This window comes from Theobroma cacao, chromosome 9 (assembly GCF_000208745.1).
Source record: "Theobroma cacao cultivar B97-61/B2 chromosome 9, Criollo_cocoa_genome_V2, whole genome shotgun sequence".
In the NCBI taxonomy this organism is placed as follows: Eukaryota; Viridiplantae; Streptophyta; class Magnoliopsida; order Malvales; family Malvaceae; genus Theobroma; species Theobroma cacao.
In genome coordinates, this window is record NC_030858.1 from 7,463,702 (window position 1) to 7,586,985 (window position 123,284).

General features: G+C 33.8%; 12 protein-coding genes, 1 non-coding gene and 1 pseudogene across 25 annotated transcripts in view; 5 read left to right on the top strand and 9 right to left on the bottom strand.

Annotated features, from left to right (window-relative positions):
* LOC18588834 (probable sucrose-phosphate synthase 1) overlaps nucleotides 1–2,904 on the bottom strand; it is a 7,424-nt gene extending 4,520 nt beyond the window's left edge. Inside the window, exons 1-5 of the mRNA XM_018127918.1 lie at nucleotides 2,560–2,904; nucleotides 2,320–2,409; nucleotides 1,078–1,319; nucleotides 636–699; nucleotides 1–530 (exon numbers count right to left, since the gene is read on the bottom strand). The exon at nucleotides 1–530 is cut by the window's left edge and continues 169 nt beyond it. Coding sequence (XP_017983407.1) covers nucleotides 1–530; nucleotides 636–699; nucleotides 1,078–1,319; nucleotides 2,320–2,409; nucleotides 2,560–2,742 — 1,109 coding nt within the window. The 5' untranslated portion in view covers nucleotides 2,743–2,904. The remainder of the gene's footprint in view (nucleotides 531–635; nucleotides 700–1,077; nucleotides 1,320–2,319; nucleotides 2,410–2,559) is intronic.
* LOC18588836 (calmodulin-binding receptor-like cytoplasmic kinase 3) lies at nucleotides 9,179–14,581 on the top strand. Of its 2 annotated transcripts, none has more exons than XM_018127380.1 (8): nucleotides 9,179–9,376; nucleotides 9,634–10,423; nucleotides 10,571–10,786; nucleotides 11,085–11,353; nucleotides 12,373–12,538; nucleotides 12,632–12,721; nucleotides 12,968–13,266; nucleotides 14,084–14,581. In XM_018127380.1, exons 2-8 carry the CDS (start codon nucleotides 10,135–10,137, stop codon nucleotides 14,291–14,293), a joined length of 1,539 nt encoding a protein of 512 aa, XP_017982869.1. In that variant the 5' UTR covers nucleotides 9,179–9,376; nucleotides 9,634–10,134; the 3' UTR covers nucleotides 14,294–14,581. The 2 variants fall into 2 exon arrangements, with proteins under 2 accessions (XP_017982869.1, XP_017982870.1); XM_018127381.1 differs by having other exon boundaries at nucleotides 9,186–9,422.
* Nucleotides 14,937–20,048, bottom strand: LOC18588837 (putative chloride channel-like protein CLC-g). The gene is made up of 7 exons (XM_007013515.2): nucleotides 19,629–20,048; nucleotides 19,342–19,542; nucleotides 18,970–19,147; nucleotides 18,340–18,602; nucleotides 17,259–17,528; nucleotides 16,014–17,142; nucleotides 14,937–15,668 (listed from the first exon to the last, which is right to left on the bottom strand). Exons 1-7 carry the CDS (start codon nucleotides 19,772–19,774, stop codon nucleotides 15,534–15,536), a joined length of 2,322 nt encoding a protein of 773 aa, XP_007013577.2. The 5' UTR covers nucleotides 19,775–20,048; the 3' UTR covers nucleotides 14,937–15,533.
* Nucleotides 38,560–45,534, top strand: LOC18588840 (synaptotagmin-5). Of its 2 annotated transcripts, XM_018127368.1 has the most exons (12): nucleotides 38,561–38,990; nucleotides 39,073–39,228; nucleotides 39,336–39,456; nucleotides 40,021–40,142; nucleotides 40,836–40,937; nucleotides 41,700–41,774; nucleotides 42,664–42,743; nucleotides 42,840–42,990; nucleotides 43,104–43,334; nucleotides 43,874–44,170; nucleotides 44,496–44,609; nucleotides 45,063–45,534. In XM_018127368.1, exons 1-12 carry the CDS (start codon nucleotides 38,886–38,888, stop codon nucleotides 45,207–45,209), a joined length of 1,701 nt encoding a protein of 566 aa, XP_017982857.1. In that variant the 5' UTR covers nucleotides 38,561–38,885; the 3' UTR covers nucleotides 45,210–45,534. The 2 variants fall into 2 exon arrangements, with proteins under 2 accessions (XP_017982858.1, XP_017982857.1); XM_018127369.1 differs by lacking the exon at nucleotides 43,874–44,170 and having other exon boundaries at nucleotides 38,560–38,990.
* LOC18588841 (bifunctional purple acid phosphatase 26) lies at nucleotides 45,693–53,251 on the bottom strand. 3 transcript variants are annotated; one of them, XM_018127370.1, is made up of 10 exons: nucleotides 53,088–53,251; nucleotides 51,735–51,930; nucleotides 50,946–51,146; nucleotides 50,567–50,678; nucleotides 49,074–49,300; nucleotides 48,360–48,498; nucleotides 47,936–48,156; nucleotides 47,162–47,283; nucleotides 46,854–47,015; nucleotides 45,693–46,116 (listed from the first exon to the last, which is right to left on the bottom strand). In XM_018127370.1, exons 2-10 carry the CDS (start codon nucleotides 51,924–51,926, stop codon nucleotides 46,041–46,043), a joined length of 1,452 nt encoding a protein of 483 aa, XP_017982859.1. In that variant the 5' UTR covers nucleotides 51,927–51,930; nucleotides 53,088–53,251; the 3' UTR covers nucleotides 45,693–46,040. The 3 variants fall into 3 exon arrangements, with proteins under 3 accessions (XP_017982859.1, XP_017982860.1, XP_007013583.2); XM_018127371.1 differs by having other exon boundaries at nucleotides 51,735–51,919; nucleotides 53,088–53,250; XM_007013521.2 differs by having other exon boundaries at nucleotides 51,735–52,011; nucleotides 53,088–53,250.
* On the bottom strand, nucleotides 62,588–66,936 carry LOC18588843 (translocase of chloroplast 90, chloroplastic). The gene is made up of 3 exons (XM_007013524.2): nucleotides 66,579–66,936; nucleotides 66,170–66,307; nucleotides 62,588–65,459 (listed from the first exon to the last, which is right to left on the bottom strand). The coding sequence occupies exons 2-3, from the start codon at nucleotides 66,300–66,302 to the stop codon at nucleotides 63,199–63,201; spliced, it is 2,394 nt and encodes a 797-aa protein (XP_007013586.2). The 5' UTR covers nucleotides 66,303–66,307; nucleotides 66,579–66,936; the 3' UTR covers nucleotides 62,588–63,198.
* LOC108663216 lies at nucleotides 72,541–73,542 on the top strand (annotated as a pseudogene).
* LOC18588844 (uncharacterized vacuolar membrane protein YML018C) lies at nucleotides 78,240–83,815 on the top strand. 2 transcript variants are annotated; one of them, XM_018127726.1, is made up of 8 exons: nucleotides 78,240–78,520; nucleotides 79,763–80,161; nucleotides 80,571–80,788; nucleotides 81,029–81,099; nucleotides 81,183–81,284; nucleotides 82,566–82,683; nucleotides 82,775–82,910; nucleotides 83,134–83,815. In XM_018127726.1, the coding sequence occupies exons 1-8, from the start codon at nucleotides 78,440–78,442 to the stop codon at nucleotides 83,194–83,196; spliced, it is 1,188 nt and encodes a 395-aa protein (XP_017983215.1). In that variant the 5' UTR covers nucleotides 78,240–78,439; the 3' UTR covers nucleotides 83,197–83,815. The 2 variants fall into 2 exon arrangements, with proteins under 2 accessions (XP_017983215.1, XP_007013588.2); XM_007013526.2 differs by lacking the exon at nucleotides 78,240–78,520 and adding an exon at nucleotides 78,546–79,402.
* On the bottom strand, nucleotides 84,146–89,525 carry LOC18588845 (ubiquitin carboxyl-terminal hydrolase 22). Of its 2 annotated transcripts, XR_001929520.1 has the most exons (4): nucleotides 88,001–89,525; nucleotides 87,696–87,820; nucleotides 84,796–85,823; nucleotides 84,146–84,483 (listed from the first exon to the last, which is right to left on the bottom strand). XR_001929520.1 is itself a non-coding variant. In XM_018127725.1 (3 exons), exons 1-3 carry the CDS (start codon nucleotides 88,861–88,863, stop codon nucleotides 85,033–85,035), a joined length of 1,779 nt encoding a protein of 592 aa, XP_017983214.1. In that variant the 5' UTR covers nucleotides 88,864–89,525; the 3' UTR covers nucleotides 84,572–85,032. The 2 variants fall into 2 exon arrangements, 1 of the variants encoding a protein (XP_017983214.1); XM_018127725.1 differs by lacking the exon at nucleotides 84,146–84,483 and having other exon boundaries at nucleotides 84,572–85,823.
* Nucleotides 93,192–95,628, bottom strand: LOC18588846 (actin-related protein 2/3 complex subunit 3). Of its 4 annotated transcripts, none has more exons than XM_007013530.2 (5): nucleotides 95,375–95,628; nucleotides 94,949–95,031; nucleotides 94,717–94,825; nucleotides 94,363–94,632; nucleotides 93,192–93,770 (listed from the first exon to the last, which is right to left on the bottom strand). In XM_007013530.2, exons 2-5 carry the CDS (start codon nucleotides 94,949–94,951, stop codon nucleotides 93,628–93,630), a joined length of 525 nt encoding a protein of 174 aa, XP_007013592.1. In that variant the 5' UTR covers nucleotides 94,952–95,031; nucleotides 95,375–95,628; the 3' UTR covers nucleotides 93,192–93,627. The 4 variants fall into 4 exon arrangements, with proteins under 4 accessions (XP_007013592.1, XP_007013594.2, XP_017982014.1 ...); XM_007013532.2 differs by having other exon boundaries at nucleotides 95,505–95,625; XM_018126525.1 differs by having other exon boundaries at nucleotides 95,391–95,623.
* Nucleotides 98,700–102,509, bottom strand: LOC18588847 (monogalactosyldiacylglycerol synthase 2, chloroplastic). The gene is made up of 8 exons (XM_018126533.1): nucleotides 101,911–102,509; nucleotides 101,029–101,201; nucleotides 100,376–100,537; nucleotides 100,136–100,277; nucleotides 99,814–100,038; nucleotides 99,671–99,733; nucleotides 99,503–99,577; nucleotides 98,700–99,392 (listed from the first exon to the last, which is right to left on the bottom strand). The coding sequence occupies exons 1-8, from the start codon at nucleotides 102,226–102,228 to the stop codon at nucleotides 99,132–99,134; spliced, it is 1,419 nt and encodes a 472-aa protein (XP_017982022.1). The 5' UTR covers nucleotides 102,229–102,509; the 3' UTR covers nucleotides 98,700–99,131.
* TRNAR-UCG lies at nucleotides 106,879–106,952 on the bottom strand. The gene has a single exon. It is a non-coding gene; the product is annotated as a tRNA-Arg (tRNA).
* Nucleotides 108,722–112,911, top strand: LOC18588848. 3 transcript variants are annotated; one of them, XM_007013536.2, is made up of 3 exons: nucleotides 108,722–108,898; nucleotides 109,813–110,171; nucleotides 110,413–112,911. In XM_007013536.2, exons 2-3 carry the CDS (start codon nucleotides 109,825–109,827, stop codon nucleotides 112,679–112,681), a joined length of 2,616 nt encoding a protein of 871 aa, XP_007013598.2. In that variant the 5' UTR covers nucleotides 108,722–108,898; nucleotides 109,813–109,824; the 3' UTR covers nucleotides 112,682–112,911. The 3 variants fall into 3 exon arrangements, with proteins under 3 accessions (XP_007013598.2, XP_017983897.1, XP_017983898.1); XM_018128408.1 differs by having other exon boundaries at nucleotides 109,816–110,171; XM_018128409.1 differs by lacking the exon at nucleotides 108,722–108,898 and having other exon boundaries at nucleotides 110,084–110,323.
* LOC18588849 lies at nucleotides 116,474–119,991 on the bottom strand. 2 transcript variants are annotated; one of them, XM_007013537.2, is made up of 4 exons: nucleotides 119,680–119,991; nucleotides 117,912–117,955; nucleotides 117,426–117,696; nucleotides 116,474–117,067 (listed from the first exon to the last, which is right to left on the bottom strand). In XM_007013537.2, exons 1-4 carry the CDS (start codon nucleotides 119,735–119,737, stop codon nucleotides 116,778–116,780), a joined length of 663 nt encoding a protein of 220 aa, XP_007013599.2. In that variant the 5' UTR covers nucleotides 119,738–119,991; the 3' UTR covers nucleotides 116,474–116,777. The 2 variants fall into 2 exon arrangements, with proteins under 2 accessions (XP_007013599.2, XP_017982069.1); XM_018126580.1 differs by lacking the exon at nucleotides 119,680–119,991 and adding an exon at nucleotides 119,556–119,574.

Sequence of the window (123,284 nt, forward strand, 5' to 3'; positions counted from 1 at the left end):
GCCTCTATTCGGCGCATAATTTTGTATGTTGTATTTATTTCATCTCTTGATAAGCGGCCCTGCTTTAAGAGTTGTTCTAACTTATCTCGGCCAAGCGAGTGGCCAGTAAAAAGCATCGGTACATTTAATGCACCAGATAGAAGAGCAGCAGAGTCACCTGCATCTGCATAATGACCATGGATGGCCACAGGCCAGACTGGTTTCCCACTACCAATTTGCTCACCCAGAACATTGGACATCTGTATTATGTGGTTAAGTGCACCGTCAACAAATTCGGGGATGTGAGGCCACAGAAGTTCTTTGGGAATATATTTATCCCTAGGGCCAAATGGTATTCGGACAATATAAGCACCACTGCTCTCTCCCATCTCATCCAGGAAATCTTCTGAATTTCTTGGTGTAAGCATTTCTGTGGGTTCACCATAGCTCCAATCTACATCTGGTGATGCTACCTGCCTAGTCAGCAAATCAACCCGATAAACTCCTGGCATTGAGCCCAAAGCCCTAGCAAGTTCCACAACATACTTAACCTATACACAACAAAAGTTCAAGATTTTGTCAGTTATCAGCATATGCCATAGAACAAGTTTTCTGTGACCAGAAATAGAGAGAGAAAGATTCCACAACCAAATTACCTGACCACCAGTATCAGAATCCCGACCAAGCTCCATATTTTCACCCCGAATTAGACCATGAACGCTGCATAGACACTAGTTGTTAAAAATTACTATTAAAAACCATCATGCATGCCAGATACATCCTAACATCTAGGGTTACATTTACATCAATTATTGTCAACAAATTTTCATTTTCTTTTTATTAAATTAACCTTCAGTGGCTACCTGATCGATTTCAGACCAATGTTTAGTGCTAAATAAGATGCCAGAGGCACAACTCTGTTAACATTTTTGTTTAACTAAAATGCTATAACTACTGCAACAGAAACTTAACTATGCATAATCCTTTTCACATCTATGTTAAGAAAATAAAGCACTAGAGTTAAGTCCATGCCTTAACTATGCATAATCCTTTTCACAACTATGTGAAGAAAATAAAGCAATAGAGTTAAGTCCATGCCTTATTAATACAATGTATAGCTTTTTTCCCTTCTGTTGACTAGCCCAAGTCTCCATTGCATCAACAGAATTTATTCTAGGCAGTCTGCCTTTGTTGCTCTCACCATGGGCTGATATGTCGCTGACAATATCTCCTTTCTCCCCTTCTGATAAGTCTTCAGACATATCAGCAGTTGCTTCTCTGCGGCCTCTTTCACGTTCAAGACGGCGTTTAGCCTTTCGCTGGGCCAACTCTCCCTCATGCTACAAAAGAAGGAAACATCAAATAACTTAAGATTTAGTTACAGGCAGCTCAATATATCTCTTAGTATATTAAGATAATGAAAACTAGAAAATTTGAATTTACCAATTAATTTTAATTATGCCAAACCACACCCTTTCAAGGAGGCAACAAAATCATACTTTGAACTCTGAAGTCAGAAGAAGTCTCATAAATTTCTTCATTGGTTAAGGAATGAGCAGGAAACATACATATTCTTACAAAAACCAAAATAACTCCAACTCAAGATTATCACCTTAATGTTGAGAAAAAAAAACAAATCAGTCAGTATATCATCCACATTGCATATGAAGAACAGTGAAAAGTTATTTCATGGGTGAAGACAAGCCAAGAGTTTTTTTCTTTTTTCTCATTAACCTTATACCTCCCACTCTAAGCAACCAAATCAATCATTAGCATTCTATTCTCTCCAATACATATTAAGTTGAATTAAAAAAACAAGGACATTATGTTTAGGAATTAGACATGAGGAAGGATCAAACTTAGGAAGCAAAAAAACAGAATTAGACATGAAAAATGTAACACAAGAAAAAGTAACATTTTTAAATTTTGATTATGCAAAAAAAAAATACTATTTGTTTGTACCTGTAATCGAACTTTTTTTACTTTTTCAGTGTGGAAGCAAACGCAAGCAGGAAAAACAACTATCAAACCTATTCTTCTTTGGACAAGATATTAGTAGCATTTGTTAAAGTTCTGAAAATCCATTAACACCCATCAACCCCCTCAAGAAACCAACCAGACTCACATTTTCTTCACACATTTCAAGTACTTCACAACTTTATTAAGCATTTCAACCACTTTAACAACGCAAAAACAATAAATAAATAAATAATACACCTAACGTATTATGCTTCACATTACATTCTCACCATCATCATCAGTACACAATTCAACATCTAAAATACATTCTTAAAAAAAAAACGAAAGAAAGCCAAAAAGAAAGAAAGAAAGAGAAAGAACCTGTTTCTTTTGACGAGCCAAATTCCAAATCCGCCAACACATATTCTCCAATCTCGTGTTCCTCTCCTGGGGACTTCTTGTTGCTTGAGCCTATACCATCCACAACCCCCACAAAAAATAAAAATAAAAATAAAAAAAGAAAGAATATAGAAGAACAACAATCATTCAGCTAAAAACTATTGAAACATAATTAAAAAAAAAAGTAGTTTATTCTAACGGATTGTGAAGAAACAAGAATACCTTAACCCAGGACCGGTGGAGATCAGTTTCATCGAATCCAGTGATGACCTCCTCCACGAAATACCTCGTTGGGCTGAACCTCCCTCGTTCCCGGAGCAACAGCGACGCTTTGGCGTCGTCTAAGTTTGGACCCACATCCAATATCGCCTCCAAGTAACTGTTTATCCAGTCGTTACCCGCCATTTTCTTTACAGAGGCAGAAAGATCAGAGATGGTATGAAACAGAAGAGAAGGGCAAAAAAAAAGGTGATGATATGAAAATTTTGGTTTTGCTCTTTTGACGGTGGTTATTGGTAATTGTTTGTTGCTGACACGATAAGGACACTGTTGCCAAACTGTAACTGTAATGCAGTGAATCCAGAAAGAGCAAAATGAAAATTTTTTGTTAGAGAAACCACGGCGCTTGCAATGATTTGTATGCCAGTGAAAATCTTCCGACAGTAAAAATAGTAGTAACATTTGCTAGTATTGTTTCTCATTTTAGTGTATTTTCATTTTAGCAGATGTAATATTTTGATATTTTATATAAAATAGTAACATGGTATATATAATATAATAATATAATCAAATAATATTTTTATATTTTACTTTAATATCATGTGTAAATATAAAATGATAATAATATTTTAATTAATAATAATTAATTATTATTAATTATAAAAATTTATTTAATAATTTAAAACTTTTAAAATATTATATCAAAAATAGAATAATTGGTGTAACTGTTTTCATAATTTCATTTAATTTTGATAGGATACATTGAACAGATTGATTGAGGAATCATTCTGGTAATATGCTTTGGAAGGCTTGACCACCACTTTTATGTGAGAAATAAAGCCCTTTCACTTTTGACTTTCTTGCATCTCGAGTTTCCTTGGTTATCTAACTTTGACATTTGTCTATCGGCAGATGAATGATGATATATCATTCACTACAGTACAGCGTATCTCATGACAACCGTTCACTTTTTTTTCTTTTTATTGTTTAAAGCAAAAAAACGTAAAAAGTGTTATGTAAATTGTTATTTTTTACTGTCCTTGTTGACATTTTCCTCTTTTTTTTTTTTCACTTTACATGAAGTTAAAAGTAATTTTTCTTTTATATTTAGAGAAAACAAGGTAAAATCAATACATCATTCTAGGCTAGACAACATTCAAAGAGTCTGAAAATAAAATTGACCTAATACAATGTGACAGATGATCATAAACATGTAAACCCAAAAAGAAAATCTCATTGTGAATGATCAAACAATCGATACATTAATTTACTTCACGATGTACATAAGAAATGTTGTAGTCCCACGGTTGATGAAGTAGCTCCTTAATGTTCTTGATTATGTTGACATTTGGGTCTAGTTGAGAATGGCTCTATAATTTATGTATTACAAAGTTAAAAGTAATTAAACATTTACATTTCAACGCATACAAAAACTTTAATTGTAGATCCTGTGACAGATAAGCAAAAACAAATATAAATATTTTAACTTATTTTTTCATTAGAAATATAAATAAGGTCCAAATTTATTACTTTTTATTTCATGTGATAAATCAAATTTATCACTTAATATTTGAATTTTCAATTTGATTTAAAATGTTATTTTTTTTAGATTATGCCATATTTTCTTTTTACTTTTCCCCCATATTTAAGTTTATTATCCTTAATCACATTCATTTGATTACTAATTTGGTTACTAAATTATCGAGATAAAAGAAAAACTCCCCTCTCATCATGATAAACAAGACAAAGACTTATATGGTTTTCAGGACGTATCATATGCTTATGCATCTGTCCAATTAAAATAAGAGTTGAAATGTTATTTTATGTGTATGCATTACTCTAATAATTTATCTATTACATACTTAAAAGGAAATCTAAAAATACTTCTTCATTTTACCACATGTTAACTTAAAAAATCATCACGTTTCAAGTTGGCTTTTGCATGTTTTACTTTTCCGTGTGGTTTTTTTAATTTAATTTGTAATTGAGAAAAAATTGAGATTTAATTTTTTGTTAGTTTTTTTTAATTTTTTGTTATTATTTTTTAATATTAATTTTTTATTGATTATATTTATAATTTTTTTATGACAATGCAAGAAATAAAAAAATTCCTGACAATGCATTATATAGACATGTTAAGAATAGTATTACCTATACATGATAGTATTGTAAAAGATCAAATAAGTTCAAATTTAATAAACAAATTCATTTTAAATAAATTTAGTATTTCATCACAATATCTTTTGACTTTTAAAAATTTATCTTTACATATTATAATGTAATTTATAAATAATATTTTAATTATTATTTTTATTAATATAAATTAATTTTATATTTTATTTATATATAAAAAAATTGTACCCGACGCGTAGCATGGGCAACACTCTAGGTTATATAATAATGGCATTGCCATTTACAGGTCCGATGATTGGAACACATGACCCTTAGGGTGGTCCCACTAAACTAGTTATTTATTTATTCCCACTGTTGACGTGTCTGTTAATTATGCGTTCATATTAAGCCTTTTCTTAAATTAATTTCAATTACTTATATTGTTGATGGTGATTAGCTGGAGCTACTGCATGTCTGTGAAGCTTTTTGACTAAGGTCGTTAGGAATAAATGAATACACATGGACGGCCAAAATTTAATATTAGAAATTTTAAATCGAGCCATGCGATAAAGGGAATAAAATTTATAAAATGAAAAAAATAATTTTTTTATTTTATAATACAAAATTACATAAATAAATATTTACATAAATATAATATCATAAATTTCATATAAATAAGAGATGAAATGAGTCTTATACATATAAATAAGAAATTTTTTTCCATTTGATTGATATATTTTTTAAATTAAAATTGTAGACCCGTGACATGATTTGTTATTAATTTTTACCAAGATTCTCATGATTGCATTCTTAAATTGAAGGTTCTTTATACAGCTATCATATTTCTTCCCAAAGCAAGACTTAAATTGATGGTATTTGGATGAATATATATGAAAACTATATATATAATATATATATATATATATCTTTTTTTTTTTTTCCGAATTANAGAGAATCCAATAATGATGAAAAGAGATGATTGACACCTAAGCATAGTTGATGCTTTGATATGTACATATCTTTATTCACATTCCTGTATTTTATACCAATTTTCATTGGATTCTATTAGGAACAATTTTTTATTCAACTATTCTTTGAATTGGATACCTATAAATGTGCAGTAGTTGCAGTTGATCCATTGAGATGGAAACGTTTTATTCCTTTCCAAAATTTGATTTGATATTAAAGGGTAAGCATATGTCAAGGGGATTCATTTTCCTATAACATTGGGTGAACTCTAGAATACTTGAATTTGCTTTGGAATCGTCTGACAATTTGCATAGTCCTTTGCTTACGGTGGCGCATTATTATATCTCTTAGTCTATGGGGGAATATGTTAAGCAACAATGGAATCGAACTTGCTTCAAAAAATGGCAAGTTAATAATTTTTTTTTCTGTTTCTCTTGAATTTTGTTGTGAAACTCACAATGCAACGAATTTCATGATATATATATATATATATATGTAAAAAAATAAAAAAAACTTCTTTCACTGCTCGATAACTGTAATAATTCTAGAATTAATTTGTGCAACAAATCAGACTTTTTTGAAGAGATACATTTATTAAATAAAAGGAGCAACACTATAGGTGAGAATGTAATATATTGAAATATATGTGCAGCCTGGAGGCTTATTGCTTATCCAATTATACAACAAGAATCAAATTTCATTTTCAAGGGCTGAACTCTGAAATGATTTTTGTCACTTTGATTTGATATGACAAGCACACAATTCAATATAAGAATTATTATATATGTGAGATTTTAATAGACTATGACAAATTAATACATCAATAACTATATATAATTTTGCTAATTGGGGTGGGGAGCCATCTATGTCATAAACCCAGAGACATGCGATGCAGGACTAGAAACCTGGAATTGGTCTTAAAAGAAAATAAATGAAGGATGAACCTTTGTCTTTTTTTTTTTTTATAATTAACCTCGAATCTTACTCTTTAAGTAGAAATATGTATAAATTAATAAGTCAATTGTTTGGGTGTAATTTTTACTTTTCTAATAATTTAAAAAACAAAAAGAAAATATGTGTGAATTGTCAAAGAAAAGAACCACTTTAGTGCCTTGAAAATGGCCTAAAAAGAAAAGTCGGTAGACATTAGACAATGTAATTAAAGGGCAAATGGACGAGATAAGCTAGGCATGTGGCATGTGGATATGTCTCGCCTAATTGTAGCAGTAAAATTTTGCCAATTATTATCCACTTCATCACTATTTGATTTGAAGTTCTTATTTCAAAAACATTTAAATTGGCTAGTTAAGAATATGAACAAGATTGAAGATAAAAACTTTTTGTCAGGATTAGAGATTCTTGGTCCCTATATTACATTGTCTCAATATCCATGTGAATGAATAAAAGAAGCTTGCTCTTTCTTCTTATCCATTCCAGGAGCAAGTCACAAACATCACTACTTCTCAAGTATATACTGTGTCGAGCTATGAGGCTTTCAGGTCCAGAAAGGCATCATGCAAAAATTGGACTCTTTCTACATAAAAATCAAAGATATGATCCATGTCTGAAACTGATTGATTGGACTGGTTCCCGTAGATAAGGGTTAGCACAGTGAGCAAAACAGCCTTGCGGCCCATTAAACCATATTACTCATCGAGCTATTACTGTAAAATGACTTTAGAGTTAAATTGCAAAACACATTGAAGACACGGTCATTGCTTCCGAGGGGTTAACATGGTGAACATAAAATTTTATGTGGTAGACCTTTCTCCCAAGAAGTGGTTCTGAGGGGTGTACTTGTTCTCTGACGTATCAGAGACTCAGCAAGATCCTTAATTTCTTTTTCTTTTTTTTCCTCGAAAGCTTTTGACATTTTGTTTCATCTGGCAGGCAGATTTTCTTAGATCTGAAGAAAAGCTTGAACATGGGGGAACGAAAGTGATGTTGAATTGATGTCCGAAGCTTCTGTGATTTTTCCTTTTCCTCTGGTTTGCCTCAGGCATATCTGGTGCTTGCATGTGATGGACTTCACTTTCACCGTGGCCCATGGGAGGAGCAGAGCACAGCCAAAATTTCGGCTTTAGCTCCTGAAAACTCAAAGGAACGATTACTTTGTTAAATGACATCAACATTTGCAATAAGCTGGGCTTAGGCTCAGCTGAGGTATCAACAGGTGAATGGACTCAACCCATGAAAATGGTCCAAGCAAACTCTGGTTTTTTCTGACAATGGGCCTAGTCTAAATTACGTATTGACTGGTCAGTCTAGTCTTTTTCATTTATGTATTTTTCAAATGAAAAGGATATTAGGAACAGTTACTTGCACATAATACTCAGTCCACAAAACCCAAAATAAGGTGAAAATACAAAAACACAAACCAATTGAAATTAAACGTTACATCATTCCATAGATGCCCACTTAAATAGCTATCATTCAACACAGTGAATTTCTTTCTACTTTCCCACCTTATTCAACACTGAACACAAAGTGAACAAAAAGTTTTAATCCTTCAATTAGTGTTGGGAGTTTAGACCCCCCCAATTACTCCGGGGGCCCAAAGATGTAATGCTGTGCAAAAAAGATTGGGAGAGAGAGACAGAGGGGTGACAATGGATATGGTATGGTTATGGTGGTAGATTGTTGTATCTATCTACTTATCAAGGCCACTTCTTTTAGCCTCAACCCATCAAACCCTAATTCCTGGTGGTTTCTATTTGCTTTTTCGTTTTCTGCTTCCCACTTTGGCCCACACCAACATCAAATGATTGTCCAATCAACATGCATCCCCCATAGGCCATATCATTTGTGTTATTCATCATAAAATAATAATAATAATAACAACTGAACTGATTCTTGACCAAGAAAACATTTAATAAGTACTATCTTCATTCAATTATCAAATTCCTAGTGTGTTTTTTTTTAAGGTCATAATAAATTTAAGTATTTTATTTATTGCTGTTTAGTTTAGTACAAGGAGGTTCGATTATTCAACCTCACGTGCAATCGGTTTTACACTTGCATTGAAGAGATCATGATCATGGTTTCACACCTCAAAATTGTCTTCATTGCTCACGTATCTTCATCCTTACACGTGGCGCAAACCCAAAGAATCATTCCATTTGAGTTTTAGTTTAGTACGGGGATTGAATGTACATTCATCCTGAATTCATCATCATAATTAAAAATTTACAGCCCAAATTTTAATATATTGTTTGACATTACACTTCCAATTACAAGGAATTCTATATCTTTGTAATAAAAACGATTGATATGAAAGAATTCCAATATCTTAAAATACAAGAGGAAGGCGTAAATTATGAGTAAGAAAAAATTGCCAACTTGCATAAAATCTCAAATCAAACCGTTGATCATTATTAAAAGGACCAGCAAATGACCTAAATGACCCTGAGGACAAGCCACCAATGGGGAAAGTTCTTAGAGGTCAACGTTGTCCAACTAGTCAGGTTTTTTTTCTTTTATTTGTTTTTTTTTTTGGTGGGTTTTAAGTTTTGTTGTTTGTGCAAGTATATTTCCAAGTAAAGTACATGGAGACAGCAGTGCGTTACGTCAAAACACCACACCATATTCTTCCTTCTTTCTGCTTTCTTCTCTCAAACAAAAGGCCGGTCAGGTCTTTCCTTGATATTTCACACGCTAAAACAGCAACCACAACTACAACAACAACGACCTTAGCTCTTTGCCCTTCACCTTTAGCTAGCCGCCCTCTGTCACTTTTAAGGTTGGGATTTCTGTCAAGTTCTTGGATGCTGTTCGATTCTTTTGAGGTTTTTTTTTAGATGTTTCTGCTATCTGGGTTTGTTTCATTTCATGATTTGGTGAATTGGGTCGTTGGAATTTAGCTTATCTGTTGTGGTTTTTTGGGGTTCTGAAGGGTTTGAACATGTCTATTAGTACTGTGCCAACTGTGTTTTTTGATTACTTTGTCAGCTAAATGTGCTTGGTCATACTGTTTAAAGCTTTGATTGGATTTTGCAGGGGTTGCTAGATGTTGGAGTTAACTGTTTGAAACACTTTTTGGTAGGCTTTAAATAAAGTGCTCAGCTGTATTATCTATCAGGGATTCAGGAATCATGTTGATTCAGGCAACTCAGCCGTGAAGACTTTGGTCAAATTTTGCAGTGGCGTTGAAGAAATAGAACTTAGCAATTAGAAAGTCTCTTGGAGTCATCTCCTTTATTGCCTGGATATGCACCAGCTTTGTTAATTTTTTGTTTGGATAAAGGGAATTCAATATGCGGGTTTTTTTTTTTCCTGTGATTGTTGAGTACTAGATTGTTCTGTTGAGACCAATTCACACCTTTGAATCAAGTTTATTGGGGTTTATCTTGGTAATCATGCATCATTGGTTGCTGTGTTGAGTATGGACAACATTGATTGAAGTAATTAAGGCTTCTGGAGTTGATTTTGCATATTTCTCTTTTGGCACTTGGAGGTGATTCGCAGAATAAGTGCTGCTTCATTTATAATTTAGTTTTTATGGAAGTTGAGTGCATTAATTTACCGAGAATGGCTGCTTCTATGTTTAGTCTACTGCTGTTTATGCAATTATCAAGATTCTTTGCCTCTGGGCTTGAAGTAAAGTCGAAGATTTGTGGTGCAGATCACATTGCTTATTCAAATTTGTATGGTCATGAATTGCTTTATTTGAATGGGAATTTAGTAGATAAAGTTTTGTTCTGTAAGGCCCTACGGTTGCACTATGCCGATGATTGTGTGTTTGAAGGCTATACTGGAACTGATTACTGTGGTTTGGACCTTTCATTAGGTATGCACTGTAACACATGAGGTGTCAGGTTTCTAATTTAGACGATTTATTTTATTATTTTAGTTATGAAGTTTACTGCATGATAGAAGTAAATTTCGTAGAACCTTTATCAATGTGTAATGGCTTTGGCTGCTGATTTGTCCTTAGGAGGAGGAAGAGAGTTATTGCAGGAGACACTGAAGGAACATGATAAATCTGCTCAGAAGCCAAAGGATAAGAATAAAAAAGGGTATTCGGTCAAAACCAAAGTAGGGATGGTAGCAGCTGGAATTTTTTTGACATGCTGCGTTTTTATGTGCCCCTGTTTTTATAGGAAAAAGAGAGCAACTGCCCACACTGTTCTTGAAAAGGATCCAAATTCAAGTAAGTCTTAACTTACCTAAGCTGTATCTGGTCAATTTTGTAATTTATCAAAATTCGAGAATTTCTGAACAAGTTTGCTGTAGATAAGATTCAACAATTAGATGCGAGTTTTAAATGAGTAGTCAGGAATAATAGTTCAGTTCTCAAGTGTACTCTTTATAATCTATAAACAGCATAGTAATTGTGTATGTCCTCTTTGTTATCACATATTTGTCAGTTTAGCTTTTTCCTTAATGCAGCATAATTTGCTGATTGTTTTTTGGATTCTAGTTACAAATGGATGGTTTTGTTCTTGCAGTGGATTCAGCTTCCGCTTTGGAAATGAGTGTTCATTCTCCTCCTGCAAAGGTTCCAGCCAGCCCACTCAGGGTACCACCTAGTCCTTCCAGATTCTCAATGTCTCCAAAACTTAGTAGAATTGGGTCAGTGCATCTTAATATGACACAGGTGGCCAGAGCTACCTGCAATTTCTCATCAGCGCTACAGATAGGTGAAGGAGGGTTTGGAACTGTCTACAAGGCCCAGCTAGATTCTGGCCAGGTGGTTGCCATTAAACGAGCAAAGAAAGTAAGTAAATATGATCATGGAGATACTATTTCTGCAACATTGCCCCTGTTGGTACAGTAATTCTTTAAACTGGTTTTCTGCTTGATTAGTGAATTTTATGTTATATATGGACTGAACAAGTGTGAATCATTGCTCTGATCATTAAACTTACAAGATAGAACTTTCAGATCATTAACTAAGTTAACTATCCGCATATTAGAGATACAGAGGATTCTCCTATTGCCTGTGTTCCGGAGTGCCACATATAAAAGCACAAGGGAGGAAAGTATATTTAGAAGTATCAGAGTCCAGTGACTGGCTCTCTTTTGACATGCTCTATTTTTTTTTTAAAACATTAGATTAAAACAGAATTATGGAAGCATCAGGGCTTTCATCATCTAATAATTTGGAGGGAAGATAACAGTGACCTACAAATACACTATCCTTGCTTCCCAAATTGTTTAAAAATTTATACTCTGTAAAAGTTTAAACAATTTGTATGGCTGGCTGTATTTTTCCCTGGTCTAAAACTATGAATCTTTCCTTTGAAGAGTAAATATAGTAAACCTCTGCATTCTGGAGGCATCTCAGTTCTGTATGTTAAACACATCTTATATGGCTCATGGTAAAGAAATGCCACTTAGGTTATACAAGGAACTGCCATATTATTCACTTATTAGACAGTAAACTTGTGGAGTGGTTTAATTGTATTATGGGGGGAGGGGGGGGGTGCCTTATATTGTTAACAGTTGGGGCTAATGGCACACATAGGAAAATGTGCAAATAGGATCAAATGTGGCAAATACTAGAGGTATAGTTCATAACATGGTTGAAAATATCTTGTTCTTTTTTCCATTTGGATTCTCAGATAACGACATGGTAGGTCTCTAAGCAAAGGGCTTTACATTGGCTTTGTTGGTGACAGACATGGAACTGGCTTAAGAATTTAAGTTGTTCTTTCTTTATAGTGCTTGTTTTATGATTCAAACCATATTATTATTTGGGCATGTTATTTCGGTTGACATAAGAATATTGTCTAGGAACATTTTGAGAATCTGCGAACTGAGTTCAGCAGTGAAGTAGAACTTCTAGCCAAGATTGACCATAGGAGCCTTGTGAAGCTACTTGGTTATGTCGATAAAGGAAATGAACGGCTTATTATTACAGAATATGTACCGAATGGTACTCTGAGAGATCATTTGGATGGTATGTTCTCTTGACTGTAATAACTGCCAAAGTTTTTGGTCAACAATATTGTTAAAAGGCTTAAAAATAATATTTTGCTCCTATTCCTGGCAGGTCAGCGTGGCAGAATCCTGGATTTCAATCAGCGGCTTGAAATTGCCATTGATGTTGCACATGGCCTTACTTATCTCCATCTCTATGCAGGTGAGAAAAACCCGCTGAAATATCTTGGTTTTGGCCCATACCATGGCACCAGTAAAACACACTCATTCATTGTCTTTGTTTCACATTTCAGTTAATGCCAAATCACACCCAGCCCATTGTATCCCCGTGACTAATTTCAGCTATATATGGCTTTACTCTCCTCATTTCTAAGCAATTTCAGCCTGTGCTTTTTCATATAAAAAAGTAAGTGAAATAATGCCTAATTTTCTTTTCATCTTGCAACAGAGAAGCCAATTATTCACCGAGACGTGAAGTCATCCAACATTCTTCTGACAGAAAGCATGAGAGCTAAAGTGGCTGATTTTGGATTTGCAAGACTTGGCCCAATGGACTCGGACCAAACACATATTTCAACCAAAGTGAAAGGAACAGTCGGTTACCTTGACCCTGAGTACATGAAAACCTATCAACTCACACCCAAGAGTGATGTGTACTCATTCGGGATTTTACTTGTAGAAATTTTAACTGGCCGCCGTCCTGTGGAGTTAAGGAGACCGGTTGAAGAGCGTGTGACACTTAGATGGGTAAGTTTGCCCTTCATTCCCTTGTTAAATTTTTACTTCATGGCTATTGTGTTTATTTCAGTGCAGGGCACATAGAATAGTTGTCGGAAAGAGAGGCAACTGCATCTAATTTTAGAATCCTTTTTTTTGGGCAATATAATTTATTTTTATTAGGAATCTCATGTCTTAATTAAAAAGAAGTAGATCTATTGCAGAGTCCAGCAAGCAAAACCTTTTATGAGGATGGCCATAACTTGCCTTGGTTCTGCCACATGGAGATATGGACCAAGGATATAAGAACTATTCTGTAGTTTCCTTAGATACAGGGAAAAAGTCTGGTTGAGTTATGAGAACTAACTCCAGACTTCAACCTGTTAGGCTTGGATTGATAAACTCACGACCTCAATCTTTATTGTTAGTAGTCTCAAGTCACTTCCATTTATCAATAAGGTAGTGCAACTTCTGATGACGGCAGCTGCACGGTTACAATCAACTAGCATTGAAGGGAATTCTCAAAAATTTGATACATCTTGCTAAGGACCTATGCTACTGGACTTGGGAATAGTGTTGGATGTGGTGTTTGTGTCCAACATGAGTACACTCAATTTACGGGTTTTCTTTATATTTTTAGCGGATCATGTTCAAATAGACTTTTCCATTTTAAAGATGTATGTCTAACATGGGGTACATTAGGAACAAATAACAGGGGTAAAGAAGCAAGGTAGTGAAGTTGCCTTTAAGTTACCCAAGACCCAAGTTGTTGAGTCTTCAAAAATAACTACTTCTTGTTTGCTTCCAACTGAGTGTACTCAGAATTAATGGTGTCAATGTCATACAGGCATTCCGTAAGTATAATGACGGACATGTAGTGGAATTGGTGGATCCTGCAATGGGAGAAGTTGTAGATGCAGAGATACTAGTGAAGATATTTGCTTTGGCATTTCAATGTGCAGCACCCGTAAGAAATGACCGACCGGACATGAAATCTGTGGCTGAACAGTTATGGGCGATAAGGGCTGACTACCTTAAGGGTTCAAGGCAAAGGTAGCACAAGAGATTGAAGAGTAGTCTCCTCTTCCCTTTAAATTTTTTCCTTCCTTTCTTGTTTGTTTTGTGTTTTTCCTTGCTGCTTCTTGCTGTTCACTTTCTTTTCTTTTGTTTTCCACCCTCTTTTCAAGCTTACTGTAAAACCGAAATTGGTGTAAACCAAAAGATGTTGTGCGCTTTTGCCTTGTTCTATTGCTTCGAGTTTCTGACAGTGTCATTGTGGCAAAGCGTCAAGAGTAAATATGAAGAGCATATATACTTCAATTATATTTGATTTCATTTTGTTTCAGTGATCGATTTTACTGTCCTAGGTTTGGAGGCTTACCTTTCCATTTTAATTGGCTTGATCACCTATGGTATGGCAATCTATTACAGCTCCCCCAATACAGATTGTTTATGTTGAGGCGATTGTAGAAGCCTTTGTAATACTTTTACATGTTATTCTTTTCTGTCATTAGAGAATTAGGGTAGCCAAAGCTACTTTCTGTTTTTTGAAAAGCGGTAGCCAAAGCTACTAAAATGTAGCCCAAATTCTTATATTATGGAATGAACAGGTGAAACTTTGTTGTGTATTTGGATAAATTCAGAGGGAAGCTGAACCATAAACCTCAACCCTCCGATTGGGGAGTAACACTAGACCAAGCTTGAATTGTTACCAATGGTTACATTTGCTTCTCACTTGCTATGATATAATAATAACTAATAACAAATAAATTCATCATTCTTTACCGTTACACTACTGCTTTGGGATATAAGATTCCATTGCGTGACATGTTGAAACGTGTTGCTTATTGTTATCCCCAAGTTATACAAGTTGTTTGGGCAAATAAATTATGATAGGCGTTGCTCCAGTTTCAACAACATATTTTCCCCACAGATGGTATCAAAACATGAGTCTCAGTTTGTGGCCAAAAGCCCAAAAACATGCCATCTGCTTTTGATGAGAACAATGTAATCTTGGAAGGGCATGAACTGGCATACACAGATTTCACCTGACCAAAATTTGTAAAGGTTGAATCATTCGGACTTTGCCTCCTTGCAACTCATACGGTAAATGAAAAATACAGCTGGAAAGAGTACAGTGTGATTCCCCCGTCTGGTTGCCTTCGGCTGAGTAACAAAGGGCTAGAATGATCCCACAAACTTGTGCAGTTCAATTAAGAGTACAAGACTATGTACAAAATTTATTTTCAAGGGTAAGCAAAGCCCCCACCCAATCTAGGATGAGTGAATGAGATCCCCTAAAACAGTTTCAATAAACGGGGCCATCGAAGTCTTAATCTTTTCCACCTACTCCCTATCAATAAGGGGTGCAAACCTAATATGTGTTCCGGCATGAAGTCATGCCTTGTTAATATGCCCACCACGGGTGCTCTCTGCAATCCCAACATCAGCATTGGAATAACATAGTTAGTAGACAAGCATAAAACTAATATCTACAATAAAAACATCAGTGTTTGGTGTGTGAGTAAGAGAGTGAGAAAATCAATGGATGCAAGGATTCAAAAAATTTTAAATAAAAAAAAAAACAAAAGGGAAAAAGAAAGACTGAACGCTATGGTGGAGTTAACTAGCACTGCCAAAGCAGAGTAGGCTTTTGGTTTTGGAATGAAAAAAACAAAATGCAGTAAAAACTTTAAATCAGAAGGTAGAAACGTGAAGAAGCAGACAAAGAATGAGAAATCAAGCTTTAAGCAAATGACCATGACAAAGCTTCTTACGTTAGAGATCTTAGGTATGACAAGTAGGTGCCTCAAACCAACTTGACGGAAAAGTACGAGAGCCTTAGCCAGCGACATTGTCTCCACAACCGTATATGGTGAAGCATTGGTAAAAGGGTGTAAATCCAAGAACATCTCCTTCTCTTCGTCACTTAATTCTATGTCTTCTATCTTGTCAACATTACCTAAGCCCTTCTTTGCGAAATCCTCTGCTGAGAAATGCCTAAAAGCATCAACACCTATCTGCACAGGGGTGCACAAGAAAACTCTCTTCTTTAGCAGTGCAATAAGATGAGCACGGAGGATTAAACCATACAAAATTGGGGATTCAGAATGTGGAGGCTCATCAACAACAGGAAACCCATGATGCCTTGTGGTTTTGAGGATATGTACTATATTACCAACCTTCTCAATTCCATGAAAGAGCTGAAGAGGGCCAGAGACAACATCACCAACTGTCAGCTGTCTCATATAAGGTTCAGCATGAGTTTCTAGGTAAGGAAAACCCTTTGCTTTCATAATGAGGTCATAAATGTTGCCGTTAAAAGCATCAGCTACAGTCTTGGAAATGAGGAGAACCATCATTATCAATGGCAATAATAATAGGTTATTGGTCAATTCCAGAATAATAACACACAAAGAGACTGTCATCCTCATTGAGCCACCAAGAAATGAAGCAGCACCAAGCACAGCATAAAGACCATGATTAAGATTTGTGTGTGAACCAAGTAGCATACCAATGAAGCGCCCATAAGATGCACCAGTAACTATGACAGGTACAAAAAGACCTGCTGGAGCAACAATCCCATAGCTAACAATACTTAGAAAGAAGCAGGTGACAAAAAATATGATCATCGTTGACTTCTGAAACTCAGAGTCAGTATTCTTGCTGAAAAGATTTCTGATAGCATCATCATTTGTGTTGAAAATGAGGCTGGCAAGATCATTGTAGTAACCAGGAGGACATTGAAATTTCTTGTAGTTACCAGATCGGCCTATTGTGGGACAGGCTTCGGATGCATCCAATGGGCATGGTTGGCAAGATGCAAGCCATGGTAATCCAAAAAGTAGACAGGATGTAAAAATGGAGATTGAGCAAGCAAGAAAAATTTTATAAACAACGCTTTTCCTGAGAGGAGAAAAAAGGGTGGAATAAGCAATGAGAATGAACCCTGAAAATTATATTATGCCAGATATTGAAATAGTAATTGGTGCAAACAACACAAAGATGAAAACAGAACTTACTCATTAATGAGGTTGTAAACTCGCAGGACCTTATCCAAAAGGGAATTATATAAACTTCCCAATATGCCCCCTATAACTCCAAGAACAAGTACAGGAGGCACATCAGCTAGGTGATACGAAACATTTGCTGAATAGGCATCGAACATTATCAAACCCCCTTTACCAAACAGCCCACACTTGCCACTTAAACAAATATCAATTAGAGCTCGAAGAATAATTGCAACTACAGCAGTTGTAAAGAAAGCTCTCCAAAGAAGGGCACTTCTCCACCTGCAGAACCAAACCATGATATTATCATTAGGTACCAACTTTTGGCCGTTTCATCTTGTCCAACAGACATCATGAAAACCTGTAGATGATGAATGAAAGAAAGGAAGGCGATTCTCAGAGTAAAATAATTTATGTCATGGGCATAAAGGAAGCTTAATTTGCCTTTCAATCCAGTTATGATTATGAATGAACTGGCTACACATATTTAGAAGAGCCATTTCCTGAGCATATTATTGGCTATACTGTCCCCAAAGCTGTTCTGCCTTTCATCTATGAAGTAAAGAACATCCATAAAGACAATTTAACAAACCAGCAATACAAACAAGAGAAGATATGTTTCATGAATCAGCAAATGCAGATGTGACAATTTGAAGATCGGCAGGCTATAGAAATAGATAACATAAATTGTAATAAATTATTACCTATCAAGCAGGGAAACAATCTTAATAAAGTATTGAAAAAGCATGCTTTATAGTATTACAAAGTCTTAGAGTGTCAAGGAACAATAAGCAAAAAATGTGTGTAGCTAACATGAAAGGCTGAGCTATTCTATTGCCAGATATGATTTCATTTTTGGTTAAACAATGGGGGGAGAAAAAGAAATGAGAGAAGTGTAAAAACTCAAAAAGAATACCAACAATGAATGATATGCCGAAAGGAAGGTAAATAATATATCAACATGGCACTGGGAATCCATAAATATTGGGTGGAATATTCTAGGTCCTTACAGAACCCTCTCATTCAACACAATTTTATATGTGCTAAAAAGACCATGACCCACAAAAGAAGCAAATGCATCTGATCTACATACCAAGACGCCATTTCTTCAAGAGCAAACAGCACACCTCCAACTGGGGCTCGGAAAGCAGCTGCAATTCCAGCTGCTGACCCACACGTTACAAGATCTCGTCGGTCTCGGTCATTCTTAAAGAAACAAAGCCACTTCCATGTTAAACCATATCTTCTAGACCCACCCTGTCCCAGCAATGATGCAATACATGCACCAGTATGCACCATAGGCCCTGCCTTTCCAACAAGCAGAGATGAAGACACGGCAGAAATGCTTCCCACAATCTGCACATGCAACAAAATTATGAAATTTCTACACAGAAATGAAAGAAAAGGAAAAGAAAGAACCAACAATGGTTTCTCTCAATTCATAAGAAATCTAAGGTATAGATCATACTTCACACAGTAGGTGAAAAAATTCAATTTTTAATAAATAATGTGAAATTACAAATCTGAGAACTTGATGACTAATTATATATTAACTCAATCTATTAGCGATTTACAAGTAAAAAATTCAAATAGATTAAAAAACTTAGAAAAAAGAAGCTCTTCAGCTAAAGGATTTTCCATAAGACTAATAACAATTTATAGATTGCAATTTAAGTTAAAAACAACTTTAAAAAAAACATTATAAGAAAGAAAAAAAAACAACCTTAACAATTAAAGTTCGCAGTGAAAATATTCCCGGAGCATCTACACCGTTCAAGTAAGCCTTCACTTCCGGTATACCTGAACCAGCCGCTGCCGGCGAAATAAATGCCGTAATGATGGCGGCAAATAGAGTTAGAACCAAATTGGATAGAGAAAACACTAGAAATGCCATCCCGTATCTGCACCAAAAAAATACAACCAGATTTTCTTTAAAATATAGTGAGACAAAAAAGAAGTATTTAAGAATTTCTCAACAATCAAGCAAATCTTCGGGAGGGAACTTTTCAAATAATTTGGTGCAAATTACTTTCCGTTAAGAAAAAAAGAATACTAAATGAAATTTAACCAATCAGTAAAAAAGAAAAAAGGAGACCTGCGAGCCAACATCATGTTAGAAGTAACGACGAACTTAATGCCGGCGATATTCTCAACGGCGAGATTGTTACAGAAACCAACAAGACTGACGATAGCGCCAATCAAGAAGCAGAGAAGCCATTTCATGAAAATATACTGAAAAATCTGGATCTTGGCACGTGTCCTCCAGTCTTGTTTGAAAAAATCATTCTCCGCAATTCTTCAAAAAAAAAAAAAACCGAATCCATAAACAAATCCACAGAAAAAATTTTAAAAATATTGAAAACCCCGTGGAGGCTGGCTTACTCGTAGTCGAAGCTTTCGATAGGGCAGACGTTAGCGCCGACGATGGCGACCTGAGAGGTGGAATTGAGGGATCGTTCGTGAGAGAGCAAAGGAATGGTTAGCGACTCATGGTCTTGGTTTTGGTCCGGTGGCGCATTGTCTGACATGGCGTCACGTGGCGTGGCGCGGGGTTTTGGATTTGGTGGAGCTTAGGCTGAAGCGAGGAGCATTCGAGACACAGAGAGAGAGAGAGAGAGAGAGAGACCGAAGAGTCAAAGGTTCAAGGGAGGAAAGGAGAATTTCGGTTATGAATAAAATAAAATAAAGAATCACTTAGAAAATGAGAGGAGGAAGAGTTTGTGACAGAGTGGAACACTCCTAATCCCTCCCAGTCTAGCGCCAAGAGATGATATGCTTCCGTTCACTTTTGAATTTCAGTTGGTGGTGCTGTTTTATTTCCCTTCTTATTATAGTATGATTTAAAGATTTAACACATTTCTTTCTTACTTCTTATTTTCTCTTCTTATTATTGCGTCGGGGAAATTGCTTTTTTTGTCTGATTATCCAAATGGTGAATCACTGTATTACTATCAAAATATATACTAATATCATAATAGTTTTTAAAGTAGAATGCCAAAGGTTTTTTAGTAATTAACCAAATCAATTATTCAAGAGTGAATAGAGAAAGCTTTTTTTGCGCTGTCCAACTATAATAAACAATTCTAATAAAATCATGATCTGAGTAAAAAGTAACATCTCAACCACCTCCTTTACACTCAAATACGACACAAAATAATTATGCTTGGCCGGTATTATAATACAATTTATAATTTTAATCAATTATTATATTACTTTTTAGTTGATAAAATAAAGTGAATATGAATTTTCTTCCAAAAATTTCCACTGGTTTGTGTTAAACGATCTAGGGACGTGTAACAAATTTCCTAAAGACAGTAGGACGTAATGGATAACTTTCCCCTTCGTCCTAAATCTTCCCAACATAATAAAGAAATCTGTGTTTTTTCTTCTTTCTTTTTTTTTTTTTTCTCAATTGAACTCTTTAGTAGTAAAAATAATAGCCTTAGCTTTGCCCATAGGTAACCGGAAATTTTACGAATTTGTTATTTTTCGAGATGCAAAACTGACACCACCAGAGAAATTTAGTGATACACCAGAAAAACGTGATCCTCCTATAACCGAAAGTGATACAAAAAAAAAAAAGGAGTGAGAAGTCAATTAGTGGGACAAAAAGGGGGCCACAGCGAAACTGTTCGATTTGCAAATTGGAAGATGACGAAAGTGGAAATGCGCATCAGACAGGAAGTCCGTATCCAGATGTCCTCACTCCTCAAGTCCTCATGCGCCGTCCACGTCCTGAAGGTGGAAACTTCGCGTTTAGCGACTTTTTTGATGCCCTTCGCCTGAATCCTGGCACTGGCTGTGGCGGCCTCTGTCTCGCTCTCTCTGAAACGCAAATCTCTGTGATTGTGTGGACAGCCTCGTCCCTCCTCGCCGTCTCTTATCTTTTAGTTCGAAACCAGTCTCCATCATTTCACTCTCTCAACGTCAGTTTGCAGTCTTTTTTCTATTACATCGTATTCAATTATAAGTTAATGAATGTATTTGTATTTAACTCATTAATTCATATATAATCTTTTTACTTAAAAAATAAAATTTAAATTTTATTCTTTCAAATCTAAAATTAATACAATTGACAAAAATCGTCGACTCTTTACATAATTTCATGCTTTATTCTTAAAATTATTTTGTTGCTTCCACAGTGATGCATCCTTTAATATTTTGGACATTAAGTCCCTCCTATAATAAAATTTCCTGAATTTAAGCCCATATATACAAGTTTTGAGATCATACGCCAGGATATTTTTATATGTTCCTTTCCTCACTTAAAATGGAGATTTAGGGCACAACAAACTTTATAAGAAAAAACCTTGAAATTATTACAATTTAGATGGCCTGATAGACTCATAGTTCAGGTTATATGAAATTACTGTTACTTTGTTATATAAAAACAAAAGGCATTTTAACGCAAAGATTGGAATAAGCACAATTGATTTCCTTTCATGATAAGGAATAAGACGGAAATTTGACAATAATCAGAAATACATTCGAATTTATGCTTTGCTGAAATATATAAAAAAAGAAAACGACTCATGCTTTATCCATTTCACAGCATGAGGATGACGTCCCATGAAAAAGAAAAAAAAATGACATGACGACATATGTAGTAACGCCGTTTAAGCATCTTATAATTACGTAATCCGATATGGACAATAATGACAAAAAAGTAGCTCGTTGATTTAGCGGATGGACAGATATTTTATATTTATAATAAATTGGATGATATAAAATTAATGTTTAAATACAAAAAGAACCCTAAACTTAATTAAATTTATTATCTAGGCCCATGTATTTTTATTGTACTCAATTAACTCCTCAAAATATTTTTTTTTACCTTTTTAAGCCCTTATTTTTCGTTTTATAATGTATATCACATTTATTAAACTAATGAAATTTATAAACGAAAATCGATAAAAATTATTCTTATATTAAATAATAAATTATTGTTAAAAATAATTAATAATATAACTACACATGTTTGAAATTGATAAAGTAATGTTATTTATATGTATTTTGATTTATGTATTTATCTATTTACAAAATGAATTGCTTTTATATTTTATGATTATTTAATCATTACTTATTCACTTCTTTACGTGTTTATTTGTATAATTATTTACTTTTATAGGTATATAATTATTTATTATTTATTTTTTAGCTATTTGTTTATTACAAAGAAAATAAAGAATATGAAATAACATAAAGGAAATAAATTATTATATAGAAAAAAGTATTATAGAGAAAAAATTTAATAAACTATACTAATAACAAAGTTAAAAAAGAAAAATGAAAAACAAAGGGGAGAGGAGTTCCACTGGAGTGGGAAGTTCTAGTGGCTTTGGCGGCTTCCGGACGATTAAAATGGCCCCAGGTCCCCAACCATGCCGACCCCTACTTGCCGAGCGGGGTCCGATGGCAGTTGGACGTCCCAGCTGCACCGCACCGAAGATAAAACGTCGAAGCAAAATGGGCCAAGTATATTATAATAGACAAGAGAGATAACATCGCAAAAAAAATGTCGTAGTAACGAAAATAACTACAGCTTTTTTTTGGGGAGGAAACAAACAACAGCTTTTGATGACATTTAACCTACCATTATATTTTTTTTTCTTTTAGATACATATATTTGAAAATAATTGAAAAAAAGTGAACAGACCCAACTGAAGTACAAGATCTTAACAATTTTAACACTTAGCTAATTGAAGAAGCGCTGTGAAATTCATTTTAATCAATTCTGTCCTTTCCAATCACATGGGTTTTTTTCGTAGTTTGAATAACAAGCTAACATCACATGCACATGCAGATGTGCATCTACCATTCTGCCTTATTGGACTCAGAGGAAAATAATAGTAGGTGCTATATAATTTGGTTTGCAGTCTTATCCAAATTCAGAAGCTTTTGGTTATGGACTGGTTGACAACATTGACTCTGGATCCGTGTGGTCCATTTCTTTATTCTCCAGCTCACATTGAAGATTAAAAAATTACTCATATAAACTATGTTTAGTGTTTGATTAGATCTAATTAATCCAAAAGGACCTAACAGGCTAGACAATAAAGCTGCCACCGCACAAAGTAGATAACTATGAAAATTGTCTTGAAATTAATCATAACCCATTTTTAATTTATTATGGATGTGCTTTTTCAATTCTGATCAGTTGGATCTGAGCAGCCCAACAAATATAGATAGAATGTTTGTAGGCTGTTTATTCTTTGCCTGTCAGTCAATCCATTGTTGCTGGTTTACTAATTCTTTCTCAAAAGTTAACAGCATCATTACCAGACGAAAGGTTTGGATGCCTGCAGTTAGAGGTGAGTAAAATTAAATTAGATTAATTGTTTATTTAAATTAAATATAATTTAAATAAGATGATTTGATTTAATTAGTTTATCGAATTAATTGATTTAAAATGTTTGATTTAATTGATATTTTGATCGATTTTCGATTTTAAAATTTGTAGATCGATTCATCTAAAAAACTAAATTAATTTTTTTATATATTATATATACTAGGATGGTGTTCGTAACTACGCTACGAAAAAAATCACAAGAAATATTGATTATGTTAGAGTAAACTTCAATTTGGTACCTTTAAAAGAGGTTGTAGAGAAAGCAATAATGTATTAATCAACTGTATAAATGTTTAGTTTGTACTGGTAGAGGAAAAAATAAATTGGTATTAATTTAGAATAATTATTTGCTCTGGTTTCAATTACTGAAAACTTGCACCTACATATATGATTATAAAATAGTAAAATATTAAGAAATGAGAGAGTATATAACATGTACTATTAATAGATTAAGATAAACAGTTGTACAATATAAGACAATCGTATAATATAAATATCTTATCAATATAAAATAATTACTAATTTCTAATAATATATCTTTTATATATAAAATGAATGGTTAAAGGTTATCAAATTTAGTTGATTTATTTGTTCAAAGATGCTATGTGCTATGTATATTAAGAAATGAATAAACCTTCTTGACTTTTTTTTCGTTCAATGAATTGGATGAATATTTATTGGAATTTAAACATTCATGTATAAAAGAGATGTCTAAATACTATGGATTCAGGTTCATGTAGAATAAGAGGATATAAACATAAAATAATATTAAATTGCAATTGATAAATATTAAATGAATCTATATTCTAAACATTAAAAATTAAAAATTATTGTTTTCAAGTTCTTTTTACTACAATAAATAAAAATAAAAAAACCCTTCAAATGTAAAAAAACAACGTAGCTTTGACATAAGGTGTAAAAAAAAAATTAATTCAATTGAGAATGACAACCAATTGACCTAATAAGTTATCCTATTTAAAACAGAATTTATCCAAAAAAAGACGACAATCCTATCAAAGATTATTAGATGTATAATAAACTATTAAGAAATGAGAAAGTATATAACATATACTATTAACAGATTAAAATAAACAGTTGTAGAATATAAGGCAACAGTATAATGTAAAGATCCTACCAATATAAAATAGTCAGTAATTTCTACTATTATATGTTTTGACTTCAGAACACCCGCAACATGCTAAACTCATTGTTGCTAGCCTTAAAATCTTAGGCTTAGTAATGCTTTCTCCTTGCAAGATGATAAAAAGTTCATAATGTGGTAATTAGATCTCCTTGCAGTTTATATACTTTTCCTTTGCAATTACCTATAACTGTTAGGTGAGTAAAGAGTTAATTGTTCTTTAATTATATGCCCTCCCACCTCCACCTCTAAAAAAGAGTTAATTGATTTATTTATTCATTGATGATTGTGTGCCATGTATATTGAGAAATGAGTAGTTTTTTTTTTACTTTTATTTTATTCAATAAATTGAATGGATGTTTATTAGAATTTAAAAATTCATGTACAAAAGAGATGTCTATATACTATAAATTCAGGTTGATGCAGAATAAGGGAATATAGATAAAAAATAATATTAAATTACAATTGATAAATATTAAATGAATCTATCTTATGAGCATTAAAAGTTAAAAATTATTGTTTTCAAATATTTTTTTACTACAATAAATAAAAGTAAAAAAGAAACAAAAAACCCTTCAAATGTCAAAAACAATGTAGTTTTGACATAAGGTGTAAAAAAATTAATTTAATTAAGAATGACAAATGTCAATCAATTGACCCAATCAATTATCCTACTTTTATATAATGAATTGGATGGATATTTATTGAAATTTAAACATTTAAGTATAAAAGAGATATCTATATACTATAGATTTAGATTCATGCAGAATAAGAGAATATAGATAAAAAATAATATTAAATTGTAACTGATAAATATTAAATGAATCTATCTTCTAAGTATTAAAAGTTAGAAATTATTATTTTTAAGTTTTTTTATTAAAATAAATAAAAGTAAAAAAAAAAACCCTTCAAATGTCAAAAACAACTTATTTTTGACATAAGGTGTAAAAAAAATTAATTCAATAGAAAATGAAAGGTCAAAAAAATAAAAAAGAGTTATAATTGAATGACACTTGTCATTTAATTGAAACAAATTGAAAAAAATTGAAACATCCTACTTTTATATATATTATAGATATATTAATATATATAATATTTTTTATATTTATTAAGAAAATTTGATAATAAACTTAATTAATAATATACTTAAAGTATAATAGTTTATTTTCTTTAAATGGAATTTATTGATTAATCAAACGTGGAGTACAAACTCCCATCATATCATTCAGGAGTAGAGAGGAAACCTTTTCTGGTGGAGAATAGTACAAAATACTATCAGAGTTTAACTTAAACCCTAGATTAGCCATAAAATCAGCAATTTTGTTGACTTTCCTATATATATGACTTATACTAACCTCCCAATGCCTACTTAACAAGCCTTTAATTGCTCTAATTAAGTCTAGATTAGAGCAAGGATGAGCAGAATAAAAGCTGATAGCCTAAACCACTGCCTTATTATCATTTTGTAATTTAACTTTGCGAAAGCCTCGCTCCCAAGCCAGTTGGAGACCTTTGTAAACCCCCCACAACTCCGCACGATAGGCTAAACTTGTATCTACCTTGCAAGCATATCCCATTATCAAAGTACCATGTTTGTCTCTCAGCACTCATACAGCAGAAGCAATCCTTACTGCACTCTTGTACGCCCCATCCGAATTCACTGCTATCCATTCTTTTGGTGGTGGTGTCCATCCCACTAGGATCTCCTCTTGTCGCCTCGTATCCCCACTTATCAAAGGGAGAGTTGTCCATGTGCTATGAGTATCCACAACCATGCTTTTGATTATACTCAGTTAGCCTTCAATGGAGAGTTCGCGACTTTTAAATATAAACAAGTTTCGCCATTTCTAAATATACCAACAAGCTATACCAAAAACAATATTCCAGGGGACATAAATGGTATAAAGATACTTAAGACTAAGGTTCATAGACAACCAATCAATCAATGGTGCTTGGAAGAATTGATTAATACCACTATGAGGCAATATACGCCTCCAAAGAGCCTCTGCTAAAGGGCAATCTCTAAGCACATGCAGACATGTTTCCTCTACTCCATGACAGTGGGGACATGACGCTTCTAATGAAATCCTGCATCTAACTCTTTCTACATTTTTCAAGATGTATTTATGCAAACAGAGGAATAGAAAAAGACAAATTCTATGGGGACTTTTCTAATCTCAAGTCAAGTGCCACATTTTTTTGTTCTCTACTCGACTAGAATCGGCAAAACTCCCTAATTGCTCATATGTTAAGGTAATAGTAAAATACCTAGAAGGAGAAAGAGCCTAATAAGACGTATCCGGTGAGGCTGATAAGGTGGGAGGGATAATGCAGAGGATTTGATTCACCACTTCAATTGGTAAAGAAGCTGTTAACCTCTCCTTATCCCAATCTCCATTAGGCATGATATAATCCCTTACCTGTGCTATTGAATTTAACATGAAACCCATATATGCTACAACATTAATCAATGGCCTTTCACCCACCCAACTATTTGTTCAGAAATTAACAAGAGCGTCATCGCCAATTGACCATCTCACATGTTTGGTGAATTCACCCTATAACCTACTCATTGATCTCCATACATTTGAACACCCATAGCACATAGGATCTTTTGAATAATCTGCTCTGCTAAAATTATATTTGTTCACAATAACCCTTACCCAAAGTGCATCAGACTTAGAAAATCGTCCCCAACAAAGTTTTAGAATAAAAACGTTGTTCATCAAAGATAATCTTCGAATGCCCATCCCTCCTTGTGACTCAGGTTTACAAAGTGTATTCCACCTCAACAAGTTTACCTTCCTGTCTTGATTTTCACCATGCCACAGAAAATTTCTATACAAACACTCTATCTTTTTACAAATTTCTAATGGAATAGAAATTGTTTGAATCGTGTATAATGAAATACTCGAAAGTATTGATTTGACAATGTAGACACTTAAAAAATAAATAAATTTTTTTAATTATAATAAAATATAATATAATATAAAATAATTAAAAAATAAAGAAAAAAAAAAGAAGAGAAGGAATGGCTGGGCGTACGCCCAGCCATCCCTTCCCCCAACCACCCTAAATGATGGGGCTCTGGCTACCAACTCCTTGGTGCTAGAACCCCATTGTCGAGTTGTCCAAATTTTTGGACAACCCAGCTATTAAAAATCGAACCAGGGGGGGAGCCAAAAAGGGGGGAAGAGAAAACGTTTTGAGAAAACCAAAAAACCTAAAATCTCTAGCAGCCGAAAACAACCACAATCAACAGCAACAAAAAATCAAAACAAACACGAAAAAAAAAACAAAAAAGAAAACTAGTTAGATCTGAGAAATGACTGAGAGGGGGGTTCAAGGGTAAAGAAAAAGTTTTTTTTGGGTAGTGGGTGAGAAGAGAGGGAGTTGACCTGTGTAGGTGTTCGGCTAGCGGTGAAAAAGAGAAGAAAGAGTTTTGGCTATCGACGCAGGGAAAAGAGGAGAGAGGTTTGGTGTCGACGGTAGAAACGGAGAAGAGAGGGAGTTGGCCGGCGATAGAGAGCAAAGAGAAGTCGTCGATTGGTGAAGGGGAAAGAGAGGGGGCGATTAAAGCTAGAGAGAAAGAGGAGAGTGCCGCCGCTAGAGAGAGAAAGTGAGGAATGAAAATGAAGAGAGAAAGAGAGAAAAATGGGTTAAATACCTAGGCTTTGGGTTTCAAAACGGTCCCGTTTCAAAGTTAGAATTTTTAAAGGGGAAAGCGTCAAAACGACGTCGTTTCGAATGGCTTTGCAGGCACCAAACGATGCGTTTTGAGTTCTGCCTTGTGGGCCTCAAGAAGCAGGCTGGGTGTAGTAGATTTAGGCTTCTACGGGCCACCGAGTTGGGCTAATCCGAGCCTAGAAAGGTAACCCATTTTCCTTGGTTTGGGCTCATTCCAATTAATTTTGGGCTAGTCCATTTTATTAAATAAATTACAATTTTTGGTTGTCATGATTTAAAATATATTAGGAAAAGTTATCCATATATGTATATATATATTATGAATGCTTATATTTAATATTAGAAAATAAAAAAAATAGTAATAATAAAAAATAATGGTAAAAATGCATAGTTTAGAAGAATATATATATATATATATATATATATATATAATAAGTAAATAAATAAAAAAAATTCATAATATATTTAGTTTTTTTTTAAAAAAATAAATAAATATAGTAATAATGATAAGTAAATAAAAAAAATGAATGAAATGATTATTTGAAAAATTTCATCTAAGAGAGGTAAAGAGTTGCCTCTTCTAAGTGGGATTTTTTGAACGCGAAATTCGAGATGAATTTTCACCGAAGCGTCAGGATAAATCTGAACTCCAAACTTCAATACCCATTAACTCCAATAATCGTTGCTAAAATAATAATATATATTGAGAAAAATAAATCTACATTTAAATCTAAGTTAGTGTAGTTAGTTAATTAGAATTAAGTTAACCATTAATTTAATTAATTATTTATTTGGTTAAAAAAGGAAAATAATACATAAGATGGAATGTTAATTCACTATGCTAGTTAAAGAATATAGATTTAGATAGGAAACTCTAAAAAAATCATAATAATAAATAATTAATAACAAATAATACTAAGTATATAAACAAGGTGATAAATATTTAAATACATAATTTGGTGAATTATGAACCACCTAATTCAATAAACGCGTGCATGTAGACATCAACATTTTATCCTGTCATAGCACGTCACATTTATCTTGCAAATGGTGCGGGAGTTCCGATGATGGGATTTCCCCGAAGAGCTTGTAGAGACGAGTTTTTCTGGGGATATCTCTAGGTGAGAAAAATTTCGAGACTTCACCAAAGCGTTGGGATGGTCTTCGAATGATTTTTCAATAAAAGATTATTGGCCCCATTATTTAAAATAAACAAGTCATGACATCATTTTACGCTTGCATCACGTGCATACGTAAAACCGAATAAAAGACTCTGTCATTTTAAATAAAAAATTTAGTTAATAAGTAAGGAATAAATCAAAAGTAGGCTATAATAGGATAACTTAAGATTAAATGGTATCGTTCATGGAACGGGGGTCACGGAGGTGCTAACCCTTCTCCATGCATAACCGCACTCCCGAACCCATCTCTAAAAAAAACGTGGATTAGTTCCCGTTCTTTCGACGGACCTAAAATTAATTTAGGACTTCGTCGATTAGAATCGGATTAATAGGTGACCAATCACACCTAGATAAAAAAGATTGGTGGCGACTCATAAACAATTTAATTTTTGTCGACGTTTGACGGACGGGTTTCCGAACCAGCACGTTACGACAAACAAGAGTTAAACGGCCTGCATAAGATAGGGATGATGCCTTTTATCCACTCAGTCTGCTTTTAACTTTATCAACAAGATACTTATAGATGTTAACACTTTTCTTGGCTTTCAATAAAGGAACTCCAAGATAGTTGCCCATATTTTCAGCATAAGAAAAGCCAAAACAAGCCATCAATAGATTAATTACCTCTTTGGATACATTCTGTGAACAAAAGAAAGTTGATTTTGTAATGCTCACCTTTGCTCCTAAATAGGCACAGAAGTCGTCTAGAACGTCTTTTATTACCTCCATTTAAACTTCTGAGGCTTCTGTAAAAAGTATGAGGTCGTCAGCAAAAAATAAATGAGATAAGGTTGGTCTTTGTCTACTCAAACTAATCGATTTCAACATTTTCTGGTCGACAGCTTGTCTGATACCATGAGCTAGTCATTCTATGCATAACACAAATAGATAAGGGGCTAATGGATCTCCTTGTCGCACTTCTCTCGAAATGGAGAATTTATCCAGGTGCCTCATATTCCATAATATTTGAGTGTTACTGTTGTTCCAACTCCTAATGAGAATATCAATAATAGTATTTGGGATTCTAGCTTCCACGCGTGAATCATAGATGAATTCTCACCCCAGTTTGTCGTAGGCCTTCTCCAAATCAATCTTAATTATCATCCAACCCTTTCGTCCATTTTTTTTTTTTGAAAAAAGAGTGCACTGCCTCTTGAGCAATAATTATATTGTCGACAATATGTCTCCCGGGAATAAAGCTGGTTTGCGTATCCTCTATCAATAAGCTCATATACGGTTTTAATCTATTGGCTACCACCTTCATCAAAACTTTAAGAGCAACTGGTAATAAGTTAATGGGTCTGAACTGTGATACATGTTCAGGAGCCCCAGTTTTGGGTACCAAAACAATCAAGGAATTACACATACTATGACCAATCTCTGCGCCATTAAAAACATCCTGTATATATTCCACTAGCTTTTGTCCCACCATTTTCCACTGTGATTGAAAGAATAAGGCGGGAAAACCATCCAAACCTGATGTTTTAAGGGGTTTCATCTTGAACAACACTTCTCTAACTTCCTCCGTGTCAACCGGATGTCTAATAAATTCATGAGCTTCAACAGGTAAAATGGGGAATTTGTCCCGGATAGGATATGGTGGGAAAACATTGCCTTCTTTAGAATATAAACTTTGAAAAAAATCCACAACATGCAACCGTAATTGCCTTTGATCATCACACCACTCATCATTTAAGATTTTGAGGCGTATGGTTTTTAGCTTGTAGCTTCTTTTCTTCATTCAAAGATAAAAGTATCTGATGTTATGATCGTCGAACTTCAACCAATCTACCTTAGATTTTTGAAACCAAAACACTTCCTCTTGCTTTAACACAGTTTCATATTCCAAGCGTAAGTTGAACTCCAATTCTCTAAGGTAACTAGAAGATCTAAATTCAAGTGCTTTCTTTACCCCACTCAATCTTACTAGCAGTCTTTTTTTTCTATAAAAAATATTTTCAAAAACCTGTTTATTCCATTGTCTTGTTTTTTCAGAAAAATTCACCAAAACGACATGAATGTTACTCGAATTGTCCTATCCTTGCTTCACAAACTCATCAAAGCCCTCATGAATCAACCAAGCAGCTTGAAATTTAAAACTTTGTGTCCTGTTTTCAACTCGGGCATCTCTTGTGGAAATTAGAAATGGTCTGTGATCTGAGCCTACCCTTGGCAGATGATGAACGACTGCATCACTAAAAGCTAATTACCACTGCATATTGCACACTGCTCTGTCGATTCTATCAGAAACTGCACCTTTTAGCCAAGTAAATTTAAGACTTTTAAATTCGAGGTTCATTAGTTCAAATTCATTAACCAAATTTTGAAAGTGCAAACAAGGCCGACTACCCCTTATAGAGCCTCTAGACTTTTCATGTGAAAATAAGAATGAGTTGAAGTCACCAGCTATCAACCATGGCTTTGGAAACAGTCTTGGCAAACCTCGTTAATTCTTCCCACAAACTGTGCTTGATAGACTGGATCGGATGACCATAAACAGCAGATAGATTCCAAGAGTTTCCCATTGGATGTTCAACTGTAATATGAATACATTGAGCATGATTCCTATCCACATCTATTTTGACAGCCTCCTACCAAAGTATCCAGATACCACTTGAAAAGCCATCAGATTTCATTATATGTGATCATTCATAACTTGTTGAATTAATCACTCTTTCTGCATTAAACCCGCTGATCCTTGGTTCCACCATAACAGCCATGGAGCAGTTATTTGTTTCACAAACTCTCTAAACAAATTGACAAAATTATTATCCCTTGCACCTTGACAATTCCACACCAAAAAATTAAAAGACATAGATAGGAAATTAAGTGTACTGACCTTAAGTAGGCCGTAAATTCTCCTCCGTGTCATCACCCAAAATGGTCGAAGGCTTTTCAAGATCATTAACTGCAACGGGCTGCTGTATTGCTTCCACCACAGTATCTTCGAGGGCTAAATTTAGTCCACTATCTTCTAATAAACTGGACATTGCATTTGAATGCATTGTGGTGATTATGGGTTTAGCTCTAACCCATTTTGTAATCGACATACCTTGCAAACTTGTTAATATCTTCTTATTGGTAGTTTTAAAATCTTTCTCATGGATTGCGACCCCTCCAACTTTTGCGTTCCAAGTCATCAACTTACGTGTATGAAGACCTTTTTCCACCTTATTAACCACCATTGTTGCAACAATATGTTTGTTGGGATCCAGTATGCTCCTTTGAGACAGTATGTCTCTGTTTTTTTTGGCATCGTTTAAATCTGCTTCATTACCTTTTAGCACCAGAGGAGAGATTCGTTTGTCTGTCGAATCATCCATGGGTGAGGACTCTCTCATTACTTCCTCACCTACCAATGCCCTTTCAAACAGACCATTATCCTCTTGGGTCACAACACGATTCTCTTTTCCTCCATTTGCCTGTCCTGCATTATCTTTTGTGCTATGACTTATGTCTCTTAACTGATCTACTGTATTTACTTTCTTGTTAAAAGATTCAGTCTTTTTTTTTTCAGCAAAATTCTACTTTAAGGTTTGTTTCCCTGTTGCTATACTCTGGTCAGGAACAACGTCTTCTTCCTCTTTATCTTTTAGGAGCATAAAGCTCGACCCTTGAGTTTTTTGCTTACCACCATTCTTTTTCCGTGGTTGATACTGCCTGCCCTCTTCATACCTATTTTTACTCCTTGACACCAACATCCAAAGACCAAAAGGAGAAGGTTCCGATTATGCAACATCTCCTTCTTTCGAACTGTGAGTTGTTGCCGGTTGTTTACTATTCTGTTAAGGATAGACCTCCTGAACATGTCCATAAATCCCATAATTGAAACAAACCCTTGGTAAACCCTCATATTCCACCTGTTGCGGTCGTCCATTAAGAAAAAACCTCGGGCATAGCTGTTTTGAGTGATCAAGTTCAACAACAATATGAGCAAATTTTCCCTTTTTTTGAACATCTGTGTTATAATCTATCTTTATCAATTTACCAAAGATAGATGCGATCTTTCTCAAAACTGACTTATGGTAGAAATGTAATGGCATTCCAGGAAATCTAATCCAAGTTGCTATTGTCGTAAAATCTTGCGTCTCTTTGTGGTAGAAGGGAGACCAAGGTCTCACAATCAAATATTGTCCCTGCACCATCCATGGCCCATCCAGTAATGCCTTAAGGTAGTCCTCTACCAAAGATAAATTAACTAGAAAATTCTCTTCATCAAGGTCGACCACTTTGTATTGACCTTTGGGTAACTATAAGGAAATAATCCTATCACAAAGCACCCTGTAAGAAATAGGATGGCCTAAGAGGCGAACCACTACTGATCTTTTCCATTTTCTGGCAAGCTCATGTCGTCTCTGATCTGAGATATCAAGGGAAGGTTCACCCTCGCGAGTCCCAAATGTGTAATCCGCATCACGATCCCGCTCAATCTCTGATGGGTCACTCCCAGAATCTTCCATGTTGGTGTCTTCCAATCCGATCTCACCTTCTGAATCCATGTTATCCTCCGAAAATAAGTCTTCACCTTCATATGACATCAAGACATCCCGGAAGGAAAGATTATGGTGAATCCCTACTTGATCCCTTTCCTGTCCATCCCCTTTGATTCTTACTTTTTTCCTGCTCCGATCATCAAGAATTGGAGGGGAAAGAGCCTTGGAAAGTAAACCCTTGGTGGCTGCTTGCATTTCTCTCAATGAAAGGTATTTGTTATTAATTTATAAATACTTGTGTATGTATATAAATCATAATTATAGTAATTTAATTGTAGTTATATATTTATTTATTTATAAATCTGTATTAATATAAAATTATAAGTTATATATTTTAAATTATATAACTTATATGTTAATATTATAATATATGATAGTAAATATTCTACATATTAATATGCTATAATTATTACATTTTAGTAATATTTCGTAATATAAAATGTTATGAATATATATATATATATATATAATTGTATAAACATGATATATATTTAATTTTTATATTAGTATTATTATAAGTTATAATAAACTTTATTTATATAATTACACTTAATAACCTTATTAATTATTACCTTAGTTTTTATAACATATTGTTTATAATTAATTATTATTTATACAAACTTTAATATAAAATATTATAATATATAAGTTGTGTCATTAATTATATATATATATATAATAAAGTAATATGTTATATATATACATGTATTTAATTTATAGATAAGTACTACTATAACTTATAATAGATTTTATTTATATGATTACACTTAGTAATTTTTTTAGTAATCGTTTTAATTTTTATAACATATTGTTTATAATTAGTTATTATATATACAAACTTTGATATAAAAATTAAAATATTATAACATATAAGTTGTGTCATTAATTTCACATATATAATAAAGTAATATATTATATATACTTATATTTAATTTATACATAATTTGTATATATTATAATTATAAATGAAATTTATAAGTTTTAATATTATAATTTATTAAAAAAAGTAATAAAATTTTAGTCTATTGATCCAAAACCAAACTAATTCTATATTTGATCTACCTTTTAAAAATGTTTGATCCACTTAGTCTTTAAATATGGTAGTCTAAGCCACCTAATTCACTAATTTACTCAACCCTACCCGCAATCCAGTTGCAATCATATATGTAATGTGCTGATTAATGTTGTAATATCAACTAATCATGGCAATTGTGCCGCTTGATCAAAAAAGTGATTTCCTTGTTGAAAATATGCTTAAAGTAATCTTAATTTGAGGAGCCATCATGCGACCAAGCGGCTATTATCAATTTTCTAACAATTTAAACAATTTAAAGGTTATTATGAAGTTCATACTTCGCACTAAGAAAAGTACAAGGAATTTTCAAAAAAAAAAAGAAAAATACAAGAAAAAGAAATTGGCAAAATTGAATTTTGAAAAATATCATGGACGAATTTAATTAATTTTCTTGTAATTTTCAGTTCTAAATTGAATTCAGTTAATTTTCTAACTCATATGGAAGCCATGGGCTTGTGATTTCGAGTCATAATTTGGGTTTTTGATTTCAATTTCAATTTCAATTGTATTAACTTTTTTAGTGGTAGAGAAGAAACAATTTGTTAATATCATTGGGTGGCTATTACCATTGTATAAGGGTTTATATATTAATCGGTTGGATATTGTTTTTTATAATAATGGAAATGCGCAACATAGAATTGTTTGTCTTGAAGAAATTAAAATCACAAATTTGGCCTTATTGTGTTTGAAGAGACACCAATAAATTATTCATTAAATAGCAAGTATATGTGCTTTTGTTATAGAGTCATCTTCTCGATATTCACATGTGAATTTTTTGCATTTCATGAACAAGAAATATGCATGACTCATATTATGTAATTTACAAATTGTTTTAAGGTTTATTTCTCATTGATTAAATACTTTGTTTATGGCAACTATGAAATAAACATTATTTGAGATTACTTCACTTCAATTAATGGAGAAGTTATATAATTTCATAGTAATTTGTTAATTTGATGGAATTAATGTCTCATATCTTTCATGACTTGGACACAAGCTTTTATAGTTGTACGTGGAATCATGATTGTTCCTCAAGGCATGAACAATGGTGGTGATGGCTTTAGTGTCCCATGATTAAATAAAGTCACAATTAATTTATCCACCACATAAATTGGCATAAAAGTCTCCAAAGGAGGCTTTAGAAGCATGAGTTTACTAAAAAAAAAATAATAATAATAATAATATTGAGAGTGATTACATATGATATATTACTCATTTATGTATACTATCATGTTAAGTAGAGATAAAAGTATTGAATATTTATAAAAGATATATCAAGGTAATATATGTTTGTCAGTAATCTTTCTCTGAGGGTGGATAGTCGTGGTGACAATCAATGTCAACTAGGGCAAATCTAGGATTTTGAATCAGCCAAAAAATGAGGACCTTTTTTATGACAAAATTACGAGCAAGGCAGCTTCTCACTTGATTCCATTGCCCGGTGTGTATTGACCTAACAATGCACTTCAATTATAATTATTGTAATAAAAAAGAAAACCGAGGAGACAGGAAATCGTACGTTACCATCATGGTGTCTCCAACCATGCTGTCCAGGAATTCAATTCTTTTCATGACGGTTGGGCAGTGGCCGTGTGGGGATTGCTAATATGAGTTGGCAAAGTTATGGGCCTTGCGTCACGAGTCTCCCACTGACATCAAACTTTGGCAATATAAATACAGCAACTACTTCTATATTTGACATGTGTTGTTCAAGAGTTATAACGTGCATCTTTGCTGTGATTTCGACTAGGAATACAATATCCTTTCGTTGTGCCACTTTAACCCAAATTGTTAATGATGATATTTCACTTGCTGCTGTCGTCCAAAAAAGTAAACCAGAAAAAGGATAATGGGAGGATCGATGAATGACATCCCTGTAACTTTTGTCCCAATGATGGAGGCTGGATTCTACTGGGAAAGGCATGGGGTGAAAGACACTAACAAATTGGTTAAGAAAATAAATTAAAAACTAAGGAAACCAAAGGCAAACTTAACTCCTTGGGATGATGGGCTGAGGTGAAGTGATCATTTTGGGCTGATTCCATAGGATATATGACAGCAAACAGTAGCCTGCCCCATGCCTAGATTCACCCCAAATGAGAACCACGCAGCTGGGCTTCAACTCAACTCAAGGCCTTCTTTCCATTAGCTGTAGACCTGTCAACATGGGCCAGCCCGGCCCTAGCTCTTATGGGTTGAAAAAATATAGTTCGGGCCGGGCCAATTCATTTTTTAAATGGGCTGTGAAATCCCCAACCCAGCCCACCCCTTGCTAGCCTATGGGTTGGGTTGGGCCAGCCCATTTCTTTTTTTTTCAAAAAAAATCATTTTTATAATTTTAGTTAATAAATTTTCTATTAATTAAATTATTTTATGATTTAATTCATAAATTAAAATTATTAATTTGATAAGTAAAGATTAAATATATTAAAATATATAAAATAAATAATATTATTAGTAATTAAATTATTAATTTTATATAATTAAATATATAAAATTATTAAATTAATTAAAATTATTTTTTTGGTCCATAGGGCTGGCCCGCCCTAGCCCACCCCAACCCACTGATTTGGTGAGTTGGCCCATCTAGGTCCCGTTTAAATATGAGTCTAAATTTTCATGACCCAACCCACTTCATATGAAATAAAAAATGAACTGACCCAATGAACCAAACCCATTTTGACAAATCTAATTAGTTATTTAATTCGAGCCCACCAAGCCAATTAAACAACTTGAGCAAATAGAAAAGGGCACCTTCGAAAAGAAAAGGCAGAAAATCTAATTTGATCCACATCCCATCAATACATCGAACGTTCAGGGAAAAGGTACGTATCATTTTTTAGGTATCGTAATCCGCACCCTAATATTTGATAATATAATTAAATTTTATAAATATTTAATTAATTTTTTAAATTACTATCCAAATATCTTATCTTAAAATTATTACTCGAATTCTTCTTAAACCCGGGACTGTTAATAACTTTATTATCAAAACTTAATTATAGAAAGTTCTAATTTTATTTAATCAAATCAAATAATACAAAGTCTTGATTATAGGATACCCATTAAGTACACTGTTGACGCAGACTAATCTTTATTATTCACAGTCATCGTAACAATATGTAAAAATATAAAAACTTTTAGGTTTCTTTTTAATAAATCAGAAGAGAAAAGTTATCTTTTTAGTAGTCTAAGATAACACATTCAACTCCGTATAGAAATAAAATTAGTGGAAGCAAAAGATTACACGGATTATTATCGCCACATGTCAGATTCAGCCAGTTTAAAAGAAAAAAATATAGGGAACAATTAAGAACAAAACCAACCTGGGAGACCCCATCAAAAATCCAAAGCCGACGTGTCGCAGTCTCATTGGTAAACATGGGCTAATAAGCCAAAGCACCGCACACCCAAAAGGATCGCCTTTGTGTCGGCAACGACCTTTTCACTCACATTCTTGCATCCATCCCACCCGATTTCTCCGCCCCCCGAATATTATTAAAGTCTTAATCATCCATTTGTTGCCTTAATTTCTCAATTTTGCTACTTAAGCCCCTGCTAAATCCTCCACTATTAACCTTTTTTTCTTTTTTTTTGGGAACTTTTGAAGTTTCTCCATTATTGCACTCTCAGACGAAAAAAAGAAAAATAGTAGTAATTCTTTCTCGTCCTCTGCAATTCCAATCTTACAGTAACTTCTCTCTCTCCGTGAAATGGGCTTCATTGTCGGACTCCTGATTGGTCTCGTCGTCGGCCTTGGTATTATCGTACTCTTTGTTCGGTCCGAGAACTCCCGATCCAAGCTTCGAAATGAGCTCGTTAGTTCTTCTACTTCCTTCTTCTTCGAATTTCATTTTTACTTTTTCTTTCTATTTTAAAATTTTTTTGTTGGGGTTGCAGGCAAAGATGGTGGCTGCTTTTGCAAGAATGACAGTGGAAGATTCTAGAAAGATCTTGCCGGCACAATTCTACCCTTCTTGGGTGGTGTTCTCGCAGCGCCAGAAGCTGAATTGGCTTAATCAGCATCTTACGAAGATCTGGCCTTACGTTGATAAGGTAAAGCTTTTGTTAATGAATAAAACAGAGGAAAAAGGAAAAAGAAGATATTGACTTTTTTCTTTTTCTGAAAAAATAAAAGTCCTCTAAATTTGGTGTTATTATAGGCAGCATCTGATCTGATAAAGGCTTCGGTGGAGCCGGTGCTTGAACAATATAGGCCGATTATATTGTCATCACTAAAGTTTTCCAAGTTTACTCTTGGCACTGTTGCACCACAGTTTACGGGTTAGTTCATGGAAATGATTTCTACATTTTGAAAATTTTAATTCTTATATTTTCTTATTGGGTTACCGTTATTTTTGGGTTTTGAATTGTTAACGGTCTTTCTTAATGCCATTCGTTGTTGCCATTTGAATTTTATGGATGGTGATTAATTCTAGCATATGACTAAAATAAAAAATCAATTTAAACATAATTGTTCTACATGAAAGCAAAATCATGTATTTTGTTATTGATGAAGATTATTTTTAATAAATTTCAAAAATATTGTTTGCTTTTGTTTTTTGTTTAAATCAAAGCATACTTTTTGTTCTTTTTCTTCTGGAAGCGAAGGAAAATAGTAAAAACCAAGCGGGGCCTTAATATATCCATATTAGGTATGAACAAATTTAGACCTTTCTTCCTCTTTCTTTTTTTTTTTGGGGGGTGGCGGTGGGGGAGTGGGAAGTGGGAGTTGGCCTCAAAATGATACTTTTCTGGGTGAATAGCCGGATGAAGATTCTAAAAATTGGTTGGGTCTGTAGAATTTTGATTATCTTCTACTTCTTATGAAGCAATGTTATTCTTTAGGAGTGAGTATTGTTGAAGATGGAGCTGATAGTGTTACAATGGAGATGGAAATGCAGTGGGATGCAAATTCAAGTATAATACTTGATATCAAGACTTATCTCGGTGTATCACTACCTGTGCAGGTGATTTCTGGCTTAGTTTGCATATTTGCTATGGTTTCTCGCATGGATTCCCATTAAATGTGCCATTTAGATTTATGTATCGTTGCTTCTAGAATAAAGAACTACAATATTCTTCATCCCTATTGTCAGAAATTTGTTCTATGTGTGCTCTGCTGCCAAATTTCTGGTTTGCCATTGTTAATCTTATTGAAGGGTTGTAAAACATGTGCCTTATCTCCTTGCTTTATTTTTATATAATGTGATTGGAAGTATAACTTTATTGAATGGTGATCCTAAAAACTTCAGTGTTTTGGGCATTTGTTGGGTAGTAATCCAAGAGTTTGATCACTAAGAGAAATACAAACCAAGTATGTGTAGTATTTTGGGATCTTTTTAATATGCCTACAATCTAGCAGACATTGGTTTGTATGTATCAATCAATGTCCACTTACATTCCTAGAACTATTTGATAGTAAATATTTTGTTGTTGGGAAATGTTCCACCCCTCGCCTCCCGTTTGGTATTGCATGAACAACTATGCTTGTAAACAGCTCAAATCTTGTGATATGGTGAACAAATTGTATTCTTTTTTATTGAGGGTTTACTTATCATTGGCACTGGATTTAAGCTTACATAACAGCATCATGTCAAGTTGTTAAGCTTTTTCTCCAGAATGACATCACTTGATTTTAATTCCATTTTCCTTTGACTTAGGTGAAAGATATTGGATTCACTGGAGTTTTCAGGTTTATATTTAAGCCACTGGTGAATGAGTTTCCTTGTTTTGGAGCTGTTTGTTTTTCTCTGAGAAAAAAGGTACACTATTTCTTTCCAATATTACTAGTCAGTGCATGTTGAGCACACATGTTTACCGATAGAGAATGAGCTTCAATTGTAGGTGTAGAAGGAAATGTGATTGAGATGCAAATTTACTTATGTACTTTGGGCTATAGACTTATAGTGTATCAGGGAGGTATGTGATGCATATAGTATTTACCTGAATGCAATTTATGTTGTAGTCCTGAATGTGATGCTCAAAGAATCTGATGGAATTTTCTTACTGGTTTGCTATTCAATTAATCATTGAAGTAGGTTTATAACACTGAACAATACAATTGTCCTCACTCAATACATAAGCAGATCTTAGTTTTGTTGGTTTCCTTATAATACTTGTAATTGGCAGATTGACTCATGTTTCCGGTCCCTGTGTTTTTTTTGCAGCACCCCACCCCCGACCCCCCCCCCCCCCCGGGACTCTTTCCAAGATGGAAAGTTTGCAATAGTGCTTAATTTGATTGCTAAATAGGAACCATAAGATTGCTGAGTATAAAATTCTTGGTTAAAACTGATGTATACCCATAGCTTCTGTTGAAGTTTGTATTCATGATATTTAGAAGTGTATTTGTAAATAACAGCAGTGGTTCCAGTGGAAGAAAAATTTATTATTTACCTAGCCTACTGAAGGTGTAATATTTCGCCCTTGCATGCTTGGTTTAATTACACATACACTGCACACTGGCACCAAAGATATGCAAGCAATCAATATAACTAGGTGAATATGCATCTTTGGCCTTGCAGAAAAAGCTGGATTTCACCCTGAAAGTTATTGGTGGTGACATATCAACTATTCCTGGACTTTCTGATGCTATTGAGGTATGTGTGACTTTTGACACTCAACTATTTTACTACATTCAATAAATGATTTTTTCTGTTGTATCAATCACCTTCAGAGTTTCTTCAATGATCTTAAGTTTTGCATTAATGTTGCCACCGAGCGAAACTTTTTGCTTCTGGAGAGAATTTTAAATTTCAGTTCGAGATTTTCACTTTTGGTTTTCATCTGCTCAACATAACACAGTATCTTAGAAATTTAGTTTGTAAAACTTCTTAACATGCTAAGAAATATGACACACCTTGATACAAGGATGACTCCAGAAAGTTATAATTGTGCTGAGATTCAGGCCAAAGCTCCCATGTGCAGGGATTAGGTTTTAGATGCATCAGCTGAACTAAATTACAGCAAAAAGTGAAATTGGGGGCAGGTGGAAAGGAGAAAGCAATCATAATACTGACTTGTGAGTTCTTAAACTGTTGGTACGTTACAGGATGGTCTCTAGCACAAAGGAAAGAGATCTTAGTGCCATGATCATCAAGTCTCAATGGACCGATGAAAAAGTTAGGTAGTTCTTTTATTAGGCATTTTATCATGTCCATGGTACTTGTTGCTAAGCATGGTATGGTGTAACTTGCTTTCATCTGAGTGGGAATTTTTTGAGAATTTCCCACCAAGATTACCATCTCTTTGTGCTGTCAAGGATTATGTTACTAGTGATGATTATATTATGGATGCTGTGTGGCTTCTCTTAAATTATTAGGTGTGCTTACTCCTGGACAAGTTAGTGATTGATCTATCACATAGGTGTCCATTATTCGCATGGCAATGTACACTAAGTTTTTATTTTTCAATGCTGAGAGATGGAAGGTGTTATTAATATGTCAAACAGATTTAAGTTATGTGCTTATTATACTGTTTCCCATACAGAGCACAATACGGGATGCTATTGAAGATTCTATCATGTGGCCTGTCAGAAAAATTATTCCCATTTTGCCTGGTGACTATAGGTATCTCTCTCTCTCTCTCTCTCTTTCACTTTTCCCCCAACATCTAAGGAGTGGAAGGGCTGATGGTTGAAGAAGCTAATGTCTTTCTATTTGCAGTGATTTGGAGTTGAAGCCAGTTGGAATGTTAGAGGTGAAGCTTGTCCAGGCACGTGACTTAACAAACAAAGATATCATTGGAAAATCGGATCCCTATGCTGTATTACATGTACGCCCTTTACCTAGCAGAACAAAAAAAAGTAAAACTATTGTAAGTCATCCCTCTCCTCTTTGCTTCCTCCTTGTTCTTTCCTTAGAAAAGAAAATTTGTTTCAAATATTTTCCAGTAGGTTTAGAAGAAATGTTTTGTTTTTTTTCCCCCAGAACAATGAGTTGAATCCTATTTGGAATGAACACTATGAGTTTATCATTGAGGATGCAACAACTCAGCACTTGGTGGTAAAAATTTATGATGATGAAGGGGTTCAGGCAGCGGAGCTCATTGGATGTGCTCAAGTACAGCTAAAGGAACTTGAACCTGGTAAAGTGAAGGATGTCTGGTTGAATCTGGTTAAAGACTTGGAGATCCAGAGAGATACTAAGTACCGGGGACAGGTGAGGACGTTGATTACCCTACTTTAGTAGAATGAGATTCTTGCATTTGTGTGCTTGCATATATGTTTTAAGCTAAACTGAATTAAGGGAAGGGAAATTAATTTTTAGAGTAGCTTTTAATTCTTTCAAAGTGTAATGCCTGCAGTGCAGGTTCAAAGTGCTATTCATGCAAGTGCTTGGCCTGGTCTTTTCATAATCAAACCTCTTTAATAAGCATACTTTATTGGAATTCAAATCTGATTTCCTTGTATCTTTCTTCCCAATTTACATCAACATGTGTTCCTTCCATGATGGTTAATAAAGATATTTCAAACCTTTAGGAAGCATTTTCTTTGGTACTTTGTATCTGCCTGTTGTGGTTATAGCTCACTTGTTTGAAAATCAATAGTTACTCTCTCACATAAACTCATTCATTCAGTTATAAGTTATAATTTTCTTATGCTGTATTTTCTTAGGTTGTTTATCCTTCAAAGAAATTCTGTACTTGTATAAAATTATGGTATTTATGTTTTGCTTGAAATTGTTATTTTGGTTGTTAGGTGCACTTGGAGCTCTTGTACTGTCCGTTTGGTACAGAGAACAGTTTTACAAACCCCTTTTCCTCTAACTTTTCAATGACTTCTTTGGAGAAGGCTCTTAAAAGTGGAGTGAATGGAACCGAAGTTATTGAAAATGAAAAAACAGTCACACAGAAGAAAAAGGAGGTTATTATTAGAGGAGTACTGTCTGTGTCTGTGATATCTGCTGAAGATTTGCCTGTTGTAGATTTAATGGGGAAGGCTGATCCCTATGTTGTACTCACTATGAAAAAATCAGAGGCGAGAAACAAAACTAGGGTAAGATTTGATTGCCCAAAGGTGGAAGTTGTTATCCTTCTTTATTTATTTGTTGATTTGGTGGTTAAGTTGACTACCATTTAGCCAACACGTATCTTTGTTATTTTTTGAGTGTTTTAAAGGATTCTTTTAGTTATGATTTCCTTAAAAAGGTCACCTTTTCTTGGACTTCCTTTTTGTTTTTGTCCTTTTGCTCTGCATAATATTATAGCAAATTGCGAGTTTTAGCGAACCATTCTAGGCTCTTCTATGCATCTATTAATTTTTATCTTCAGGAATGGGGGTATAAAGGTTCTTTGGTCCTTATAGTTGTTTTCTTTGTCAGGTTGTGAATGACAGCTTGAATCCCGTTTGGAATCAAACTTTTGACTTTGTTGTTGAGGATGGATTACATGATATGCTTATCCTTGAAGTCTGGGACCATGACACTTTTGGGAAGGTAAATTATTTGCTTTTACTGTTAAATTGTTCTCTTTACCTGTCATAAATTTACTAATCAGGCAATGTAGTAGTACATTTTAAGCTACTTCCTTCAGTTAAATGGGTTTGAAGGTTGGGGTGATGGAATCCTTCTTCCTTGGGGCCTTTGGATGCTAGATTGCATCATTTTCAATGCTTTATTGGTAGTTATGAAATTAGATTATTTGATTTTGAGTTTCTATGATCAATTAACTGTTCCTCTTTTCTTTCCTTTTTCTTTTAGTTTTGAAAATGAATCACTTGATGATTTCTTGACACTGTATACTTTGCCATTTGGGTTTGGCTGATGTGGTTGGGGTGAGAGTGTAAGTGAATTGGGGTATAAACTTTACATTTGAGCTAGCGTGTGCAGGCACCAATTTCAAATTTTGGTAGTATATGCTGACATAGTTTTTGTTTTTCAATCTTGCAGGACTACATGGGGAGGTGCATTTTGACATTGACTAGGGTTATACTGGAAGGGGAATACAAAGATAGCCTCCAGCTAGAGGGAGCTAAATCTGGAAAATTGAATCTGTACCTCAAGTGGATGCCACAGCCGATTTTCCGTGATTCCTAAGTGATCCAAAGGCAAGTTCTGAGTTCTAATTGGAGAGAGCAAGGTCTGCATATTTGAGATTGCAACTCCAGTCAATGCCAAAGCCAGTTTATTCTGATTCCTGGGTTGGCCATATTCAGTATCATAGAAAGTGAAACATAGCTCTGAGAGGATGTTGTACCCACCCTGCCGATACACTGGGTAAGGTATTTATGGGAGCTAACACTTATAAACTGTGTACATAAATTATTTAACGGCTCTAGGCTTTGTGTAAAGTTTTGAGTTTTGGGATACTATACCAATCTTTACATGAGAAACTGGGATTTGCCCAAGGCTTTAGCATGCAGAGTGGGATACTGTCACTCAACTTTTTCCTTTGCCCTTGTTTTCCCATCAAAGTAACGATCTCTTTTGATCTTACTGTTGCTTACCAGTTTCCTCCGAATGTCTGATGCAAGCCGCAGGTAATCCACCAAGCATTTTGCGACAAATCTTTACTCGATGTCTCAAAATCTCTCATGTATAACTCATGTAGAGCAAGCAAGCTTCCTACAATCCTGTTTATTTTCAATGGAAATGTGAGCAAAGGCAAAACAAAAGTTTACCCTTGTCGAATGTTACATAGAATCAAAGTAAACCACCCCAATTCTTGAATAGTGATTATTTTAGAGATTTTACTACAGTTTCTCAACTTATTAACCATTTCAACGTTACATATTCGAGCACGAAGTAGAAGAAGACGATCACTCCATGCATCTCCAGTAACGAGTTTGCATTTGATCATTGTTGGCATTTTCATCTTCTTACTGAAATTACATCAAAGCAATCATGGCAGAGGTGCTAGTTATCTTCTCAATAAGAAGCAATCCGCCCAAGCCCACTCCTTAAATAATGCTTCTTCAGTTTTCTTCGTCTCAGATTGCTTGACCTGCAAGAAAAACCTCGTCTTGTAAATTCAATAACATATCTGCACCTCAAAATTTTGTAATTGTTTAGTTTTTTCCCAGTTTTCTGTGGATTAGATTTCTATGTAACCATGCTGCTAAGAAAGCCTGAGAGCCTAAATGTATTGATACTCTTAACTTATTTTTCCTACTGTAAATTTTTTCCCAGATGCAAATATCTCAATAAGCTAATAAGTCCATGCAAATGCTCTAAAAATATTTAAATATTTAGTTCTAAGAATGCTTCATGTGATTGTTCAACTTGAGCAAAATTAATTGATTTTGATCATTAGTTCTGGGTTTCGCTGCAGACTATGATGCTTCCTCATCTAACATACAGCCGTACACAAATTAATATCTCTCTGACTGATAAATCAAAATGATGTGCATATTTTTTTTTTTCAAATGGACTACAAGGTCTCACTATAGCGAGTGTCAATAACGATGACCAAAACCCCACAATGTGTGAACAGAAGTATAGATAAAGAACTAGAGTTTTGTCCATGATTTTGTGCTTTTGTACACTCTCTCTGTTGCAAATTGAAAAATCCATTTATATCAGAAAAAGGTGGTGGTTGCAATCTTCATGTCCCAAGTAACAGATAAGATGGGAACCTAGCTTGTGAATTCATGTAACTAATGAAGCTGACAGGTCAAATACCATAAACTTGCATGTTGCACCACCGGCTAACCAGAGCAACAAATGGTTAATTGTACTTACCAGTACTGATTGTGTAATACAAACGAATCAGTTGCCACTTTTTTCCCATCATCATTGCGGTTCCAGTGGTAGAATGCATGCGTCCTATTTCTGATCTCCAGCGTTGAATGGCCATAACTGGCTTCTCGGAACGCAGAATACTCTGGTTGGGGATCTCTAAATCTACATAACCGAAAAACATGTGCTAAAAACGATGAGGAATGTTGTTACTTATGGATTAATTGTAAACGAACTGTGAATCATCATTGCTGTTATTACTATTGTTGCTTTATGCAGGCAGAAATTTTCAAATATCCCATCTAACTAACCTTCCTGCTAGACCTTCTTGATTTCCACCATCTCCAACAGTGATGTAAACAGGAGCTGATTTGTCTGGTACGGGGAATCGTTCTCCACTTGATACATTGTACCTTATATTTGAGATTCGATACTGAAAGTTCAGCAGGAAAAAGTATGAGCATTCCTTTCAGAAAATAAACCACCAACTATAATAAAATATAACCATATCATGTGAGAACATAATAGGTATCACTCTAGAGTTCAGTATCAGTATGATTATGAGGGCTCAATGTCGCTATTTCAGAATTATTAATGTTTCAATCATGACAATCAGAATGGATTCCTCTCACGATCCAGACTTCAATGAAATAGCCAATTTTTACTTTTTGAAAGAAAAATACTGGAACTTGTGGTTTTTAGTTCCAAATTTCCAATAGAGAAAAGAGCTCTCATTCATTATTAACAAAATGGAATTTATAAAGGCTTTTATCTTTCTTATCATTTTAAAATATACATATAAATAAAATAAATATCTAAAACAAATGGAGTCCCTGATTGGCTTATTTTACCATTGGAAGGAAATTTTGAATTATTTCATGCAACAACTTGCCCGAATTGAGTTGTTTTATGACAGAGGAAAATATTCCAAAAACTTAATTTTACTACTTTGACAAAATTATCTTCAGATAAACATCAAATTAATCATTTAAAAAAAATTTACCTTGAAAGAGTTGGATAATGCAAAATAAAAGTAATGAAAACAAGGAAAAATGAAAAATGACATTTTAAGGAAAGAACCATACAGATCTTTCATAAGCATGAACGTGACCAGCAAAGACTACATCAACTTTGTGATGGATGAACCATTCTTCAAAGACTGCTCGCATGCTTTCACCCTCCATGAAATGTGCTTCATTACTGTTGTAGATTGGAACGTGCATAAGGACAATGAGCCAAGGGGTCTTCTCCCTGTCAACCCTCTTTAATTCTTTGCTGAGCCACACCCACTGAGGTGTGTATTTCACTGTTATGAAAAGGATAAATCAGGTCTGATGTAAGATGTAAAAAAGACAAGAAAGAAGCAACTGCCCTCTCAGAGGAGAAAATCCTAACTGAGCACTGGGGTAATAGAAGGCTAAGCCAATTAATCTTGAGAAGAGGACCAGAAAGGTCAGGATGCTGAATAGCTTATGAATATAAACAATTGAAGAGGACAAGAAAAGGTACCAAATGGAGAGTAGCTGGATAGCACAACTATATGAGCAGATGCACGTCTAATAGCATACCACATAGGGCTGCTGCTTTTACAAGCCAAATGAGGTGTAGGGTAGCGATGGAGATAGGATTTAAAAGGAACAACTTCATCCTGCACATGTTTTCAGAATTTTGAAAGTTAAGCACCAAACAAGAATGATTATGAATGTTCTACTGCAAAGAGTGAGAACTTGTAAATAGTGTCGTAGCTTTGTTAGACTTCAGTAACATATTATAAATAGTGTCAGCTATGCCATAACTTTTAATATCAAGTCAAGTGCATCTCAAATGGAATAAAACAAGAAAGAGAAGACCTTAAATATCTTCTTCTGGTTAGCTAGCACATAGAAAATCAGCAGTCAGACTTTTAATAGATAAATATGAGATGAGATCTAACAATAATAAAACCAAAATGTTGATCTAGGGAAATCAAAGAATAACCTTGAATCTTCTTCAGGAATACTCTAGGCTTATAAGTTGAGAACAATGGACACCAAAACAATTTTGGCCAACATGGTAGCTGATGAAAAATGCTTCAGGTGGCATGCAAATACTATTACGCATTGCATAATCAGAAGCAGCATGTAAAGTTGGGTGAAGTTCATAGTAGCAGAAAATAACTTATGATTTTTTGCAATAATATGTTACAAGAGAAACCTCAGCAGTAATGCTTGTTCAATGCTTTACCATGTAAGGCATGTATTCTATTTCATGATTCCCAGCAGCCCAGATCCAAGGCTGATATGCAGTACTTCTCTCAACAAAGCGACCCCATGAATCCCACCGTATACCAACATCATTATACTGATATCTATCAGCATATGCAAGATCTCCTACAAACAAGACAGTCTGTGCTCCACTCTGCATGTAATGCTCTAGGGTGGACAATGAATTATACGTCTGACCCAAATCACCTGCAACATATTAAAAACATTTTAATCAACATAAATTCAAGAAAATGAAATGGTATAGAAGAAACACATAAATATGAGTTCATAAAAAGACTTGGCATCAAGAAAGTATGAAATTATCTGATCTAATTAATGTGGATTGAGTTGAATTTCCACAAAAGATGAGAGAGAGACCAGAAAAAATCTGCAGGTATGGCTGATTAAGAAGTTGAATAAGATTAAATGGTGAATAAGGATTTGTGCAGCCAATTTAACTAGTTGGGATTTTAAGCTTCATGGAGCTGACTTCAATTTTCCTATTGTCTTGCAATGTGCTTTTTTTACTTGTTTTCCAGCATAAAAGATAATATTTGTCTTATCTTCAATAAATTACCAAAATTTTCCTTGTCACCAGAAGTAATAAGAGTTCATATGTAGTTAAGCATTTTGTTTTTTTAATCAATTAATGAATTCTAATACACTAAAAGCAGTATTTCTTTCAAAAGTGGTAATGGGCACTTTGCTAATTCTTTTCTGGTCATGATTCAAGAATAACTCTTGGTATAAGCTTGGGTGTGTTTTATGTGCATGCATAAATGATCTTTGTGTTCTCATCCATCTTCATTAGTGCTTGTATGTATAAGTATCCAATTTCTATTCATTTGAAACCAGGAACTTGCCTAACATCAAAACAGCCTGATTCAAGTGAGTGACAGGACAAAATAAAGGAAAGACTGCGGCTATAATTTTAGGAGGGGCAGCAGAGTGGGATTCCTTGTCATTTTGTTGATGTTTGCCAGGGGTGTGATGAAGCAACGTGATGATTCTTGAAGGGGTCAGAGTTCATTTAAAGGTCGATTCTTTCTACTAGAAAATTTCTTTCCTTCTTTTGAAATTTAGTATGGGTTTTATGGTGAATATAATTGGTGAAGAAAGAGGCAGATAAAGTAAGTGGAAGTGGGATTTTTCTGCTACAGTTAAGAATTTGTGGGTCAGAGAAAGCATTAGCCATTAAGGGGGCATGAAATGTAAACAAGAATTTTTTCACAAAGGTGAAAAAGAGGGTATTGTAAGGAACCATAAAAGAATTAATGTTTCGTCATCTTGAATGGATGAAAGAGAAGGAGATTTTGAGCAATGGCTTTTGGCAATTTGGCCCTTTTTTTTCCCCGGCCATGTGGGTGTTTGTTTTTTTTTCTCCCTTCTCCAGACTATTGCTTCTCAAAAAAGAAAAAAAATTAGTGACTGAAAATACCCATATTGCTTTAGATTACAGAGGAAACAACTCACCGATGATTCCAAATTTGTAAGGAACATCTGGACCAATCTCTGGAGGTGTTTGAAACCAAAATTCTCGTGTGGAATCACCAGTCCCAATCTTGTAATAGTACTTGGTGTCATACTGAAAACAATAAACAAATGATTAAGCAACAAATTTCTTCCTGTCACATTTAGTTAACGACACCAACTATAAGTTCAAATCCAAACCCATTCTTGTAAGTTTGGAGTAATACAAGAGCTAAAGAATTAATTCCTCTGTAGAAAAAATCCACACATACACTGGCTGTAGAATAAGCTGCTAATAATTACTGGCAACTAAGAATATCTTTCCATGTTGAAGAAGTTAAGCCATTAGTGAAAGTATTACTTCCCCAATAATGATTATTACCTCAAGGCCATCAACAAAAACATGATGAATGTAGCCAGAATTGTATTTGTAAAAGGTGTAGTTTGTCATCTTCCCGTCTGCAGTAAATTCATAATTTTTCTCTGATGTGCCATATTGTACTTTTCTGGGCCCTGGTTCATCAGCTGTGACCCATGAGATAATCACAGCTTTTCCATCATAGTCCCCTTGTGTTATATGCACCTTCAGTTGAAATAACATGCATGTTATAAATAGATGCACAAAGGGATTGGAATAGAAACCAGCATGAAAAGACATAAATGGTATAATGCCCTTGTGTAATTGGGAAAGCATGCTTCATGAGGACAAATTTTGTTGAGTCATTATCAGTGAACAACACAATCTGACAGAAATAATGCATAGATTCGTAATGAAGCCCGCATGTTCCATAGATACAATACGTGTCTGCCTAAACAATTATTCTTGAATGATGGTTCCCTTAATTATCTCAGAAAAAAGGGTAACCTGAAAACTACTTGATACCTAGAAAGAATACAGTCAGTAACAGCAAATGACATGCCTCACAAAGTGGGAGAGCATGGTATATCCAATGCTGTAAGTAGTGAGATAGAGAATATGAAAGAGGAAAACAATCTTCAGTCTTTATTTTTTATTTGAAAAAAAAAAATTGCTCATTTTTGCACTGCCTGATTCTTTTTACAAGCCCAGGTAATGATGATTGATAAAACAAATAGCACTGATGAAGACATATGTTGATAAACTTTGTCTAGCAGCATAATATATGAAAATAATACAAAAAAAAAATCTTACTTGTTGTGGTGCATTATGTCCATTGGGAACTGCAAATACTTCATTATCAAGAGGGATGTCAACCGATGGCCACTCATTCCGAATGAAAACACTTGTGATACCAGCATTCACATTGTTCACAGAGTTCAAGAAAATGAAGGATGTGAATAAGAGTAGAAACAGCAAAGACTGCATCCTAGTGACCCCTGGCATGATGCTTGATCAATCAAACAATAAACATATGGTTTACACCATCCAAGATTAAACACCAATGTACCAAAAATACAAGAAGCAACACCTGCAATTAACAAATACTATTATAAAAAAATTTGACTACATGTCCCAGTCAAGAAGGCTTAAAGATGCATAATACATTGAAAACAAACCACCCTGTATGTGCTCTAATCCATACATTTAGAACAAAAAAAAAAAGAACTTTTTTCACTTTTGGAAATTGTTGAAGTAATGAAACAAGATATTATTGAAATATAGGAATAATCATCAAAGGAGCAGAATTTTGTGAAAATAGTTGCTTCTGTTTAAAACTTGCTTGTTAGGTTGTGTGGAAAATCCAGTAAAATCATGACACGACTTAAAAACATGGTGGCAAATACTCTTCAATCAATCTCCATTCTCTACAAAGGAAAGTTGCCAAACCACCCTGCAAAGCAGTTAGAGTCCAACCCATCAAAAGGGGCCTTGTTACCGCACTACTCCCCTTCTTCCATCAGTAGTAGATGACTGATGTTCAAAGTTCAGACCCTTAAGCTAAGTATTATAGGAGGAGATAAAATGGAGCCAGAAACCGAAGCATCTGCTAATAGTCCTCATACTCAAAATTTTTGTCTTGGCTACAAACTAGTTGTTGGCTATCATGGTTGCCATTGCTTTACATAATCTGCAGGTGGCACTAAATCCACTAGGGAACAACTACCTTCATTGGACTATATCAACACCTATCTTCATTTCACACCAACTGTCTAACCCAACAAAGTTCACCAAAACTGCTACAACCCTTTGTCAAAAAAAACATCATCTCCTCATTTGAAAACACAAATAAAGTCAAACCATCACAACATACAGAAACAGATAATTGCTGAAAACTATACTCATAGCATCATTGATAAATGGAAAAAAAAAAAACTCCATTAATAAACATTGGAAACTATCTACAGATCATTATCACATCAATGTAATAGAAAAGGGGGAAAACTACAAGATTCGGCTAATTTGTTTAAACTGAAAAAGACAGTTACTTTTTAATTCTAACAACAACCCAGAAAAGATCGCCAATAAGAAAAAGTAAAGATCAGAAACAAGAAGAACTCAAAAATCAACATTTCATTCAAAAAAAAAAAAGAGAAAAGAGAGTACCTTTAGGAAATCGTCTGAAGAGGTGAGTTTGAAAGGCAATGATTGGAAATTCGTAGGGATCAGCTATGCAGCTTAATAATGGCCATGGCTATGGCTAAGGAGGAGGGATGGCGTGGGTTAGTAGGAGACAGTATGGTATGGCCTAGGTGGCGTACGTCAGAGATGACAGTTTGTCGTGTTGCTTTATCGATTGCGTGTTCTTAAGGAATATTCTTCTGATTGACGAACAGTGTACACGTGGCTGTAAGATATTGATCAATGTGTCGGTTGGTCCCACATTAGGCACGTGCCAGTCAGATTAAAATTGATTGTTTCATTGTCATTTTTGGTGAGAATATAATATTTGGCATTACTTTTTATAATACGTCTTTAGTGTTCTTAAACCGTTAAAAGAAAATAAGAATAACAACTCGAACAAATATTGAAAAAAAAATCAAATCCATTCATAATCTTAGGTTGTTTTTATTTTTTTGATAATTATAAAATACTTTTTGGTACCATTATGTATAATGTTTAATTTTATTTTTTATAATAATTCTGTTAGATTTATTTTTAATTTGGTAAAAATATAAATCAATCCAATTTGAAATAATTCATATTATCATTAATTTTTTATTTGAATTGCACAGAAATTTTGTATTTCAAGACAAATTTTTCTTTTATTTAAACAAAAATAAAAAGGTCAAAAATCAATTAATTGAATTGAAATTGAGCAGCTAAATTTTGGTTTAATTTAACTTTTAATTTTTACTAAAGTCTTTTGAAATAGTAGTATTTTGCTTGGTGACGTGGTCGTCTATCCAAGCCAATCCTTGCTCGAGGATAAAGGGTAAATTAAAAAATATACAACGCTTGACATTATTTGGGGGATATTATTTGAAAAAAAATCATTTATATGCAATTAGGAATGAGGGTGATTAATTGAGTGGTTTAATTGGTATGATCTATCATATTTAAAGACTAAATTAATAAAAAAAAATTTAAAAATTGATTAAAATTGACTAAATATAAAAAAAATAAATTAATCAAATATTGAATTGATTAGATTAGTTCGGTTTCAGATAAAAAATCAAAATTTTATTGTTTTTGTAAATTATAATATTAAAATTTATAAAATTCATTTATAATTATAAAAATATGATATGAAAATTAGTAATGAAAGTATATATTTTATATAAATTTAAAAATAATATTATATATTATATATAATTAGTTTGTCTTTTGGTCAATTCCATTAAAAAATTTTAAAATTGAGAATCGACCAAATAAATCAATTAGACTAATTTTTTTAATCAATTTAATTAAACTATTTTACTCAAATCGCATTTGATTAAATAAAGTCATTGATCCGGTTCAATTCATTAGATTTGGTTTTTATTGAAATTTTCAGTTGTTAAAACTCATGAATGTTTAACAACGTAATAGAGTATTTTGAAAACTCGGTTTCAATTATTCATATTTATATTTTCTATTTTTAAAAAAATCAGATTTCAATTTTTAAAATAAAAAATATGATAAAGAAACTAAAGCCAGTTTGTAATGAGCTTCGTTCGGCTCGATCTAAAATTTGATGGGCTGAATTCGAAACCCCTAATCTCGCCCAAGTGAATCTTCGATACAGTTCGCCTCACCCAAATAATGGCGGGAGCCTTCAAATTTAACTCTTTAAAAGAAAGTGGTATAAGCAATTATTATTGGATCAAATGTTTATAATAATTTGATCATTTAAACGATATTTTTTGTCAATAAAATTTTGTTTCAATGGTAACAAGAAAGATTTGGAATTTTTAGATTTCAGATTCAAATCTTATTAAATATTAATTAATTCAACTTTATATTGATTTTTATATAATTTTTTTATGAGTATACTACTTTTTAACTGTGAATGAAATATGTTCTTGTAATATACATAAATTCATAAAAATAAATATATTTTTTGGGAAAAGAAATACTTGAACCTTCCTATCAAAATTCCAAATTTCATTTTGAATCATTTTATTGCTCTCACGAGCAGTACTCCAGCTGTCTGAATTGAAAGAGGTAGAGACAACTTTATTCACATCAAAGGAACCTTGTATCAATTTAGACAGCTGGGGAACCTTGTATTCCTATGGCGAAATGCACCCTTTGTCAAGTCTTATAATGAATAGTATGTACCCAACAAAAAAAACAAGTCTCATAATGAACAATGAACACCCATTTCCCTACATGTTTGGCAACAGCAGCACAGTAGGTTGCTCTTATTTTTTGGCATGCAAACTTTCAGCCAGAGAAGTGAAAGACCAAAACCTAGCAGCCACGGATTTGGGCTCTTGCCTTTGTATAATGTCGACTGGACAAAATTAATAAATTCATCTGTCAAACCCCACAAACACAGAACAAATTATTAAATTTGGAGTTTGGTCCCCATGGAAATTCATAACAAAGAAGAACCATTTTCTATGCTAAAAACAAAGTATTTTATTGACTTATTCCTGCTCCAGGATGCTTAGATTCGGATATGCTAAATTAGCTCCATAAAATAATATTATATTATATTATATAGTATGCCAATTTCCTTGGGTTAAGTCATCAACGGGTTTGCATGAGATGAAGGAGGTATTATTTATTGGAATCAATTGGTCAAATGATCAGTGATTTAAACATGTTCACATTTCTTAGTTGAAGGTGACTAAGCATGGAATGAAATTTAGTTTTTCATATATTAACATTTGGCTTATTGACAAATATACAAATATTTTATTTAAAATGTCAGATTTGGATTTTTATTGTAAAAAAAAAATTCACCATAGTACTTATGGAGATCATTTTCTCCTAATAAATTAGGTTATAATAGATAATATGAACTTCGTTTGATGCTAAAGACATGTATTTTTCCGTTCAAAAGAGTAAGTTAGAATTTCTTCTTTTTCAAATTAAAAAACAAAACAAAAATAAAGAAGATAAAAAAGAAAGGTAAAAATGGGCATTCATATTTCTGAAATCAGAATTCCCTAATAAATGTTAATCAAAATATCCAACTATTCAATGGATTTGACTGATGACTTCCCAAATGTTGTATGGGTTTTGACCCAAAAAATCCAACTTCTTTAATAGGAAAATAAAGAAGCACCAAGATCTTATCTTATCTTTTATTTTTTTTTCTTTTTCCAAATATAAAACAAAATTAAACAGGAAATGAAGAAAAAGAAAGAAGGAAAGAAAAAATAGAGGCCACAATTAAAAGAACGATAAACCAATTATATCATATTCCACATTTTCCACAAGTATTCATCATTCCTAAAGGCATCAAAATCCCAGTTTGCTTGCATAACCATAAATCACCAAACCATTCGGACCCACTGATCAACACCATATTCAAGTCTGTTAATCTCGTTTTAAAAATATATTTTTTTATTTATAAATATTGATATTAAACTATATAATAATAAGAGGCAATCTCTTTCTCTCTCATTAAAATTACTCATTTATTTCAAGATTCTAATTTTCAAAATGATGATTCCAATTCTAATCATTCATATCTTTATTATACCTTGTCTTTTTTTTTCTTTTTTACAAATAGGAAATTATACCTTTTTAATATAATGAGAAAGTTAAATCTTTAACTCTCTTAACAAGATATAATGACCGTTAAATTTAGTTTGTATTATTACATTATGACATTAGTTTGTTGAACAAAAGTTATCTTTTTTCGTTAATATCATTTTTATAATTTTAGGTATGTATTTAATAAATTTTTTATATTAACAGTTTTTATTGTTAAATTTTTAGTTTTTACCGTTAAGATTTAAGATTTAGAGTTTACAAATTAAGATTTTTTTTGTTGATAATATAAAATAGGTAACATGATGTAAAATTATAAAAAGAGTATCAAATAGGGTATCAAAATAAAGATATAAAATTTTTATTCTAATTTGTGAGTGCCTTTTTCATCTTCAATCTAAGTGTTCTCAAGCATTAATCAAGTTTAAAACACCAAACCTTTTTTTCCGGTCCAAACTTTGAGTTGGAATTAAATTAGTACTTAAGAATTACTTAAGAAAATTAAGATTTTCCAATATTTTTTTTGAATATTCAAGAAATGCCAACTAATTATACAATGTATATTAGGTAGGTGAATACATTAATTTCACATGTATAATAATTTGATAATTTCAAAAAGTAACAATGGTAATACAAAATTTATTTCCATATATATGGATTTAATTTAATACTAATTTATAATAATCAAGAAAAACAAAAGAAAATCACAAAGCACACAAAGCGGCTCAAATTCGGAGGCGGTCTTTCTGGCATACACCATATAAATAGAGAAAACCAGGACTGGTCGTTGGGCTCGTTTCTTAGCGCTCTTTCTGCTACTTCCAAGAAACTCAACACTTCGTCTCGATATATATAACATAAAAAACCATCCATTGCTCGAGTAGCCATGGAAGACCCATCATCCAAGGAAGATAACCCACGAGTTCTAAAGGTTCTCGAAGCTCTCAAACAAGCTTCTCACGAGTTACAAGCTCACCCAACTTACAAATCGGCTAACTCCAACTCATCCGCCATTAAAGCTCTCCTCGAGCTTGAAACTGAGTCCGATTCAATCCTCTCCAACGATCCACATCTCTTTACTCTATCCCAACACCTCGCGGACCTCAAAACGCACGTCGAAACCCTGAAACGAACCCGTGGTTACGGACTCAGGAGCTTTTTGACTCGCCGTGTCTCGACTCACTCCATCTCCCGAGTCGCCGGTTCGATTGAGTCCGAGATTCAAGCCTGGATTGACCGTGAGAGCATCGAGAACTTGATAAAGGGTTTGAAAGAGCCGGGGAAGAACGAGGACGAGTTGGTTCGGTTACTGACCCAGTTCGAAGACCGAGTCTCACAAGGATTTAATTGTGAGTTACAGAATTTAGTCCTAAAATCGAAAGCTTTTTCGGTTTTACAATCGGTCCTTTGCGATCCGAATTGTTCGAAACGGATACGGGAAAGTGCAGCGTTTTGTGTCGCCGCTTTGATTCGATTCAACAAGGATGTTTTTGTCGGGCAAGTGAATATGGGAGGTACAATTCACGCGCTTCTGGACATGAGATCAACCCATTCTCTGAAAGTTTTGTGTGAGTTGATTAAATTTACTAAATCACCATTTGTGGATGAGATCGTGTGTAATGGGGAAATTCCCGAGATTTTAACTTTGTTGGAAACCAAGGATTTGGACATGAAAGTTTTGGCCTTTGATTGCATTCTTGAAATTGGCTACTTTGGACGCAAGGAAGCTGGAGAAGCACTGCTCAAAGGAGGGTTGATAAAGAACCTTGTGGAGTTGCAAAGGTCAGAGCTTGGCGGGGATTTGATTGAGATGGGGAAGTTTGAGGCTGAGAACAAGGAGATTGAGGAGAAGAAAAGAGAGAAGAGAGAAAAGAGGTTCTTAGAGAATCATCCATTTGCAAGCTGTGTGGCAAGGTTTGCTGTGCAGTTAGAGGTTGGGGAAGGGTTGAGGCAAAGAGAGAAAAGGGCTTTTAAGCTAGAGATTTTGGAGAGAGTTAGGGGAGCATCTATTAGTGATGCTGAGGCTGCTACAATTATTGCTGAGGTTTTGTGGGGGTCTTCACCTTGATCATGTTTTGTTACTAGAATTCAGAGGTAGTTATTTGGTTTTTTTTTTTTTCAGTGATTACTAGTAAATTTTTTGGTTTGGTTTATAGAAAATTTTGTTATGTATGTAGTGGTGTAAATCAATTGTTTATACAAATTGAATTCTATTTCTCTGTCATATTGTTTTCCCTTTCTTTGCCCAACATTTTTTGGTTTGGTTTGGTTTGGGCTGAGAAAGAAAGTTTTAGTTCCAAAACTGGGATCGGGGAAGCATTTTCTTTTTGATTCTGTTTTTGGGGTATGTCGAGTTGAAACTGCAATCTTTTGAGCCAGAATTGTGGGGCATCCATTGCCATCTCCTAAGCAAATCAAACGTGGGTGAGCTTTGGTAGTTGAGGGTATTTGAGTTAATTTCAATCAAAGAATGGTTTTTTAACTTGTTCTTGGAATACCCGTTTCTACTTTTCAGATGAAAATTGTGCGTTCTGTGCCTCCAAAGGGGGGGTGTAAGAATCATTGCTTTTGGGTAAAAAAGTGAACCTTTGGTTATTGCATGTTGGTGCAAGAAAACGGTCTAATGATGGGGACAAAGAAATGTTTCAAGTTTATGCTATGAACGTCATATTGAAGTCAGATTCCTTGTGGAATAGTGATATTTTGAGCTGGAATTCTGATGTCCTCAGCACTTACGTTTTCAAATACATTTACTTACGTTTTCAAATACATCTTTTTCTCATTTTTGTACAGGCAAGCATTTGTTATACGTAAGCCGCCAAAATCGTGCGTCGATTGTCGATTCCTTGCATAGCCGAATCACATATATTGTTAGTCAATTTCTTTAACTTTAACTTAACCCTCCCTTTCCCTTCCGCGTTGACTAATTTCAACTTTCTTATTACTAATTGAGATCTTTCTTATTACTGCATTGGGTTCGGCTCATTCCCATTAAATCCTCAAATTCCTTAAAAAAGAAAATTATGAAAAATAACTCTCTTTATAAGCTTAATTCAAAAATATCTTTTATTATAATTTTTATTATTTTTGGTTAATTTTTTACATGATTTGACAATAATATCCTTTAAACAATTTCAAACAAATTAAAATGATTTTGATTCTCTCTATCTCGAAATCCAGATAAAAATTTTAAAATTAAATTTATCTTTCTTATCAAATACTGTCTATCTCGCCATCCCAAAGAACAAAAATGATATCAAAGTATGTATTTTAGATTATTTGGTTTATTGGTTTATTCATAAAACTTTAAAATTGAGAAGTTGAAATTGATTAAACATATCTATAAATTCGAACACTATATGATTTTGACAACTTAAACTTAACTACGAGCATGTAAATCAATTAGTTATTAGGTATTGCATTATTGGTTTTTAAGCATTGTGTCACTGATTTTTAGATATTATGAGACTGAATTTTAAATATTGTGTGACTTAATTATTGCGTCTCTAATTTTTAGACATTGTGTGAATGGATTTAAACATTACGTGATTGGTTTTTAGGTATTTCATAACTTTTTTTTAAACAATACCTAAGTCACACAATGCCTTACTAACCAGTCAAGCAATACCTAAAAATAGGTTACGCAATGCCTAACAATTAGTAATGTAATGCTTAAAAACTAGTCACAAGTCATGTAATATCCAAAAATTAATAATGCAATGTCTAAATACTAGCCACGTAATACTTAAAAATCAGTTATGCAATACTTAAAAACCACTAAAATTACTGAATTCTATTTAATAAAATCAATAACTTCAAACAATACACTGTATTCTATTTAACAACATAATTAACGAATATGCTTACTTAGCAAAAAATACTCAAAATACTCAAAAGTTTTTTTTCATGTATCAAAAACTACTCCCAAATTCTTAAAAATGTTCAAAACTTTTAAAGTGGTGTTTGATACTTTACAATGCAATGTGATTGTAGGAAAAATAATATTACAGTGTTTGATATAAAAGTAAAATAATAATCAAAATGCATGGAGGTAACATTGCAACGTTTGGTTTACAAGTATTTTATTGAAAATGTAATGTTAATTTTCAAAATTATTCATATTTATTAAAATGCAATTTTAATACACTTGTATTTTTTATTATTAATTTTTATATAATATCATCTCTTAAATATATTTTTAATGTCATGTATTTTATTTTCAATTCTTGTTATAATCTTATATATTTTATTTTTATTTCTTTAATATATTTTTTATATTATATATTTTATTTTAATTATTTTACCTATATTATATAAATTTTAATTTCTTATATTTTATTTATTTTAATTTTTAATTCTTATATTATATATTTATTTTAATATTTTTTATTTTAAATATAACATTACAAAATATTTTTAATAAAATAATAAAGTTGAAGAGTAAAAATGTTTTTAATAACATTCCAGAATGCAATATAATGTGATCGCATTGGTTTTTAACTGCAATCAAGTTACATACCTTAACTATAATATGATTGAATTACAATCTTTTATTATAGTAGTTTATTGTAAAATAAACACTATAATATAATTTAATTGAACACATTATAAGAAATGTGTTATTACTTCTCTTATACCCAACGTTACCTAAAGATTTTTTTTTTGTGTATCAAAAATTATTTTAAAATGTTTAAAGGTTTTTCTTTCCAATAAAACAAACTTTAGAGATAATGATATAACAAGGAAAACTCAAAAGATATGAGGCAGTTTGAAGCGCGAATCTAAATATATGAATTAATTTAATTAAAAATAATTTTATTTAAATTAATTTTTTTAATTAAAAATAATTAAAATTATATAACAAACTATTTTCAAAAAACACCTTTATCGGTATTTTGGAGAAGAACCATTTTTGGAATCGTGGATCACGATGATGTTCATTGTTCAGTGTACGTGGCGGGTGCACAAAATTTCTTGGGAAGATGCCCTCTGACCCGGAGGTTTATCATGGGTTGTTCTTGATTCAGAAAAAGAAAAAAAAGAACATATTGCAATTTCTAGAAAAGTGAGATGACAGGTCTAAGGATGAAGATTACATCAGAAATGTTGGCTGCTGCTGGTGATCATTCGGTCTGAAGCTCATTCAGGTTCTGTCAACCTACAGATGAGATCCCACCTGCACAAACGACAAGAAATGCCAAATGGCCAATGTCACACAAGGGCCTAATAACCAGTTACTGAGTTATTAGTAAATTGGAAGAAGAATTGAAACTTAATACGTCCTTCCACTTGGCAATGCCTGTACGTACGGATTTAATTCTTCTTACTAATCATCACAAATTCGAAAGAATGGAAACATGACAGAAATAAGAAAACAACCTGAAGTGACAACGAAAGTGGATTAGGATTCTATGAAGATCATCACTCTCTCCTCACCTTGACAGATGGGAAAATTCAAGAGCCCGGGATTTTGAGTGATGGGATGCATGCTGATATTTGCGTGCTGTGGAGACTAGTTTGTCCGTTATGTGGCAAAGTTAAGTTGTTTCCAGAAGAAGCATACGCTCAATTATTGCAGGTAATGAACAAAACGACATTGTCTCGTGTTTGTTCTATCTTCTCTACTGGCTCCAACTCTTCCCCAACGTCGCTGTACTGAGAGTTATGGTTGCACAAGTATTGTTTTTACTCTCTTGTTTTTTGTTTCCAATATCCTTTTTGTTACTATGATTTTCTTTTCTTGTGGTAATGATCTCTGTAATTGCTCAACCCTAGGGAGGTCCGTTTTGCCTCTCTTCTTCCATAAGAAATAAAGGATTGCAGGTGGCAAACGTTAGGTGCCAGCTAGTTAACAAAAGATTAAAATCAAAGCCTACAAAGAACATTTCAACTGGAGAAATGTATATAGAATAGCTCATAAAAAAAATCTAAAACTGGAGAAACAAAATTAACCCAAATTTCTAAAGGCGTCAAGTATCAAATTTCAGGCTGGCACATTAGCCATTGCATGTTTAGTTAAAGGAATCTAAGGTTCCCAAATTGAGGAAGAACTCAGATTAGTAGCAATATCACAATTTAATAAGTAAATTTAACATGAAAAGGTCCACTAGTTTAGAAAGACCACTAAGAAAAATTATGTGTTGGCATTTAATACAACAAAATCTAGCTCAACAACAATTTCAACCCTTTAGACCAAAACAAATAAAAAGGAAGAATTTTGGTCACCCTATTGCAACTATTTAGCGTTTTCCCATGAATCACAAAAATTTTTATCTCCGGTGATTCCCTGTACAATTATTGCCTCGATTGACACTAGCCTCTGCTGCCAAGCCTGGCAGCTCAACTGGGTACACAAATGCTATGGACTCCTCAAGGTAGCGGAGAGACCGAAGTCAACACATGGTCTTTCTCCCATATTTCTGAATTAAGGCATTCAACAAAGTGAGACTATATCCGGAATGACCTCAAAAAATCCTGCATACTATATCATCTGTTTGGATGGAAAGACTATTCCAGATATAAACTGCTTTCTTGACCAGGCTCTCTCTCAACAAGGAAAATCTAGTGCTTAACCACCCTCTAGTGCTTCAATGTCTCTATTTTCCTTTCTACGCCAAAGGGCCCTAAAAATTGAAAAGACAGCAACCAATGCAATCTCAACATGCTCAGAGCTAGCCATCTTCACACAAACTTGCCCCATTTTCTGGCTATTTATGTTGCCACTGACAGACAGCCTCATGCCTCGCATTGGCCTGAACTCAGACTGGAAACCACCACCAAGTACTGTCTCTTTATTAAAGGAGAGAGCTGTCATAGTGAGGCTAACACTGTCATTTCTCACAGGGTAGTCCCTCCCTCTAAAGGTAGCTTCAAAACTCCCACCATATGCCACTTGTCCAGAACCCTCCATTCTTCCAGCATTCAAAACAAACTTCATTCTCTTCCCCACCAATATGGCATCCTCAAGCTTAGCACCAACATAATATTTGTTCCCAAATGATGTGAAAGAAACACCACAATCAGTGACATTGTGCTTGAGGCTCCTCAGCTTTGCATTGCTTTGAACAGTATACATCAGATCTTTACCAGTAGACTGAAGATCAAGTCCTACAGAATAAGTAGGCCCCACAGGATCTACATATGCAGCAGCACATTCAGATTGAATACTGAAATCATGCTTGTCCTTACTCATCTGTCCTGTAATTGAAGCAAAAACATTCTTCTTCACTTCCAAAGCTGTCTCCAAGTTTATACCATCAAAACCAACATCATGATCCCATCCATGGGGATCAAGAACAGGTCTCGCAAGCCATTGGTCATTTGTGACAAGACAGCGATATCTGTGTACTGGGCAATCTGAGTCAAAACTTGGAGGGACTGCCATATCTGGTAATGGTACAGCCTCTGGAGATACCTTGTCATTAGCATCATCATCACCTGCAAAGCTTTTCTCTTTGGAGAGCTTGCTCTCCTTCTGTCTTAGGTTCTCTTCCTTCAACTGTTTTTTCAAATAAAGAGTCTCTCTGTATTCCAGTTCATCAAGATAGGCTCTTTTCTGTGATTTAGTCAATTTTTTAAATTGAGACTTTGTCAGGATTCGAATTGAAGGCAATTTATCGTACTCCTCTTCTTCTTCCACATCCGAGAGCAGAATCTCATCAACTTTGATTTCTGGTTCAGCTGGATGTGAGACTGACCGATGACGTAGAAAAGATGAGAGAAGATGAGGCAGAGAAGGCAACCGGCTGTTACTTAATGGTCCTAGTTCAATGCTGTCTTGAAATTCCAAGAGGCTGTTGGCATCACCAAGAACCTTGGTACATATGCATAATAACAAGAATTGGGATTTCCAAACCTGTCCATTTGGAAGTATATTTTGCCCCATGATATTTCTTTTGCACTGAGGGTCATTCTCCACTAAAAGTACAGGGTTCTCAAGCCTTGAATCAGACACTGCCTGGTGTATATATTGCTGCACCAAATCTGTGCAATGGTTCACATATGATTCATAACTGACAGGATACCCATTGGGATCTTCGGGAAGAGTAGGAGAAGAATGTGTCATGACAAGGATGGTGTTAAACCAAATGGCACTACCAAAAACTTTGGTCATAAGCTTCAAAAGGGGGAAATCACTATAACCCATGTTGATGAGGTCAAGCCGCTCAAAATATAGAACAACGTCTGGAGGGGATCTTCTAATGTATCTCTTCACGGATAGCATAACCTTCCTATTTCTTCTCACATTACTTGTAGATGAAGGTAAAAAACCTGGGGTATCAATGAATGTTATCTTAATCCCATTAACAGTTCCCACAACCTCTCTAATGCAATCAGTGGCAGGATGAAACGCATTGGTCTCAGTTTTTGGTTGATCAAAGATAGAATTTATGGTTGCACTCTTGCCAACGCCTGTTTTGCCAAGGACAAGTATTTTAATAGAGAAATCTAATTCTGGCAGCCCAGATGCCTCCTGTTCTCTTGCAATTCCTTTAGCTCTTTCATTTCTTAAGTTCACTCTTTTCAAATCTGATTCCCCTGCTCGTATCAAAGTTGCTAGGTGCATCCTATATAAAACTTTGGCCACCAGAAGATTGTCATGAAATTGCCCCAACCGTTGGAGAAGACGCAAGAATTTTATCTGGAGATCTTCAACTTTTGCCAATGGATCCATCTTTTTTCTATAAGGACTGTCATCTAACAGATTAGAATCTTCAACTAGGATTTGCTGCTGCGAAGTATAAGGGTCATTATCATGAATACAACCAGACGAGCATGATGTATCAGGACGCACTGACAATGCCACCGAACTGGTGGTGTGAGATGAACCTAATGAAAAACAAGACAATATGCCCAATCAGTTACAGAATTTATATAATCTACTGTGGCCATATTTTAATCAACATGAACCAACTTTAGAATAATAACTGGTTAAAAGACAAACTTAATGAGAGATCCATGGTACACCTCTAGTCATAGAGGTTGTCAATTTCCACATCAAAAGATTACCCAAAGCATTATAAATTAAGTTTTAATAAAGAGTTGATCTAAGCAGAGAAACTCCAAACTATCAATCTGCCTAGTAGTCTGTAAAATAGCTATATCATATCACATTTTTGTTTTTGTCCCTTTTTTTTTTAATTTTAGTTTGCCAATTTCAGTGAAGATAACAAAGCTTCCTTTTCCTTTTTATTCTTTGTCTCTATGTTACATTTATTTCAATATGCTTCTGATTTCGTTAATTTACTAGTTCTTGTTTTTCAGCAAACTGCTAAATGTCAATAAGACAGCTACTAGTAAGCAACTTTCTGTCTAGATAAGATCACTCTATCAAGTACTAAGTTCAAGTATTTAGTAATTTACTTTAGAGTTTAGTCAATCCCTTGAAACTAGCATATATGCCATAGTGCTTATATCACAAAACTATGTATACCCACTTTCCCAAATTTTACTTCATGAAATTTGGTGTATGAAAAAAGTCTTTTGACTACGAGGATCAAAGTTACTAAGCATACATTGAAAAAGGGAGAAGCTGATACCTTGATGATCATATTGTTCCTCTCGAGACGAAGGAGCCTCGGGAAAGAAACCACCACTGCCGGACAGTGGTCTAGACGAGTCCAAAGACTTGGATAGTATTTGAGTGAAAACCCAGTCTCTAATTCCCTTCATCCTTCCTGAAATTTAACCAAAAAGGGCTCAGCTGATCGCTTATGCCTCATGCTAATACAATTCTTTCAAGCTGGTAATGGTATGAAAAATCCTCACCATAAATCATAAGCTTAAATCAATATATCAATAACTCGAGTATATTTATATTAGCAAAAATTAAGGAATAAATTCAATTGGTATAAAAATGAGAGCATCAACAAGAAATAAAATAACCATTCAATCACAGCAACAAAGTCTCACAGAAATGTAAAAAAAAAAAGCAAGGTAACTTCATACCTTAAATAAACCCAATTGAACCTTAATAAATCCAAATAAAACAAAATCTCCCGCTAGCATGAAATGGAAAAGCAAGTAATTCGGATTGGCAGGGGCAGCTCCGAGATGGTGGTATCGGGCTTAAATCATTCCAATTTATCTTTTTCCTTCTAAAATTAAAATAAAAAGTTTTTCTCTAAAAACGAGAAGAGAAAAGAAAGAAGAGGCTGAGGAGGAACAAAAATCAGATAAGACAGACGGAGATGGAAGATTTGCCACTTTTTTGTTTCTTTCTTCTATCGATGCTCTGTCAATCTCATGTTTCTCGCCAAGTTTCGCCCTAGGCCCGCTTCCCCCTCAAAAAAATATTTTTTTTTTCTGGTTTGGGGCGTTTTTGCTAATCGAGTACGACCGGGACTACCGTGGTCCACGAGACTGACTTTGCGATAGGTGTAGGTTGATCATTAAATTGACACGTTGTTCACGTGGATGGAGGTGGATTTTTTAAAAGAAAATTAAATATGCAAATAAATTTTAAATTATATAAAAGAAATTAATCTAATTTTATTTTTTTATTACATTCAAATAAATTTTTAAAGTTTTATTTTTATAAAATAAATCATTTTCACTACTGTCAACTAATTTTTGTTAATTAATGGTACAATTAGTAATTTTTTATATTAGATTATTTATTATGTGGCATGTTGATATGTTATTACGATGGTGTCAATGTCACATTACAGATAATATGATATCAAAAATTATTGACTTAGAATTAGGGTTTTTCCTTTTCAAATATCTAAAAATTATTATTAAGGATTTAAAATAAAAAATTTTAAAAAAATCTAATTGTTTCCAAACTAATTACTATATTGTTAATTGAAGCTACATTTCCTAACAACAAAAACCCTAATTCAACTTTTTCAATTCAATTAAAGCCATTGTTGTTCGACTGAAAATTAATGTAAAGAAATCTAGAAAACTTAAAAACGATTTGAGAAGAGGAAGAGAAAAAGGTATAACACACAAAATTTATAATACTAAAACTAGTAAAGATATATAATGTTGTTCTACAATGAAAGAAAGTTAGATAAGAAGAGAACATTCTAATTATAAGATACATTGAGTTTAGGAAATGTTGAAGAAATTGAAATTTTTTTTTTACATAATTTTATAAATTAATGTATTTATATATTTTATTTTACATAATTAGTTTGTATGTAATTTTCAAATGTTTATTTATTTATTGTACATTTTATGGTTATTTATTTAATTATTTATATATTAATTTATATAATTATATATGCTTTTATTATTTATTATTTATTATAATATTGAAACTACTTATTATTTATATAGTCAATTATATATAGTCATCTATTAATATTTTAAAGGAAAGAGAAAAAGGAAATACGAAAGAAAAGTAAAGAAGTGTGGCATTTGTGTATTGTGTAAGGATATGTTTGTCACTAAACTATAATATAGAGGACAAAAAAAAAACAAAATTGAAAAAAAAAATAAAGAAGAAGTGAAATTAGGTCATTAAGCGGAAGACCCATCCACCCGTAGTGCGATTGGACACTCCACGGTAGGTACGAGCCAATCGTGCCACACCAAGCTTTGCCAGCATGGTGTTGGCACGATTGGCCCCAAAGGGTGCCAATCGCACCACAATGAACGCGTCAAACGAGGCTTAAGCTCGATTGTTTTTTGATAATTAAGTTATTTTCTAAATTAATTTGAGTTTTTAGTTTAGTTTTAATTTAAATAATTGGGATTTGTTTCATTGATACATGTGTAATTATTTTGAATAGGACTGAATCATGTTATCAACTTATCATCATCTTTAGTTTATAATTTTAGTTATTATTAGCATTTTTTTTACTTTTTTTCTCTCTTTGGCTAAAAGATTAGCAACATTTTGAGTTTTTAAAAATGCAATTCTTTTTATTTTAAAGTAATTTTTTGAGTGAGGTGTATGATGATGAGCTTATAGTGTCAAAACTACACGAAACAAAATATGGAAATAGACGTATATGATTTTGTTATGAATTAAATTAAATTTAAATGTATCCAAAAATAGGTGTACTAATTTTTCAATTAATAATCCCAGATTTTATTTTTCTCCCTTAATTATTTTGGTTAAAGCGAAGGACGACTATATTTTTGAATTTTGACTCAAATCACATTTTAAAACTTTTGATGTATTTATGTCTAACTTGCTGATATAATTTCATGAAAAAAAGGAATCCAATAAAAATATTTTTAAAGACAGTAGTAATATTCCTTTTCTCCTTTCAACTTTCAAGTTCAAACTACTGGAACAGAACTACTCAAATTGGATCTCTTCCCCGTTGTGTGCATGCGACCATTCCTCTTGTCTTTATATTAACTTGCACAATTTATGAGTCTTCTTTTTCTTACGGCAAGGCTTTCATCTGTTGGCTTTCCCACAATTTGCAAGTATTCTTTCTCTTAAGACAAGGGATTGATTTGTTGGCTTTCCCTAGTTGCAGAAAATTTTTGTTGTGTTGTGTTGTGTTGTATCCCCTAGGATCTGGAAACCTTCAATTTACTATTGTCCGGGATTGAAGAATTTGGTTCTGGCATAAACGTCGAAGAGTACTTATTGGTTTATTTGGGACAGATTTATTTTAGTATGGACTTGGATCCTTCAGGTGAAGAAAGCCGAAAGACATCACTGAAAATTAGTTCTGGAAAACTTTGTTGCAATACATTGATTGTTTCCATTGGAGCATGCCCTAATCTAAAATGTCAAAGATTAAAACGTATATATTTTGGTTTAAAGGAATTTATAGAAAAAGAAAAAAATTCTTAACAAAGTTTTTAAAACAAAAATAAAAACAATCTTATTCAACTTGGCTATCCTGCATCAAATAGAGGCCTGAAAATACCCTAACAACTCCAATTACTTTCCATGATGGATGGTCTTGAATAACATAGAATGTGTTAGTGAAGAAGAGGCATGAACTCTTTGTCTTGGTCTATTCACTCACTAATAAGAGATTAAAGTTAAAACTGGGAATACATAAAACATTCTTGAGTATCAGTTGAGGTGTTATTCTAACTGTTCCTATGTGAATAACAGGATCTCTACCATTGTTTGGCAAATGAACAAAGTGATCATTGACTAGCTTAGCTAAAATGAATCTGACTAAATCTGTCTAAAGAATGACAAATGTGAATTGTAGCATCAAAGTCCATGATCCAGTTGTCTTGTTTAATCACAAGGTTACTAACATGTTTAAAACTGTATGTTAAGTTATTTGGAGTATTGAAACATGGATGATTAGAGACAATACTTGCAAAAACAGAGTTAATCAAAGATGGTTTGTTTTTATGACTCTTTGGTGAAGAAACCTTACCATCATTGCAAGTGACCTCATTCTCACGCAAGAGTTCCATGAGCTTGTTAACCTGTTTTTTGATTGCTGAAAATTGGGACACAAAACTATTACCAGATGAATCATCTTCTTGTTTTGACTGTATTCCATCCAATTGACTGTCATTCAAGCTCATAACACTGTTTGCCACAACCTTTCCTTTCCTGAAGTTTGTCTTAGTCTTAGTAAACTGAAAATCTTTAGGAAACCTAGCCAACCTATAACATTTCTCCTTGATGTGGCCCTTTTTGCCACAATGTGAACACAGTAGGTTTTTTCTAGCTTTCTTGCTTGTATCACTAACAGTCAACATAACTGATGATTCTAAGGTAGGTTGTGTTTGAAGCATCAAACTCCTCAAAGTTTCCTCCCTTAAAACTAGGCTGTAAAGTTTATCTAAACTTAGTATAGGGTCTAGCAAAATGATCTATGACCTTAGGAATTTGAAAACCATATCCTTCTGGTACTGGTTAATATATCTTTTGAAATAGTTTGCATTGTATTTTTCATATTCACAATGTGGTGGGGGTTTAAAACTTCTCAACTCTTCCCAAACTCCCTTAAGTTCTATAAAATAAGCATCAATAGTCCTTAAACCTTGTATTATGTTCCCCAACATGTATTGGAGGTTACAAACTCTAGCGTCATCTAGTTGAGTAAAATTTTACTTGAGAGTATTCGAGATCTCTATTGTTGAATCTTATAAACTATTCTCAATGCTATAGGTTGTGTGATGGATTCTAGAAACCATGCCACCAATAGGTTGTTACATCGAATCCAAGAAAGGTAAATAGGATCTGCAGTTTTAAGTTTTGGTATTGTACCATTGATGAACCCTGTTAAGTTTTTAATTAACAATGCCAGTAAAAATGATCGATACCAAGCCATATAATTGTTTGTGGTCAATCTGGGGGTAATCACAACTAATCTTGGGTGATTGGTGTGGTGTAAGCAATAAAGGAATTGTGAAACTGCAATTGGAGATATTTGTGATCTCGATTCAATGGAAGTTTGTGAGATTTGAGGTCTAGATTTAGTTGGCTCTGACATGATTCACCAAAGAAGCAGAAGATCAAAATACAAAGAAAAAGAATGATTCAACTTACTGACAAGTTGAAGAAAGATGAGTGATAAAGGCTATAACAAAGCAAACAGCCATTATGAAATGTTGTGATTTTCCCAAATCGACCTTTGCATGGTCTTTAATGACTCTAATATCATGATAATTAGAGAAAGGTAACATAGAATATGTTTGGGAATGATTGATTCATTCACTTCATCGTAAGAGTACAAGGGAAGGCTTTATATATAGAACCTTCACAAAGAAATAGGAAAAGGACAAAAGTGCCTAACTAACTTCCATTTAAAAGAATGATTAACAGTAACTTGGAATCTTGTCCAAAACGGTGCCGCTCCACTAATACTGAAATGTTCACTTTGTGCATCTTTTTTTCTCCCTTCTGTCTTGTATCAAGACGGTGCGATTCAGACTTTATTTCTTTTGCCATTTACCAACAACTTCAATTCTTGTATGTTGGAAACCTGTTGTACTAATTTTTCTGCTATTTGGATTTCTATTCTTTATGATCTGAGTTGATTTTCTTGGTTAATAAGACTCGAAGAATTATGTTGTTGTTCATCGTACACATGGGCATAATCGAACTAGGTTTATGATTGGTATTTATCTAATGCGTTTTCAACCAATGATGTTTGCCACTCAAGTTATAAACATTCTCTTAAACACGTCCTATTGGAATTTATAAACTAGATTATATTGATAGTTAGATCCATTTTATAATGAAACAAAATCTGGAATGGTTGCCTGTCCACTTCCTTAATGAAAGGATTCTCCTAAATTGAATCTTAATGGAGTCCCAAGTGCAGCATTCAATTGAGAATCATAAACTGGATGCAAGCAACAATGATAAACGATGATGTTTTGGGAGATGACATATTATTCGATTAAATGAAATCACTCATTCTACAAAATGTTGAACCTAAGGTGACGTTTGATACTTTACAATGCAATGTGATTGCAAGAAAAAAAAATATTACAGTTTTTGGTATACAAACAAAATAATGATTAAAATGTAAAGAAAATAACATTACAGTGTTTAGTTTATAAGTACTTTGTTGGGAATTTAATGTTAATTTTTAAAATTACCCGTATTTATTAAAATACAAGTTTAACATATTTGTATTTTTTATTGTTAATTTTTATATAATATAATCTCTTAAATATATTTTTAATGTCATATATTTTATTTTTATTTTTAATATAATTTTTTATATTATATATTTTATTTTAATTTCTTTTACTTGTATTATATAAATTTTAATTTCTTATATTATATTTTATTTTAATTTTTAATTCTTATATTATATATTTTATTTTAATATTTTTATTTTAATTATAATATTATAAAATGTTTTTAACAAAGTAATAAAATTGAAGGGTAAAAATGTCTTTAATAACATTACAGAGCGTATTGTAATGTGATTGTATTGCAATCTAACATTATAGTGGTCTATTGCAAAATAAACATTGTAATATAATTTAATTAAACATATTATAGGAAATGTACTCTCACTTTCCTCATACCAAACGCTACCCAAATGTTAAAGGATATGAGAAGTTTCTAAGGTCACACCCAGTTTCTCTCAACAGGGACAGTTTTCAACTTCTGAAGTAACGTTACTATATATTATGCTACTTTGAAAGCTAATGGGACACGGTGTATGATGCTAATAACTGTTGATGGATGTTACTTAATTGATAAGAGTTTTAATTTCCAAAAAGTCTAGATAAGGTACCCTTGCAGTTGCAGTAAGATCAGGATTTATCATTATGCACTATTTCATAGACAGATGGTAATTGATACATTGCCAAGCTCACAAAAGAGGGAGAGAAGATACCTCATTTATGATATCATAGCTAGCAATTCAAAGATTGTCATGGAGAAACCATTCTTTGAAAAATGGAACATGCTTGGAAAAGAAGTGATTGAGCCACGAAATAAGGATCGTAAGAATATTTGCCAAAGCAATAATTCTCATTGCAGGTGCAAAGAAAAGATTTCTGGTCGCTTTCTATTGTGCCATAGATTTCGAAGGAATTTATCCCAAAGCAATCTTATGAAGCAAATGGTCTTATTTTTCAAGGCCAAGACGATCCTTACGTTCCTTGCACTCATGAATGTCTTCTCAAGTGGAAATTTGCTGAAAAGAACTCAATTGACTTCTTATTTGAGGTGGGTATTGTTGATGATGATTAGAAACTTTTCCTCCACGAAAGTGGGAGAATGAGGCTGATGGAAAGGCATAAGGCTGAATTCATGAATGGTTCAAATCCTTGTTCATACTCTAAGATGAATATTAAATGTTATTGGGACTCCAACAAACTGGTTTGGGTCCATATATGGAAGACAACTAATAAATCAACTCCCAATGATCTCAACACCTACAAGAAGGTGATGCATCGCATAAAGCATAACATCATCGAGGAAACTGTATTAAAGGAGATAAATGAGGTCATTTGCTTGCCTAAGTATATATATCCCGATACTTACCTACATAGCTAAAAATTTTTCAAGTGCTAGAATTTAAGGCAATCTGATGCTTATTGTGCTACTTATTTCAAGATTTCAATTGTCAGAAGTTAGCCATAAACCTATTGTAAAAGGGTTCTTTTGGTTAGGGAGAGAGCATGTGTTGCGATGAGTGAATCGGGATGCATTAAAAGCGACAGAGAGGAAGACTAGAGCAATATTTGAAGTGTAAGTGCTTTAGGTGGTAGGTGATGAGGGATAAGAAAAGGTTGAAGAAGCGACAAATTACGGCCAATGGGAAACCCTATGTTGGAAACACCCCTGAGCACCTCTACACTTGGAAAACCCTATGACACTTTTGCGTTTAAAACACCCCTGGGTGTTTCCATGCTTGGAACACCCTAGGCGTTTCTATGTTTGGAACACCTTTGAGCGCTTCTGCATTTAGAATACCCTGGATATTCCAAGCCCTAGATGCTTCCATGGTTGGAACACTCAAAACTTGGAACACCTTTAGGCACTTCCGTACTTGGAACACACTTGGTGCTTTTGCTCTTATAACGACCCTGGGTGTTTCCGCGTGTATAACACCCTAATGTAATTTATCTCTAACACAATACCTTAAAATAGTTAGCCAAAATTGGGCATCTACACCTACTTATCTTTAGTCCTCCCATTTCTTTTCCCTGTTGACAACTAACTGTTACTAAATTGTTAAATTTTCCCAAAAAATACAGAGCATGCATTAAAAACTAGTCTGACAGTTCTCAAAAGTTTCAATCTAGATAAAGCAACAGTAGTGTATTACTTCTTTGAACACCACATTAACAACCATGGTGAATTCTCCTTTGCTGATTAGAGCAACAGCCTCTGCGAAAATTGCCAAAATGGTGGTCATGTGAGAAAGTCCACCAGTTGGGTGGTTTAAATTCAATACCAACGAAGATGCTAGAGGTTGCCCAGGCTTCTTGGGAATTGATGAAGTTATGAAGGAAGATAAAAGGGCTGCTAAAGTGGCCTCCCCTAAAATGGTAGGGTGGGGTGATGCAATTTAATGGAGGTTCTAGTGATATGAGAGGCCATAGTTATATTTGCAGCATCTTCTTGTGCTTCAATTGGTGGCATTATTATTGAAAGTGATTCAAAAAATGTTGTTACTTGGGTGGAAAAGCCAGAGTCTTCTCCTTGGAAAATGAGGCATTAGTTCTACAGATCAAGGCTCATAAAAGAAAGGTTCGAGGATAGTAGATAAGGCATGTCTCAAGGTCTAGCAATGAAAAGGCGGATTACCTTGCTAAATGGGAGTGGATAGAACAAATGATTTTTTGTACATGTATCCTCTAACTTATGATTAATGCTTGAGGTACATGGGGGATTTTCTTTAGGTGCTTTTATGCAAAGGGTTGTGAGTGCTAGTTTTATAGTTTTGCTGTCGTGGAGAATTTCTTTCATGCTAGGATCGTTTCTCATTGCTGGAGGAAGGGCAAATTTATTCCTATTAAGGGTGCTATGCTTCTAAGCATGGGTGGATGCGAATGTGTCCATGTCATCTAGAAGCTACTAAGTGTGCAGGGAGTTGTAAGAGGGGAAAACAGCCCAAGAGGTCCTATTTGCTTCTTTTACTTGGTCTGCATCATCAATGGTCTTATGCCGGACAACCGATTCGGCTCTTTCACATGTGTTCTGGTTGATGTTCATACCTTTTGAATCAATATTTTTATAAATAGGGAGCTAAAGTGCTATGAGGTATGTTTTGATGTATAGGGAATTGACTTTGGCTGTTTTTGGTAAGCCAAGCTTTTGACAGTATTCTTACTGTTGTTTATCAGCTGAATACTGCTTCTTTTGTATGTAAAAGTAGACCTGATAATTTGTGTTTTCGTGTCAGACACAATTAGATACGAATTACGTTAAGGCTAAACACGAACATGACACGTTTAATATTCGTGTCTTAAATTTAAAACACGTACATGTATACGTTTAATAAACGTGTAACACGACACAACACGATTAACACGTTTATTAAACGTGTCAATATACGACACGACACGATTAATAACACGATTAACACGTTTAACACAATTAAATAAAAATATTTATAATTAAATATAATTTTAATATTTAAATTTAAAATCTATAATTATAAAAATAATTATAACAAAACAAAAATAATAATAATATCAAATATAATAAAATTTAATATAAATAACATATGTAAAATTCATTATCATATAATATGATAAAATATATCATTAACATCTAACCTTCAAATACAAATAATATAAAAAATTATTCATAATTTTCAATCGTAATATTTACATTATTACCTTTATAAAATTAAAAAACTTACTAAAATAATTGTTTAAAATTATTTATATAAGGTTAAAATAATCTTTAACTATTAATTTTTAATTGCTTAATAAACGTATCACGTATACACATTTAAATACGATAACACGTTTAAACACAATAACACGATTAAGTAAACGTGTTTAAACGTGTTTGTCGTGTCTGACACATTAAGCCACAAAACTTTTCGTATCTTAACGTATCAAATATGATTAGATACGAAACACGTTAAAACTAAATCCATAACCTATTTAATCCGTATCTTCTCGTGTTGTATAAAAAATTATCAAGTTTATGTAAAAAGGTTTCATTGATGCAATGAATCAATTAATTTTTTCAAAAAAAATATATTATCTATAACATATATAAAAAGAAGACCCAAAGAAGTTTTCTCATTTAACCACGTGGAGGAAAATGAAAAAAAAAAGATAAAAAATAATAATAAATAAAAAGAAATCCGAGTGTAATGTACGAGTCATAGTCTAGTTTCTTTAGAAGAGCAAACCTCCGGAGTCCTGTCTGACACCAGGCCAATGCTACTTGTAATGAGACAAAATATAGTACTTTCGTTCAAATACGAAGCAGCCTCTTTCAAATTCAAATAAAAGCCGAACAGCCCAAAAGAACTAAACCCATGACAGGAAAATCTAAAAGAGGCAAGCCCAGCAGAAGCAACAAGCCTGAAAGGAAAGCAAGGAACACAACAAATTAATCGACTACTGTTACATGGTCAAAGACAGGACAGCTGACTACGTGTAGATAACTAGACCTTGCTATTGCCCTCGACAGATTTTCACATGAATTCTTGACTTTTTTCAATTATACTAGTTAAGCGAAACACGACATTAGCACCTATAATCCCACAAGGCAGTTGTTTTCGAAAACCAAACTTTATCTCTTTCTGAAAGTGGAAGAGCCTCGCACACCAACATTTTCTAAGTTACATCTCTGTCTCTTTGACTCAGTTTCTCACTCATGTCGACTGCTAGCTATTTCTGGCTAAGATTAATCAATAATCACCAATTATTGATCGTATTAATTTTAATGTAATCTTATCTATACATTGTCTCTGCAGAATCTGTCCTAAATAGGAAAAACATAAAAATACAGCAACCACTCGAACAAGGTCATGCTTTTATATAGAAATGATTATTTATATACATAATGGAAAAGGAAATGGTGGTTGGAATATTTCAATTTTATTCTAACATTCTCCATTAATGAGTGCTGAGATATTAAAGGCAAGAAAGCATAATCGAACTTTAACACGCACAAAAATAAATGATGTTGGTGTCTACTGTACCAAGATCCACGAAACGTGAGTTTGACACTTGCCCTCAACATGACACAATTGATATGTTGACCAAATCTTTGCTTTTTCCTCTTGTCCTGGACCCAACATGACAAATGGTAATGGATGACGTGGAGGGCTTTGGTTGGATGCTCTTACATAATTTCCAAAACCTATAATAAATGCTCAAACAAATAAAATATCAATTCCGTCACAATATAAAACCAGGGCTTTTCACAATCTTTGGCAATCCTTCGTTATTGGACAATGGATGTATTAACAATTAATATAAGACGAAGCATTTATATTGTGTAACATGAATTTCTACTTCCTCAACGTATTTCTTCATTTATTGTTTTCCTTGATGTCAAGATATGTAGGTATACCTTATATTTTTAGGTAAGCTCGATAAGAATGTAAAGATTTCCTTTTTTCTCTCTCTCTATTTTTCCTTTTTGTCTTATTAGTAATTAATATATACAGATGAAAAGGTCAAAATGACTTGCTATTCTACTGAATATAAACAAATTAGAATTCCCAGCACCCCATAAATAAGGTGGAGCAGTCCATTTGTTCTCTTTCAATATTGGACAAATTAGAAAAGATGACAACTTAACTCTTCAATATTTACTGTTTAACTTATTACCATTGCCTCATTAGCTAAGTTGATTCCACATGAATTACGTACCAATTTTTGTCTAAGAACCAACTCAACACATCAATACACAAATATATTATATTATATAATTAGAAGTGGAACCTAAGTGGGGTCGATTCAGAATTGGAATAGATTCTCCAATGATATGCAATTAAAAGTTTAGCTTGAAAATCTTGGGGTTTAGTGCTAAAGTATAATTATTAAAGACCTAAAACTTTTCTTTTCAAAGATTGAAGTGGGTGCAATTAGTCACCCCACTGAAATACAAAAGTGGCTCTTCCAATGAAAAATCATAGTACTAATGGCCACTATCCGAATAGTAAAATACCTATTTTACCATATTATTGATATTATTCCGTCATTATTAAAATTAAAATGAAAATTGAATATAATGCCACGATCTTTGTTGTTGGTGCAACTGAACCGACCAGTTGCAGAAAGAATCGGTGCCACTGCCCACGCCGATAGTGAGACTGTGACAATGAAGTAAAACTCATCGCTTCCCTTTGGTTTTCCTATATATAATTACGTTTCCTCAGCTGCATTTGCCTAGGCTAGTTTGGACGTTAATGTAGGGAAGAAAATTAAAGAGTTTTGCATAGACAGAAGAGTGAAGGGAGAAGAAAGAAACGATGGGTTGGAAATATAGGGGAGGTTTGCTTTTAATTATTGGTGTTGTAATCATGTGGGTTACCTCTGCAGAGGTCACTCAGGTTAGTTCTGATCAGATTCTTCTCTTCCTTCTCACATGCTTCTTTGTTTTCTTCTCTTTTTACTTTTGCAATAGTTTTATGTCGAGTTGTCGACAGAATTTCTTGGATATTTCATGTTTTTATATGCTGCCTTTGTTTTTTAAAGTTTTGACGTCGAGTGGTTGATGAATCTTCCATCTTTTTGGGACTTGGTTTTCGACACTGGCAGTTTGTAGTTTCGTGGTCATCTTTTGTTGCAAAGATATGAGGGATGATCATTGATAATTTATCATAATGAGAACTTTTGTGGGGTAGGTGTAATCCACCCATCATGTCAATTTCTTAGCCATCACCAGGCTGAAATTAAGAATTTTGACACAAAGAGTTTCAAAATTATTCCTAGCTAGGTTGGAATTTGTTAATGTTATCTTGACGCTATCTCCGTTGCTTCTCTGCTAGGAAGTTGAGGTTTAATGATTAATCTGTTGAATCTATGGATCAATATCATCATGTTGCAGTATGTATTCGTTCTTATTTCTAGCTTAGCGTAGCTGTCTTTAGTGTACACACCAACCATCATTGAAATTAATGTGAAAACAGTGAAGACCTTTGCCTATAAAGATGTGTTCATGTTGTTTAAACTGGTTCTAAAGTCAGAAAATTTTTATGCTTAATTTGATGATAAGCAAGAATTTTCTTGATTATCTAATTCATATCTTCCACTGTGTTTGACAGTTTGTCACTATGGGTTTCTTCCTATACTTTTGGATTCAGTTTTTTTTTTCTGGTCATATTTTTAACTTCGCCATTGTTGAAACTGATGATTTCATTTCATCTGCTTTGTTTGCTAATGGAATTGGGAGGTCTCCTGGTTGCTCCTGGGATCTTCGTTCTGGGCATCAGGTTTTCACCCACTTGCCTTTTACCTTCAAATCTGTTTTCTTTCTTTCTGAATGGTTTGGTCTTCTCCTTCAAGCTCATTTGCCACATTGTCCTATGCTTAGCTTTTATCTTCTGATATAAATATCACTATCAATAATTTGCATTCACTTTTAATTTTTATTAAGTTATTAGACATTTTTATGCTAAGATGTTATTCTATCCCAGTTCAGGAGTACAAGTTGAAGATCATTTTCTTCTTACTAAAATTGAATAGTCCATTTTTTTTTTTCTCTTGGAACTTGACTAGTAAGATTCTGTTCTGACGCCATTACATTTTCATTTTTACTTTGGAGTTTTGACATTACTGGTATGTTTCAACAGGGTGTGTTTGAAGACTATAGGCATCCGTTTGCTGTGACATATCTTGGAACCTCTCTTTTGGCACTTTATCTGCCAATAGCATTCTTTAAGGACTGGTTAGTAAAGCATCTGAGAGGTCGCTCTTGTAATAGTACCAAAGGCCCAAAAGGGGTTGACAAGTCCTCTGTAGAACTAAATTCTCCTGTAAAACCTGATGACAACCATGGCAATTTTCAAATTGAACATCAACTATCAGTGCCTGATCAGTGTGTCTTAGACCTTTGTATTAAGGAGGAGGGAAATCCCCTGGTTTCTAGACACAAAGATATTTTGGAAGAACCAAAGCGAGTCAGAATGCTTAGTGCAAAGGAGATTGCTGCATTTGGCTTTTGCATGGGTCCTATCTGGTTTGCAACAGAGGTGTGAATGAAAAAGTTGTTTATCTAATATTCTTTAGCTGGTGTTCAAGTCAAGCATTTGTCTTTAAGCATTGATCATCAAATTTGTTGAAGCCAAAATTTTAATTAGCAAGGATTGCCGTATATTTTCTCTTCCAGATTCCAACATCTCTTTGTTCACATTTCCATCTATGCTTCCACCTTTTATATATGCATCTGTGCGTGCCCCTTTTGCCTGGTTCTGCCACCCATCTCTTTTAAACTTTCATATGCATAGATGTGCTCATTTCATGTAAGTCAGCCGGCCTTTGCTGTATGAGAAACATAATCCCACTGAAATACAGTTGATCCACTTCAGGAAAATCTGGGGCTTACATATTTGGTAGAAATACATTATTGAAGTTCTTTCTAATATTATTCATTGTCTCCAGTATCTTACGAATGCCGCACTCGCAAGAACAAGTGTTGCTAGTACAACATTGTTGTCCTCAACTTCAGGACTTTTCACTTTATTAATTGGGGCAAGTTTGGGTCAAGACTCTATTAGTACAGTGAAAGTTGTTTCAGTTGTCATTAGCATTTCCGGTGTTGCTATGACTACACTTGGAAACACATGGGCTGCAGATGAACCAAAATCAGGCATTAACAAGTATTGTTTTCCTCCACCTCATTTAACTGTGACATGCTACCATAATTTAGCTTGGACTATTAGCTATGCTAAGGTTATAAATGGGCTAATTGTACGCTTCTATAACTTCTTTTTGCCCCTTTTCTGAGGTGGGGGGTGGGGGTGGAGAAGTGGGTTGCAATTGTTTTCATGGTTTTATTTACTTGATATATGTGTAGCATGTTTTCTTAGAAGCTACTTACAGTTTCCTCCTTTATTTAGAAGTGGGAATCAAGCTCTTCTAGGAGATCTTTTTGCTATCCTCTCAGCTATGTGTTATGGACTGTTTACAGGTTTATACCTTCACTTTCATTTGAATCATATTAGAGTTTTTTTTGATAAATTACCAGTAGAATACTAAAATCATAAGTTGCAGTTTTGCTTAAAAAGTTTTCTGGAGAAGAAGGAGAAAGGGTAGACATGCAGAAGTTCTTTGGCTATATTGGATTGTTTGTTCTTGTTGCCCTTTGGTGGCTTGGTAAGAGCATATTGCTAGTTAGTTTATCATAATTTTTCTGCTCTGCCATATATGTGTTTATGCATTCGTAGTGGGACTGGACCATATGCCTTTCAGCAGGCTAAACTTGAACAAACCAACACCACCACCAAAATCCAAACAAATGAAAAATTTTGGCATAGTTATTATATTCTGTTTTTTCAGATTGACACTGTGGAATAAATTTATGACTTGACTGCTAGGTTTCTTCTCCCCTGTTCCGATAGGCTTGTTAAGAGATGTGAAATAAACAATAGACATTACTGTTTCATCTTGTTCCTGATAGTTTGCAACTGGATATAGTCAGCATGGCATTCTAGGAACTAGTTTAGACTATGCAAAGCAAAATGATGGAATCAATTGCCAGTGGTAAACCACTATTGGAATGATCTGATGTAAAATATGAGATATGTGACCTTGTTGTAGGGGATCACTCCAAAATGGGAAAAAAAAGTTGTAAGGAGTCATATGTCCATGGGACATTTGGAGACCTAATACACTAGTGGCTTTGTGGACATTCATTGTTGATTGCACTAATTTCAGAACAAGAAAATTTTCTCTTTGGATTTGAAATAAAAAGGCAAATTGGTAGCTAGTGTACTGAGATTCTGGGCTGGAAAAACATGCATTTCTCTCTTTTAATGGTACCTGAGATGATGGGCATTATAGGCATATTTCACCTTGGACACAGGTTCTTATATTGCATGCTTGGGATGGTTAAGTCAAAACTTCTCTTGTACTACATTCATTGGCATCTGAAGAAACATAGAGAAATTCAGCATTAGGGCATTTATGAACAGTGTTTCATATACTCTCATTGTTCAAGAAGAAATGAAGTAGATTCTATGTTTATTTACTTCATTTTTTAAAAGCATGATATATCACAGGTTGGCAGTTCAAGCTTTTTGTTTGCAACTAGGAGAAACTAAGAATCCTCCAAAAGTTGCCTGGTTTTTCGAACTATAGTCTCACTTAGAAGCTGTTAGTAGATCCTCAATCTGCAAAAAACTAGAATCGCCTAAGGGACATATAGCAGTTAATAACTATGTATATATCTTTTTGCACTCTTTTTTCTTCTTCAGGCTATGGAGCTGTTTTGGTAACTTTTTAAGCATTTTATAGCCACTAGTTCGATGAATTGCTTTATATTGAAAGTAGCCAATATTCTTCTAACAGCTTCAGTAAATGCTCTCTTAAAGTTAGATAAAAATTGGACACAACATCTGCATTGTGTATGACTTGATGTTTCTGAATTCTTTCCAGCATGGCCTCTGACTGCCATTGGTGTCGAACCAAAGTTCACATTGCCTCAATCAGCTAAAGTGCAAGAGATAATCCTTGTAAACAGTTTTGTTGGGAGTTTTCTATCTGACTATTTCTGGTACGCGAATACAACAGTCTAACTAAATTTTCTGAGTTATGAATCTGCATGTTTTTTAATTCCTTCAAGTCAACATCTATCATACTTACAGGGCATTAGGTGTTGTCTGGACCTCTCCGCTGGTAGCTGCACTAGGCGTTTCACTTACCATACCTATTGCAATGTTGGAAGACATGCTAATTCATGGTCAACAGTATTCAATAATCTATATGATTGGATCAGCTCAGGTATATGGTTAAGTAGCAATATTAAATTCAAAAACTTGTCAGCCCATCATCCTTCAATTTTTTTGATACACATGAGCATCTGACCAGATAAATATTCAGTTAATTACTACTCCAAGACTTAATCAAATTGATCAAGTATATATTAGTTTTGATCCTCCAGCTTATGGACATTGCTGCATGGAAGTCCCTTGCTTAAGAAGGATCATATTGTGATGTATTTCAGGTATTCCTGGGATTTCTAATAGCTAATATTTCAGACTGGGTATCAGAGAAGTTGAGATGGTAAAGCTGTAATTCTCCACCAAAGACTATACAATTGGCCCAACCTTAGTGATGCATGGCCCCCTGTAGACTACGTATGTAGTAGTTTTATCATCTGATTTTGCTGGGCCTGCAGAAAGGAAGTCTATTATATTGTGGTATGTACTAATGTTATGATGTTTCCTCACTTGTTGGCCTTTGGCTCTCTTTTTGGGGTGGCAAACTGAATGAAAGTTTACGTGTTACACAATGACAAATTGCACAACTTTATGATTTAGGTATTGGGATAATTATATACAAATCAGTAGATCAAATATTGTTGATGAAGTCAAATGGATGTTGTTTAGTGAATATTATGGGCCTTTTTTATTGCAACTTGTTCCTTCTCTTTTGGTATGTCTATTGCCCAACCAGAAATGGGGTCAAACTCGTAATAATGGCCAAGAAATGAAGCCCTTGGATTATTGAAAATTGATTGTCTTCACTGTGATATCAAAGGGAATCAAAACAGAGTAATTTCGGCAGGAGCAATTCTCCGAGCATGGAAGAGATCATCTTCACCAATCCAACTCCAAGCAAGGCTCTTTGATCTCCTTGTATTTGTATATGACGATAGAGTAATAAACAAGATTTATTTCCTCCTACATCTTTGCCAGAATCTTAACCTTCTTCCTTACCCATCTTCCCTGTCCCCTCTCCTGTTTCCTATTTTGATTTCTTTCTTTGCCTCTCTTACCTTCCCATATCGAAATCTGTCTCTTCCCTTTCTCACCATATTACCCATCTATCAGCTGAACTTACTCCCTTTAGTAGCTTTTGCTTTAATTTTTACTGTACTCGCTTCGTAGTTAATGGTCATTGAATTTTTTTACCGTGGGATGGCCATAGATGTAAGACGTGTTTTTTATTTTTACCTTTCCACAGAGAGAGAGATAAGGATGGCTTTTACATATAAGATTACACAATAGCATTGGTAACACTTTTAAAACTCGATATGCTACTTCTCTAATTGCCGAACATATGAAACGTTTAACCTGGTTGATGGTTACAAATACAATTAGGGATCAGGAGTTGAATGAAGGTACCATCATCCATGCAGGTAAATCACAACCTTAGGCTTAGCTTTCATTGATCATTTAAAAAAGGAAATTGGTCAAAGACAAAGTGACCCCAGAGCTTGAAAACAAGGGAATTACCAGTTCAACCTTTACTGCTCTCGTAAAACGCATTGTACATTTTGGTATTTAAATAGTCAATATGTTTGAAGTGCCTGGTTTATCACTTATCAACTCTCCACATGCCATAGATGATCCTGCAATGAGAAGGTTCTTAGATTTAACTTTACTATTTTCTTTCCTGCTTTGTCATGACACAGACAAAAATTAAACCAACAGTCAGGCTCATGTTAAAGATGGACGAGTGCCTTCCAATTCAGAAAATGAACCTTAGCCTTATGAAAAAGGATAACTGTAAATCAGTCCGTTGGCAAGGATATGTCATGTGTGAAACAATTAGTAAACGATTTCAGATAGGTTTAAAAAGGAAAAAAAAATAATAAATCAAAAGGCCGACACTTGAATGAAAAGGGAAAAGAAATTCAGAAATCATTTTATGGAACCCATACCTTATAAAATTGATTTTCCTGAATATTGGAGTGCCTCAAAAATTTAGGCTCACTTGAAACTCCAATCTGAGTGAAGAGCAGCCCAGTCTTTTACCAATGAGCAGAGCAGCTTGACTAAACTTGTTTTCATGGTATACAAAACTAGGCATGGCATCTGATGAGTGATTCCATATTAACCACCTTCAAATGATGCAGCCTATCTTCGGCCCTATATGATTTGAATTAAAAACCAAATTCTCATCTCTGAACATCATATCCTGAGGCAGCTTGCTTTTCACTTGCTTTATAGTATAGCATCTTCTGTACATAAAACATCATGTACCCTTGTGCGGCTCTCACAATGTTCTCATTAACTCTAGTAATCCAAGCATCGTCACACTTGTACCATTGATTACTTAATCGCAAATAAGTCACATAATGGCCAGCATCTAATCTACCCGAGTGTGTGACGACAGCAAACAACTCAAATTCTGATGATAACTCATTCGATGCATCTTGTTCATCTGCATCAAAAGGGAAGATCCTGTTTCCAAATCGACTCCTCAAGATGGAAGAAGAAAGATATGGAGCCATGTCCAATGAAAATGGGAACTGCAGATACCGATCAACCTTCCTCGACATCTTTCGTATTGAAGAATGTTCAAATCTTTTAATATGAAAGCACGATACCAATGGAAGCTTTCTTATGGACATCTGCTTAAGAGATTCTTGTCTCACCTGACACTTTTGGCAGAAAAATTTCTGGTCAGAGCCCAACTTCTCAGCTCTTGTAAATCTTTCTAAGCAACCCTTTAAGGTAGATATTCCACAGGTTTGGCTGGAGCCAACGAAATCTGCCTCAACATTGAAAGAATTGTGGGATTTTGTGGATGAAGACTTCCCAGAACCTCCCTGGTTTGGTTCCAAGTCCAGGGAGATATCTACACATGGATCATATGTTGTGGATGTGAAACCACAAGCCATACACATGACATCAGATCGCAGAATACCAGAAAATACTCTGTGTGCAATGCAACAATCTCCACTGCCTGCACCAGCAAGAAATGGGGGTCATGAAAATATCCAATCTAGGAGATGTGTTATCACTTAACATTCTCATTCCTTTATGAAGATTCATTCAAACAGTTTACTGACAAACAATCTAGTTATGCGGGCATGCATTCACATTTGAATAACTGAAGCTGACTATATCTTAGTGAGAATGACAGAAAAAGAAAACAGCAACATGCTTCTACAAACATGGTATAAGGCTAACTTCGAATGGAAAGCAACTAGAGTCTCAGGTGTTAAATTTCAACTACAGTTGAGAGATAGCAATGAATCAAATCCCTTTCCACCTTTCTTTACCAGAACCAGAACAGAGGATGCTAGTTCTGCATTCAACTTGACCAGAAAAAAAGGGAAATATACACAGTCAATGCAAAAACCACTGCATTCCAACTAAAGCTCAACAACAACTTAAGCTTAGCATTTGTTACTTCTGTTTCGCACATTTAACTTGGATTTCCAATCCAAAGATCAAATTTCAACACACAAGAAAACCAGAAGCTGCATATCACAACAAAGATGGTTTAAGTTGTGACAACCTTGCAGATAACTAGCCCAAACTTCATCAAGTTCAAAAGAATCCGGATCTCCTCACCCAACCAAGGCATTTGAAGAAAGTTTATGTAGAAACAAGATGACCCAAAAGACAGAAATGGCTTTGATGCAGGTTGTAAAACTAAATCAACTCTCTCCTTTATTTGAGATCAGGATCAACTTTGTCAGAGGATAGAATCCTATACATGGCAAAGGGGAAGTAACATGAGAATTAAGTGAGGCGAGAAATTCCTATGATGAAACCAAGAGGCTAAGGAAGGTTGACTTACTGAAGTAAAGCACTTGACATCATCAAGCCTGCAGTCCTAAATCTGAAAGCACTTGTCAACTCCTAGGGCAAGAAAGAAGAGACCTAAACTCAAGCCCTGCAGTTAAATATTAGGGTAACTTCTTAATCTTTAGCAAAATCTTCGATGATGTTGATTCAAAAAATAAATACTAAAAACAGTAAAGCGAGGGACAGACGGATAGTAGCTGCTCATAAGAGAATCTTAGTTGGTTAATACAGCTGCATTAGTATAGCAGCAAGTTTTAGGCCAGGTGATTTGTGCATTTCACAAAATCCTTCCCCAATGATTTATTCTAATTAGTTAAACAGACTGCTTCTAATCTAGATTCACGTCTGCCTCTTGGTAACTATAATTTGGCCACTTAAACACTAAAACAGCAGACAATCCCATCCTATGCAGACTTAAGGTTCCTAACCAATTTATAAATCCTAATTAATCTCCTTGCTGTACAATGTTCCAAGCCGTCTGATGCATACAAACTTTTCTTTTCCAGAACGTCAACCTAAAATCAACAACTCAGCAAAGTTTTACCATATAATTAGGAATTACAGACAACATGGATTCCTAGTGCATGCCAGCAGTGATACCATTAATACATGATCAAATTCAGAATTAAGATAAATACCTTAGTGACTTTGTTGTTCTACACTACAAAAGAATTCGCATCATTTGATCAACCATAAACATAAAATAAGCTCCCACAACAAGAACCTTTTGAAGAAACTGACAAAAATGTAACCAACACTTATATTACCACTAGCAGAACAAATGTAGCAAATAGTTATATGTCATGATGTATTTCAGAAGACGTGGGCCCAGAATCAAACTCCTTAGATTTGGGATATTCTTAATCTACCGGTTACCATATAAATAAAACAATAGACCAATATAAACTCCCAGTATAAACATACATGCTCACTATGCAATTTCAGCCAGGGACAACACACATCCTAGAAATGCAACTTAAAGTTACTAAGACAACCTCGCAACAACAAGATAGCTAGTCACCTGGACTCTGGGACTTCCTTTTATCCTTCTCCACCTTTTCATGAATTCCATCAAGCATGGAAATGAAAAATTCATGGGCATCCTGCTGCTCATAACTAGCCAAATTTGCCGCATGTTGCCACCAACTGCAAAAACCTCACATCACATTAATCCCACAATTTTTTTTTACCCAAAACCAAATATTAACAACTTATATCAATAGAGTAAAAAAAATACCCAAAAAAAAAAAGATAAAAGATTAACTTTTTCTTACCCTTCATATTCTCTGTCAAAATTAAAAAATTCACATTTGACCAAAAACTAACCTGTACAAGAACTTAGCTGGACTATAAGGAGTCCGATCCCCCGAAAACACAGCCGAAAACATCGCGTCCATATCACAAGCCAAACACAATCTTGAATTTTTAGTACCATTAAGAGCACCATTCTTTTGCTGACAATAATATCTGTTATGCCGATCGCTTAAGAAGTAGTTTCGCAAAGGCGGCGTATGGAGCAATGCTTGTAAAACTGAATTCATAAAGCAAGTATTCCCCAAATTATTCAATCCGCGTAATCCCCAAGGTAATTCTGTTGACGAAATCGATGAGGCATTGGTCGTGTCGTTGAGAGGTATCGAATGGTTTCCGATGATGACGTGTTCTCTTGAATCTGGGGCCCACGGGCGGTAATCTACTCGACGGCGCTTTCGTAGGTTTTCCGGCTGAGATCCAGCGATGTGGCATTGCATTCCGGTGGATCCGGAGGTGGAGGTGGTGGCGGTGGCGGTGATGGTTTGAGCGAGGACTACGGCGGCGTCGAAGTCGCGATCGTACACCTGGTCACGACACGCGCAGCAGAAGAGCTCAGCGCGGTCGACGTCGACTGCGATCTCGTGGCCGGGGATGGAAAGCGCGTGAGACGACGCGTGGGAGTGAAGTGGAGGCGCGTGGCAGAAAACAGCGGCGCAGGCGACGCACGCGTAGAGCCTGGGACGGGAGGATTCCTCGCACGTACCGCACCGGGGGACCTCGGAGGGTTCCCTCCGAATGGCGGCGCCACCGCCGGGCGGCTTCACTCGGATGCAGTCTTGGAGGGCGCGAAACGGCTTGGAGCCGTTGCGGGAGCGGAAGTCGAGGATGTGGGGACAGGGCTGAGGCGAAACCTGGCCGCTGATCTTGGAAGACATGGTGGCGGCGGGAGACGATGATCGTGTTGGAAATGGAAACCCTAGATATGAAGGACATAAGGGTCATGGATCAGGGAAGGGGGAAGATCAACGGCTGAGATTGGTTGAATGAGAGTGAGGGAGCATGGAGAATAATGAGGATGAGAATCACCTTGTTTACTTATGTTTATTCTCTGATGAGAGTGTTGGGAAGTGTTGTTTGCTTGTCTGTTTTGAGCTCTCCTTGGAATTCAGATCTTGTCCTTGCTTGGCTTTTTCTACATATTTTATTTCCATAAAAAAAATCATTAAATGAATTTAGATTTTACAAATTTTTTTCTATATATTATGTCTTTGATCCAAAAAAAGGGAATGATAGAAGAGTAAAGAGAGTGCAGAGTGAAGAAGGAATTCTTCAATTTTTTATTTTTTTAATTTTTTCTTTTCTGAAATGAGGAAAGAAGCAGAGAGCAGTGAACATTGGGCTTTCTTTCTGCACTTTGTGGGTGCTCCTTTCTTTTTCGGTTTTTCCAAAGTGGGAGATGGCAAAAGGAAAAGGCTAGGTATTTTCGATGGTTGAGATGTGTTGTTTTTCTAAACCGTTAGATTCAGAGGCTCATGTGCGCAAGATTAAACAATCTTGATTTGGTGCAGATTGGATGGCTGAGATCTTTTTTTGTAACGAAGAAAGGTCCAAACTACTGCATCCAAAAAGGCTGTCAAGTATGTTGGTAAAATTTATTTGCCAAGTTAGAAAAGCAAACAGTAAAAGGAATTTGGTTCTCCTCTTTTGTCCAGGGATTCATGGCATGTTTCATGGGGCAGACGCTTCAGCTAAAAACTGTATTGACATGGCCACAGGCCTTCCCCTTCTAGCCTTTCAGTCGTTGGGCAATTTCTTTTATATTAATATATATTAATACTTTTTGAGTATAATTAAGTAATTTTTTATTAATATAATAATACCTCAAGCGGAGATGAGTCGAATCCAAGCTTAGATATCACGTTTATAGCTCGATCAAAGTTGAGCCTGGCCCTTGGACCTTGCACGCCACCCGACCCATGGACGTGTCCACCAACAATGACTTCATTTCTCAATTTTCAATAAAAAAAATATTAAGTTTACAACGCGGGAGATAATTTTTTAAAAGATTAATTGAACTAATTTAAAAAATTAATTAGTTTCGATTGATACATAAAATTTGAGATAAACAAGTCATTTATTATATATCAGAACTTATAGATTGAGCCAAAGCTTTTTGATTGGTATTGAACCATATTAATTCATTTGAATTCACAACCATTATGCATTTAATGTAAAGTATTAAGCATGGGTGAAGTCCAAAGATGATGCAAGTGATCGGTTAAAACTCTACATCCAAACAGAGTTGTCTAACTTTGCTTGCACTTTAAAATAAAATAACTCATTTATTAGCATTAATGAAACTTGTTAATTTAATTATCAGTAGCTAAGAGCTTGATTTTGTCATTGATTTCGTTCTAGTACCACAATTTCAAAAGCGCCAAAAGCATATGCTTTAAGGAATTTTCCCTTTTCTTTCATGGGAAGTAAACTAAAACAAAAATTAAGGGGGGACTGCTCCTCTTCTCGTACTTTAGAAATCAAAACCTTCGCTACAAAGCTAGGCTTGTAGCTGGAAAAATCTAGGACATTTGTCGGTAAGGAAAGAAAAAGTACATTGACCCACGGGAGTCCTTGCTTTAAATTAGACATTTCGTTGCTTGACTAAGGCGCACGTGTAGGCAACCTCTTATCGAGGAAATTGTCACTGGGACTTTCCAAACAAGTCCTTGGACTACGGAGAGGGAGTGGAGACTGCATTTTGCTTATACGGGGATCCCAAATTCGAAAAGAGTATTTATTAATTTTGTATTCATCTTGAAATTTAAAATTATGTGATCTGATATTCAAATTTTACTTTCATTTATCAAATTATATATTTTACTGATTTCGTTAGCATAAATTGTGTGTGATCTTATTACCTTATCTACTAAGATTAGTAATGAAAGTATGTTACATTTTTTTAATTTTATTAATAGAATGTGTTATATAATAAAAGTTAAAATGTTCAATTTTTTTTAAGTTTAATTATAATTTTCTGCAAATTTATTAATTTTTTAAATAAAAAATTTACTTTAAAATAAAATATTTCGCTAAACACATAAATTTAATTGTTAATCAACTGTTTTCATTAATTTAATAACGTGATAATATTGAAAATATAATTTTTTTTTATTAATTTTTAAAATTATTATTGTATAAATTATATTTTTTTCAATTTTAAAATGTTTTCTCTCTTTTACAAAAAAAAAATCTCTCAATCTTCTTCAAGGGAAAAGAGCACCGATTTAATGTTTCTCAAAGGAGGGAAGCACTAGGATTGATGCTCTCCCAAGAGAAGGGAAGAGAGCACCGATTTAATGCTCCTCAAGGGAGAGGAGCGTCGAGATCGATGCTTTCCCAAGGGACTGGAGCACCAAAAAAGGAGCACCAGATCAACAATCCCCTCCCTTAGGAAGCACTTATCTTAGGTTGGCTAGTCAACGAATGAGAGTATCGTCGATTGACCACATTATTTGAAAGAGAAAAATAAGAGAAAAATGATAAAGAGCATTTTAATTTTTATTATATTTTATATTAATGGTATTTACATTTTTAAATTTTATTGTTTATTTCAAAAACTAATAAACTCAAGCAAAATTTTAGTTAAAACTTAAAAAGATCTTGGTATTTTATTTTATAATAAATGAAAGTAAATTTTGAGTACCCTATTACATTTTTAAAAATTTTAAATATTAAATTGAACATTTGATTATAATTCGATATCAAATATCTATAACCTAATATTAAAAAAAAAAAACCTCAAATGAGCTCCCCAATGATACCATGTGTCGGCCTGGTCATTAGACACGTGGATGCAAGAGAAGGCTCTTATGAGGTTTGTTTTTTACAAGTTGCATAGATGGAGTGGGTTATTATGAAAGTGCTGTTACGAGATTTGGCTTTGGACGGATCACATTATTGGTGGCCTATATGGATGGTGAATGGCAATTAACAAGACTTGCTAGGTCAAATTCTAATATAATTAAGTCAATCCAAAAATGAGACGAAACTAATGATATCATGAGTACATAATGCAAATTTTATATATCTTATTCTACAATTTATGAAACACTGTATTTGGAAGTCTCTAGTTTTTAATCTGCTGTGAGGTTTTCCATGTAAGGACTAAAGTTATTATGATTGATGGATAAGTGTACGGATGAGAAGAAGAATGTAAGTGGGTCAAATTGGGTGAAATGGACCATCAATCATTTCTGCAACAATTAGTTACTAAAATCTATGCATGTTATAGTTATTAAACAAGTAATCCTGCCAACCATCTGCAAATCACATGGCTCCAATAATTTCACTGGGCATGCGAGGATGCCCATTGCTCCGTCATACTAGTCATTGTCAATGGGGGAATCAGTGACATGCCTCCAAAAGGTGGCTAACCCACCAACCAGCCTCAATAATTCGGTTGTGCTGTAGGTAGGCCAGCTTTGCTGGAACCATTATCGTCATCAAATCATGCGCAACCAACCTTTAACAGACATTTCACCCAGAGCTGAGGGAAAACAAAACCAGTTACATTCTTTTTCTAGGAAACCCACATGTTTTCATGTAACATCTTTACTTGTTTTGGCAAATTCGGAGGATTGCATTCATTCATCCTTTCTGCTTCCCCCAGAATGTTCCCCTCTACTGTTCAAATCCACTTTTGTCTCCAAGAACAGAGAGGATAATGTTTTTTTGACAGAAACTGAAAAGCACACATCCCCTACCGGCCACTGATCACGCTCTGGTTGATATGACTTGGTTTGATGGTGGCTAAAAGCCTGTCTCCAATTAGAAATTTGAGAAGCAGAGCACAACCAAGATACTAGCCACGTGCCAAATTAAGGAGCTCAAAAGAAAAACAGCTCGACAGCTTCTTGCTAATTGCAAAATTGTGATGGCTGCATAAAAGATGAAATTTAACCACTACTAGTGATTAAGAACCTCTTGCTTGGAATGCTGCAACTACAACAAAATAAGGGGTAGTATTGGCTTTCAAGGCTAGCAATGTTGGTTGAGCCTCACTGCTAGCAATGAATGAGAGTCTGTCAATATTTAATGTCATCAACAGAAAAGAAATAAGGAGTCAACTGCAAGAATGAATCCTCTTAAGAACTAGTACTTGCTAACATCACGGCCAAGATGGACATTGTTATAGCTAAAGGCAGCTTAAAGACCTGTTAAAAATTTTCACATGAGATGTCATAAAGTGCTCTGATATGCAAGATGACAGAACAAACATTCACTCATAGCAAAAGCTAGAGCCAAAAATAGATTGCTTAAACAACATATAGACCAGCTTGGAGTCCTAGGCTTTCATGGACTTTGAAGCCTCAAAGAAGGAAATACATATGTGGTAATGGAAGATGACCTGAGAACTAAGGGTGTGTTTTTACATGCCAGAGGAAGCACTTCCATAATCCTCAGCTCCCATGTTAACTCATAACCAAGCTTTATACCAGCAAGCAGGCTATGACGCCAAAGTGATGCTTTTTCTGCTCGCTTGTCTCATGAAGCAATGAAGACAACAAAATACTAATTTCCATCAAACGAAATGTACAAGTTAACTTCGTTACAGACATTCAAAACATATCATCTTTTCACATCAAAATTCAGCATGCTTTTACAAGTAACTTTTCATTGGATATACAACAGTTATTTTTTCATGAAGCAATGTTGTTCATGAATTTCCTTTTAGCAAATGCTAACCACCATTTATTTGGAGTTCCATTGGGCCTATAGGCGACACTCAACAGTCTCCCACTTGTTTCTTCTCTTATTTGCTTCAGATAATTCCTGAGCAGTTCTGCATTTAAGAAACTAACAAATTATACAATAGCAAATTATCAAAGCTTCAGTAGTCAAAGCAGCGAATATCATCAGAAAGGATAAGGAGCTTTGATGTAGCTGACAGAAACCGATAGTTTTACGAAATAATATAAGCATTGCAAACTTCCTTCAACATTTATTGTGTATTGATCAAAGCAATATTAGAAAACAAACAGAGTCAAAATTTTTTGTTCATCAAAACAGAGGCTTTTAAAACAACTTGATACAATCATGGCAAGAATGCTCTTTAAACAACTTGATCCCCTCAAGTTAAATCAGCATAAATTCAAGAATGACATCAAATTGTTAAGCAAAACTGTAATGGTAAAGAAGGAAGTGCATTTTATTCTCATAATTCTCAATCGTTTATGAAAAAATAATTCAAGTTATTGTTGTGAGATAAGTAAAGACAAAAACAACAAAAAGATTATGTACAGAGAAGCAGCTGAGTGACTAAAAGGATATGGTACTGATACTTTGGACAAGTTTCACAAATAGCCAGCATTTCAATATTCTATGTGACATTTAATGCACTACAAAATGGAAAAGAAAAAAGTAAGGAGATTTGCCTGCTTCCTTTTGAGACTGTGGAAGTGCAAAGAGCCCTGGGAAAGGAAAACCAGATTCTCCTGGCACCGGAACCTTTTCCAAGCCCAAGTTAATGATTGCCTTGGTCCCTTCAGCCAAGGTTCTACAGCCTTCAAGCCTCTTCAGAGCTACATTTATATAGAAAGTCAAATATATAAGGAGCTTATCTGCAGGGCTCTTAATATCAAAGTTTCTAAAGAACACGTTGGCGCGAAAGAATGTGATCGCCTCATCAACAATATCTGTTCTATCTGCACACAACCATCTTGAATGATCAACTCAAGAATAAGAAAAGAACATACTACCCAACGAAGCTGATAAAACATAAATCCAACCTTGATCTGAAACAGGAGCAGGACCCTTTATATGACTTTTTAAAGGAAGTAAAGGGCAGCCACAGGCTTTAGTAATTCCTTCCTCATCAACAAAACTAGAATGATAAACCTGCCGTATAGCAACTATTTTTAAGCGAATAGGAACAATAAATATCATAATTAAAGCTATTAAGAAATACATACATAACACAGCAGAGGAAGGGAGAGGTAAGGAAAGAGATTTATTGGGTACCATTTTCGTTGAATTCCCTTTCCAAATAAACAAAATCAAGAAATTGGATTTGCCCGAGAAGGAGAAAGGGCAACCAAATATTTCTGCAGAGAACAACAGAAGAACACCAAATTACAATCAATAGTAATGATTTTTCCACAAAAGTAAGAAATTTCCCCATCAAAATTATCAAAAAGAAAAACAAAAACTATGAAAGTACTAAATTCATAGTTTTGTAACATGGCAGTAAGAAAGACCTGAAATATTAAGAAAAAATTAGCACAAACAAATTACAGAAGCCATGAAATGCAAGATTAAGGCAAGGCATTATAGTAATGGGAAACCCGATCCGTTCTGTATAATGCACAAAAAGATATTAACATATATATATATATATAGATATATAGATATATAAATCTTAGGGGTCAAAAAGGGAAAGAAATATACCAGCAAAATTCCTTACAAGTTTTCTGGTTGATATTGACAAACAAAGATCAACCAGGTTGGTGTTGTTTCATGCAATCGTAGGGTGGAAATGGGGGAAAACCGAGAAAAAGCAAAAGATCGACCAACTTGCTGCCAACGGACGCTTTCAAGTTTAACTGGGTCCTTGACGCCTTAACAACGGCAAGTCAGCAATCTCGTGCCTTTGCATTGAGCTCAACTAGTTAGCTGGGCCGTTGTGCTCCTGTCTGCCGAGACCAAGAATGAAATGATAACCCCAAAAACTAATACCCGCAAGAAAAAGGCCTTACGCACGCAAGATTGCTAGGAGGCCCAGCACGGTTTTAGGTACATACTAATTATTAATTGTACGTAGAAATCTCCATTTTAAGTATATTGATTCTTAACTACATATGATTTCTATGGGTTACACTTTTATTTGTTTTTGTATTTACATGAATTTTAGAGGATATTTGAAATTTTTTAAACTTGAGAAAGATGGAATAGAGGAAGTCAAGTACCCTACTTGGGACTTTTTGAAACTACCGACAGAAGGGGAAAAGAAGAGAAAAGGAAAAGGGAGGGGGCTACCGTTAGAAAGGCCTAAGCCGGAGACGGCTACAGTGTCAGGGACCAAGGAAGGGAAAGAAGGTTTAAAGAAAGGGATTGGTTAGTGGCAGAAGATGAAGGAAGCTAAAATGAAAAAAAATAATAATAATAAAAAAAGCTTCTATAGTTAGGGTTAAATTAGCATTTTACTATTGATCAAAACTACATCGTTTTATTGAGTAGAAAGAGGAAAAAAAAAAGAAGAGTTGGGCCGGATCAGTTTGGGGCCAAATCCAACCACAAATGAAGTATTTCCTAACCCATTGTTTGACCTTTTAATTTTTTATGCATTGATTAAAATTTAAGAAATTACTTTAAAAAATCTTAAGAATAAAAATAAAATAATTAATTGAATAAATTTAATAATCACTTACCAAAGTATTTGGGGATCCAAAGATTATTTTTCACAAAGTGAAATATTTCTAAATAATTAGAAAAGCATAGGATTATAAAGTAGTGATTAAAATTGAAAATAATTTACAAAATTTCATCATTAAATTTAAAAAATTTTAAGAAGTGTAATTAATATTTATTTCATTTTTAATAAGTTTATGATATAAATTATGTAGTTTATGAATAATTAATTTTAATTTATTACATTTTCTCAATTTTAATTTTATTTCATTATTAATTTGAATGATCATAATTAAGATATACAAAAATTAAATCTTTTTTAAAATTAAAAATTATTAAAATAATAAATTTTCTCTAACAACAAGAAATTTTTTTTTAAAAATGTTAGTATTTTAAAATAATTTTCTTTAATTTATTATTACTACTGTTATTTATAGTATTTCAAGATTACTCCTTTTACTATTATTACTATTATCTATAATATTATTCGAACATATTGAAAAACTTTTTGTACATTTTGTACCAAACTATTTGTTTACATTTACAAAACATTGATCAGTGTGATTAAGCTAAATATATATATATATATATATATGGTATTTAGTTTTATTTTATTTTTCTTATTATATGTTATATACTTTTGTTTTGATTGTTATTACAATATGTAATACTATTTACAATTATTAACATCAAATGTTGAAAAAATTTTACAAAATTCACACCAATCAAATATTTAAAAAAATATGATATTAGTATAATAAAATTTTCACTCGTTGTAAATCTCGTTGCATAGCGTAGATATGTTCCTAGTTACTACTTGAATCTTTTAGGCATTTGACAAAGGTTAATACTTCAAGTTTGATATCATAATTATTATGTCTCCAAGGAAAGTATAAGGTTTGATATTTAAGTAAAGTGAGTCTGCTATACAAAGTGAAATCCTGAGCTTGATTCAGCTACTATATATACTGTTGCTCTCCTTAGGAGATCATGAAATGCTTACAGGCTTGGTCAATAATCAAGCAGTCGTTGTTGCCAGAAACACAATGAAACTAACTGTCAAAACGAAACGAATGTAAGAATGGAAAAAGAGAGAGACAATAGATTGACATTGAGGTTTATGGAGGCAATGAATTTTCCTCATATAGAGTCAAGAGAGTGGCTGGCTAGGGTTCATCGGGTCTACTCATGTCACACGGCTTTGCATGGGTGACAAGTGTTTGTGTTGTGTGTTGGGTTATATCTATAGTACCATACACAGCACGAGGAGGGAATCGACCAAAATTCTGCCCGAGGCAGTTTATGAGCTGGCCTGGTGGTTACTTGGTCACGACAGTTGTACTTGTTGTGTATCTTTAATTCATACCCTTTGGAGTTATTAAGTATTATATTGCCTTCCCAAGGTAATACTACACTACTAGCATGGCCAAAATGAAAAAAGAAGAAGAAGAAGAAGACAGGGTGCTTCAAGAATTGGTCCCTCCATGACCAAAAAGAAAAAGTATTTGTCCAACGTCGAAGCAATCTGTTTGTCGGTGTTTCTCGGAAACAAGTTTTTAAACCCTTTTGAACACTCAGTTGGGTGAGCAAGTCTCAGGTGGAGTTACTCTGACTGTTTGATATCTGTCTGTTTCTGGACTTAATTTAAGGAATTTACCAATTTAACACGGGGTTCATTTCACAACTGATTCCTGTAACAAGAATTGGATCAAAATCAAACCTCTCTGGTGGACCTTTCCATATCCCTTCCCCCTCACATCGCTCCACCAGGGCAACGTTGATGAGTCAAAACAGTCTGGCATCACACCACCAACCAGACACAACCACAGGCACACAACTCGGTTTCTTTACGCTCTTTATCTCAACTAGGAAAAACTGAAAAACTATACAGCTCATACCAACTTGTAGGCCATCAAGCTTTTTAGGCACATCTCACACCATGATAGGCCTTTTTCAACATGATTTTCTTTCATCTTTGTTAACTTTTTAATAAACAGTCAAAACAACCATTCCCTTTTAGTATCAGAGTCCAACAACCTCAAAAACATTTTTCCTCTTCTTGGGTTTTCCTTATTATGTCACTGTTTTCTCGGTAAGCTCCCTATTAATACTATGCTATTTACTTCAAAGGTATATACACCATTCCATTGGTAGTTGATTCTTATTGGTTAAGAGTCTTCAATGCCTATTGATAGTCATGGAAGTTGACCTGGCAAAGCAGGGGATACACGGTTCTTGGCTTTTAAGAGCTGCCGAAAGAATAAAAGGGGAGTGATGTTGATTTATACCTCTAGCCAATCAATTCTTATAGGAAAGCTATCTTTTCATGAATAAGATTTTAATTTGCCTTAACTTAGAAGGAAGCTTACAACAAAAGTCATTCCAAGTCTAGCAGACATTTCATTTTACACTTAAACAAGAGTCCTTAGGTAAGACAAAAGACCAAATATTAATAAGAAAACTAACGCCATTTAAGGGCGGAATAGAAACAAAAATCTTGACCATTGCTACATAATGAGTTTACAACAGCTTCAACTTCCAGATACACCTAACTTTTCCCATATGTACCCTAAATAATGCCAGCCCTTCAAAACACACACAGCTTTTTTTCTTTTCTGTTTTTTTTTTTTTTTGGATGAACTTGCAAAACTCGGAGCTTGTTTCAGCAGAATTTTGTGGCTCTTTTTTGGTGAAAAAAACCTCTGAGGCCAAAGAATGATTTAATATTAAAGCTTACCTGTACAGAGCTTACTAGGGAACAAATCTTAGTTACATTAGAAGATGTAGACGCTATCTATTATATTAGGCTTGTGAATGATGATGTCAACACATAAGGAACATTGGCTAGGGGCCCTCTTTGGCAGGCAAGCTCGTGGATATCCTTTACAATATCGAATACGGCCTCGGGTTGTGCTAGTTTAAGAGCATTTTCTGACATTCTCTTGAGCTCATCTGTCTTTGTGCTGAACCATTCAGCCACAATTCTAGCTGTTTCCTTTGGACTTCTGGTGAATACTCCTGCTCCATTGTCTACTACATAAGGTACATTACCCTTTTCCTGCAACCCACAGATGAAGGGTAAATGCCAATAATATAGAGTTAAATTAGAAGCTATTAAAGCCATATCGTAACCGATCCAGTTACCAATAAAAAAAGTTGGTTACTAACCTGTCCTGGAATGTAGTCATTGAGAACAATTGGAAGCCCCCTTATCAAGGCCTCTGCAATGGTACCTGGACCAGCCTGCAATCCATAGAGACAGATTAATCTAAGCTATTTACATTAAGAAAGAAAATGTACAAATACCTCAATCTAAATTGCAATTCATTTTCTTACTTTTGTAATTATGCAGTCACAAGCTCCCATCCATTTCTCCATCTGAGTCTCAAACCCTCTGACCTAGTGAAGGGAAAATTTTGTTTAACGAGTGTTTTCATTTTGCTTATATGTAATAAGTTCAAGTAGTAAAATCAAATTACCTTTACTGGGATCGTCCATTCCTCTGATTCCAATGTAGAGACAAGGGATTTGTTTCGGCCACATATTATGATTAATTGCCCTATTGGTTTCTCTTGATCTTTATCATATAGTGATTCTCCAAGAGCAATGGCCGTTTTCTTAACAGGGCCCATCCCTTCACCCCCTCCCATTAGCAGAACTGCAGGCAAATCGGGATCCATCTCAAGCTCTATCCTTAAGTCATCCTACAAAAACAAGAAAGAAAAAGGTCTTACAAAAACCAGAACTCCCTCCAACTAAAGCAAGCATATAGATGAAGTGTTTTGTGTCTACAATCGTCACCTTAGAAAGAACTGCACGGGCAAATGAAGGCCGAATAGGCAGACCAAAAACCTGAATTTGGGACTCCTCAAGTCCATCACATAATGCCCGCTTGGCAACCTCCTTTGACGGGCAGTAGCATCTATTAACCCCAGGGTGAAACCTGAACAGAATTCCAATTGTTAAGATATTCAGTGGCTTGCTACATAAGGCACATGGTTATGACATAGAAATTCCAAACTTAAGGTTTTGTCAACTGACCACGTCGGGTGGCAGGTATTGAGGTCTGTAATTACAGTGACAAAAACTACTTTCTTTTGAAGGCCTTGCCATTTAAGAACCCAGAGAGGAATGTGTTGCATTAACGGATGCACACTAATGATAATGTCCGGCTTGTACTCCATGAGGCCAGCCTCCACCTCTCTTCAAAGACATTAAAAAAAAAGTTAAAAGTAAGGCCTTGAATCCAGTCATATTTTTATCAGTAAATTCAAACCCACTTATGTCAACTTGTCAAGCTTCAATTTTAAGAAATGATTTCATTTTGCTTGAACAGAAAACAACAATGCCAACAATCACTTTAACTTCCATCAGTTTGATTAAGCGCAAGTGGCCAAGTGGGTAATAAAGAATTCTCTTTCGTCATAGAATTCTCTAGAATAAAAGCAAAAGCATAATCATCAGTGAAAGTGAATAGAGAATCCTGAAGACCTCAAAACATATAATACTAACTGATTATTGATATAATAACAAGACTCAAAATTTTATTACATCTTGGTTACCAAATCAGGGTACAAAGGCAACACTTCCCTTTTTATTTATTTTTTTTATTTTTTGCATCTTGACCTACTTGAATTCTTCAAGTTATGGTGAAAATGGAAGATGAAAAAGTATAGTAAAGATGATTAACCTACTTGGCATAATAAGCAGCAATGGCAGCAAGATAGCAGCTATGTATCCATTTAGGAGACGTGCTGTGAAAGGCGACTTTCCAGAGTTGTACATGTTTCACCATGAACTTGTAGGACCTCTCCATGTCGTTCAATGGCCAGCCTGTATACTCTTTCCAAACATCTTTCACAATTATCTGAAGCAAAAGACGTCATCCGGAGGATCGTGAGAAAACCAATTCACAGGAAAGAATGCTTAATTTAAAATGCAAAAAATCATGAAACAAAATATTATATAGCTAAGGAATCACATGTTATGTGTTTATAAGATGCAGAAAACCAGACTTTTCCAGATTTGGGATTTGGAGCAGAATTCAGATATTAATATAGTTGGAGGAAAAGAGGAGAAATTTCCAAGAACATAGACAGGAAAAAGGAGAAAAGGGGATAATCAAAACAAGGGGAAAAAAGTTGGGAACATGAAGAACATCTTATTTCTTTTTTGTTGCTGAACAATTGATTGCAGAAGCCAAAATTCATTAACTGGGAATTAAATTGGAAGATCTAGATGAACTCAGGTTGGATATATATTGAAAAACTGGACTTATTATGATTATTATAAAGAAGTAGAGACAGGGGACAAAACACAGAAAAATCCAAGAAGAAGAAAATTGCTTGATATTGACAATTTTGCATTAGCTCTACATAAAACAAATTCACAAGGACACAAAATATCATCAAAATCACTCATAAACATAACAAATAAAAACTTGCAGGCAAGAATTTTTTTTTATTAGAAGCATTGGATCCTACAACCAAAAGAAAACAAAAACACGAAAGAAACTAAACTAAACCAAAAACAATACAAAAACCATGAAAAAGCAATGACAGAATCAAGCAAATTACCCTGTATTCATCTCCAAACTCAATCCGGAAGGCATCACGGATGGCCTCAGCTGAAGCTCTATGGCCACCACCCGTATCACTCATGAGAATCAGCACATTCTTGGTTCTTTCAGCACCCATCTGCATCAACTGTATGGTCCCATAATCATCCTCGTATTCATCCTCACTCTCATAAGAACACCTCCTTTGATGACGATGATGCTGATGATGATGATAATGGCTGCTGTTGCTGCTACTGCTATAATTCCCATAAACTCTCTGCCATACCTTCTCTGTAATGGAAGCAACCTTCTTTGGCGACGATACTTTCATCACCATGGCTGCAGAAGACAAAAAAAATGTTCCAAAAATAGAAAGCAAGATATCAAGATACCAAAATGAACCCTTTTGGAGTTTAACGGTTTTAACTGTCAACTACCCTTTTCCCGCCACCGAAAAATGGGAGTTTTCCGGTAGAGAGAGAGGGAGGGGAATGGAGGTTTTGGCGAGAAATTTTGATGGCGTAGAGAGAAGGAGACAAGCAGAGGAGAAAAAATAATGATGTTGTTTAAGGTTTATGTTGAGTACAAGTTGGCAAAACGTGGAGGGTTCATAAGAAGCGCGAGGAAGTTACAATTATTTTTGGAGGAATTTTTTAGGTTCTGACGCTTGATAGGTGGGGTTTTAATCAATTTATAACCGTCAGATTCGCATTTTGTTTGGGAATGTTCGAATGATGAGAAGATTCGAATCTTCACTGTGTTTTATACTTTTTTTTTTCAAATAGTAGTTTTAAAAGGGGTTTTCTTTTCAATATTTTATTTTAATACAGTAAATCTTTGTTTTTATTTGGTGTCCCTCTATTTTTGGGTATTTGAAATAAATGGCAGCTGTAACTTGCAAGACATCTATTTGGTCACTAGGATTAATGTATATTTTATTTTTATAATCTTTACCCAAATCACAATTATTATTACGTTAAATTAAGCTCAAGTGGCACGTTGATTGAAGAGATTGAAGTTTTAAGATGTATATCTAACTTAGAACCAATTGATAGTAGGTGAAGATGTCATTTTTATATTTAAATTCTCAATATATTCACTTTTTTATTATTATTTTACTATTTTTCTTCACGTGTAGAAATAATAAACTTATTATGGGATAAACTATTACTAAAAAAACAATATTGTAAAAACCATTGCCTGCTTTGATATCAAGTTAAATTTTTAAAAATAATATCTAATTTAAAATCAATTCACAAAAAGTGAATAGATTCTATTTCAATATCATTGATTACAAGTACAAACAAGTTCTATTTATTTATTTATTTTTTATACATGTACATATAGTTTTTATTTACTAAAAGATAAAGCAATTAATTATTTAAGATGTGATTTTCATTTTCTCAACGAAAGTAATATTTCGAGAAAAATAATTTTATAGTAAATGTATAATTTGTGGTCGCTTAAAAATAAGACACTTTAACATCGCAAATTCAATTTTAAGTGTCACAAACAAAATGTTTTAATATTATACAACCCAATCATTAACCAAAAAAAAGTTAGATACAATCACATAATTTTAAACTTTTTTATCCTATTTTATTTGTGTAAATTCTCATGTTGGTTCTTTGGAAAAGCTTAGTAAACATTTTAATTGATTAGATTACGTACTCTCTCTAATTTTTCCCCTCCTTAGAATTGGTATAAAGTAGGATATGCTTTGGAATTTAATTTTTCCGTCTACTTTTTCTTTTTGGTGCTGACACTTAATCCTTCAACTTTAGTCTAATTAGTTACATCATGTCACCGAAAAAACGTTTTTAGTGACAGCAAAGTACCAAATCAAACTTAGTCTAATGATAGCATTGAACCCTATGCCTATTTTAAGGTCTCTTTAACCCATACCAAACCCCCTTTTTTTTTTATAAATTATTTACTCTCTCTGTTCGTAATTTTTTTTTCATTGACTTTCACGTATATTAAGAAAAGAATTTTATTTTCGTATATTCCATATTATCAATTTCAAATTTTTATAACATTAGTGTACAATACATTTTAATGTCAAACGTAAAAATAAAAAATAAAAAAAAATCAATTTGAAATATATATATATATGGAAAAAGTAAGAACTTTATTTTGAAACATTTTAAAAAAATAAACAAAGAAAATGAAATTGGAAGAATATAATTTTAAATATTTAGTACTGTTAAGGGTGATTGAGAAGATTTAGGAAAAGAGAATCCTTAAATTGATTCTGCCTGCTTGACAATGATGGCTTATAAAATCTTGAACCTCCTTTAAACAAAAAGTGCTCAGTTTATTTTAAGTTCATCTATTCAATTATCGTAAAGGGTATTATTTTATACATTGTGAGTGAAATTTTTAAATTTCAAAAACGAGATTAAAACATTAACACATATTTTATTAAAAATTAATAAATTAATATGATAAAAAATCAACAATATTATAACTTTACTTGTAACATATAAAAACTCAACGAAGATTTATAAAATAATAATTCAATAGGTTTTAGAATTAATATTTGTAAATTATACTTGCCTATGCAATCTCATCAAAGACAAGATGAAGACGTTAAAACCTTTATGACTTAACTTATGATTGGGATGGCCTTTACTTAGAATGAATTTGTAAAAGCAAGATACCTGCAGCACAATCCAAATAATTAGAATAGAAGCATTATTGAATTTAGATTACTTAGAGTATATGAATTCTTGGACCCATAACATTACTTTAGGATAAAATTTAAGTTCCAAGCTCCATACTCAACCTCAATTCCTTCCTATATCTCAGCCTTCTGTGATGGTGAGACCACCTATGGCTATATATCACTCCCTGGGATGGCTGCCTTGAGAATGATTTGTGGAAGATTGAGATGCACCAGAAATAGACCTTTTTCTGCTGGCCTCGAAAGCAAACAGTAGGAAAGAGTTAGAGATATGTGGTGGGGAGAATTGATATTTTTGGAAATTCCACAAACCATATAATTAAGGGGACAATTTGATTCCAATATTGGAGTGAGGGTCGAAGCAAGTTGAGGTGGCCGCCAGGGACCCAGTCAGCCTTTGATGGTGTGGAGAATTACATTTGGGATTTAGCAGCACAAGGTTTACAAGCATCTTCTTTTGTCATTATTTACTAAAATATGTGTATTTACTAAATCTTAGCATAATACTATGTAAAAAATAGTTTTGGTCTATATTAACGTGTGAACTTCACTTTTATATTGTCAATTCTGATTTTCATTTTTTCGTTTAATTTGAAATAATTTTTTAATATAAAATCATGATTTAAATCTGAACCTAATTCCACTCTTACTATATTGAGATAAATTTAAGTGATTTTCAATTTTAAATACTTTATCTTGATTTTCTTCTTCTTTCGCCATTTCCACTCATACTTTGACATGGTAATAATGGAAAGAACCAGAACTAGAGATTGTTTAAAGTGTTCCAATGTGATATGGAATCAAATATTATGAATCTAGGTCATTATAAAGAGGATTCTTGTGATAGAAAAAGGAAGCATTGCAAACAAGTAAAAGGAAGCATTGCAAACAAGTAAAAGGATGCACCGAAGGTGACGGAGAGGAAGATTAGAGCAATTCTTGAAGTATTGAGTGTAGTGACAGGTAAAATAAAGTAAGAAGAGAACTAAAGAGTAGAAAAGAATTAGAGAGAGAATTTAGAGACAAAAGCTCTCAAGCTGAGAATGTGTTAGCGCTGAGGGGAAGAGCCCTCTAAATGAATTGTGAGGCTTTATATATAGTGCTAAAAGTGGCAGTTACTCAAACATAGGCTTTAATGTGCCTAATAAATGACATTATTATAAATAACATAAATGTGAGTAACCGTTACTGTAATTAGATGTAATAAGACTTGTTATCAAGTAAAAGGTAATAGAAAAGATATATACAAGAAAAGGTACAAGAGAAGAAGCTATACAAGAATAGGTACAAGAGAAGAAGCTGTACGAGAATAGGTACAAGAGAAGAAGCTGTACATGAATAGGTGTACGAGAACAAGGTAAGAGGGTGAAACACTTGTACTTCAAGAAAGGGTTAAGAGAAAGACCTCTTAACTACCTCCATATCTGAGCCACCAAGCCAAACTCTCTGAAACATCCCAAGGTGAAAGTAATCTATGAATCCTGCCACTTATTCTGAGTTACTTTCACTATCACCCAAGTGAAGTGGTTATTCTATTTGAAGTAGCTATTCTACTTGTATTAGTTGTTCCATATGGAATAGTGCTTTAGTTATTCTAGTTGTTCTGCTTTAAGTAGTATTCCACTTGTTCTAGTTATTTTGCGTGAAGTAGCGCTTCACTTGTTCTAGTTATTTAGCGTGAAGTAGCAATTCACTTGTTCAGGTTGTTCTCTGTATAATATTATGTTGTAACATAATTTTTTAAAATAACAGTATTAACCAAAATCAAGTATCTACAGTCATAAACCCTTCGGTTGAAAAACCTTGGTGTGGCACAAAAAAAAAAAAAGAATTGTGATTGAATATTCTATTATTCTAAAATAAAAAGGTGGTTCTCTTCTGGGTTCTCTTTACTCACCAGTTCTCACATGGCTACCCCATTGTTGAACTCAAAGAATAGCAAATCAATTCATCGTATAACTCATATCTGTTACTTCTGCCATCCTACGATTAAACTCATTATATTCGAATAATCTCTTACTTGAATAATAAAAAAAAGAGGAAAAATCCTATAATTTGAAAGGGTGAACGATATTTTTCTTTAACTTTTTTTTCCAACCACTATGACCCGCAAATATCATTAATTACTAATTGAGGATAATTAAAGGAACGAAGGGGAGAAAGATTTGGGCTTTAACTGGGCCTCAAAGTAATGTCGCCGAAGCCCAATAAAGCAACGAAGGGGAGAAAGATTTGGGCTTTAACTGGGCCTTAAAGTAATGTCTTCGAAGCCCAATAATAAAGCAGAAGTTAGAAAAGAACCGACCACAGTGGGAGTCGAACCCACGACCTTTTGATCCGAAGTCAAACGCGCTAATCCACTGCGCTATGCGGTCTTGGATGCGAAGTTGGGCTTTTAAAATTAATAATTAAGTTGAAGAACCATTAAACATCGACTTCAACCTCAATCCTTCTGGTTAAATCAGTTAATTCGGTTTATTTGTTGAATGATATAATTGATATTTATATGAAAAATAATTTATCCACTAAATATTAATTTTATAGTTTGTGTGTGTGTGTGTATATATATATATATCAAACTCTAAAGGCATTTCTTTATATTAGTATTTGTTTTCAACTACATTACATATGTATTTATAACACTAATTAATAAATTATTTAATACTATTAGATTTATTGACAAACATTTTTTTAATAAATATCATTCAATGCATTATATTTGTTATTTATAAAAATATTATTAATATTTATAACAAATGATACTATTGAAAGTCATTTCGTATGGTTAGAATTCTTATTTACATATTGAATAAATTTTATTAATATTTAAAATAAAAAAAGATTTAAAATGATAATTCAAGAAATATAATGAACAAATATCTATGTTTTTGTCAACCAAAAATTTTATCAATATTCGTGCTTCTATATATTCCAATACTTGTTGTTATGTTTAAAATTATATATAAATACAAATATTTCTCAACTGTAAAGTGTGAAATATAAATAATTAAATTTGTAATATTAATATATAAAATATTCATAACTATTAGAATTAAGAAAAATATTTTTTAATAAAAATCATTCAATGCAATTAAAATTCATTTACAAATTTAATAAAATTTATTAATATTTATAATAAGAAATTAAATTTCAATCTTTGTGTGATATTACTACTTATAATTATAAATATTATTTATATAATAATTAAATATTAAAAATTATTTTGAATGATAAATCGGCCTAATAAAAATATAATGAGTACCGGTCTTTGTGAGAGGATACCTCTTTAGCCACGATACTTTATCCAACTCAAGTTTTTGAGTAGTGCCGGAAGAGTATAGAGTAGAACTTTTTATTTTGAGTTATCTTTAACTAAATCGAAAAATTTGGTTTTAAACTTTGGATTTTAATTTTATTTGTGTTTTTTTAAAATTATTTATGTTTTATTTGAATAAGATATCTTAATTTGTGTTTAATTTTTATTTAAAATATAAGATTTTTTTTTATATAATTGGAGAAGGGGGTATTCGATTTAGACAGGGGATCATGTACCAACCAATGAGCCAAATGCTTGAGTGCTATTTAAAATATAAGATTAAACAAGACAAATTTCAAATTTTGACATAGCATTATAAAATCCATTTTTAAATATTATGAAATTTAAGAGATATTTGATATGAAAAAAGTAAATAAAATTTTTTATGATGTGATTGATAAAATTATATTATAATGTTTGATAATAAAAAAATCAATATAATATAACATTATATTGACTTTGCATTATAAAATTAATTTTTTTAAAATTAATTTCGTTAAGTAAAAAAATTATATATCAATAAATGAATCGAATGTTTAAATGTTAAATTTTTTTAAAATCAATGTAATATTACTTTCTCATTATTTGGGAAAGTAATTTTGTAAGAGTAAAATGCCAAGCTATTTCTCTTCCACCTAAACTAATATAATTAATTAATGAATTTAATTATTACTTTAAATGACCTTTATTAACTAATTAAGCAGGGCATTTAGCCACGTGTTCCACTCTCGGGGAAAGTCAAACACCGTACGTGCATCCACAAGTACTACTTACTATTAACATGACCCGATATTATGTTTTCCTTAAATTCCAAAACAACCCCTTCAAGTTTATCCCTGTTCCAGTTCCAACCCTAACCCCGAATTTCCCTATTCTATTTTCCATCACACCCGTCCTCTTCTTTACTTCGATAACCCACTCTTCTTTTTCCTAATTTCTCAAAAACCCCCAAACTTTAGGGTTTCTCCCCTCCTCCGACTCCAAGCCCAGCACTTGCTCAATCTGGTAAAATTTCCCCTTTAAACTCTCTTTAAATTTATCATTCAATTTTCTCTTTTTAAATCTAATTGTTATGTTTTTTTTTTCTTTTTGCATGCATTAATTAGTTTAAATTATTTTAATTCTTTTGCATGCAATGGGAATTCTTGAAGCTTAGTGGAAAATGTAATTCAGTTTATCGTTTAGATTGGTGGTTATTTGTTAAAGGTTCTTGCTTTTGATGGGTTTGCTGATTGGATGATCATGACCGTTGGTTTGGTTGACTTTGTTTAAAATTGTTTGCCCAGCCGACTAGCAATGGAGGACATTGACCCATTTGGTTTTTGGCAGCTTTTTCATCTGAAATAAGCTTACATTGACAACGCATTTTAGCTGTTTATTTGTTTAACTTTTAGTACTTATTAAAAATTATTGGTTAACTATGGGATGTTACTTGTAAATATAAGTTTTTAGTAAAAGACATTCTTTTTGTCATGTTGTGTATCATATGTTTTTGTTACCAATGGTAGAGATTGTTAAGTGGGTCCAATGGGTTAATGGTTAAAGACAATGTGCTCTGCTATGCTTTTGAGGAATACTTCGATGATCAGTCAATTAAAACATGTGTCTTCCACTTAGTTAAGCGGAGAAGACTTAACTTTCTTGGACTCTTGGTTCTAGCTAAAATGCCAACTCTTGTGTATCTGTTGTATGATAGGGGAATCTGAAAATTTCTATCTATTCTGTAATGTCTGGGTTGATATCTCCATAATCCATTACTTGCCTTTCATGCGGTACTGATATAATGATGGTTGTAGGACCTCTCTGTAATGATTTTAATATTTGGCTTGGTAAAACAAGTTGTATGGTTAAAAGCAGGAAATTTATCTTTTGAGTTTATGTAAAATATTTTTAAAATTTATTGCTCATTTGATTCTCAGAAGTGATTTGGAATGGCGAGGGGAAAGCTGATCTTGATTTGCCAGTCTGGTGGTGAATTTGTGACAAAAGATGATGGATCCTTGTCATATGCTGGAGGAGAGGCATATGCCTTAGATATCAGTCCTGAGACAGCATTTGATGATCTCAAGTACAAATTAGCTGAAACATGTAATTTGGAATATAAATCTTTGTCCATCAAGTATTTTCTCCCCGGAAACAGGAGAACTCTAATTACGTTGTCTAATGACAAAGACCTGAAAAGGATGTATGATTTTCACGGGGACTCAGTGACTGCAGATGTTTTCCTTACAGGGAGAGCAGGCTTTAATCGTCTACCTTTTGACATGCATGCGAACAGGTAATATCTCTCTACCTGCAATTATTAGTACCTCCTAAAATTCGTTGTTTTTTCTACTTTTTAGTCGTATTACAGTATAGGTGAATCGCGTTGTCATTGCATCAGCAAGCAAAATGAGCATGTGCTGAAAAAATCCATGTTCTTTGATGAGTGTGAGTGTGCCTCAGTATTGTTGTGCATATTGATTAGTCGTGGATTTTGCAAAATCCAAGGTTGCCTTAAGATCAGTCATCACTTGCAGGCAAAGTGGCAAAAAACTAGCCGAAACTGTGACTATGACGGCAGCTTTTCAACCTGCTGCCACTAGTCCTGCTACGTACAAAGTTGCACCTGGCCTGAAGGATGTTCCTGTTGCTATAGCAACCCCTTCTGACTCTGCAAAAGCTGTCAACTCAATAATCCGAAGTCCCACCAGAGCAGCAATTACCTCAAAACGTACTGCCCATAGCATTGCTGATGGTCTTTTTGAGGTTAGCGTTGCTGATGGAACTGCCCTTAGCACAGATATAATTGATATGAGTGCTTCTCCTGCTGATACTGTTAAGAAACGAAGGCGCACTGCCTCCTGGAAAAGTGGTGCAAATGGTCTTACCATTGTGACTGTTGCTGACAATCTTGAGAAGGGAAATACTACATCCCGGAAAAAGAATGCCAGGAATCACAAGCTCACTGTGGTAGCTGATAATATGGAGCAGCATATTGAACCCTGGGTAGATAATGCAGATTTTGACTTTGCTCTGCAGGACTCTAGTAATGCTTCACCGGAGAAACTGGTTGCCTCATGGAAAAATGGCATTACTGGTGAAGGCCAGGATTTCAAAAGTGTGGTGGAATTTCGTGATGCTCTGCAGAAATATGCCATTGCACATCGCTTTGCATATAAATTAAGAAAGAATGATACTAACCGCGCTAGTGGCGTATGTGCAGCTGACGGCTGTCCTTGGAGGATTCATGCATCTTGGGTCCCATCTGCGCATGTGTTTAGGATTAAAAAATTGCACAGATCACATACATGTGGTGGGGAATCTTGGAAGACTGCTACGCCGGCTAAAAATTGGCTGGTGAATATCATAAAGGATAGGTTAAGAGATAGCCCACATCACAAACCAAAAGAAATCGCTAATGGCATTCTTCGTGATTTTGGGCTTGAGCTGAACTATACACAAGTTTGGCGTGGAATTGAAGATGCTCGGCAGCAACTTCAGGGTTCATACAAAGAGGCGTATGGTCAGTTGCCTTGGTACTGTGATAAGATAGAAGAGGCAAATCCTGGTAGTTTTACGAAGCTTCTTATTGGAGATGATAGAAAATTTCAGCGTCTTTTTCTATCTTTTCATGCTACAATTTGTGGTTTTGAAAGTGGTTGTTGTCCGCTTCTTTTCCTTGAGGCCACCCCTTTGAAATCAAAATACCATGAAATTTTGCTCACAGCCACTGCACTTGATGGTGATGATGGGATTTTCCCAGTTGCATTTGCTATAGTAGATATTGAGAATGATGAGAGTTGGCGTTGGTTTTTGGAGCAGTTGAAATATGCATTGTCAACTTCTCGTTCTATAACCTTTGTCTCTGATAGAGATAAGGGATTAATGAAGCACGTGCTAGAAATATTTGAGAATGCTCACCATGGTTACTCAATATACTACTTGATAGACAGCTTCATACAAAACTTGAAGGGTCCATTCCATGGGGAAGGGAGGGCTTCATTGCCTGGAAGTTTCTTAGCTGCAGCCAGAGCAGTCCGACCTGATGGGTTTAGGATGTACACTGATCAAATAAAACGGGTTTCTTCCAGTGCTTATGATTGGGTCATGCAAAATGAGCCTGAGTACTGGGCAAATGCATTTTTCAAGGGTGAGCATTTTAATCACGTAACATTTGACATTGCAGAGTTATATGCTAACTGGATAGAGGAAGCACGAGAACTACCCATTATACCGAAGGTAGAAGCACTAAGATGTAAAATAATGCAGTTGATGAATGGTTGTCAAATGGAATCAAGTAACTGGTCTACAAAACTTACTCCATCTAAGCAGGGGAAGGTACAAGAAGAATGTGCAAAAGCATGTGGTCTAAAAGTATTATTTTCATCCGATACCCTTTTTGAAGTTCATGATAATTCCATTAACGTAGTGGATATTGATAAACAACACTGCAGTTGTGCGATGTGGAAGCCAACTGGGCTTCCTTGTCGTCATGCTATTGCTGTCTTTAACTGCACGAATAGGAGTCTATATGATTATTGTTCAAAATACTTTACAGCTGATAGCTTCCGATCAGCATACTCTGAGAGCATAAACCCTGCTTGCACCATTGCTTACCCCAGTGGAAATGAAAAAGATGCAATAGAAGATTATGAGCAGATAATTCCTCCATGCACCTCACGGCCACTGAGCCAGCAGAAGAAAATTAGGCGAACCAAAAGCCAGGGTATTATCAGAAGATCAGTCTGTTGCACTAGGTGCAAAGGAGTCGGGCATAATAAGGCTACATGCAAGGAAACCTTATAGTGAACATGTACTCCCTCTTGTATGTATCACGCTGTACAGCTTTCATGATTACGTTATATATTCCCACTCCCTTTGAATATCATCACGATGGCCTCTGCATTTGCATGGCTAACGTGTTGTGTTATTCAAAGTTGCATATATGTCTTTAGGCTAAATTAGTTAGAATTTGAACCAATCTTACCATTGTTCCTAAAACCGATTTTGAAGAGCAACTAGCCATATTTCTGAAATGCCTCCTGGGTATCTGGTTTCGAGTTATTAAGAATATGAATAGGTTGTAGGGGTGAATCAGGTTCAGGCTTAAATGCCTTCAACCAAATGGGTATTTGACTATTTGTTCAACTTGGACTGGGCATTTCCTTTTAATTCCCCTCAGAGGATGATGGAAGCCAAGATTTTCATTAACCTGAGCTAACTCAGCTTCATACAAGGCTTGAAACCTAAGAACAAGCATAATGCTAGGAAATCTGGAAATGGTTGTAATCTTTAATCGTCTATCCTCCATCTGCTCGATAAGGCAGTGAATGCCGTTTGGGTAGGTTCTTGCCATGGTTAATTGCGGTGGAAAATGTTATTTAGTAGCATTTAGCTGGGTTCGGTTACTAGTATTCCTTTCATTCATTAATGCCACTGTAACTCTTGCTTGTGGTAAAGGAACAGTCGCGGACATTTTAGTAAGAGGCAAATGCCCAAACCCATTTCTAAACCCAGATGCTGTATTCTCTATAGTCAGGACCAGTCTCCACTTCCATGCAGCCTCTACATATGAACGACGCTTCTTAAAAATGAGCTTTGGATGGCTCTTTGTGCCTTATCTTTTACTTTCTAATAAAACTTTAAAAGTGAGATTTAGATGGCTCTTGGTGTATTATCATTTTATGATTTTCAATAGAATGTAACGTCAAGTATTAAATTATTGAAAAACATATCATTATAATTATTGTTATATATAAAAACATGTCTTCCATCTTTAAAGGGTTGCTTTGAATTAAAATGATCATAAATGGTAAAAGATTGTTTTCACAAATCATTTATTTAGACTATTAGATGGCAGAATTTGTTTCAGATTATTGGTTTTTTTTTCTATGCAAGTTTTACTTTTAACTCTTTTCGAACTGTATATATAATCTCCATGGGCAACTAGTGTTCATATATCAAATCATGTCAAGTACTGTGCTACATAGTTTTACTTAACCTAAGGGCCATTGTTGATTTTAAAATCATGCATTGCCTCTGAATACAAAAGTCGCATGTATTTGTTGGAATTTTGTTCTACTGGGACACACTATTTTGTTCTGTTGTCATAAACCATACAAACCTAGCCTTTGTAAGTATCTTTGATGGGGTTATATTTCTTTCTTTTAGATGGATAATAATTCTTTGCATGCAGCAGTTATCTGTGCAGCTGCTTCCGTAATAGCTTTTGGAAGTCTTTTTGTTGAAAGACAGAGATCTGGGAACAATATATCTATTGATTCTAGTGTCAATCGAGATCAAGAAAGAGAGATGTAAATTGACAGTGTTTTTGTACAGAGGTGATGCCTATTATATGAACCAAATGAGGATGAGATCAATTGCATTTTTAAGTAGGAATAATTTACTAAAATCAAGTAGAGATGTGTTTGTGAGAGAGCAAGTGACTATATTTTTGCATCTAATTGGTCATAATGTAAGATTGCTAGTGATTAGATCAAGATATTTTAGAATTATCTTAAAATTAATATTGAAATACTATAAAGATATGATTAAGTTATTTTGTGATTCCCCTCCGCTTGAAATAGAAAATAATCAAATATTTTATTCATACTTTAGAATACGGATTAATGATAAAAATGATTTAGGCAAACAAATTTATGAGGACAAAGAGAAGGTATGTTACGTATATATATTTTTCTAAAGCTTTATTCTATTATTTTCATATTATATGGTAGAAAATTAAGTCTTTGTTTAATAAAATGAAACAAACAAATTCAAAGCATGAATTTTTTTATCAACAAAGAGACTGACATGTACAACGAAATGCCATTAATTGTTTGAGAAAAATATACCAATTGATAGCTTCGTTAAATCTTTTGCTGATATAAAGTTGAAAGAGAACAATGGAACTGCCTCAATTGATAGCTTGTACACTAGGAAAATGAGGTTGATGAAGAGGTCAGACGTGGACAACATCTTTACCAGTTGGAACTTCACTACCACGATCACATCGCAAAAGGCATCACAGTTCCACTGTTGAAGATGACAAACTTGACAAAATGTCAAAAAGATTGAGAGATATTGCCTTTGATGTTGTGGTCTTTTATGAGCAAGTGATGAAGATGGAAGGGTTGGATGATGCATTTCTTGCCTTTGCTATTTAAGGTAAAAGGTATTCACGGTCGAGAGTGCCAACTTTAGAAGAGTTTGGTCACAGAATTTCTTGTATCCTAGGAATAACAATTAAATTTTATGGTTTATGTAAAGTTTATTGGTTGGTTGTTAGATGATTTTAATTACGTAGAAAGATTATTTGTGGATTATTTTTATTTATTTATATATAATATTTTAAATGTTGAAAAAAAATATTTTCAATGTTGATTTATTTATGGTTTTATGGTGAAAACTTTTTTAAGATAGTCTACGGTGAAAAAATATTTTTTAAGGGTAATTCAAATAATAAAAAAATTATTATTTTTAGTTTATCTAAATAATAAATATTATTAAATTTTCTAATAAAATATCATTTATAAAAAAAATTAAGAAGTTAATTTTCGATTATCAAACATATTCACTATTGATTGTTATTTAAGTTCACTTTATCTATGCTATATTTCTTTAACATATAAAACAAAAAGAAAAAGAAAAAGAAAAGAAATGTGTCCAAAAAAATATAGTGAAACCAAAAAATGTTTGGACCGGGCCTGAATCACCTACACCAAGCCCACGTAATTTAAAATCACTCTATTTCCTTATAAACTAGGGTTTGTTTGATAATCAGAAAAATAATTTGGGGGTGAAGAATTTTTTTTATGTAAAATATTTTATAAGAAAATTAATATTTTCTGTTGTTTGGATAAACTGTCAAAAATATTTTCTATTATTTGCATTTTATGAAAAATATTTTTCATCATCACTGAAAGAGTTATTTGGATATTAAAATAATAAATAAAAATTAAATACAAAACAATTATGTCATTTGATTTTCACATTAAAATTAAAAACTGAAATAAAATTGAAAAAATTAATAATGATATTTTTCAAGTGTTAACCACATATTATAATGAAAGTAAGCTCCAATTTTTCAAAAAAAATTTTCATCTCATCACTTTTTTTACTATAGCACTATAAAAATATCAATATTCAACAATTATATAAAACATTCAAAACCTATATTTATAAATGTGTATTCATTAAATAACAATCATCGAAATTTTTTTTATTATAATTATTAGAAAAAATTTTTCCATTAATAAATAAAAATATTAATAACATTGAATGGTTTTATTAAAAATATTTATTTAATTTTAATAGTATTGAATAATTCAAATATTAACATTTTAAGTTAAAATTTTTTAAAACTGAATATTGATATATTTTAATTTTTTAAATTAAATACTAATATTTATCAAATTTAATATGCTAAGCTTAGTATAATAACAGTTTTTCTTTTCTCCAAAAAAAATCTTACGCTTCACACAGACCTATGAGTATTTTTCCTGTTCGATTAATAAAATATTTTACATTTAACATTTTTTAAAAAATATTTTACATCAAAACAAACGAACTCTAAGGATAAATAGGGATGCTAAGGCATTGAAAATAATGCATAATTTTTATGATAACCCAAACTAAGAATAGCGAGAAGTGCTGCTCCTTGCCTGCCAAGTAAAAATGGTTTAAGATACAGGCAGAGCATTTTCGAGCCTTCATGGCTCTCAAGTGGCTGTAATACTTGCAATATAATGCATGGTTAAGATCCTAATCTGTAAATCTTCAGCTTAGATCACAACAAACCGCCTGCATTTTATGCCCTTATTAAGTATGCCATATTTCTTCTAGAAAATTAGTATGCTAAATGTGCCCACCTCTGTACAATCACTCCTTTCTGCTAGAAGCATCAAACTTGTGATAGTGAACCCGAACATAAAGGACATGGCGGGTCACGCCTATCCTCAAGGCTTGTTCTCTCTTCCAAACAATCTGCATGATATACATGCCCACAAACTAGAACTGCCACGACAGAGAATTCACCAGAAGCCAGTGCATTTCCAAGTAAATAAGGTTTCCGTTTCAAATGCTTCTGACATATGCCACAAACAATCTTCACCTTGTCAAGTGATACTGCATCCATCACCAACGAACTAGACATTATTCGCTCTGGTCTGCTAAATGCTTTTTCCCTACCCTCTGCAAAAATTGGAAAACAGAAGTCAATATGGCAAAAAACCATAAGCAGAGGATGTTGAAAATTTTATGCTGCAAAAATGATGAGACAAAAAATAAGTTTAAACTAGCACCATTTCATTGAAGCTCAAATGATTCAACTCTTTAGTTATCTAAACAGTGAAAGAGAAGAAAGAACATGACTTCCTGAACTTTTGCTGAGAGTTTGATTCTATAAAGTTAAGTTTGGTATGAGTCCAAGTATCTTGTCTTACAATTTGTGTAATGATCTTGATGAGATAAAAAATTCATTTCCCAACTGTCACATTCTATGGAAACATAGAGATTCTTGGCATGAAAACCAGTAAGAGTTGCATACAACCTCCATGGCGTCCAGACTCTGGGCTGTAGTGCTCAAACTTGAAGGGTAATCTGTCATCATGTAAAGGACTAAACTTGCCATGAGAAGTTGATGCATTAGCAAGGCTGCCAGAATTCCGGCGTGAGTAGTGATGGCCATAGTAATGGCGTGATCGTTTTAGAAATATGGAGCGCCCAAGATTGTACTGGCGATTAGCAACAGAAGAGTTGGAATTAAGCAGCTTCACAGAATTATCTCCAACATCCACGCCAGCATCCAAATTCAAAGATTGCTATAGAATAAGGAGAAAAAAAATAACGAAACAATGCAGACAATTCAGTTGACAAAGAGATGATTAAAAAAAAAAAGCACAAAGATACCTAAGAACTATTCTGACCCACAGTTGAATCATATCCAATTTTCGTCCATCAGGTAAAAGATGTATCAAGATATGTTAGAAATGAGGAGAAGAACTATTTTCAAAAATGAATAAAGGAAAGAACAAACCTTTTTGGATAATAATTCTGTTCCTGAAGAGCACGGCATGTCGTCTGCAACATTCAATATAAAGCACAATGAGTATTCACATTCTGATTGTTGACATCTAAACGGGAAGATGTTCTTAGCAATTTTCACAGTATCAGATTATTAAACTGAAGATAACAACCAAGTCCTCCGTTGCATGAAGATATTTCTTTTTCCTTGATTTGAAAGCAACATGACCAAATCTCATCATGACACATCAAGATAGCAATCCTATGCTAAACCAAAAATTGGGATAACAACTCAGAAATAAATGTAGCAAATTGCAGAAGCTAATGCGAACATGGTACACTTAAAGACAAGTAAAAATAGAAATAGAAAATAAAAAAAAAGCGATAATTTCCATTTCCTTTCTAACACAAACAGGAGCAGATCAACTTAATAGCATATATAGAAGGCCTAGAGGTTGAAGAAAATAAAATTGAGGTTCACTTGTTATGATTCAAATTTGATGAACCTGTAAGGAGGATGTTCAAGCACAATGGTTTTCTACATTCAAGGGTATGCAAATTGCTTAGATGCTACCATGTATACACTCTCAATCTAGAGGTCCTACATTCAGCAATAAAATGTCAAACATCTTGAAAGGCATACATGAACCTAGACAGTTTCCAATCAAATAAATCAGAGAACAAAATTGACAAAAGGAATATGTACATAAAAGTACATACCACATAAAAAATTAAGAAGAAGAAAAAAGGTAGGCTTCAAAACTGTTTAAGCTATTGTAAACTATATAATTCCATTAGTCGTCCTTGCCAATAAAGGTCAAGATTAGTTATTCATAGCTATAATAAGGTGGCCTAACAAGGCTAGAGCAGTTCAAATGGCATAGGCATAAAGTGGTTTACTGACAGTAGAGAAGTTGCAATGTCAGTCCTGAATATAACTAAAACTGAAAATTTGTGGGCCAAAGAAGTTTTAAAGAGGCAGGCATAGAGAATATAATCTCGCAAAAGCATATAGCCACTTTACCATACAAACTTTGCAATATTTATCAACAGAATTCTCTAAGTTTCACAATAGCAAGTAGGATGGTATGATCAAAACACAATAAAATTAGGTCATGACATAAAAGGGGAAAGAAGCCAGACTGAGCTCTGTCCTTCAGAAGATTCTAGGCAACAGAACTGATCATTGCAAACAAAAAAAAGAAAAGGTTGGATAGCAGAGTGCTAGGTAGCAATTAATTAAGTAGAAATCAGAAGTACATCAACAAAACTAACCAAGCAAGGGACTGCATTATATCAAAATACAAGCATTGATTGTCCAACCTATTTTCTAACAAAATGAACCTCCTTTCCTCTTCATATCTCACATTGCATAAAATCCCAGAAATTTACTCTGTACCCCATATCAAATATTCACATCAATAACAAGCATTTCCAGTGTCAATAAACAACAAGAGTAGCTTAAATTAGCAATTCAATAAATTAAAACCAAGAGGTATCAACAGAGAAAACAAGAAGCAAAACGTTAAATAATCCCACCGATTAACAAAGTGACACAGATCAAATATAGCGGAAAATAACTAAAAAGAATAATAAAGAAAGCACTTAAAAACAAAACTGGAAACCCCAATTCTTAAAAAAGCAAGAATAGACATACTCAATAATTATTGCACCGAATTCTTACAAAATTGGCCAACATTATTCATGCACCCAAATATCTCTTTGTTCCAAAACTTTATAGAAACAACAAATAAAAAAAAAAAAGAAGGAAAGAAACGTACCCGAAGAAGAAGGAAGGTCGAGATTGTTAGGTTGGGAACTTCTCTTTCTCTTCCCCATAATATTAAATTCAGACAAAGAAAAAAAGAAAGAAACAAAATATAGTAAATTATCCAAAATTAAAATGGTAGAGAAAGTTTTTTGGGAAGTAACATTCAACGGCTGGGAAACAATAACCCCAAAATTAATTTAAAGTGGCTTTATTTTTTTAATATTTTTAAAGGATTTTTGGGTCATTTTTGGGTTTTGGAACTGTACGGTCAGTAAGATTGGTAGAGAAAACAACAGTTCCGTTTGTGTTCTTTTTATCTTTTCTAAGGTGAAAGGAAAATGTGAGACGAAGAACAAAAGAACACGTGGCAGTAACTGAGATCCAAGCCGGCAGTCTCTTAGGTGTCCCATGAAAAAATTATACCCTTAATAATAATAATAATAATAATAACAATTTATTTTGACAATAGAAAAAGGTTTTATATTCGAAATTTGCTACGCATGCTTTATTCCTATGATGAATTTGTTTTTGATTAAAAGGTAATCTTACTTTAATTTGAATGTTAATTAAGTTTATTTAACGAAATGTGTTTGGTTGTGCATTCGTTCAGGAATACATTGCTCAAGAGAAGAGGTTGGGAACAACCGAAAGCTGCTCGTTGGGCCTCTAATCTCTATTTGGGATTTGCTTTGTTTCCAAAAGTAAAAGGCCCATAAAAAATAAAGACAAAAGACCGAATTCAATTAATATGGGAGCAAAACAACACCTTGGACACTTTGATTTTATGCTCTCTTTGAAAAGCAGATTCTGATAATTTTCTTTTTCAAAGCAAAAATACGAATAGAATAATTGCAAAGAAGTGGAGAGAGTTCATCATTTTTTAAAACTCAAATCCCATTGCTTTTGCTTGGCGGGCTAAAAAGGAAGATGGCCCAAAGCAACTTTCCTGGCTCTATCCAAAGAGAATTTTGCCTACAAGCATCACCTCCTTATCCCAAGTGGGAGTTTGTCACACGTCTAATGCCTTATGGCTAATCTAAACTTTTAATACTTATCTCTGTCATTAGAAAATTGCAAAGTATGTATATGATTCAACTTATAGTAGTCCAATATAATGAAATACCATAAAGTTAATCCCACCTAATCGCCACGATATCACAACATTTTTAATATCATTTATTTATTACTCTTTAAGCAAAGAATATTCATGTATTTATGATAATGCTATCTTGTCAACGTATTCATAATAGAATAAAGGGGTTTATGAATGTAGTTGCCGACATATATGTTAAAAAACCATTATAAAGAAACAACCAAATCCTCCCTCCTTTCATGTTTGCTCCCTTTTAACATAAACAAGGCTGGCACCAAACGGTTTTGTTGTTTATTATTTTTAAACAACAAAATAATATTTGCCTTTATGTTCAACGTCGTTCGCACTTGGTGCTACTGCTCCTACCTTAAATAATATTTGCGTGCAGGTTTTCCCAATTCTAAAAGAAGCACAACACACTGGGGATTCCCAGAATTACTCTGGTATGGATGAAGCTGTCATTGGTCTATCTGGCATCGATTGGGACAACGTAAGAATGTTGTTTCAGAATATTAATCTTATAGTGAACGTGACGTATGCCAAGGAGTTTGTACCATGGGCTGGCTTTGATAATGTTCGATCGAGAAAATGAATTGTCCCATCATTCTATTCAATCATTATTTTAGGGTGATTACATAGGCCGGCTCATACTTGATTATCTTCCCAACATTACATTCGTATCACATGGAACCATTTGGATTTGTGAGAGTTTGATCAGGAAAACAGATTAATATTAAAGAAATAGGTAAGTGTTTATTGCTTGCAAGGCAATTATGTTAACCGCTGAAACACCAGGTTTGTCGTGCGTTCTTCAGTCAATTAAGTCTTTGACGTTAACATTAATAAAAAGGATGGGCAAATGGACAACTTGACACTTAATTAAAAGAAAGAGAAAAATCACGCTAACAAAAGGGATCTTATTTACATTAATCTATATATATTGGGAGTTAGGCTAATATCTTATGGATTTAGCTTGACTTTCTACCAAATTCAGAAGGATTTTCCAAGTGCTGAAAGGAATATTTTAAATTTTTTATATGGAGAAAAAAAATGATGAAAACTCCACGTTAACGACATTGAAAAGAACGTACCTTTTACTTTTTTGAAGCTAGAGAAAAAGAAATTGTAACTGCTTGGAAACGATCAAGTATTGTACTTTTCCTATAGGACCCGCATGCCGGTGGCTAGTGGGCCTAAATTTTTACATCGAAAACCGAATGTACCTTTTAATGATTCGCATATATGTACATATGAGTCGAAAAGAAGCAACCAGCCTTGAGTGTCAGCAAGGAATAGAAACGTGAAGAAGGTCATCTTTCAACAAAGCTTTATTGCAAAATGACTATAGGCTATAAGCACAAAATTGGGAGAAATAGAGAGAGGGAGAGAGGGTCCATAGATACCATATAATTTCAATAATAAGACAACCCTAAAATTTCATATTCAGACAAAAGCAATTGGATCCGACTGATTTTGGCCCGTTACTCTTCTCTAGCTAAATGTCACTGTTACTAAATCAAGGGTATTTATCTCTAAATTGTCGTTACCTTATTAGCAATTAAATTTGAGCCATACAAAACAGGATAACCCGTGTTGAAAAAATGGGATCATATCGATAAATCAGATTAGTTGATTGAGATTGAGAATAGGTGGTCTATTCGGTCCAATTAATGGACGAACTAAATTGATTTTTGTGTTAAAGTTTTATTTTTATTTTTAATTTTTCGTTTTGCAAGTGATAAGATTTGAACTCTTGCCCTTTTAATTATTAATTAAAACTCTTATTACGTATCAAAAGTAATTTTTATATCTATTTATCATATGTTTAAAACAAAAATTTATTTTTTTAAAGAAAAAAGAGTTCAGATGGAATTAATTAGTTAAACCAAGAATCGATGACGTAGTCAGTTCAATCTTGATACTATTTTTTTTATAAATCCTACATTCTCTTTTTAAATATTTGAATTTGAGATTTTGAAAAAAAAAATAAAATTTTAACCAAAAACTAATTACTAGAATTGAACTAAAATTATAATAATAGAATGATTTTAGAAAAAAAATTAAGTTCAAGTTGTAAGTTTTTCTTGTAAATAATTTTGTTTTGCTAATCCACGCTTTTAAAAGCATTCAGGTGGTGTATTAATTTAATTTTAAAAAATAACCATTTAGGCATCAATTTTGATATTTAATGTAAAGATTCTTTAAAAATACCATTTGCATAACAGCACGTTTGGTTCGCGGAATAGGCAGGAATAGAATAGAATTGCTATTCTGTGGGAATAGAATAAAATGGGAATAGAATAGAATAGTTATTACTTTGTTTGGTATTATGAATGGAATAGAACAGGAATTGCTATTATGACTTATCACAGTGTTTGGTTGGTAGAAATAAGATTGGAATAAGAAAGGAATAGGTGATAAAAAGATAAAAATGCCCTTGACCATATTAACAATTATTTTCATAAAAAAATAAAATTATCCCTATTATCATTTAAATACACATTTATCCCAAAAGATAATTA

What these genes read in the sequence shown, in the direction of transcription:
- LOC18588836 (XM_018127380.1), top strand. Translation starts at nt 10,135, where the DNA reads ATGGAAGTTGAGTGCATTAATTTACCGAGAATGGCTGCTTCTATGTTT. An exon ending in TGGTTTGGACCTTTCATTAG is followed by an intron (nt 10,424 to 10,570) that starts GTATGCACTGTA and finishes ATTTGTCCTTAG; the next exon opens with GAGGAGGAAGAGAGTTATTG. An exon ending in TCTGAGAGATCATTTGGATG is followed by an intron (nt 12,539 to 12,631) that starts GTATGTTCTCTT and finishes TATTCCTGGCAG; the next exon opens with GTCAGCGTGGCAGAATCCTG.
- LOC18588837 (XM_007013515.2), bottom strand. Translation starts at nt 19,774, where the DNA reads ATGTCAGACAATGCGCCACCGGACCAAAACCAAGACCATGAGTCGCTA. An exon ending in AACATGATGTTGGCTCGCAG is followed by an intron (nt 19,148 to 19,341) that starts GTCTCCTTTTTT and finishes TTTTTGGTGCAG; the next exon opens with ATACGGGATGGCATTTCTAG. An exon ending in TCATACCTAAGATCTCTAAC is followed by an intron (nt 15,669 to 16,013) that starts GTAAGAAGCTTT and finishes TTGGGATTGCAG; the next exon opens with AGAGCACCCGTGGTGGGCAT.
- LOC18588840 (XM_018127368.1), top strand. Translation starts at nt 38,886, where the DNA reads ATGGGCTTCATTGTCGGACTCCTGATTGGTCTCGTCGTCGGCCTTGGT. An exon ending in ATTTTGCCTGGTGACTATAG is followed by an intron (nt 42,744 to 42,839) that starts GTATCTCTCTCT and finishes TTCTATTTGCAG; the next exon opens with TGATTTGGAGTTGAAGCCAG. An exon ending in AGGCGAGAAACAAAACTAGG is followed by an intron (nt 44,171 to 44,495) that starts GTAAGATTTGAT and finishes TTTCTTTGTCAG; the next exon opens with GTTGTGAATGACAGCTTGAA.
- LOC18588841 (XM_018127370.1), bottom strand. Translation starts at nt 51,926, where the DNA reads ATGCCAGGGGTCACTAGGATGCAGTCTTTGCTGTTTCTACTCTTATTC. An exon ending in TAGAATACATGCCTTACATG is followed by an intron (nt 48,499 to 49,073) that starts GTAAAGCATTGA and finishes AAACATGTGCAG; the next exon opens with GATGAAGTTGTTCCTTTTAA. An exon ending in TTCATGCTTATGAAAGATCT is followed by an intron (nt 47,284 to 47,935) that starts GTATGGTTCTTT and finishes CTGAACTTTCAG; the next exon opens with TATCGAATCTCAAATATAAG.
- LOC18588843 (XM_007013524.2), bottom strand. Translation starts at nt 66,302, where the DNA reads ATGAAGGGAATTAGAGACTGGGTTTTCACTCAAATACTATCCAAGTCT. An exon ending in GGAACAATATGATCATCAAG is followed by an intron (nt 65,460 to 66,169) that starts GTATCAGCTTCT and finishes GTTTTTCATTAG; the next exon opens with GTTCATCTCACACCACCAGT.
- LOC18588844 (XM_007013526.2), top strand. Translation starts at nt 79,244, where the DNA reads ATGGGTTTCTTCCTATACTTTTGGATTCAGTTTTTTTTTTCTGGTCAT. An exon ending in ATCTTCGTTCTGGGCATCAG is followed by an intron (nt 79,403 to 79,762) that starts GTTTTCACCCAC and finishes ATGTTTCAACAG; the next exon opens with GGTGTGTTTGAAGACTATAG. An exon ending in GTGTTATGGACTGTTTACAG is followed by an intron (nt 81,100 to 81,182) that starts GTTTATACCTTC and finishes CATAAGTTGCAG; the next exon opens with TTTTGCTTAAAAAGTTTTCT.
- LOC18588845 (XM_018127725.1), bottom strand. Translation starts at nt 88,863, where the DNA reads ATGTCTTCCAAGATCAGCGGCCAGGTTTCGCCTCAGCCCTGTCCCCAC. An exon ending in CCAGCTAAGTTCTTGTACAG is followed by an intron (nt 87,821 to 88,000) that starts GTTAGTTTTTGG and finishes AGGTTTTTGCAG; the next exon opens with TTGGTGGCAACATGCGGCAA. An exon ending in AAGGAAGTCCCAGAGTCCAG is followed by an intron (nt 85,824 to 87,695) that starts GTGACTAGCTAT and finishes TTGCTGGTGCAG; the next exon opens with GCAGTGGAGATTGTTGCATT.
- LOC18588846 (XM_007013530.2), bottom strand. An exon ending in TGCTCCTGTTTCAGATCAAG is followed by an intron (nt 94,633 to 94,716) that starts GTTGGATTTATG and finishes GGTTGTGTGCAG; the next exon opens with ATAGAACAGATATTGTTGAT. An exon ending in ACAGTCTCAAAAGGAAGCAG is followed by an intron (nt 93,771 to 94,362) that starts GCAAATCTCCTT and finishes TCTTAAATGCAG; the next exon opens with AACTGCTCAGGAATTATCTG.
- LOC18588847 (XM_018126533.1), bottom strand. Translation starts at nt 102,228, where the DNA reads ATGGTGATGAAAGTATCGTCGCCAAAGAAGGTTGCTTCCATTACAGAG. An exon ending in AATACCTGCCACCCGACGTG is followed by an intron (nt 100,278 to 100,375) that starts GTCAGTTGACAA and finishes AATTCTGTTCAG; the next exon opens with GTTTCACCCTGGGGTTAATA. An exon ending in GTGACTGCATAATTACAAAA is followed by an intron (nt 99,578 to 99,670) that starts GTAAGAAAATGA and finishes TATGGATTGCAG; the next exon opens with GCTGGTCCAGGTACCATTGC.
- LOC18588848 (XM_007013536.2), top strand. Translation starts at nt 109,825, where the DNA reads ATGGCGAGGGGAAAGCTGATCTTGATTTGCCAGTCTGGTGGTGAATTT. An exon ending in TTTGACATGCATGCGAACAG is followed by an intron (nt 110,172 to 110,412) that starts GTAATATCTCTC and finishes CATCACTTGCAG; the next exon opens with GCAAAGTGGCAAAAAACTAG.
- LOC18588849 (XM_007013537.2), bottom strand. Translation starts at nt 119,737, where the DNA reads ATGGGGAAGAGAAAGAGAAGTTCCCAACCTAACAATCTCGACCTTCCT. An exon ending in CGACCTTCCTTCTTCTTCGG is followed by an intron (nt 117,956 to 119,679) that starts GTACGTTTCTTT and finishes TGAATGTTGCAG; the next exon opens with ACGACATGCCGTGCTCTTCA. An exon ending in CAGAATTATTATCCAAAAAG is followed by an intron (nt 117,697 to 117,911) that starts GTTTGTTCTTTC and finishes CTTATTCTATAG; the next exon opens with CAATCTTTGAATTTGGATGC.